The sequence below is a fragment of the Tamandua tetradactyla genome, chromosome 7 (genome assembly GCF_023851605.1).
Source record: "Tamandua tetradactyla isolate mTamTet1 chromosome 7, mTamTet1.pri, whole genome shotgun sequence".
In the NCBI taxonomy this organism is placed as follows: Eukaryota; Metazoa; Chordata; class Mammalia; order Pilosa; family Myrmecophagidae; genus Tamandua; species Tamandua tetradactyla.
In genome coordinates, this window is record NC_135333.1 from 34,608,169 (window position 1) to 34,749,460 (window position 141,292).

Here is a 141,292-nt window from a genome sequence, read left to right on the forward strand (position 1 = left end):
CTGAGGTCAAAAAGGTTTATTCCCTAGGCCTGGGTCAGCCTCATGTCCCAGGAAGATGATCTGTGAGGCTGTAAGAGCTAGTGATCTTCATCTCCTCACTTTCTCCAAAAGGGTAGCACCCAAACATATGCTATAGCAGAAGTGAACTGAAAAGGGCAAGTTCAAGTACAGGGAGGGCCAGAACAAGTCTCTGGCTAGATCCCTGGCAGGGCTGTGCTGCTGAGCTCACCAGAGAGACAAGGCCAATCTGTGATCAGTAGGGGATATTTTCTGTTACTTCTTCTGTTCTGTGAAAAGACTTGGGACTGGATTTTGACTAAAATCCCTTGTGGATCCAGCAGAATATCTAGGTGCTAATTCTAGGTCTGTGGATCTTGAATTTTCAGGAAACTGGCCCCAGATCATTTCCCTGTAATTCTCAAGCCATTTTTAGGATTGAATCCTTAGAAAAAGATCCCTGGAATGAGAAGATGCATTGGATCAACCTGGAGAAGTAAACCTACAGGAGCATACCACAGTGATTAGATATATTTCCTTTTCAAGGAAAAAGGAAATAGAGAGAGTCACATGGGGAGTCTGCAGAGGTATCAGGGCTATTCTCCTCCCGCCCCCCAGCCCTCCATGGGGATGTTCAGGATTCATGAAATCCTGGTCTCCTCCTTATCCAGCCTCGATCACAGATTTAATTTCCAAGTTCCTTCAAATGTCTATTCTTACCATAGATCATTTCCAGGGTCCTTCTAAGTTTAAAGAGAAGAAAAATGGTTGGAAGAATTAGGGGCTTTTTATTTATGAGGATTGGGTTCATCACCAGATGCAAAGCTAGTCATCAGAGCTGCAAGTCTCCTCTCGAGAATGAAGGTTTGAGAGGGCCACAGCTGTCCACTAGAGGTGTCCAACAGCGAGAATAATAAACAGTGGTGAAGAACAGTTTCTAAGAAAGGAGCTCGAGTTAAAAAAAATAAGTTGTTGATAGGTGAAACAGACTCAAGCTCAACATGTGACACTCCTTACTAGGTACCCCATGCCCTCTTAAAATCCCATCCAGACCAAAGAACTTCTTTGCCTTTCTAGGCCTCTCAAACTTCACCACACGACTGCTTACCAAGTTAACCTCGCTTTAACAGTTTAGTCCTTAAAAAGGGAGCCTTTTCAATGAAGGCCGAGATCACTGGGAAATAAGCTTCCCACCCCAAAACACAATAGAGCCACTGTCATCAGCCCTGCCTAGCTACCCATTTTCTGCAGCATAAGCAACTAAAGCTGCACACCAATTTATACCTCAGTGATACTGCTGCACAAATAAGGAAGTATATCCACCTGCGCCTCTTAATTGGAGCAGGCCAGGCCAGATGGCTGTGGGGCGGAACCTTACAAAAATGCCGGACAACCAGAATGAGATTTTCTGCTCTACCAGCTCAGTCTCTAATTTTGACTTCAAGAAGCTTATGGAACAGAGGATTAAATCACTGGCACTGTCTCATTAGCTAATGATAGGAATGACCATTCAGATGAATTTGCTCATTTTTATAAGTCTATAGAAAAATTCTGGATCATATATATAAAATATTCATGGAAATGTGGTAAATTAGAAAACTTAGAAATACCTACCGTTTAATAAAAGGAGTAATGGTTTCGATTTAAGCAGACCAGAGAGAACCTTGAAGATCTTTTCCAACCCTGACTCATATGCAAAGGGCCAAAAAGTAGCAAAAAAGGCTGTGTTCAACAACAGCAAAATTTACTTTCTGCCAATATACTAACAAGTTTGCAAATGCGAGTCAATTCTGTCCAATTTCATTAAAAAATCCTATCCTCCTTCACTTATTTACTCCCAGTATATAAACAAGAGCACAAAGTTAAACTTACATGCAAATTTCTTGTACTGACTTGTATTTTAAAGAATAAATGCTTAGGAGAATAGAGAAGGGAAGAAAAGCCCTATAAAGCTGGAAGGAGGTCTCACTCCACGACATGATATACAGATTCCAGAAAGAATTTCTGACAAACTGTGAAGGCTTTTAAGAGAAAACTTGTTTTAAAGGGGGACAAGAGGGATAACAGTGAGGGAATCTATTGGGCATCAAACCAGGAGAACCATTTAGACACCTCAAATCCTTAACATCCCAGCTGTCTCCTACCAGGCTCATGTAAGTGCAGAAAAGAAGGGGTGGGGGCGGGTGTCCTTAATTTTAACAAGGCCAGTAGGTGTTACAAACCAGGGGCATGAGAGTGTCCCCATGCTGCCGGGGAAAAGCTGGGATCAAGCTGAAGGGACAGGGGTGGGTATGGGGGGTGAGGATGACAAGCCTTCCACCCTGCCAGCCCTGAGGCGGCGGCCCAGAGCGGTGGGTGTAGGCAGAATGGCTTCCGGACTCCAGGTGTCCACTGACTATGCCACCACCCCCTCCCCAAATATAGACAGGTGAAACTCGGTCTGACTAAAAGGCCCCTCCTAAGAAGGTCTTTTCTGAGACACTCCAGGTTCCTCAGAAGCTAGGAAGACTCCATGGAGCCCCCAGCCCAGGAAAAGTCTTGTTCTGTACTCTGGGAATCGTACTGCTGGGAAACCTCACACTCAGATTGGAGCGAGTGACCTACTTTCTCCGCACACTGCACTTCCCTGCGTGCTTTGCGAAGGCTCGGCTGGCTGAAATACGCATGCCCGGCGCGGGGAGCCAGCCGAAGGTCGGAGAACCAGGGAAAAGTTTCCGATGCACATGCGCTCTGTGGCTGATGGAGCCAGCCAGCTGAAAAGCACACCCCCCACCCCACCCCGCGCCACCAACACACACCGCCCAGAGCCTAATACATTTTATATAAATTCTACCCATAAGGCCTACTCCCCACAATGTATCACCCCACCACCTCCTTGTCTCGGCTTCACGAGAGGTTGAACTTTTTTTCCCCTTTCCCTTCCCTGCCTCCCACGACTTGAATTGGGATCTGCTTCTAATGAGGTTTTTTTTTTTTTCCTAGCTGAAGGGGTAGGCTGGGATAAAAAGATAAAGTCACGTTCACCCCCACCCCCACCTAATCTGAATTCCTTGGGCTGGGCTGTCTCTGTCCCGGGTTGCTGTAGGGACGGTGGATTCAAAGAGAAACAAGCCTTTTCATTTAATGCCCAGCGGGCTCGGCTCCAGCAGCCCCACAGCCAGGAAAGGCAGGAAAGAAACCAGTTATCCCACCCAGTCGGCCAAAGAAACTCCCCGTTAAACCGTGGGGAGCCGCCGGGCCGATAATCAGAAGGCTGGACGCCAGCCGGGCCCAAGCCTCGCCCCACTTCTCATCCAAATCCGAGTGACTAGATGCAGGCCAAGAAAATGGGAAAAGGTTCCCGGGCAAGGTTTTACTCTGCCAAGAAGGAAAAACCGTACATTTGACATCTGCACGTCCTCTAATACTTAAAATTCTGTTTGTGAGTCTCCTCCCACTGCAAAACCTCTATGACCAGACTTAACCAGATCCTGGGCAAATCTCCCTTACAGGGTGTTAAGCCTCCCTAATCCCTCCTCCCACACAAGCTTTTTTTCGAGGGGGATGGAGGGCGGCCCAAGGAAGCAATAGGAGTGTTTTTTCTGCTGGGGAATCACAGAGATGAGGGTTCCACTACCAGGGTGGAGGGTAGGAAGACAAAAAAGAAAAAGGTTAGATACTGAGCAGGTACCCGAGACCCAGTTCGCTGGTCCCCAAGCTGAAACCTGCTGTGTGGGGTTCTGTCCCTCCTCTCTGTTCCCTCCTTACCTTCCCTTTCTGGTCAAGGGCACAGTCCACCCTCTGGACGGGAGGCGAAGGAGGTTAAGACAGCGTCTTTCTCCTGGCCACCTCACCAAGACCAACCAGAACCCACACACTGGTATTGCTCTAGAGGTACTTTTTTTTTTTTTTTTCCCCTCGCTGATCAGCTTTCCCCTAAACCAGTGAAGAAGAGAAAGAGCTCAAGCTAAAATAGTGAATGCTGGCCCCGCAGCTAGAGGATGGTCAGCAGTGACGGGCCCCATCGCCAAAAGGGGGCTGTTCAACCTCCAGTCCTGAGGCTCCACGGGGCCAGAAATAAGCCCTATTAATACCGCCCCCCGCCCCGCACAGGAGAATCGAGGCAGAAAAACGAGACCTGGATCCCCTTCCTTGCTCGGTTTTATTTAGTGATGGTGGAGATTGTTTCTTCGGGGAACAAGGAAGATCTAGCGAGTCTCTAGGTGCGCAGAACTGGCAGAGTAAACTGGAGGGGAAACCGAGAAGGGAAGAAATGCACCCCACCCAGATGAGGGCCACACTTGGACTTGAAAGTGGGAGAGGAGGCTACTCTGGGGAACCCCAGGATCAGAGAAGAACAGGAACACAAGGAAAGGGGGTTCCAGAGGGAACGTGCAAGGGAAGAAGAGAAAGTCGGCCAGGCAGGCAGGGTGGGGGTGGGGGTCCGACCGCAACGTGGAGTGTCAGTCCAGCTCAGCCGAGAGCACGAGTGGGTGGGGGGAGGCGGTCGGACCGGTTGGGTTTCAGGGTGGGCCCCCCCCAACCCCCCACTCACTCACTCGGTTCTCCGCAGCGGCGGGATGGTCGGCGGGCGGCGGGGCGGCTGCTCCTTCCAGGGTAGTCCTGGGCACGGGGCGGGGGTCGCTCTTCCTTCCCGGGCGCTGCGGACCGGGGCCTATGTGTCCTCTTCTTCGTTCAGGGTTGGGGGCTGATGAGGCGATTATGGGTTTTGACTCTCAATAATAATTATTTCTGTTTTTTGGAGGTCGGGCTCGGCGACTGGGGGTATGGAGGGCGGGCAGGCACGACAGCGGCGACGGCGCAGGGATGGCGGGCCTAAGAGTGGCTCGAGTCGCGGGGCGGAGGACGGTCCGGTTGCTGCAGGCGGGCGGTCCTATCCTCCTGGCCCCGCGTCTTCCGAGCCACTGCCTTCTCCTCAGCCACGAACAGAACCTTCCCGCGCCCCGGCCCGAACTGAGCAAAGTCAATGAAAAGTTTCACCCTTAGCAACCCTGCGCACGGATCCAGCTTCCCCACCCCTGCGTGATGCGTCCCTCCGCCCTGGAGGGGCGGGGCCGGGCGCCCGGCCGGGACTACTTCACCGGCGGCTCGGGTTCGGAATCCTGCGCGGCTGGTGGCCCGTGGGGGCTTTGTGGACAGTTGGCGTCCTCTCGGCGCTTCGGTCACAGACCTTCCCTTAGCCGTCTCCTTCCCTCTCACCATTCAGATTTCAGCTTGTATGCCACCTCCTTAGCAAGGCCGCCTTCACCTCCCCACCACGTCATTACCGCGGTTATTTTCTTCATGTCCCTTGCCACCCTGTGAAATGTCCGTGCTCATCGTGCCCTGTATTCCCCCAGCTAAAGAGTGAGCTCCGTGAGGACAGGGACTTGTGCAACTCACCGCCTTACGCCTAGCACGATCCAGGCACACACTGCACACACTTAAAAGTATTGTGAAATGAATGCCTGAGAGGGGGGAATGCAACCCTGGGCCCTCGGGGACCTTTCTCGCAGTGTTTTCGCCTTCCCTCTACCCAGGCGGGGACGGGTCGCATGTTTACCCGAACCCTTCCCCCGCCGGGGCCACCTCGGCGGACCCCTCCCTCCAACTCTGGGGCGTCCGGTCGACCCCGCTGCTCTTGCTCCGGTGCCTTTACGCTTTTTCGCGGGCGAGTGAGTTGGGGGAAAGAGCTCAATAAGCGTTTCGGACCTAAACTCGGATTAGCCAGCCTTGCGAGCGCCTCGCGCCTCTCCGGAGGGGTTGGGGTGGTGGGGTGGGGGTGCGTAAGGTCGAAGAGAGAGCGAGGGGGAGCTCCGCGAGGCGGCATTGGGAAAGAGGCCGGACGGCCAGGACAAGGAGGTGAACGCCACAACTAATCTCCCCCTCGCGGCCTCCAGCGCTCGGATACCTCGCCGCGCGAAAAGGGACGGCCCCGGCCCCGCGCAGGCGCGCGGATGCGTCCCACATCCCGCCCGGGGCGGGGTTCGCGGTACCCGGCTGGCGACCCCCTACGGAACACCAGAGAGCTACGTCTCTCCTGGTGACAGCCTCTGCCGGCGGGGGGTTGGACACCTGCCGGTGCTAGGGCTAGGGACGCCGGGCTCGCGCACCCTGAGGCCCCCTCAGTAGGCTGAGAATGTCGCCTAACGCGGGGCGCGGAGCACCAGACCCACGCGCTCCGGCTCCTGTCCGGGGCTCTGGCTACACCAGTCTCGGGGCCTCCTTGGGACTCTGTGGGGCGCGGAGCTGGTGGTAGGTGGGTCTGTACCCGGGTGAGGTCACAGGCAGCCCCGACTGCCAGATGAAGAGGCGGGGGCCTGAGGCTCCCGGGAGCTTGCGCCTGAAGCCAACGCTCTCCCTTCTTGGATTACCCAGGTCGCCAGTCGGCCCCCACCAGACCCTTATTCTCCTTATAGCCGGTTCTAACATAGGGGCAGTCGCCAACCAACGTGAAGCGGCGAGATCCGCAAGTTTCCGGCCACAAACAATTTGTACTTTTTCTTTGATCATTTTTTCGGGGGGGGGGGGCGGGGGAGCAAGGACACGGAGCAACAGTAGCGTGTGGGGGGTTCCATGCATTTTCTTTGTCTGCAGCAAAGATACGCCGGGCCAGAGGGCAGACTCCACGGGCGTAGAGTCGCTGAAGGGAGCCGGTCCCGAGAACCCCTAGACCCCACACTCGGAAAGCTTCAGCCCCAGGGGCGCCTCCGGGGACTACTTGCCTTGTGCGTCAGCGAGTGGGCGAGCGTCACACACACACACACACACCCCTCCACCTTGCTCCGCCCCACCCTTTCCCTTCCACACACACACACACACACACACACACACACACACACACCCCTCCACCTTGCTCCGCCCCACCCTTTCCCTTCCACACACACACACACACACACACACACACACACACACACCCCTCCACCTTGCTCCGCCCCACCCTTTCCCTTCCACACACACACACACACACACACACACACACACCCCCCTCCACCTTGCTCCGCCCCACCCCTTCCCTTCCTCCCTCCTCTTCCCTCCTTCCCTCCCTCCCTCCCTCCTCTTCCCTCCCTCCCTCCCTCCTCTTCCCTCCTTTCCTCCCTCCTCTTCCCTCCCTCCCTCCCTCCCTCCCCTCCTCCTTCCTCCCCACTTCTTTCCTACGCCCCTCTCCGGGCTCTACTTTCCACTCGCTTTGCCACCTAACAGACCCACAGGGTTCGGAGCACTGAAGAGCTAAAAATACAGCCGACGTGTTAGCAACAGCCCTGCGATAGGCCTGGGAGCGGGGAAAGGCGGCGTCTGATTGGATTTTGGATCCAACCGCTAGGACCTAGGTGGTGCTGATGGGGTGTGTGCTAGAGAGCTAGGGGCCCTTCGTGGAGTTTGCGTTTGCGCAGTCGGGGTTAGCAGGGCGTGCTGGTATTTGTAGTCCGGGATTAGAGCCTGCCATGGAAATAGGTGGGTTTGTATCCTAGCTCTGCCACTTACTGTGTGGTGTGAATTTAATGACATTTAAATTTCTACATCGCTAAGCCTCAGTCTCCTCGTCTATAAAATGGAGATCGTGTGAGGGTTAAATATGATACTATAGGTAAGGCTTAGCTCGAGTGGAAGCTATTCTTAAATTAGAGGTAACCATTTTGTCCAAATTGCGTCCTGTTTAGCCTGTGGTCAGGTCGGTGTGCGTTCCCCAGTGTGAAACCTTCCAAGACAGAACAATGGGAAAGGTGAGGGACAGCTGAAACGACTTCTCCTAGGATATCTCAGGAAGGACGGATGGAGATCATATAAGCAGATAAAGAGTAGATGTCGCCTACCATTCCGAGCAGGTAGAGAGCGGGCGGGACAAATCCTTAGGAGAAATGCGTTGAGTTTCTGCGTATGGTGCTTTATTCGAACTTCCCCCGCAGTGCTGGAAATACACCAGCCGGGAGCAGCACCACTAAAACAAAACGGAAAAATCCAGCCTCCTTGGCAAACTGGAGTTCTGGGTACTAGGTTGGCATATAAATGGGAAACGATGAAATAGAGTGGAAAAAAGGGTGCTCACCCTTAACTGTTGATGTGTCCGTTTATCATGTGGTGAGGAGGAAGTATTTTTCACCCCAAGGTGTGATTTCATCTTGCCAGTGCTTATTTGTGAGCTGAATCCCTCCTCAAGCATTCCACAGTTCCCTCCCTTTTTGAATAATCATATGTTGAAAGGCACACACGGTGCTTTCAAAATGGTATGCTTGGGCGGTAAGACCTCCCCAGTCGGAGAGGAAGGAAATTGTGCCAGATGTTTTGGTGCTCTGACAGGTCAGGCTGGTTGTAAATGGGCCCCAATTAACTCTCTGAGATGAGTCACTCTCATACACACACACCAGGGTGAGAAATTTTATATTATGTCTTTGAAGTTATCAAAGAAAATAGTTCTTCAGTTTGGTTCTTTGAAATCTACTACTCCAGCTGGGCAGGAGCAGAGACAGCCACACAAACTCACTGGCTTCAGAGAAGAGCATTTGGATGCTGAGGGCAAATGGCTTGCTATTCATTAAGACTGATGTGTGTAAATCCTAGTAAACAAGGTAAGTGAACAAACCTGTCTTGCTAAAACACTAAAACTCAGTGTTTAAAGAAACATTTTTGTAGTGGTGTTGGCCACGGACCACTTGGGGACCGAATTGATGAGGAACTGCATAATTCTAAATCTTTTTTTTTTTTTTTTTTTTTTTAAGGCTGCAAGAGTCAGACTAAGGCAAAGAACCTTTTACCTTCAGGTCCTAGCTTCAAGTTGTGAAAGAGCCACAGGTCAGAAGAATGACACACACAATCACTCTGAAATTTAGTCAGTTCATTTTCTTTCTCTGGGAAATTAATTTTCTTAATTTAGAAGCAGCTGATTGGCAGGCTGAGGTCCATAACTGGTGGCTGTATTTTCTTGGCATATCCAGCCAAGAAAAAATTGAAATTTTAAAAACGAATTGCCAAAACTGAAATTTTAAAAATGAATTGCCAATATTTAGAAATAGGAAGATTGCACAAAAATATCTTTTCTGGCCACTTGTACTAATTCAAAAGATCTGACAACACTGGGCATTGAAGCTGCAGCAATTGTCTGGAATTGAATAGCTACTGTGTCCTTTAGACAAGACCTGTGCTCTTTGGTTTGCCAAGGTCCCCACCACTTCCTTTTGTATCCCAAACAGAAGTCAGGGCCCACATACCATTTATCATCACACTTGGGCTCTTCTTATCCCCATCCTTTTTCAGTCATATTACCCAGACTCCCAAGTGTATGACCCCTTTTTTTAGTTCAGTGTAACAGTTGTTTGAGTGTCTGCCTATTGTGTGCCCTGCAGTGGAGGATGAGGCAAGGGAGCTTAAGGATCTTATAATCTAGTTCATCCTTTTTCTGATTTGTGATCCATTCGTAGGTCATAAAATCACTAAATTTCATGATCTGTCCCAGAAATTTTAGAATGGAATAAGATGAAAATACTGGAGTACAATATACACAGTAAATATGGTTTCAGTATAAACTTCCATTTCTGTTATATGTATGTACTAGGCATGTAAATAGTTCAAGCAAGATTGTCGTGGGGTATGGTGCATTTGGAAGCCTTGCTGAGATGCCAGGAGCCTAAAATGAAGAGGTGCTGAGTTGATGGAAGGCAATTGAGTATTACAGACGGAGCCAAGGGCAAAATGGGAGTGTGCAGGGAATGTCTTTCCAACTGGAGCGCATAGAGAGCCGTAAGAGAAAAGCCTTGGTGGCAGGAGCCATTTGGAGGACCTCTAATGCCTGAATTTACGTTTACTTATGACAAAAGTGGGGACCCATTATAAAATACTTACTATATATAGTGTCTTCTCAGTAAGGGTCAGGTACTTACAAGGTCAAATTTAACCCTCACAACTGAAGAGGTATTACATCTTTATTTAATAGATAAGAAAACAGAAGTACAGACAGGCTAAATAACTTGCTCAAAGTCAAGGGCAGAGCAAATTGACATATAGGTCTGATTGTAAACCCCACATTTACCATTATACCTTTTTAAAAAAAATTTCAGCAGGAGCATTTATGATTAAGTCCACTTTTTAAAGGGGGGATTAATTTGGCATGTGTGTACAGAGAATACTTGAAGAGAGAAGCTGGAAGCTGCAAGACCCCCATCATTTTTAGAACCTAGAACTGAATATATACCAAACACTGAGTGGGTGTATGTGTGCAAGGCATCTTTGTGCCAATATGTAGCTGAGGTGTGAAGGACAAGCCAAAAATGGGATTATGAAATTAGGTGATAGAGCAGTTAAGCTAAATACATTGGACTGAGGTTGAACTTGCCCTACTGCAGATCTGTGAGGGGGCATGCCCTTTGAGAGCCAACTAACATCAGTTCTGCACTCCCTTGCAACATCTTTTGGAGACACACATGCTGAGGCTGATGGAGCATGTTAAGATAGTGTTTTGCTCAGACTAAGGAGTGGCTTTTGAAACATCTGGGGAGGCGAAATGTTATATGAAATGGAGTGGGTTCAATGGGCAACTGAAAAAAATGGATTTCTTTTCTGGTAAAACATAACATTTTGAGTCGTATAACGTTAAAACTGAAGTTAACTTAGGGTTACAAATTCTAATAATGTGAAAATGATCTAGTTTCTACAACTCTTTTTGAAATAGCCTAACATCCCATCTGAGAGAGCACCCCAAACATGTCATCATGTTAGGACTTTGCCCACATGTATGTCCTTATGCCACCACAACTTTGCCTGTAGGCTCCAACACATCCTTCAAATTATTAGTTTCCTTTCCTTCAATTATTAATCTAATAAATACTGAAAACCTGCTATATGAAGAGCAAAACAGACTGGGTGCCTGCCCTCATAAAGCATGCCTAGTATGCAAAAGTCAGTGATCACCAAATGCTATAGAAAATGTACGGGGTACTATGTGGGAGTATAACAAAGGGAGGGAACTTAGAGTGGGTGTATGTGTGCAAGGCATCTTTGTGCAAATATGTAGCTGAGGTGTGAAGGACGAGTATGAATTAGTTTAGCAGAAGTGGGAAGGGGTGGGATTGAGCATTACTGAGGGATTAACAGGTAACAATACACTAAAACAGGAAGGAAACTAACAGTTTGAGGAACTGAAAACAAGTCAAATGAGATACAGATGAGATGGAGAGGCCATAAGGCACTTGGAAACCCATGTTAAAGGTTTTTGTCTTTACCCCTATGGCTATGACCTCCTCCTTCCCTTCCTGAAGCACCCCCAAGATGAACCAAGAACCCTCCTTTGTGCATCCTCAGTTTTACTGGAATTATGTTTCTGTCTGGCTATCTTATTAAATTTCCTCAAGAAAGAAATTACCTTAATTTTGTACACTTGATACATCAAACAAGAGTTTAATTGACCCAAACTAAAACCCTGGACCAGAAGTCAGAAGACTCATTTCTTTCCTTGGCTCTACTAAGTTAGCAGAGTAACCCTGGGCTAAGGTTCTGGATTCCTCATGACTATGGCAACCTCTACTCCAAATCCATGTCACAGGTCTGCTTGAATTGCTTTCTCAAACTATGAGTAAGTCTTCTATGATATCTTGCTTATTGCTCTCCAGCATGCAGAAATTACAGATAATTCAATGAGGATAAGGACCATGTCTAAGTTTGTTCTTAAACTGTTAATTCACTTAAAAGATGAAACATACCTTTAATGTGAGTAAATATGCGCTTTATGAAACCAATCAACTAACTTGAGTCCTCCTAACTTATTGATTTAATTTTGTCTCATTCCCTTCACCATTACTGGAAGTGACCTTTTCAGTTAAAAAATTAAATTGGGGGCGGGCCGCGGTGGCTCAGCGGGCAAGAGTGCTTGCCTGCCATGCCGGAGGACCCCGGTTCGATTCCCGGCCCCAGCCCATGTAAAAAACAAACAAACAAACAAAATATAATAAAATAAGAAAATGTTTCCCTTTAAAAAAAAAAAAAAAAAAAAAAAATTAAATTGGACAGGAAGAAAAAAATAGTAAGTTTCCAAAAATGACTTTGGTTTATCTATAATGAACAGCATGGGTGGTTTGGATTCCTTCTAGAGATAATAAGAGGACAAGGTGCTTTATGAATTCTACTACCTCAATTTTGAATCACACATTCCTGGATGACTAAAATAAATTCCTAGACTTAAATTAAACTTATATGGGGAAGGTGACTGCCAGAAAATAAACACCAACTTTATTAATACAATAGCAACAGAAAGAATTTCTGATTTTTTAAAAGAAAAATAACACGAAACCAGCACCAGCTGCTAAGCTTTACAAGATAAAATGCCCATATTTATTGTTCTGATAGCTCCCCTTACACATTTCATGAAGGGTAACTGCCATCAGAGCTGCTATGAGGACACGTTTTTCACCAGGGTAATGAGGGATGGCTCCACAGGCAGCTCCTCAAACATAAGACTGAACGATATTTTCCTGTTTTAGAAGTTCTTGGTGTAGAGAACATGTCAATGTGTAGAACAAGAGCCTTGCTTCTTAAATACAAGAAAAAATCATGAATGAATTTATTGATTTTTCTCTTATACAGTCCACCAGAGTGTTCGATGAAGAATCCTTTTCCATTCCTGCCATATATCTGGGTGAGGGAAGAGGAAAGGGGTAGAAACGTGCCAGTATTTGGAAAAGCAAGCCTGGTGGTGCTCTGGGCTTCACTTATCTTCTGCTGATGGTTGTTGGTGTCTTCTCGGGAGCTGTGGCAGCCTGATGGGGGGAGGAAAGGGCCATCTACCAATCACCTCTTCTTGAAGCCATACTTTTTGCGTTCATAGAAGAGGTCAGTCTTAGAGCTCCCCAAATTGACAATCTTTGGGCAACCATCTCTCTGGAAAAGAGGAATTGAGAATTTGTTCAAAGTCTTTGAGCCTGACTCGAGAAGGATTTAAGATAAAAACTTCATCACAGAATGAATAAAAGCTAAACATCTCATTTTGACATTCAAAGACCCAATAAAATGGGTCTACCACACTAATGGGAAGTTCTAGCTCAAACAGTACTGCTTCTTCTCTTCTTTTAATGACTTGAAAAAGACCATTTTATTTATAACTGGCCAGGATAACTTTTGGACTGTTGGTTCAGCAGAACCAGACACCAGTTATCCTACTCAGTCAATCATCAAAAATTTACCAAGTACCTAGAATATGCCTAGTTCCTGTCTACCCTCTATCTGGTAACCTCAATTAACATTTAGAATATTGATTTCTAAGCCCACTTCTGTTGATAATCTGACACTGCTGAGGTAGAATCTGAAACCCTTTGAGATATTTCTTCAAGTTAGAGATAAACAGTAATAATGATTGGCTGATCAAGTACTCTACCCCCACTGCCCAGAAGTACTAACCTAAGAAGGGAGAGAATACAAGGGGAAAAAATGAAAGACTTCAGGAAATAATGCCTTACATTTTAAGTACCACAAAATACTAGGTTTGATATATCCTTATTAATTCACTTAATTTGACAAATGGTCTTGGTGGAAGAGTGCTCCTATGCTAGATAGCTGTTGTTGGTCCACTCTCTGATTTGTAATAACACCCGCCTGCCCCTGGACATTTCTTGAACCTGAATTCAACGAGTCCCCAGGAAACTGTGTTCTGTAGGAATTATGACTTCAGCAGTTGATTTGGGATGATGGGAGGAAAACTGGGGAAAGTGTTACTAGAAAAACCTTCATAGGTCTGATGATTTTATTAAACACACATGACAAAGGAGATTGATTCCTGTGACACTGGGCTCTAGAATGAATGATATCCTTAGGCGTCTCATATCTAATACAGCTGATTCTCTCTTTGGAAGCTGTTATTAGCATGGTACAAAAATCTCTTATCCTTTCGACTTTGACTCATATTTCTGTTGTGTGCTCCCATCTGTGTAGTTTGGTGTTTTGAGCCTGGTGTAATGTAGGTAGCTAAGTTCGGGGCCCAGCCCCCTACCAGTGACTTGCTAGGTGAATTCAAGCAAGTCAGGTAACCTATATTTATGGTCCTTGTGATAATAAGGGAATAGTTGCCTCTCCTGGCCTAAGAAGGCCTGATATTAATACAACAGTGCTGTAACAGCTTTAGAGATAATATGAAAATTTGTGATGTAATGACAGCCTAATTTGTGCCTTACTCACTTGCTGTGTGACTGTGGGTAAGTCACTTCCCTTTGGATTTGTGTTCTCCAACTGTAAAATAAGGGGATAGGATCAGGCCAGTGTTTACATACTGACTTATAGAGTCTTAGAGATTCCTGTGAAGTGCCAAGAAATCGTAGGATCCATACTCCAATCTGCACAGCTCTGTTCTCACAGTTTAAGTTAAGATGGTAGACTCGAGCTAGTCCACTTGATTTCTGATAAGTTGCTTAACTTTCCTATTTCTCAGTTTAGTCACGTGTAAAACTACTATGATGGTAGAACCTACCTCCTAGAAATGAAGATTAAATGATTCAATAAACATACTTAATACTGGCATATAGTAAGCCCTTAATAAGTTTTAAGAAATTGCCAAAGAGAGTCAAATGTCAACATTTGTTAATGGTTCAGCCTATTACATACATAAATGCACTAAGCATGTAAGACACTTTGAAGATAGGATTTGAGGGCATTAAAAAAAAAAAGTTTAGTAAATCACTGCATTAGGTAATTAGATCCTCAATGGATTCTTTGGACTTTCCTGTTATTTTCTCTCACTGACTCTACAGGTTTCTTGCTTCCTTGCCTAAGTTCCCCTGATTTTTATTTTCTACATACCTCCCAGTTTGTTCCCAAATTTCACTAATCCCACAATTCAAGTTCTACTGAGAAGTAAGGATGTGTGGTCTAGAATGGAGAGTGTGGAAAGGAAGATCAAAGAATTGTTAAGAAATCTAGGAGGATGATACAGGCAAGTATTTGTGAGCTGAGCAGGAGGAATTTAAAAAATACTTGCAATGTCTGCCTTAGCACTTTTAGCAACTATATTCCTTCTTCTTCTTTTTTTTTTTGGTGTGTGTGTGTGCGCGCGCGCGCATGTGTGCATGGGCCGGAAGACAAACCTGGGTGTCCTGTACGGCAGGTGAGCATTCTACTACTGAACCACCTGTGCACCCCACAGCTATATTCTTGAATACTAAAAATTTCATCCTTTTTTGGTCCTCCCAAAGGAGATATCGCTGACACAAATTTTCCCATTCCTAGTACAGGGAGCTGTGGCTTGAACTGAATACCTATGGTAAGTATGTTTTATGACCACTATGATTTCTAAAATTTCACAAAAATTTTAGCCTGCCAAGGTTTAAATTCATTCACAAAAGACTTTTTGAGTATCTCCAACGTGTCAGGTGCTTGTTTCTATTATACAAAACACATTCACTAAAACATCATCGGGAGAATTCTAAGCAGGGCTTCTATAGCAAGTACCAAGGAGAACTCAATGCCTTTGGGTTTCCTTCCTGAGGAAAGCTGTGTTTCAAATCTATTTCTGTGGCAGGAAAGCAAGCTACAAAAATTATCTTGAATGTAGGAGACTAGGGTTTGATACCTGGCCTATGCACACCAACCCTACCCCCACCAAAATTATACTGAACCAGTGATAAAAATCCAGGCACTCCCCTTCTAACATGAAAAAGTTAAAATGGGCATAGCCCAAATACCCCTAAAGAGTAGGAGAAAAATCAAAGGTGATGGTGAAGTTATACAGAGAAGGTAGGGTTTAACAAATGAATATGATTGCTGAATTATTATATTGCTATTTATTTTAGTCTCCAGTAGCTTAGAGCAACTAGAGGTAAAAACCTAAAATTGTGGAATTGTAACCATACCAAGTTGAAATCTGTTCTACAATTGTTGTGATGTGCTTTGAAATTTCTTGCCTTTTCGAATATATGTTATTTTTCACAAAAAATAAAAAAAAATATTTATTCTACCCTCCAGTGTTTTGTAGCAACTAGAAGGAAAAATCTGAAATGGTGGAATGGTAACCCATAACAAACTCTGAAATCTGTTCTGTGATTACTTGTTGAAGTATACTTTGAAAATCATTACTTTTTCTTTCTTTTCTTTGTATATGTTATATTTAACAATAAGAAACGTTAAAAAAAAATCCAGGCACTTTGAAGTAATACTTTACTTATAATGAGTCCATATCTCTACTTCTTACAAGTGGAAACAAGGAATTATGAACAGCCAGCAGCTAGACTTCCTTGAAGAAGAACTAGAAGGCAAAGCTGTTTGTTTCAGCAACTCTTGACTGAATTACAACGATGTGAAAACCAGACTATGTACACCTTAACAATGGTATTATATTTGAAACTTACTAAGGTTTCTTAGAGGCCAAAACAAAACTCAACAAAATGAAACAAACAAAAAAACCAAAAACCTTCTCTTTACCAAGGTAAATTTGTGAATTACCTTTGAAAAGTATCACTTATTTTCTTTGCTCTAACTGCTCTGTTGTTCACTTAAATGGGGAGCAAAGACCAGTATAAATAGCAAGAGAAAGGCACATCCTTAACCACAAAGTGAAAAGCAATACGGTGAAGTGGTTGGAGCAAGTGCTTTGAATTAGACCATGTATCCTCTATAGGGGCAGTATTGTGAAAACATCTTTGATACTGAAATGGCTTGTGATCTAAAGCTTCACCCTCACCCAATAAAATCTTATTCTTTAGTATTTAATTTCTCTTGTTAGGGAGAAATTTAATTAAGGTAATTTAAAGTTTAATTTTTCTCCTTAGGGGTCAATAACAAAAAAAGACTGAAAAACACTGAGTTAGACAGACCTGGGTTCTAGTACTGTATCTGCCATTTCCTAGCCATGTGATCCTGGGCCACTTTGCTTAACATCTCTAGGCCTTAGTTTCCTGACCTGTATCACTTAAGACTTTTGGAGAACGTTCAGCATTGACCCTCACACATATCAAGAGCTCCACAAATTTTAGCCATTTTTCTTCTTTTTTGTATGGGAGGAGAATTGAAGAAAATGGTAAGTGAAAGGAGTAAAGGAATCAAGGGCTAAAGAGGATTAATGTGGTGCTGCCCTATAAGAAACTAGCAATTTTCATAGATATTATCCTCAACTCCTGATTATTGTTGTGGCTTTGAAAAACTGTAAGTGGGAGAACCCAGATTAGCTTTCTGGTCTAATTCCCTTATAAATTATGAAAGTTGCAGGAAGAGAACAATAATGGGGAGTGCTTTGGTTCTGGGAAGATTTCTGCATAGGAAAAAGTCTTGGGCACTTAATCTACATGACAATCTGTAAGGTTGAGAGCCTGGATCATGTCACTGGACTGCTTTGTGTTCCTTGGAAACTAGTGCTGATTAAATATGAGCTAGATGCCATCTCAAATATCCTCAGAACATTCCTGTACAATGTGAGGTAGGGGAAGTGACGTCTAAGACCATTCTCTCAGGGACAAAATGAGGCATAAGGATCCCAAAGTATCAGGTCACATACACATGCATACGAGTCAGATGGCAATTAACATTTATTAAGCACTCTCTGGTTGCAAAGCTTATGCCAGATAAGAACTTCAGTCACAATCATGCAAAAGTTCAAGAAAATGTTGTTCTTAATGGACTTTAGCTAGCTTAAGAGTTGCTCATCCTTTCTTTTCCCTGCTGTTACCTTACCATGGTTACACTGCTTATATGCTGTAAATAATTACCAAACACCTATGTATCAGACACCCTGTCAAGGGATATTCATATGGTTTACAGGGACGGCACCAAAAATGTCCCTCATGCTTGTACTACCAGCTAAGCACTAAACCAAGAACTGGGGAAACGGAGGAGACAAATACATAGTCCTAGGGCCTTGTGCTAAAGGAGTTTAATCTAGCTGCAAAACCAGAACCACATTTATTTTGTTTTGTTTTTAATTTAATTTTTTCAGATCCACATTTATAAAATGCAGGATATGGTTTCACAGTCAAAGGAGAAACGTAAATCAGAGTCCAGGAGAATGTTCAAGTAACCAACTGAAATTATGTTTTTTTATGACCTTTCGCATCTCTCTAAATTTTGGAGATGTAATTGTGCAAGAAATAGTCTAATTTGGCCTGATATGTCCTTCCTACTGGGGATAGACAGGATCCAAATGAATAAATAAGACTACTGAGGTAGTTCAATTAACATCTTACCAAAAGCTATTTCAAAAGGACAACATGGTATAATGGTGACACCACAAAGTATAGTCTGACAGCCTGGGTCTGTCACTTATTAGCTGGACGGTGCACTGTAAAATGAGGATACCACTACCTATTTTACAGTTATTGTCAGGAGAAGGGAAATTGTATAAAGTATCTACTCCTTGCTCATGGAAATATGAAGAACTCAGTATCTTTTGCCTTATGCTATACTAGGTAATGGGGTACCCTCATCACATTTCCTTTTATTGTGTTGTAGGAAGAAAACAAGCTGATTCACGGTGGTTGTTTTTCCCCTCCAAGAGCCCTGCTGCCAGTACAAATCTAAAGAAAAATGTTAAAACTTGTCTTTGGTGCAGATCTGCAAGTCCTCTTTCCTGGCATTTGGCTTAGGGAGTTCAATGATAACTAGCCATTGTCTGCCATTACACAATGTCAGGGAATAAAAATATCATGAGGTGGAACCACAGTCAATTCTACGATATTAAACCAAAGGCATTCTTCGGCTGTAGAAAGCTGAAATCAACTTAAACGGTCTCAAATTCCACTTTGTCACCACATCCACCCAAGCAATCCCTAATGATAGTAGAGTCAAGAGAATTACTGAGTGGCTATTACACATTATGCACTGAGCTAAGACTTACAAATGCAGGATGCTGTTTCTGAATAAGAATAATCATAGAGTGACATTAAAGGAATAGAGAGAAGTCTTGCCAAATTGCTGGTGTTGACAAAGATTTGCTTCTCTTGCATTTTTGCCTTTGATGCAAAATAACTGCCTTTTATTGGTCCACACCCAACTTGGCTCAAAGAACTTGAAATTATAACCTAGGTGACTAGCCAAACATGGTAATCTCCACAGACCATAGGAGTTTGCTGTGGATGGCAGTGTTACTAAATAAAAGGAAAGGTCAAATAGAAAGCTTTGTATACACTCACATCCTTCTCCTGAATGGTGCACTCCTTACAATAATAGGCGTCAGAGACCCCGGGACCCCCACAGATCACGCAGCGCCCCTGGTAAGAGCCGTAGTTACACTCATCACATATGCGCACTAGGGTGCAGGGACGCACGTAAGAATCACAGATCACACACTTGCCATCACCTGCAAGGAAAAGAGAATAGAGTCATACTCACTTGCAAGTTCCTCCTCTCCCAAGTCCTTAAAACTGTATTGGGGATGGGGTCATGCTATTCTAGCAATTCATGTCCAAAGCTGGAGACTTTCTCAAAACCCGAATATAGCATTTAAAATGTACAAGTCGGAGTGGGGAAGTAGAGGGATCCCTTAGTTGCAGCCTGGCATTGTTACATGCTTCCAGCCACCCCTATTCAAAGCCCATTTATATGGCACTGGTGGAAATGTCCGTTTACTGGCTCCACAGAAACTGAGTGGGAGGGGTGGGGTGCTGGGAGGGAGTTCAACTCACATTTTTCACACAGTCTTCCGATGGCTGCAAGATCGAAGAAGGTAAGAGTACAATTAGAATTAGTGTTTTGGCTAAAGAGAAAAACACACTTGAGCCGGAGGCGGGGTCAGGAACAGAGACTACAGTAAATTCTAAGGAATGGCCATCTTATTATTCACGATGAACTCCGATCTGAGCCAAACCCACAGTCACGACCTCCCTCCTGAAGCCCGTCCCAGGTCCTTGGCAATTCTCAGCAATATTTCTTGGTACCCAGCCCCAGAACCCAACCCCGCCTCAAGGCTCCCCGCCTCCCGCCCTCTTTTTCTCAGAAGCACGTATCCGCGCGCTCCTACAATACCCTGAAACCCCGAGGCGGGAAGCGTGGCACGTCCGAGGCGACACTCTAGAGAAGTAATGAGAACCCCCCCAACCTTCCAGCTCATAATACGACCCCTTCACTGACAAGCCGGGGACGGGGCGCAGTCTCACCAACACCAGCCTGTTTACGACAAAAGATCAAATCAGGATGATGCTTAGCCATAGCGCCCACTCTAACCGGCCACCGGAAGTTTCGGAAACTTCCGTCCGACCTTTAACCCCCATTGTTCCTGCCTCTGGGTCGCCGTGATTGGTCGGCTAAGCTTTCACCATTTTACTGTCTTTGCACCAAAGCTCGCTCTCGCGCGATCAAAGCTCTTAAATTCCTAGTCGAGCATCTGTCACTGCTGGGGAACCAGGTCCTGGCAGGTGCTTGAAAGTCCTAAAAAAATATATAGTTTTCCCAGATTTGGATGGCAGATACAACGGAAACTTGTTTTTCAATAAAATATATTTGTAGCGGGTATTTATTTCTGCAGCTTTTTTCCCTCTCACGTGTCCGTTCCTTACATGTGCTCTCCACCCACTACTGTGTTCCCCAGCTCTGACACCTCTAGGAAGGCCCCGCCCCCACCGTCGACGTGTCTCTTCTTAGGTCACGCCCCCTGCCCAAAGGCTTTAAATGACGCTATGTAGTACGTCACTTTCACGCGACCTCATCTTTGTCAGTGCACAAAATGGCGCCCTACAGCCTTCTGGTGACCCGGCTTCAGGTGAGCGAGCCCAGAACCCCAAGGTTCATGGGGGCAGGGTGCTTCCCATTGTGCCTGCGGCTGTAGGCGAGGCAAAGCGAGGCGGGGTCTACCTCGGGTCGACTTTTCTGGTACCAGTTCCGGCTGCGAGCTCAGCACCCGTACCCGCTTCTCTAACGCCCGAGGTCAAGGCGTCCCCGGCTCAGTCAGTTTCTCTGGCCCTGGCCCAGCCCTGCGGGAAGCGTAGGTTCAAGCAGCGGCAGCCTGTGGAAGAATAGAGGCTCCTCTTTCTTCCTTTTTAGGACCGCTCTCTCGGCTCTCGTAGAAATTCTTTCTGCTCCTCAAGGTGACGGCAAGGTGACTGGGGGGCACGGTCGTTATTGAGCCCGCTAGGTCCAGTTCCTGAGGACTCTCCATCTCAGCACCAGACTTGCCAGGTGCATCTACGGTTGCCAGGTCTGGAATCGTCAGAAGAAATTGGTACCCTATCCCAGACCCTGCGGAAGATATAGCCAAGAGTGCAAGGGGGTCTTCCGGACCCCGACCTAGAAGATAGTAATAATAATCGTAGCCTCTCGCGTTTGCACAACTGTTTTAATTCTTCATCATTTGGTTCATATAATTATCTAGTGCGATAAGTACAAGGTGATTATTCTCATTTGATAAGCGGTGAAACTGCTTGAGAGTAGGTGAAAGTTCCTGCGTTTAAGAGTGTCTTCTTGTTCCATGTAACTTTGTCATCAACAAAACTTTGAGCCAGGGTGTGTTTCTGGAGTTAACATTTGTATTTATGAGAACACCAGAATGGAATATTTTGAACTCACAGGTGGTTGCTTTTCAGATACTAGATGGGAGGGTAAGGAGGCTCAACTGTTTGACCTTGACTCTCCCGTTATGAGCCACCAAGAAAGTTGACTGGCTGCGACTGCCAGATGTTTTAAAATTCCTAACTTACAACTCTTAGAAGGATGTTATACTCAGAGATTCAGTGTCAGGTGTGTGTTTTGTTAATACAGTAAAGAAAGTAAGCATTTGTTAGACGCTCTCTGCCAACCTTTAAATTTAACTTTGTGGATCTACTTTAAATCAGGTGGCAGAGTTTTGATTATAAAATTTAAAAAGAGAAGTTATGTGTTGTACTCTTGGGAACCATTGTGTGACTGGAAATTATTTTTTACCACATTGCTTAAATTTAAACCTTGTGGCTTAAAATGAAATAATCATTTATTATAAAATACTTTTAGTCTCGATTCTGGGCAAATGCAAGGGATTTGTATCTTTATCTCTTAAGGTGTTTTTGATTCTTTAGGTTGATCCCGCTGTCCCATGATATAGAAGAGTCAGGCAAGATTACTTGGTAAGATAAATGATTACAGATGAATTAGGCTTGGGAAAGAGGAATAATATTACAACATTTTAGAACTGAAGAGAATCTTGCAAGTGTTAGTTTACTGTAAAAGAGATCCAGACTCTAGTTCATGTTCTACGGGGTTCTGTGACCTTGAGCAAGTTATTTCATGAAGCCCAGTTACCTCATCTTCAATTGGTATTGATCTTCATTGAACATTATTGAGTGCCTGGTAATCATCTTTCTTGCAAGTTGTTGTGATGACTGTTATAAAGTAACGAGCAAATAGAAAGTATTTATCATCAACATGTAGTCGTGTCTTTTTTTTTTTTGTGCAGCTGCATGGATTTAAAAAAAAATTTATTCTCTAACTGTAAATACGTGACATTTCCCTTTTTAACCACATTCAAATACATACCTTAGTGCTTTAATTACAGTCACAGTATTATGCTACCATCATCACCATCCATTACCAAAACATTTCCATCATTCCAAATAGGAACTCTGTACATTTAAAATCTTAACTCTCTATTCCTTCTCCCTACTCAGCCCTTTGGTAACCTGTATTCTAGATTCTGACTCTTGAGTTTGCTTATTCTAATCATTTCAGTGAGATCATGCAATATTGTCCTTTTGTGTCTGAGTTATTTCACTCAACATGATTTCTTCAAGGTTTGCTATCCATATTGTAGCATGTATCAGAACTTCGTTTCTTTTCATGGCTGAATAATATTTCATTGTATGTATGTATATACATATATATGTACATGCTGTTTATCCATTCATTGGCTGATGGACACTTGGGTTGCTCCCATGTTTTGTAAATAATGTTACTGTGAACATCAGTGTGCAAATATCTGTTCAAGTATCTTCAGTTATTTGGGATATATACAGAGAAGTGGGATTGCTGGGCTATATGATAATTCCATACTTAACTTTTTGAGGAAGCTCCAACTGTCTTCCACAGTGGTGGAATCATTGTTACAATCCCACTAATAATGAATGAGTGTTCCTGTTTCTCCACATCCTCTTCAACACTTGTAATTATCTGTTTGTTTGGTTTTGTTTTTGTTTTTGTTTTTTTGCATGGGCAGGCACCGGGAATCGAACCTGGGTCTTTGGCATCGCAGGCGAGAACTCTACCTGCTGAGCCACAGTGGCCCACCCCAATTATGTTTTTTTTCCAATAGTAGCCATTCTAGTGAGGGTGAAATGGTATCTCATTGTGGTTTTGATTTGCATTTCTCTGATGCCTAATGATATTGAGTATCTTTGCATGTGCCTTTGGCCATTTGTATATCTTCTTTATAGGGGTATCTATTCAAGTCCTTTTCCCATTTTAAAAATTTAACTGGGTTTTTGTCTTTAAGTTGAAGGATTTATTTATATATTTTGGATAGTAAACTTTTATCAGATATGTGGTCTCCAAATATTTTCTCCCGTTGTGTAGGATGTCTTTTTACTTTCATGATAAAGTCCTTTGGTGAGTCCCATCAAATAGAATGTATGTATGATAAGCATATAGTCCAACTTCCTCTTTACAGATGCTTTTGGAGCCCTGGTTAATTTCCAGTAATGGTCCAGCTAGTCTGTAGCAGAGTCAGGATTAAAATACAGGTCCCTTTGTTTGTTCATTAAACTAAAATGAGTGAGCAATATTATTTACTTTGCATTATACCACACTGTCTCCCAGTAGTCAGGCTGTCTCAAGTAATGGCCAGCTCACACCGTCCTCTGAGAACCTTGTGAATTTACCTCTTTCATGTTTAGCCACATTTGAGAAATAATAGTAACCACCTTAGTAGTCATCATGTCTTGGCAGAATCTTGTCCTTGTATTCAATTCATTCCCACTTGATTCTTCACATATTTACTGAGCTCTGTTTGCATGGATACAATGGTAAGTAAAGCAGACAATCCTATTCTCATGGAGCTTCCATTATATTATAATGTATCCTACTAGGAGGGCCTTGGAAAGGTTTCTCAGCCAGAATATTTTTCTTTTAGTCTTGGCTGGACCAAAGGTGAAAGTAGAGTATAGAATTACGACTATTACTACAACCACTAAGAGTAGTGAACCGATTTAGTAGCTGCTAAGAGTAACTAGTAATAGTGGTTTACTGTGTACCAGAAATCACACATGACAGTGAAATAAGGCAGACTTAATTAGTTATAAATTTCACAGATGAAGAAATTGTGGATTGGAGAGGAACCTTGTGTAAGGATTAAGAGTATAGACTCTGGCATCAGACTGCCTAGATTGGAATCCTGGCTCTAATACTAGCTTTGACTTTGAGCAAGTCATTTTACCTCTCTGTTCTTGTTTCCTTGCCTTTAAGATACAGATGATAACAGTACATCTATCTTATTTAATCTTCAATAATCATATTATTGTAAAGCATTTAGAACCCTGCCTGGCAACTAGTAATTGTTATATAATTCTTAAGTACAATAAGATAAATTTGCCTAGGGTCTTATCACTACTTGTTAACATGTGATTTGAATCTGTACCTTGTGATTCCAAAGCCTGAAGTTCTAGAGACCGCATTATGCTGCTTCTCTTTGGCCTCAAGACAGTCTGTTGATGCTTCATAATCTGAGAACAATGCTCCCTAAATTAAAATATACTGTTGTTTGCAGAAACTGCTACCAGGAAGCAAGATTAGAAACAAGAGTGAAGAAGATGGGAGGTGAAATTTTTGAAAACCCTCATTTACTCTTTGTTTTTTAATAGTTATGTTTATAGAAAAGACCACAAATGTTTACTGAAGAGATTGGGCACTTGTAAACAGATTTCTCAAATCCTTGGTTTTTCCTTGAGACACTAGGGTTGCTGAGTAGCAGTTAGCTACAAAGAAACTGACATGTTTGACAGAAATTAAGTTCTTTGTAAAGTGCCTTTTTTTTTTTAATCGTGCTTTGATTTGTGAAACAGGTCATGCTGGTTACATGTTCACCAGGGTACCTTGCCAACTGTCCCATAGTCATCTGTTGCTTTGAACTGAATGAATGAATGACTAAACAAATTTCCATTCTCAGATTTGGATAGGGAGAGTAGTGTCACCATCCTGAGGAGTAGAAGAGTGCACTGTTGCCTTCTGAACCAATTGCTCCCAAAATGTTTATTGAGCACATACTGTATGACTAGCCTGTTCTAGACACTTGGAATGCAGTAGTGAACAAGAATGATGGAGTTTATATCATAGTTTGGGGGAGATAGAAATTAAACAAGAAGGCAAAAAATTGTAGGTGCTGATAAGTAATTTATGAGGAAGATAAAATAGGACAGTGTGGTGGAGAAAATAGGGGTTCTATGGATGTGACTTGACTTTAACTGGAGCAGTTGGGGAAAGCCTCTTAGAATAGGTGACATTTGAGCGGAGACTCAAACTATACAAAGGCACCTAGTCAGCATTTTGGGAAAAGAGACTTCACAAAATAGAATGGGTGATGTACAAAGTTCCTGAGATTGAAAGGAGCTTGGTGTGTTGATAATAAGCAGTAAGGCCAGTGTGGCTGAAGTGCTGTGAAGGAGAGGAAGGTCTGAGTGAGAATGGGGCTAGAGTCTTGTATACTCTGTTAAGGAAATTGGGTTTTATGCCAAGTGTTAAAACGAGAATCCATTGAAAGGTTTTAAGCAAGGGAAATAAATAAATCAGATCAGACATGATCTGATTTATGCTTGAGGAAAAGGTCATTCAGGCTGCTAAGGATGGTGGATGAGAGGGACAAAAGAGGAGGCAGAGAGAAAAGTCCAGGAAGCTGTTAAAGTAGTCGGGGAAGTGGTGAAGGTATCTGGGACAAAGGTTCTGGTTCTGATAGTGGAGATAGTGAGAAGTATTCAGATTCTGGGAATATTTTTGGAGGCCGATGCGTTGATTGTGAAGTGTGAGGGATGGAGAATAATTAAGGATGATTCCTAGATTTGGGGCCTGGGCAAATGAGAAATGGGTGAACTTGAATTCAGTAGTTACATATTAGAATGGTACTTGTAAAACTTAGGCAAGGGTAGAAGCTTGTTTGTAAATTATTGATCCTTTCATCACCTCTGCGCCACTGGTGAAGTATGCTGTATGAAAGCTGGATGATGAGAAATATGCTCAGAAACCTTTTCCTAAGTACAGGCATTATATCTGAAGTGAGTCATGTTCTGCCTTTCGTCTTACTCTGATACCTGGTGTATTCAAGAGTGACAGTGGGAAGCATCTAAAATGAATGTTGATGATTTGCTTGAATGCTCTGTCTTGATGAGCTTCAGCTACCTTTGATGTGCCTGGTTTTCCCAGGACGTGATTTGAGAGGCAGCATTGGGCTCTGGGCCTCTCCGCTGAAAGAAGGGAAGGGACTACTGGATGTTGCTTCTCCTGTCTTTAAAATGCAGGAATCTTGGGAAGACTTCCTTTGCTACTGACTCACTGTGTGGCTTCCGGGAAGGTTTTAATCTCTGTGACCCTCAAGTAACACATCTGCAAAATGGGGATAATTAATAGCTGCCTTCTATTAAGGGTTCTAAAGGTCTAGTAATAATTGAAAAGTTCTTTAAACACATTTTGTGTACCATGAAAGTTTGTGAATAGTTTATGGTGTTATTTTAGGAGTGGGCCCTTTCTAATATTAAGAATAGGGAAGGACTTTTTCCTCCAATTGTAGCTCTCCTTTATTTTGAGGGTCCTGAAAGGCATACAGAATAGTTTTCTCGGGTTCATTCTGCAAAGCTTGAGCCAAAAGAAAGGGGACCAGCTTTGATGCCAGATCTGGAATTCCTTCTTTGTTGTGTAATGCTGGGTAAAACCGTTAACCTTCTAGAGCCTCAGTTTCCTCATTTGTGAAATAGACACAGTACCTCTGCCTTGCACAGCAGTTGTGAGTTTTTTGTTGTTTTTTTTTTTTTGCATGGGCAGGCACCGGAAATCGAACCTGGGTCTCCGGCATGGCAGGCGAGAACTCTGCCACTGTGCCACCATTGCCCACCCTGTTGTGAGTTTTAAATGGAACTGTGTATATGTACATGGGGCACACCTGGCACAGGTATAGGTAGACACTTGGCGAATGTTAGTCTCTGACTCTAGCCCTTAGAGGTGTCCTGCAGCCTCCGTTATCCCAGCTTTTATCCTCTGCTCATATATTTAAAAATGACTGGTTCTAGGGAAATTGCTTATTCTTCCCATAATCTCCCTGAAAACCAGGAACCCCTTTTTGATACTGCTCTTAGAGGGTTGGTGGGGGAGAGAAGTAGAAATGAAACCTGGCTCTCTGTCTTTTTATTCTGAGTTGAAGGGCAACATTAGAGAAACAAACTCTAGAATTATATTTGTAGTATTTTTACCATTGAATATTAAAGTCCAAGTCCTTGGGGAATTTAGGTCCACAGAGAGCATTTCTTCTTTCCCACTACAGAGAATCAGGCAGTTTCGGATAGGGGTGATTACTTTTCCTCAGTTTGGGTAGTACAAATCTGGGAGCTTTAATTCTGTGGGAACCACGAGGGGTGTCAGGAGTGCCTTTAACCTACTCATGCTGCAGTCCTTTGTATCTGCGCTCCTTTACCCTTCTGCTGGACACTAGTATTGTGGCTGTTATTTATAAGCATTCCTGGTGCCTTGACTGTGTTGCTATGGAGCTGATTAAGAAGGGCTCTGCCTGTAGAGGAGCTTCTGTGCTGCTGAGGAGGAAGTCACCTAAAAAACTATGATAACTATAATAACTGAAGCCAAGGGGTAGGCAAAGGGTGGTGCTGGATGGAGCTGAATACAGACTCCATCAGCTTAGAACACATGTGGTGGTGGCATGTTCAGAGGCTGCCCCACTGCTGTGGTTGATAAGGATACACCGATCCAGGTCCAGGGAAACAGAACCTTGTTACCTGCCATATATTGAGCAGTCAGGCCTGCTGTGCCAATGCCTGAACTAGGTTTTATTTTATAGATACTTCTTCATTTGTACTTCACAATGACCCTGAAAAGTAAGTATTGTTGCCTGTTTCCAGATATTGAAACTGAGTCCCAGAGGGGTTTAACAGCTTGTCTGAGGTCACAGCTAGAAGGCAACAGAGCCAAATTTTAAGTGTAGGTTTGTTTGAAGAACTCAGGCTTTTTACCACTCAATCTCATTGTTTCCCCGGGGTACTTCCCAGGGGGTAGGGGGCAAAAACTAGATTTCTGCAGTCTGGGCATGGTCTGGGGCTAGAGTAGAGTAGACTAGATAGATATAGAGGACATGGCTCAGTCGGCTTCATGCCCTGTTTGGGTATATGTCTGTTTGGTGCTGTGAATGTCTCCTGCCCTAGATACCAGCAAGATTGTCAGGGGAAAGAGGTGTGGGTCTCACAGAGGCAGGTTTATTCATTGGCTGGGCTTTGGGTCAGCCTCACAGGCTGCCTATTGAGCTTGCAGAGGATGCTCTTCCCAAATATGTTGGTGCAGAGCTGCTACTGGGGGGCCCAGAGCAGAGCTTAGGATTTGTATGCAGTTCACAGTGTGCCTGGAGTCTTTGCTGCTGACGGCAGCACTGAAAGGAGAATAAAGCCAATGAGTGAATCTATCACCATCTTCCTTAAAGAAACCCCCTCCTGCCTTGGAGCCGATTTAAAGCCTGTGCGTTGGCAAGACACAGCTCTTTGACCCCTTTCCAAGCTTCTGAAAAGGACTGCAACACTTTTGTGCCTACCAGTTGCTTAGCAACCAGCCTAGTTGATTGCCTCCTGGCCAGAAGGGATTGTTTAGCTTTGAATTCTTAGAACTTCCAGGCATTATCTACTAGGGATGGGAGAATGTCTTCAAAAGCCCTGCAGTAGGGGTGTAGGAAGATGCTGCTCCTTGGGAGAGTGTTTAGCGACATTTATGTAGGTTTTGCCCGCCTGGACAGAAACGCCCTGAGGCTTCCCTGCCAAGAATGGCTAGGTGGTTGGTAAGAGCTGTGAGGTTGAGGGTAGCCTCCAGAGCTGCTGAGGATCTAGGTCAGAGGAACCAAGGGTCTCACCCCACCTGGGACCTTAAAGTCATCCTACTGATGAAATGGGCAGCATCATAAAGTAGTGAGTTCTCCATCACTGGGCCTGAAGCAGGGGTTGGGAAACACTGTATGTACAACAATGAAAAGGGCATGGGCTGTGCAGGTTCCCAGCTGTGTGACCTTGGGAAGGCTACTTCCTGTCTTTGAGCCTCTGAGTCTTCAGGGCAGTAGTGAGGCTGAGGCTGAGCTTTATATAGCAAGGTTCAGCAAAGTAGCTGGCATGTAGCTGTTTTCAGCAGTGTTGGCAGTTAACTGCCTGTGTACTCCGAAATAGATCTGTGAGCATCTAGCTACTGGTCACCCTCACAGGAGACTGTCATTCAAATATAAAATTGGGGAATTGTGTCCTAGCAGTGGAAGTGCCACAGGGATGTTTAGAACGGAGAAGACACGATTATGGTTTTCATTGATCTGAAAGGCTGAATGCATGGAAGATTGGCTGAGTTCATTTGATCTGGTTCCAGAGAACACCCTAGGAAGTTAGGCTTATCATGTGTCATGCGCCAGGGTTGGGTATTTTCTCATAGATTCTCTCCTTTAATTCTCATTGCCGCCTGTGAGGGCCTTATCCCCATTTACAGATGAGGAAAGTGATGTTAGAGGGATTAAGTAAAACCACACAAGGTTACAGAGCTTGTAAAGGGCAGAGCTGGGATTTGAACCCAGATTTCCAATACTGAAATCTGTGTTCTGATTTTTAGGCATATTTTAGTTCATTATTAGAAGTATTTGTTGTTGTAATGTATTAGAACTATCCAGTATTTTTTGAAAAAAATGAGCATCCTTATCGGATCATGTTGAACCACGGGCTAATAAATGTTGCTAATTTTTACGCTCCTGCCTCAGCTCCTTTGCTCCTAGCAAAGTGAAGAATGAGGGCTAAGTGAAAGTATTCTCTTCTAGATAAGGCCCTGGTATTTACCCTTGAGAATTTCACAAGGGGTGAGACTTGGGCTCCAAGTATGGGAAAAAATGTCTTCATTTCCTAGTTGTGTGACATCTGGGTTGGAGAGCTGAACAGGCGATCTCAGGAATGTCTCTGGGGCCCTGGAGCCAGGTTGAATTGAGCACTGAGTATGCTTTACTTCTGGAATTAGGAAATAAAAACAAAATCCTGAAAGTTGTTCTAAAAAAAGCTAAACCATCATCCTTCTTTAAATAATCCTTACCTGGGTTCCTCATACCCTAATCACAGCATATTATAAGATACAGTAATATCAGTCAGTTTTTAAAGTAAAATTAATTTGTTGCCTTTTTTCTTGATTTATAAAGATAATTACCTATTATAGAAGACTTGAAACATACAGAAGCATAAAGAATACCCACGAATTATACCTTATTGACAGACGAGTAAAACATATGGATTAAAAATAAATAAATAATAAGGGGAACAAATGATAAAATAAGTTTAGTAGATTGAAATGCTAGTGATCAATGAAAGGGAGGGGTAAGGGGTGTGGTATATATGAATTTTTTTCTCTTTTCTTTTTCTGAACTGATGTTAATGTTCTAAGAAATGATCATGATGATGAATATACAACTATGTGATGATATTGTGAGTTACTGATTATATATGTAGAATAGAATGATCATATGATAAAAATGTTTGTGTTTGTATGTTTAATAAAAAAACAAAAATACACATTCTGCACCTAAAAAGAAAAAAAAAAGTACCCATAATTATTTTTAATACTCCCACCCAGAAATAATTACCTTTAACATTTTGGTGAATTTCTTTTTGATATTTTTAAAATTTTAAATTCAAATTGAAAACAGATGTAATTATACATGTATTTATGATCACATAAGTAGGAATGAGAATATCCTTATAAATATTTGAATACTACTGATAGAAGCTAGAATCCCCTTTTTTGCCACCCCTTCCTTGAATTTAACTCATTTCCTGGGCATAACAATATATCACTTGGGCTGTGTTCATTTAGGTATGTATTCATATGAATACATATATGTATGCACACAGAAATACATTGTTCTGTGGGGCTTTTAAAATAATATGTGACATCTGGGTTGGAGAGCTGAACACTACTTCTACATTTTTCTATAACTTAACAGTGAATCTTGCAGCTTTTTCTCAGTGTTATATGGTATTCCACATATAGTGGATATACTGTAATTTAACTTTAAAAAATAGGTTGTTTCTTATTTTTTAATACTTTCACTTACTGGTGCAGTGCACATTCTTTTGCTATGGGTAGATATGGAGAAATGGAATTATTGGGGCACTCAATAGAAAGTATTTAATGTTTATATTATTATCATCATTTGCTCAGCAACTTCAGCCTTGTAGACACCTGTTCAGCATGGGTACAGTGGGTACTGCACACCAGACATTGTGGAGAGGAGTAGATTCAGCACAGAACTAGCATGTAGTGTCTCTGTTAGAGTCACTAAGTATTATGTGCCTGCTGGGTACCTCGCACCAGTTCAGGAGATCTGGTGGGGATGGGGGTGCTTTGGGTTCCTGTGTAGGCTTCAGAGAGTCTGTAAGAATATGTTTATCGTTGTTTTTTTTCCCTCTATGGAAAATGTCTTATTTTTTTATATCAGAAAAAATCCCAGTAAATGTTATTTTTAATATCTGCTTGTAGCATTTTACATAATAATTGTTATCCTTTGGGAGCCCATACATGTTATACTCTCAATAAGTCTCAGAATAGCAGTCATATTATTTCATACCTCAAATAATTCTGTGGATATTATTTATTCCCTTTTTCCAAATGAGGAAACAGGTTCCAAAGTGAAATCTGCTTGAGTCACACAGTTAGGAAATGGAAAAGCTAGGCTTTGGGGTGAGGTCTAAGTAAGTTCTTTTTACTGTGCTGTGTGGCCTCTTGTAAACCACAGATTATAATTAAAGTTTTTAAGATGGTGAACCACACCTTTCAGGTCCTAAGAGGGTTCCAGCCTGACCTTCCCATCATTCCCTATTTTGGCTTTTATACACCACCATTTTGAGTGATTTATAGTTTCTGCTCACTTCACATGATGAATCCCTTGTCTTTTTTTTTTTTGGACGTGGGCAGACACCAGGAATCGAACCCGGGTCTCCGGGTCTCCAGCATGGCAGGCGAGAAATCTGCCTGCTGAGCCACCATGGCCTGCCCGATTCCCTTGCCTTTTTACATAGCTTCTCTCCTCTTTGACTGTCTTGGAAACTTCTGTTATCCTCCAGAGCCTTCCTTCAGATCTATCTGTAGGTTGATTCTCATCCTTTTGTCAGGTAGTTGTTCAAGGCCCTCCCCCTGCATCTCCCATTATCATTATCTTGTAAAAGGGCTTTTTAAAATACCAAAAGTATAGGAAGGAAAGATTCAGAATAAAGAACAGCTATTTTAAATTTAATAAAATTAAATTATAAAAACCCTCACTATATTGCCCTTATTTTTCCTGTTTGGCTGGTGACTGTTGGGTACAGACAGGCACTAGTGGGAAGACTGAGGTTTGGGAGCTTCTGTGGCAGTGGACCAAATTCTGAGCAGAGAGCCAGATGACTCTCCACAGATGCCTGGTGTGTTAGTTTGCAAGTTGCCGGAATGCCATATACCAGAACTGGACTAGCTTTTATAAAGGGGATTTTATAAGTTACAGGTTTACAGTTTTAAGCCTGTGGAAATGTCCAAACTAAGGCATCCAAAGAAAGGTACCTTAATTCATGGAAGGCCGATGTGTCTGCAACCCCTCTGTGAGCTGGGAAAGCACATTGGTCCCTTGCTCCTAGGCTCCATTGTTTTCATCCTCTGTTCCTGTGAAGGTTCCTCACTTTACTTCTCCAGGGCTGGCTTGTAAGCTCTTGGCTTCCCTTGGCTCTCTCCAGATTCTGGTGTGCTTAACATTTCATAGCAATGTCTGCTGTCCTCCAAGCATCTCCAAACATCTGTGTCTCTGTTCTCCATGTATCTGCACCTGTGTCCACTCTGCTGTGAAGTTTCTGTTGGCTCTGAGGCTTATGTTCTGTCAGCTCTGTTGTTTCTCCAAAATGTTTCCTCTTTTAAAGGATTCCAGTATGCTAATCGAGACCTACCTGAAATGGGTAGAGTCACGTCTCCATCTAATCGAAAGTTAATACCCAAAATTGGGCGTGTTATATCTCTGTGGAGATATTCTAATCAAGCTTCCAATCTACAGTATTGAATAGGGATTAAAAGAAATGGTTGCTCCCACAAGATTGGCTCAGGATTAAAACATGGCTTTTTAGGGGTACATACTTTCAAATTGGCACAGTGTGATTATGAGTAAGTCACTTGTTGTTCTCTTTGACTTCTATGTCTGTAACTAATTATCTTGAACTTAAAGTTCTCTAAGGTAGTGTTTTTCAAACTCCAAAAAATATAGAACCACTTACTGGGTCATAAAACTAGTGGGGTGCAGCGTGCCTTTAAAAAAAAAAAGAGAAGAAGAATGCCAAGTGAAGGAAGTCTAGACACGGAAGGCCACATATGCTATGACTCCATATATATGAGATATTTAGAACAGGCAAATCTATAGAAATGTAAAGCAGATTACTGGTTAGAGGGGCTGGGGAAAAAGAGGGAGTGAGGAATGACTACTTACAGTTAAAGAGTTATGTTTGGTTTGATAAAAATATCTAGAACTAGATGGTGTCTATGGTTGCACAACATCTAAGTGTGTCTACTTAATGTCACTGAATTGTGCACTTTAACTTGATTATAATGGGGCCCCATCATCAAGATGGTAGAGTGAAATGCTTCAGGTCTCCATCTCCCCACAGAAGCTTTGAACAGTTAACAAGAACTGCAGAAACATCTTTCTCCAATCTCTTGAAAGCAGCTAAAAGAACTGCAGCAACAGGGCGAATACTGAATCAAGGAAAAGACTACTTAAAAATGATAGCATCTCCTGGCGCCCTGACTGGCCCCTCTCCTTCCGCTCACTAGCTGACTGAAGAGCCAGCCTGTCCTCCCAGTGCAGATCCCTTGTCCTGGTTCTGGAGGGAACAGAGTAACTCTGGTGCAATACTGAGAGCATGTATGTCTGGTCCAGTCTGTCTGGTGGTGGCCTAAGGGACTCACTGTCCCAGAACTTGACCCATATGAAGAGGGCAGCTCATCAAGCTCTCCTACAGAAGGCTGTGGGAGAGCAGTCAAGTCATGCTGCCTATGACAAGGGATTGCTGCCTGTAGGATATATACAGTGTGGTGCCTAGGAAAGTGAGAAAACTGTTTCCTAGGGAAGAGGGGACATTCAAAACCAGGTAAACAGGAAGATTCCCAGGACCATGTACATATGCCCAAGACAAGAGGCATGTGCGGAAAGGATCTGGGAGGTCCCCTACACTTTGTCTTGGTGCTATTCTCTAAACTCATTGTATGCATAAACCCTGAAGGAAAGCACTCAGATTAAAGCATTAAAAAATATCAGTGGGGGGCAGGCCGCGGTGGCTCAGCGGGCAAGAGTGCTTGCCTGCCGTGCCGGAGGACCCCGGTTCGATTCCCGGCCCCAGCCCATGTAAAAAACAAACAAACAAACAAAATATAATAAAACAAGAAAACGTTTAAAAATGTTTCCCTTTCTTCCTCCCTTCCTTCCTTCTCTGTCTTTCCTTCCTTTAAAAAAAAAAAAAAAAAAAAAAAAAAAAAATATCAGTGGGGAAGACCCAACATGGGACCTACCAGGCAAAGACTTTTTAAAAAATGGTCCTAAATATGCCCAAAGAGCTAAAGGAAAACATGGACAAAGAACTCAAGGAAATCAGGAAAATGATAGATGAACACAGAATGAGTATCAGTAGAGAGATGGAAATTATGAAAAAGAACCAAACAGAGCTGAAGAACACAGTAACAGAAATTTAAAATCCCCTGGAGGTGGGTGGGTCATGGTGGCTCAGCAGGCAGAGTTCTCACCTGCCATACTGGAGACCCGGGTTTGATTCCTGGTGCCCATGTAAAAAATAAATAAAATCCCCAGGAGGGTTCAGCAGTGGATTAGAGTTAGCAAAAGAAAGAATCAGTGAAAGACAGTTGAAATGATTCAGAGGGGTGGAAAGAACTAAAAAAAAGTGAACAGAGCCTGAGAAACCTGTGGGATACTGTTTTGGTTTGCTAAAGCTGGCGAAATGCAATATACTAGAAGTGGATTGGCTTTTAAAAAATAAGGGAATTTATTAAGTATATTTAATAAGTTACAATTCTAAGCCATGAAAATGTCCAAATTAAGGCATCAACAAGAGGGTACCATCATTCATGAAAGTCTGATTGGGTCTAGGGTTTGTCTGTTACATTGAAAGGCACATGGCGATGTCTGCTGTCCCTTTCTCCCAGTTTCTATTTTCAAATGGCTCTCTTAGCTTCTGGCATCTCCTGGGGCATTTCTTTCTGCATCTCCAAATGTCTGTGTCTTGGTTTCATCTCTCTGCTCTCCATGTGGGCTCTGAGTTCTTTCTCATAAAGGGTTCCAGGAAAGGATTAAGACCTACCTTGAATGGGTGGGGTCACATCTCCATGGAAACAGCCTAATCAAGTAGTCCCACCCAGCAATAGGTCTACCTCCACAAGACTGGATTAAAAGAACATGGCTTTTCTGGGGTACATACAGCTTCTAACCAGCACAGACACCATCAATATATATATATTGTGGGAGGCCCAGAAGGAGAATAGAGAGAGAAAGGGCCAGAGAAAATATTCAAGGAAATAATGGCTGAAAACTTCCAAAAATTTAATGAAAGACATGTATATGCATATCCAAGATGCTCCATGAACTCCAAATAGAATAAACTCAAACAGGCCCATGCTGTAGCATGTTATCATCAAACTGTTGGATGCCAAAGATGAAGAGAGAGTTCTAAAAGATGCGAGAGGCAAGCAACATGTCATGTACAAGGGAGCCTCAATAAGATTAAGTGCCGATATCTAATCAGAAACCATGGAAGCAAGAAGGCAGTGGAATGACATTTTTTAAGTACTGAAAGTTTTATATGTGGCAAAACTGTCTTTTAGGAGAAGAGATTAAGACATTCTAAGGTAAAGAAAAGCTGAGGAAGTTCAGCCCTACAAGAGATGTTAAGGAGAGATCTATAATTTGAAAGGAAAGGAAGATTGACCATAGATCAAAACCACAGTTGCATGAAGAAATAAAGATCTCCGGGGAGGGTAACTATCTGGGAAAATATAAATACCAGTACTGTTGTATATTTGGCTCCACTTTTTACTACCAGCAGGATCTAAATAGCAAATGCCTAAAATGTAATGATAAATCAGTGTTTATGGGCACATGTATAAACTCATGTAATTTGTGACAAGAATTACATAAAGGTGGGTAGGCTGAGAGGTATAGGAATATTTCTGTATATTATTGAAGTTAAGTTGGTATCAAAGCAAATGAAATTGTTACAGATTTAGGATGTTATATTTAAACCCATGGTAACTACAAAGAAAATATGGCAGAATATACAAGCTCATAAAGACAGAAATTGGACTATAGTTTGCCAGGGGTGGAAGGGAAGGGAAGGGAAGTGGGGAGTTAATGCATAATGATATAGGGTTTCTGTTTGGGGAGATGGAAAAGTTTTAGCAATGGAAGACAGTGAGGATACTGCAATATTGTGTATGTGATTAATCCTATTGAATGATATGCTTGGGAGTGGTTGAGATGGGAAAGTTTATATTTTATCTATGTTTCCACAATTTAAAAAAAGAGAGCAACTAAAGAGACAATGACAATTAATTGCAATACATGATCCTGGAGAGGATCTAGCAAGGGCAGAGAAAAGGCCCAAAAAGACATTGGGACATATGAAAAAATTGGAATATAGACTATCTGCTTTTTATCAGTGTTAAAGTTCTTGAACTTGATTAAATGCACTTAAGGTGGTTATTTAAGTGAATAGCCTTGTTTTTAGGAAATACACTTGGCAGTATTAAGTATTCAAGGAGAATGATATGTAAAACTGGCACTCAGATGTTCACAAAATGGGTAGATAGATAGATAGGTAGAAGAGAGAAATGGAAAATGTGGCAAAACATTAAAATTGGTGAATCTGGCTATCTGGGAGCAGGTTCTGGATGGGTAGGGGTATGTTGGAATTCTCTGTAAGGGGTTAGTGTTGTTTTTGTAATGTCTTGTAAGTTTGAAAGTATTCCAAAGTGAAAAGTTTTTAAAAAATGGTTGCAGTAGCAAATTTCACATTTTGTGTATTTTACCATAATAAAAAATAATATGAAATGAAACATATCATCTTGCATAATACATAAGAAAGGCTTATATTTATACACTTATCAGAGTGTATAATACAAAGGCTATATGGTTGCTTATTGAAACTTTGTTTCAGTTACACAGATGCACACACCCTCTTGATACATCACAACTTAAAATGTATTTTGTGTGGGTATGTGTGTGTTCTCAGACAAAATTTTACAGTCCCCACTCTTAGACTCCTTTTAGCACATTCTATATTTGGATGTTGCTAGGACCATCTCTCTGATGTAGACTCAGGAAAATGCAGTGGACTTTAAATGACTTACTTCTTCTCTCCCGCTCAAATGACCTTTGTGGCTTCCATAATTATCATTCTCTGATCTCCAGTTCTTTTCTATACTTCTTGATGCTGAAGGAAGGATCACACACTTTATTGGCAAGCTGAAAGTCATAATTATTCATTAAATCCTAATTCCTTGATTACGTTAGTGCTTCTTAAAAGATTGAAGATGGTCTTGAAATCAGTGGTGACCCCTGAATCTGCTGTGCCCCCACTGCCTTCAAACCAGAGGGAGTGTCTTCTTGGTTCTACCTTAGATTGGGGGTCAGGGGCACTGACCAGTATGACAGCAACAGTGGCAGCAAATGATAAATGATGGTATGGGGCATGTAGGGGGAGACCTCTTCCAGTGTTTGTTTAATGAAGATATGGCCCTACTATCCTTGTGTTAGAACCCTTTGCAGTGTAGCAGAAAAAGGCTCTCCCGTAATTCATCTCATCTTGAGATTTGTTATCTCCAGAGCCATGGGATGTACGAAAAAGATAAATCTCCAAAGTTTATTTAATTTTATTTTTTGTTACTCCTATTTTATGAAATAAATTATTGGTAGCCTGTTTTTTTTTAAATATTTTTATTGAGAAATATTCACACACATGCAGCCCATACATGGTATACAATCATATGACTTACAGTATCATCACAGTTGTGTATTCATCAGCATGATCATTTTTAGAACATTTGCATCACTCCAGAAAAAGAAATAAAAAGAAAAAACTCATACATCCCATACCCATTACCCCTCCCACTCATTAACCACTAGTATTTCCATCTACCCAATTTATTTTACCCCTTAGCCTCCGTATTGTTTATTTTTTATCCATATTTTTTTATTCATCTGTCCATTCTTTGGGTAAAAGGAGCATCAGACACAAGGTTTTCATAATCACACAGGCACGTTGTAAAAGCTGTATCATTATACAGTCATCATCAAGAATGAAGACTGCTGGAACACAGCTGAACAGGTTCAGGTACTTCTCTCCAGCCACTCCAGTACACCATAAACTAAAAAGGGATATCTATATAATGCATAAAGCCTCCGGGATAACCTCTTCTGCTGGTTTGAAAGGATTTATGTATCATAGAAAAGCCATGTTTTAATCCTAATCAATCTTGTGGGAGCAACCATTTCTTCTAATCCCTATTCAGTACTATAGATTGGAAACTTGATTAAGTTGTCTCCACGGAGATGCGACTCGCCCAATTGTGGGTATTAACTTTTTTTTTTTTTTTTGAGGTATGGCTGTTTTTTTTATTATTTATTTTGATTTTTTATTATTATTTTTTTTCATATTCCAAGTTTATTCTCGAATGTCGGTTCACATCAGTGGGACCATACAGTATTTGTCCTTTAGTTTTTGGCTATACTCACTCAGCATAATGTTCTCTAGGTCCATCCATGTTATTACATGCTTCATAAGTTTATTGTCTTAAAGCTGCATAATATTCCATTGTATGTATATACCACAGTTTGTTTAGCCACTCGTCTGTTGATGGACATTTTGGCTGTTTCCATCTCTTTGCAATTGTAAATAATGCTGCTATAAACATCGGTGTGCCAATGTCCGTTTGTGTCTTTGCCCTTAAGTCCTCTGAGTAGATACCTAGCAATGGTATTGCTGGGTCATATGGCAATTCTATATTCAGCTTTTTGAGGAACCGCCAAACTGCCTTCTACAGTGGTTGTACCATTTGACATTCCCACCAAGAGTGGATAACTGTGCCTCTTTCTCCGCATCCTCTCCAGCACTTGTCATTTTCTGTTTTGTTGATAATGGCCATTCTGGTGGGTGTGAGATGATATCTCATTGTGGTTTTGATTTGCATTTCTCTAATGGCCAGGGACATTGAGCATCTCTTCATGTGCTTTTGGCCATTTGTATTTCCTCTTCTGAGAGGTGTCTGTTCCAGTCTTTTTCCCATTTTGTAATTGGGTTGGCTGTCTTTTTGTTGTTGAGTTGAACAATCTCTTTATAGATTCTGGATACTAGACCTTTATCTGATATGTCATTTCCAAATATTGTCTCCCATTGTGTAGGCTGTCCTTCTACATTCTTGATGAAGTTCTTTGATGCACAAAAGTGTTTAATTTTGAGGAGCTCCCATTTCTTTCTTTCTTTCTTCAGTGCTCTTGCTTTAGGTTTAAGGTCCATAAAACCGCCTCCAATTGTAAGTTTCATAAGATATCTCCCTATATTTTACTCTAACTGTGTTATGGTCTTAGACCTAATGTTTAGATCTTTGATCCATTTTGAGTTAACTTTTGTATAGGGTGTGAGATACGGGTCCTCTTTCATTCTTTTGCATATGGATATCCAGTTCTCTAGACACCATTTATTGAAGAGACTGTTCTGTCCCAGGTGAGTTGGCTTGACTGCCTTATCAAAGATCAAATGTCCATAGATGAGAGGGTCTATATCTGAGCACTCTATTTGATTCCACTGGTCGATATATCTATCTTTATGCCAATACCATGCTGTTTTAACCACTGTGGCTTCATAATATGCCTTAAAGTCCGGCAGCATGAGACCTCCAGCTTCGTTTTTTTTTCCTCAAGATACTTTTAGCAATTCGGGGCACCCTGCCCTTCCAGATAAATTTGCTTATTGGTTTTTCTATTTCTGAAAAATAAGTTGTTGGGATTTTGATTGGTATTGCATTGAATCTGTAAATCAATTTAGGTAGAATTGACATCTTAACTATATTTAGTCTTCCAATCCATGAACACGGTATGCCCTTCCATCTATTTAGGTCTTCTGTGATTTCTTTTAACAGTTTTTTGTAGTTTTCTTTGTATAGGTTTTTTGTCTCTTTAGTTAAATTTATTCCTAGGTATTTTATTCTTTTAGTTGCAACTGTAAATGGGATTCGTTTCTTGATTTCCCCCTCAGCTTGCTCATTGCTAGTGTATAGAAATGCTACAGATTTTTAAATGTTGATCTTGTAACCTGCTACATTGCTGTACTCATTTATTAGCTCTAGTAGTTTTGTTGTGGATTTTTCCGGGTTTTCGACGTATAGTATCATATCGTCTGCAAACAGTGATAGTTTTACTTCTTCCTTTCCAATTTTGATGCCTTGTATTTCTTTTTCTTGTCTAATTGCTCTGGCTAGAACCTCCAACACGATGTGGAATAATAGTGGTGATAATGGACATCCTTGTCTTGTTCCTGATCTTAAGGGGAAAGTTTTCCATTTTTCCCCATTGAGGATGATATTAGCTGTGGGTTTTTCATATATTCCCTCTATCATTTTAAGAAAGTTCCCTTGTATTCCTATCTTTTGAAGTGTTTTCAACAGGAAAGGATGTTGAATCTTGTCAAATGCCTTCTCTGCATCAATTGAGATGATCATGTGATTTTTCTGCTTTGATTCGTTGATATGGTGTATTACATTAATTGATTTTCTTATGTTGAACCATCCTTGCATACCTGGAATGAATCCTACTTGGTCATGATGTATAATTCTTTTAATGTGTTGTTGGATTCGATTGGCTAGAATTTTGTTGAGGATTTTTGCATCTATATTCATTAGAGAGATTGGTCTGTAGTTTCCTTTTTTTGTAATATCTTTGCCTGGTTTTGGTATGAGGGTGATGTTGGCTTCATAGAATGAATTGGGTAGTTTTCCCTCCACTTTGATTTTTTTGAAGAGTTTGAGGAGAGTTGGTACTAATTCTTTCTGGAATGTTTGATAGAATTCACATGTGAAGCCGTCTGGTCCTGGACTTTTCTTTTTAGGAAGCCTAAAAAGACTTCCTAATGACTAATTCAATTTCTTTACTTGTGATTGGTTTGTTGAGGTCATCTATTTCTTCTTGAGTCAAAGTTGGTTGTTCATGTCTTTCCAGGAACCCGTCCATTTCATCTAAATTGTTGTGTTTATTAGCGTAAAGTTGTTCATAGTATCCTGTTATTACCTCCTTTATTTCTGTGAGGTCAGTAGTTATGTCTCCTCTTCCATTTCTGATCTTACTTATTTGCATTCTCTCTCTTCTTCTTTTTGTCAATCTTGCTAAGGGCCCATCAATCTTATTGATTTTCTCACAGAACCAACTTCTGGTCTTATTGATTTTCTCTATTGTTTTCAATTTCATTTATTTCTGCTCTAATCTTTGTTATTTCTTTCCTTTTGCTTGCTTTGGGATTCGTTTGCTGTTCTTTCTCCAGTTCTTCCAAGTGGACAGTTAATTCCTGCATTTTTGCCTTTTCTTCTTTTCTGATATAGGCATTTAGGGCAATAAATTTCCCTCTAAGCACTGCCTTTGCTGCGTACCATAAGTTTTGATATGTTGTGTTTTCATTTTCATTCGTCTCGAGGTATTTACTAATTTCTCTTGCAATTTCTTCTTTGACCCACTCGTTGTTTAAGAGTGTGTTGTTGAGCCTCCACGTATTTGTGAATTTTCTGGCACTCCGCCTATTACTGATTTCCAACTTCATTCCTTTATGATCTGAGAAAGTGCTGTGTATGATTTCAATCTTTTTAAATTTGTTAAGACTTGCTTTGTGACCCAGCATATGGTCTATCTTTGAGAATGATCCATGAGCACTTGAGAAAAAGGTGTATCCTGCTGTTGTGGGATGTAATGTCCTATAAATGTCTGTTAAGTCTAGCTCATTTATAGTAATATTCAGATCCTCTATTTCTTTATTGATCCTTTGTCTAGGTGTTCTGTCCATTGATGAGAGTGGTGAATTGAAGTCTCCAACTATTATGGTATATGAGTCTATTTCCCTTTTCAGTGTTTGCAGTGTATTCCTCATGTATTTTGGGGCATTCTGGTTTGGTGCATAAATATTTATGGTTGTTATATCTTCTTGTTTAATTGTTCCTTTTATTAGTATATAGTGTCCTTCTTTGTCTCTTTTAACTGTTTTACATTTGAAGTCTAATTTGTTGGATATTAGTATAGCCACTCCTGCCCTTTTCTGGTTGTTATTTGCATGAAATATCTTTTCCCAACCTTTCACTTTCAATCTATGCTTATCTTTGGATCTAAGATGTGTTTCCTGTAGACAGCATATAGAAGGATCCTGTTTTTTAATCCATTCTGCCAGTCTATGTCTTTTGATTGGGGAATTCAGTCCATTAACATTTAGTGTTATTACTGTTTGGATAATATTTTCCTCTAACATTTTGCCTTTTGTATTACATATATGATATCTGATTTTCCTTCTTTCTACACTCTTCTCCATACCTCTCTCTTCTGTCTTTTCGTATCTGACTCTAGTGCTCCCTTTAGTATTTCTTGCAGAGCTGGTCTCTTGGTCACAAATTCTCTCAGTGACTTTTTGTCTGAGAATGTTTTAATTTCTCCCTCATTTTTGAAGGACAATTTTGCTGGATATGAGTGTTGGTTGGCAGTTTTTCTCTTTTAGTAATTTAAATATATCATCCCACTGTCTTCTAGCTTCCATGGTTTCTGCTGAGAAATCTACACATAGTCTTATTGGGTTTCCCTTGTATGTGATGGATTGTTTTTCTCTTGTTGCTTTCAAGTTCCTCTCTTTCTCTTTGACCTCTGACATTCTAATAGTAAGTATGTTGGAGAATGCCTATTTGGGTCTATCTAATCTCTTTGGGGTGCGCTGCACTTCTTGGATCTGTAATTTTAGGTCTTTCATAAGAGTTGGGAAATTTTCAGTGATAATTTCTTCCATTAGTTTTTCTCCACCTTTTCCCGTCTCTTCTCCTTCTGGGACACCCACAACACGTGTATTTGTGCGGTTCAAATTGTCCTTCAGTTCCCTGATACCCTGTTCAAATTTTTCCATTCTTTTCCCGATAGTTTCTGTTTCTTTATGGAATTCAGATGTTCCATCCTCCAAATCACTAATTCTATCTTCTGTCTCTTTAAATCTATCATTGTAGGTATCCATTGTTTTTTTCCATCTTTTCTACTTTATCCTTCACTTCCATAAGTTCTGTGATTTGTTTTTTCAGTTTTTCTATTTCTTCTTTTTGTTTAGCCCATGTCTTCTTCATGTCCTCCCTCAATTTATCAATTTTGTTTTTGAAGAGGTTTTCCATTTCTGTTCGTATATTCAGCATTAGTTTTCTCAGCTCCTGTATCTCATTTGAACTATTGGTTTGTTCTTTTGACTGGGCCATATTTTCAATTTTCTGAGCATGATCCGTTATCTTCTGCTGGCGTCTGGACATTTAGTCAGATTTCCCTGGGTGTTGGACCGAACAGGTTGAAAGAATTTTCTGTGAAATCTCTGGGTTCTGTTTTTCTTATCCTGCCCAGTAGGTGGCGCTCGTGGCACACGTTTGTCTGCAGGTCCCACCAGTAAAAGGTGCTGTGGGTCCTTTAACTTTGGAAAATTCTCGGCCTTGGGGATGTTCGCCAGCCGAGGCGGCTTGGAAGAGTGCCAGCTGGCCCGGGGATCCGAACGCAGGGAGGGTCACCGGCCACCGCAGCCTGGGAAAGCGCCCGTCTGAATCTCCTAATCGTCCCGGGGCACCAAGCGTGGCGGGAGGGTGCCAGCCGACGCGGCCCGGGAGAGTGCACCGTTCCCAGCCGGACCGGAAAGTCACGTGTTTGGAAGGGACCCCAGTCACCATTCTCCGCGGACTGGGGATCTCTGATCCAATTCTCCCAGTTGGTCCGGGGGGCCATGCGTGGGGGGGCCGCCAGCTGCCGCTGCTTGAGGGGACCACCTGTCCAATTGTCCCAGCTGGCCTGGGAAGGAGGAAGGGAGGGACTCCGGCTGCTTGCCGCCCCGGCCCAGGGAAGCCCGCGCCCCTCGGCGATCTCACCGGAGTGGGTTCTCTCAGCCAGTCCGCCGTTCCAGGATGGGGTACGCTGTCTTTTTGATCTCTGTCGTGGCTCCGGGAGCTGTTCTGTATCGTTTCTACTCCCCTAGTAGCTGTTCTGGAGGAGGAACTAAGATCCGCGCGTCTTACTAAGCCGCCATCTTCTCCGGAAGTCCCATTTCTGTAATTTTAAGTGTTGCGGGATATATATGTAGATTCCTTTTGTAATCAGGACAAAGAACTAGGCAAAGGGGTGGAGAAAAGCATGCTGACAAATGTAGAGAGCATAATCTGTTAGTACCAATTTGACAACATCTAGTGTTTTGGTAATGTGCAACCCTTTGTTTCAGAAAGTCAATTTAGAGGAATTTATCATTACTATGAAAAAGGGGGAAAATGTACCTTTACAGTAGAGAGATCTAGTTACCACACCCAGAAATCAGACTTAAGCGTCACCTGATAGTAGGACTACTTAACTTGGATTGTATGATGTGTGAATAAAACTGTTTAAAAATGAACAGAGAGAAGCAAGTGGTAGAAAAAATGTGGAGAAAGAGATGTACCTATTCTCTGTTTGTAGAGAAACTGAGAAGTGCAGCCCCTCTGGAAGGCAACCTGGTGGTTCCACGGGAGGCTAAGAGTGGGGTGCCATATGGTCCTGCAACCCTGTTACTCAGTATAATCCTGGAGGAAATGAGTGTGAGAATATGAATGGACATTTGCACACTAGTGTGTATGGCAGGAATGGGTGGAGGTGGCCTAAGGGTACAACAACTGAGGGAAAGGAGAACTGTGGTGTACACATACAAGGGACTACTGAGTGAGCCCAAGAAAGAATGAAGTTGTAAGGCATACAACTAGGTGAATGAAACTTAAGGACTATATGTTGAATGAAATGTCAGAAACAAAAAGACAAATATTATCATGTCTCACTCATATGACCTAACTATAATATACAAATTCGGTGAACTGAAATCGAGAGCATGGGTTATGAGGTTGGGGTCTATTGTAAAGGGTTCCAGATTCTCACCTCTTACAGTAGTCATATATATTCAGAAAGTGTAACTGCTGTTTCTTAATACTGAGATACTCAGCTGTTTGTATATAACCTGGTGTCCTAGTTTGCAGGAAGCCAGAATGCGATATACCAGAAATGGAACACCTTTTAAAAAGGGGAATTTATTAAGTTGCACAGTTCTAAGTCTGTGAAAATGTCCAAATTAAAGCAAGGCCACAGAAACATCTAATCAAAGATATCCAGGAAAAACACCTTGATTCAAGAAGGGCAATGATGTTCAGCCTTCTCTCTCAACTGGAAAGGGACACGGTGAATATAGCAGCATCTGCTAGTTTTCTCTCCATGGTTACTGATTGATGAAGCTCTCCTGGGGGTGTTTTCCTGTTCATCGCCAAAGGTCTTTTGGCTGCATTGTCTCTTGTTGCTCTCATGACTCAAGTTTTTCCAAAATGTTTCCTCTTTTAAATGATTCCAGTAAACTAATCAAGACCCACCTGGAATGGGCGGCCTCACATCTCCAGGGAGATAATCTAATCAAGTTTCCAGCCTACAGTGCTGAATAGAGATTAAAAGAAATGGCTGCCTCCACAACACGGATTAAAACATGGCTTTTCTAGGGCACATAATCCTTTCAAACCCGCACACCTGGTCAGTCACTAAAACTATGGATATTTATGTGACACCTGAGACTCAAGAGTTAGAGTTCTGCTCTCCAGCCAACACAACAAGCAAATTCACCAACCTCCCCCTGTCTACGTGGGACATGACTCCCAGGGGTGTGGACCTTCCTGGCAACGTGGGACAGAAATCGGAGAATGAGCTGTGACTCAACATCAAGGGACTGAGAAAATCCTCTCAACCAAAAGGGGGAAGAGTGAAATGAGACAAAGTGTCAATGGCTGAGAGATTCCAAACAGAGTCTAGAGGTTATTCTGGAGGTTATTCTTATGCATTAAGCAGATATCACCTTGTTACTCAAGATATAATGGAGACAGCCAACACAGCAAGCAGACTCACCACCTGTCTGCGTGGGACATGACTACCAGGGATGTGGATCTTCCCGACAGCGTGGGACAGGGATCCCAGAGTGGGCTGGGATTCAGCATCAAGGGATTGAGAAAAACTCTAGAATGGGCTGAGACCCAGCATCAAGGGCTTGAGAAAACCTTCTCGACCAAAAGGGGGAAGAGTGAGATGGGACAAAGTGTCAATGGTTGAGAGATTCCCAACAGAGTTGAGAGGTTATCCTGGAGGTTATTCTTATGCATTAAGTAGATATCACCTTGTTATCCAAGATGTGGTAGAGAGGCTGGGGGGAACTGCCTGAAAATGTAGAGCTGTGTTCCAGTAGCCATGTTTCTTGATGATGATTGTATAATGATATAGCTTTCACAATGTGACTGTGTGATTGTGAAAACCTTGTGTCTGATGCTTCTTTTATTTACCTTATTGACAGACGAGTAAAACATGTGGAATAAGGATAGATAATAGGGGGAACAAATGTTAAAATAAATTTAGTAGATTGGAATTCTGGTGACCAGTGGAAGGGAGGGGTAGGAGGTATGGTATGTGTGAATTTTTTTCTGTTGTCTTTTTCTTTTTCTGAGTTGATGCAGGTGTTCTAAGAAGTGATCATGATGATGAATACGCAATTATGTGATGATGTTGTGAGTTGCTGATTGTATATGTAGAACGGAATGATCATATGTTAAGATTGTTTTTGTTTTTTGTTATATTTTTTAAAAAATTAAAAAATAAATAAAGAGTTAACTTTAGAATGAAAAAAAAAAAAAAAGATATAATGGAGAGGCTGGAGGGAACTGCCTGAAAATGTAGAGCTGTGTTCCAGCAGCCATGTTTCTTGATGATGATTGAATAATGATATAGCTTTCACAATATGACTGTGTGATTGTGAAAACCTTGTGTCTGATGCTCCTTTTATCTACCTTGTCAACAGATGAGTAGAACATATGGAATAAAAATAAATAATAGGGGGAACAAATGTTAAAATAAATTTAGTTTGAAATGCTAGTGATCAATGAAAGGGAGGAGTAAGGGGTGTGGTGTGTATGGTTTTTTTTCTCTGTTTTTGTTTTATTTCTGTTGTCTTTTTATTTCTTTTTCTGAATTAATGCAAATGTTCTAAGAAATGATCATGATGATGAATATGCAACTATGTGGTGATATTGTGAAGTACTGAATATATATGTAGAATGGAATGATCACATATTAAGAACGTTTGTTTCCTGTAATTATTTTTTTTTAATTAATAAAAAAAAAAAGAGCTAGAGTTCTGAAGTTATGAAAGTCAGCATTTCCCATACAGGAACTATTTAAAAAGCTAAAAAAAAAGGATCTGACTTCAACTAGAAATATGAATGAAGCTGATCTGGATAGGACTAAGGTAAATCAGAATACATGGTAAAGGATGATACGATACATAAGTTAAAAGTTCAACTTCTTTAAGAATTACTGATTGCATATGTAGAATGGAATGATTTCTAAATGTTGTGTTAATTTCTTTTTTTTCTTTAATTAATGAAAAAAAACTTCAACTTCTGCATGAGATCAAAGGGAGATGTTCATTTGGTGCAAAATTTGTATTTTGGGTAGTGCAATACCTAATTTAACTTGTATGATCAGTTTCGTTGAACACCATAAATACAGGGAATCTTGAATAGGGAGTAAGATTTTACTGGTTTATCCAGGTTAGCATGATGCCCTGATACATTCCTGAGTAATGTGGTCAATGAATAGAAGAGTTTTTTTTTTTTTTTTTTTTTAACATGGGCAGGCATCAGGAATCGAACCTGGGTCCTCTGGCATGGCAGGCGAGCATTCTTGCCTGCTGAGCCACTGTGGCCCAGAAGAGTATTTTTAAAGTCCCCTTGGAGGACTGGGGAGAAAGGAGGAAATATTCAACTTTCCCATTTGAGGAACTCCTGATAGTCTCACAAGCAGTGGGGACAACCAAATCAATAGGCTAAGCCCTTGATCTTGGGCTATGCCCCTGTGAAACTTATTTTTGCCAAGGACAGGGTAAGCCTACTTATAATTATGCTTAAGAGTCACCCCCAGAGGACCTCTTTTGTTGCTCAGATATGGTCTCTCTCTCTAAGCCACCTTAGCAGGTCCCCCTATGTGGGACATGACTCCCAGAGGTGTAAATCTCCCTGGCAATGTGGGGCAGAACTCCTGGGACAAGCCAGGATCCAGCATCACGAGACTGAGAAAGCCTTCTTGACCAAAATGGGAAAACAGAGGAATGAGACAAAATAAAGTTGCAGAGGCTGAGAGATTTCAAATAGGGTCAAGAGGTGATCTAGTTTGCTAGCTGCTGGAATGCAATATACCAGAAACAGAATGGCATTTAAAAAGGGGAATTTAATAAGTTGCTAGTTTACAGTTCTAAGGCCAAGAAAATGTCCTAGTTAAAGCAAGCAAGTCTATAAAAATGTCCAAATTAAGGTATCCAGGGAAATGTGCCTTGGTTCAAGAAGGCTGATGAAGTTCAGGGTTTGTCTCTCAACTAGAAAGGTACATGGTGAACACAGTGATGTCTTCTACCTTCCTCTCCAGGCCCCTTGCTTCATGAAGCTCCCCAGGGGCATTCTTCTTCATCTGCAAAGGTCACTGGCTAGTGGACTTTATAGTTCTTGTGTCTCTGCTGCTCTTTTCATTCTCAAGCTTTCTTCAAAATGCTTCCTTTTATAAAGGATTCTAGTAAAGTTATCAAGACCCACCTGGAATGGGTGAAGTCACATCTCCCTCTATTCAAAAGTTAATACCAATCTAGCCCTCCTCTTCCCCCTTCTCCGCCGGCGCTCCCGCCGCCACCTAGCCCTCCTCTTCCCCTTTCTCCGCCGGCGCTCACGCCGCAACCTAGCCCTCCTCTTCCCCTTTCTCCGCTGGCGCTCCCGCCGCCACCTAGCCCTCCTCTTCCCCTTTCTCCACCGGCGCTCCCGCCGCCACCTACCCCTCCTCTTCCTCTCTCTCCCGACGGCGGCGCTCCCGCCGCCATCTTGTCCTTCTCTTTCCCCTTCTGCTCCGGCGCTCCCGCCGCCATCTAGCCCTCTTCTTCCCCCTTCTCTGCCGGTGCTCCCGCCGCCATCTTGCCCTGCTCTTTCCCCTTCTGCTCCGGCAGCGCTCCATACGCCATCTTCTCCTTCCCTTTCTCCTCCTACTCCAGCGGCTCTCCAACCACCACCGTGCCCTCTTCCACCTTCACCGGCTCCTCCGCCACCAACCTCGACAGCCTTGCCATCCTCACCTTTTCTCCTCCAGAACACCTACTAGGGGAGTAGAAACGATACAGAACAGCTCCCGGAGCCACGACAGATCAAAAAGACAGTGTACCCCATCCTGGAACGGCTGACTGGCTGGGAGAACCCGCTCCGGTGAGATCGCCGAGGGGCGCGGGCTTCCCCGGGCCGGGGTGGTAAGCGGCCGGAGTTCCTCCCCTCCTCCTTCCCGGGACAGCTGGCAGAATTGGGCAGGCAGTCCCCTCAAGCAGTGGCGGTTGGCGCCCCCACCACGCGCGGACCCCCGGACCAACTGAGAGAACTGGATTAGAAATCCCCAGGCCACGGAGAACGGTGACGGGGAGGGAGGTCCCTTCCAAACACGTGACTCCCCGGTCCGGCTGGGAACGGTGCACTCTCACGGGCCGTGGCGGCTTGCGCCCTCCCGCCACGCTTGGTGCCCCGGGCTGACTAGGAAATTCGGACGGGTGCTCTCCTGGGCTGCGGCGGCCGGCGACCCTTCCCACGTTCAGACCCCCTGGCCGACTGGCACTCTTCCAAGCCACTTCGGCTGGCGAACCTCCCCCAGGGCGAGAGTTTTCCAAAGTTAAAGGACCCACAGCACCTTTTACTGGTGGGACCTGCAGACAAACGTGTGCCACGAGCGCCACCTACTGGGCAGAATAAGAAAAACAGAACCCAGAGATTTCACAGAAAAATCTTTCAACCTGTTGGGTCCAACACCCAGGGAAATCTGACTAAATGCCCAGATGCCAGCAGAAGATAACGGATCACGCTCAGAAAATTGAAAATATGGCCCAGTCAAAAGAACAAACCAGTAGTTCAAATGAGATACAGGAGCTGAGAAAACTAATGCTGAATATATGAACAGAAATGGAAAACCTCTTCAAAAACGAAATCGATAAATTGAGGGAGGACATGAAGAAGACATGGGCTGAACAAAAAGAAGAAATAGAAAAACTGAACAAACAAATCACAGAGCTTACGGAAGTGAAGGATAAAGTAGAAAAGATGGAAAAAACAATGGATACCTACAATGATAGATTTAAAGAGACAGAAGATAGAATTAGCGACGTGGAGGGCGGAACATCTGAATTCCATAAAGAAACAGAAACTATCGGGAAAAGAATGGAAAAATTTGAACAGGGTATCAGGGAACTGAAGGACAATTTGAACCACACAAATACACGTGTTGTGGGTGTCCCAGAAGGAGAAGAGACGGGAAAAGGTGGAGAAAAACTAATGGAAGAAATTATCACTGAAAATTTCCCAACTCTTATGAAAGACCTAAAATTACAGATCCAAAAAGTGCAGCGCACCCCAAAGAGAATAGACCCAAATAGGCATTCTCCAAGACACTTACTAGTTAGAATGTCAGAGGTCAAAGAGAAAGAGAGGATCTTGAAAGCAGCAAGAGAAAAACAATCCATCACATACAAGGGAAACCCAATAAGACTATGTGTAGATTTCTCAGCAGAAACCATGGAAGCTAGAAGACAGTGGGATGATATATTTAAATTACTAAAAGAGAAAAACTGCCAACCAAGACTCCTATATCCAGCAAAATTGTCCCTCAAAAATGAGGGAGAAATTAAAACATTCTCAGACAAAAAGTCACTGAGAGAATTTGTGACCAAGAGACCAGCTCTGCAAGAAATACTAAAGGGAGCACTAGAGTCAGATACGAAAAGACAGAAGAGAGAGGTATGGAGAAGAGTGTAGAAAGAAGGAAAATCAGATATCATATATGTAATACAAAAGGCAAAATGTTAGAGGAAAATATTATCCAAACAGTAATAACACTAAATGTTAATGGACTGAATTCCCCAATCAAAAGACATAGACTGGCAGAATGGATTAAAAAACAGGATCCTTCTATATGCTGTCTACAGGAAACACATCTTAGATCCAAAGATAAGCATAGATTGAAAGTGAAAGGTTGGGAAAAGATATTTCATGCAAATAACAACCAGAAAAGGGCAGGAGTGGCTATACTAATATCCAACAAATTAGACTTCAAATGTAAAACAGTTAAAAGAGACAAAGAAGGACACTATATACTAATAAAAGGAACAATTAAACAAGAAGATATAACAACCATAAATATTTATGCACCAAACCAGAATGCCCCAAAATACATGAGGAATACACTGCAAACACTGAAAAGGGAAATAGACTCATATACCATAATAGTTGGAGACTTCAATTCACCACTCTCATCAATGGACAGAACACCTAGACAAAGGATCAATAAAGAAATAGAGGATCTGAATATTACTATAAATGAGCTAGACTTAACAGACATTTATAGGACATTACATCCCACAACAGCAGGATACACCTTTTTCTCAAGTGCTCATGGATCATTCTCAAAGATAGACCATATGCTGGGTCACAAAGCAAGTCTTAACAAATTTAAAAAGATTGAAATCATACACAGCACTTTCTCAGATCATAAAGGAATGAAGTTGGAAATCAGTAATAGGCGGAGTGCCAGAAAATTCACAAATACGTGGAGGCTCAACAACACACTCTTAAACAACGAGTGGGTCAAAGAAGAAATTGCAAGAGAAATTAGTAAATACCTCGAGACGAATGAAAATGAAAACACAACATATCAAAACTTATGGTACGCAGCAAAGGCAGTGCTTAGAGGGAAATTTATTGCCCTAAATGCCTATATCAGAAAAGAAGAAAAGGCAAAAATGCAGGAATTAACTGTCCACTTGGAAGAACTGGAGAAAGAACAGCAAACGAATCCCAAAGCAAGCAAAAGGAAAGAAATAACAAAGATTAGAGCAGAAATAAATGAAATTGAAAACAATAGAGAAAATCAATAAGACCAGAAGTTGGTTCTGTGAGAAAATCAATAAGATTGATGGGCCCTTAGCAAGATTGACAAAAAGAAGAAGAGAGAGAATGCAAATAAGTAAGATCAGAAATGGAAGAGGAGACATAACTACTGACCTCACAGAAATAAAGGAGGTAATAACAGGATACTATGAACAACTTTACGCTAATAAACACAACAATTTAGATGAAATGGACGGGTTCCTGGAAAGACATGAACAACCAACTTTGACTCAAGAAGAAATAGATGACCTCAACAAACCAATCACAAGTAAAGAAATTGAATTAGTCATTAGGAAGTCTTTTTAGGCTTCCTAAAAAGAAAAGTCCAGGACCAGACGGCTTCACATGTGAATTCTATCAAACATTCCAGAAAGAATTAGTACCAACTCTCCTCAAACTCTTCAAAAAAATCAAAGTGGAGGGAAAACTACCCAATTCATTCTATGAAGCCAACATCACCCTCATACCAAAACCAGGCAAAGATATTACAAAAAAAGGAAACTACAGACCAATCTCTCTAATGAATATAGATGCAAAAATCCTCAACAAAATTCTAGCCAATCGAATCCAACAACACATTAAAAGAATTATACATCATGACCAAGTAGGATTCATCCCAGGTATGCAAGGATGGTTCAACATAAGAAAATCAATTAATGTAATACACCATATCAACGAATCAAAGCAGAAAAATCACATGATCATCTCAATTGATGCAGAGAAGGCATTTGACAAGATTCAACATCCTTTCCTGCTGAAAACACTTCAAAAGATAGGAATACAAGGGAACTTCCTTAAAATGATAGAGGGAATATATGAAAAACCCACAGCTAATATCATCCTCAATGGGGAAAAATTGAAAACTTTCCCCCTAAGATCAGGAACAAGACAAGGATGTCCACTATCACCACTATTATTCAACATCGTGTTGGAGGTTCTAGCCAGAGCAATTAGACAAGAAAAAGAAATACAAGGCATCAAAATTGGAAAGGAAGAAGTAAAACTATCACTGTTTGCAGACGATATGATACTATACGTCGAAAACCCGGAAAAATCCACAACAAAACTACTAGAGCTAATTAATGAGTACAGCAAAGTAGCAGGTTACAAGATCAACATTCAAAAATCTGTAGCATTTCTATACACTAGTAATGAACAAGCTGAGGGGGAAATCAAGAAACGAATCCCATTTACAATTGCAACTAAAAGAATAAAATACCTAGGAATAAATTTAACTAAAGTGACAAAAAACCTATATAAAGAAAACTACAAAAAACCGTTAAAAGAAATCACAGAAGACCTAAATAGATGGAAGGGCATACCGTGTTCATGGATTGGAAGACTAAATATAGTTAAGATGTCAATCCTACCTAAATTGATTTACAGATTCAATGTAATACCAATCAAAATCCCAACAACTTATTTTTCAGAAATAGAAAAACCAATAAGCAAATTTATCTGGAAGGGCAGGGTGCCCCGAATTGCTAAAAACATCTTGAGGAAAAAAAACGAAGCTGGAGGTCTCGCGCTGCCTGACTTTAAGGCATATTATGAAGCCACAGTGGTCAAAACAGCATGGTATTGGCATAAAGATAGATATATCGACCAATGGAATCGAATAGAGTGCTCAGATATAGACCCTCTCATCTATGGACATTTGATCTTTGATAAGGCAGTCAAGCCAACTCACCTGGGACAGAGCAGTCTCTTCAATAAATGGTGCCTAGAGAACTGGATATCCATATGCAAAAGAATGAAAGAAGACCCATCTCTCACACCCTATACAAAAGTTAACTCAAAATGGATCAAAGATCTAAACATTAGGTCTAAGACCATAAAACAGTTAGAGGAAAATGTTGGGAGATATCTTATGGATCTTACAACTGGAGGCGGTTTTATGGACCTTAAACCTAAAGCAAGAGCACTGAAGAAGGAAATAAATAAATGGGAACTCCTCAAAATTAAACACTTTTGTGCATCAAAGAACTTCATCAAGAAAGTAGAAAGACAGCCTTCACAATGGGAGACAATATTTGGAAATGATATATCAGATAAAGGTCTAGTATCCAGAATTTATAAAGAGATTGTTCATCTCAACAACAAAAAGACAGCCAACCCAATTACAAAATGGGAAAAAGACTTGAACAGACACCTCTCAGAAGAGGAAATACGGATGGCCAAGAGGCACATGAAGAGATGCTCAATGTCCCTGGCCATTAGAGAAATGCAAATCAAAACCACAATGAGATATCATCTCACACCCACCAGAATGGCCATTATCAACAAAACAGAAAATGACAAGTGCTGGAGAGGATGCGGAGAAAGAGGCACACTTATCCACTGTTGGTGGGAATGTCAAAGGGTGCAACCACTGTGGAAGGCAGTTTGGCGGTTCCTCAAAAAGCTGAATATAGAATTGCCATACGACCCAGCAATACCATTGCTAGGTATCTACTCAAAGGACTTAAGGGCAAAGACACAAACGGACATTTGCACACCAATGTTTATAGCAGCATTATTTACAATTGCAAAGAGATGGAAACAGCCAAAATCTCCATCAACAGAAGAGTGGCTAAACAAACTGTGGTATATACATACGATGGAATATTATGCAGCTTTAAGACAAGATAAACTTATGAACCATGGAATAACATGGATGGACCTAGAGAATATTATGCTGAGTGAATCCAGCCAAAAACTAAAGGACAAATACTGTATGGTCCCACTGATGTGAACGGACATTCGAGAATAAACTTGAAATATGTCATTGGTAACAGAGTTCAGCAGGAGTTAGAAACAGGGTAAGACAATGGGTAATTGAAGCTGAAGGGATACAGACTGTGCAACAGGACTAGATACAAAAACTCAAAAATGGACAGCACAATAATACCTAATTGTAAAGTAATCATGTTAAAACACTGAATGAAGCTGCATCTGAGCTATAGGTTTTTGTTTTGTTTTGTTTTGTTTTGTTTTGATTTTACTATTATTACTTTTATTTTTTTCTCTATATTAACATTCTATATCTTTTTCGGTTATGTTGCTAGTTCTTCTAAACCAATGCAAATGTACTAGGAAATGATGATCATGCATCTATGTGATGATGTTAAGAATTAATGATTGCATGTGTAGAATGGTATGATCTCTAAATGTTGGGTTAATTTCTTTTTTTCCGTTAATTAAAAAAAAAAAAAAAGAGAAGGGATAATTGGAGACGAAGGGATACAGACTGTACAACGGGACTGGATATAAAAACTCAGAAATGGACAGCACAATACTACCCAATTGTAATGCAATTATGTTAAAACACTGAATGAAGCTGCATGTGAGGTATAGGTTTTTTGTTTTTGTTTTTTTTTCTTTCTATTATTGTTTTAATTCTTATTCTGTTGTCTTTTTATTTCTTTTTCTAAATCGATGCAAATGTACTAAGAAATGATGAATATGCAACTATGTGATGTTATTAAGAATTACTGATTGTACATGTAGATTGGAATGATTTCTAATTGTTTTGTTAATTCTTTTTTTAATTAATAAAAAAAAAAAGATTAAAAAAAAAAAAAAAAGCTGAATATAGAATTGCCATACGACCCAGCAGTACCATTGCTGGGTATCTACTCATCGGACTTAAGGGCAAAGACACAAATGGACATTTGCACACCAATGTTTATAGCAGCGTTGTTTACAATTGCAAAGAGATGGAAACAGCCAAAATGTCCATCAACAGACGAGTGGCTAAACAAACTGTGGTATATACATACGATGGAATATTATGCAGCTTTAAGACAGAATAAACTTTTGAAGCATGTAATAACATGGATGGACCTAGAGAACATTATGCTGAGTGAGTCTAGCCAAAAACTAAAGGACAAATACTGTATGGTCCCACTGATGTGAACCGACATTCGAGAATAAACTTGGAATATGTCATTGGTAACAGACACCAGCAGGAGTTAGAAACAGGGTAAGATAATGGGTAATGGAGCTGAAGGGATACAGACTGTGCAACAGGACTAGATACAAAAACTCAAAAATGGACAGCACAATAATACCTAATTGTAAAGTAATCATGTTAAAACACTGAATGAAGCTGCATCTGAGCTATAGGTTTTTTTTTTTGTCTGTCTGTTTGTTTGTCTTTTTTTTTTACTATTATTATTATTTTTATTTTTTCTCTATATTAACATTCTATATCTTTTTCTGTTGTTTTGCTAATTCTTCTAAATCGATGCAAATGTACTAAGAAATGATGATCATGCATCTATGTGTGATATTAAGAATTACTGATTGCATATGTAGAATGGAATGATTTCTAAATGTTGGGTTAATTTCTTTTTTTTTTCTTTAATTAATAAGAAAAGAAATAAGAGAAAATAAACACAGGGGTTGGATAACAAAAAAAAAAAAGAATCATGTCATTGTTTAAAAAGGCTAAGTTTTTTTCCCTCAGCTTTAGTAAAGTAAAAAACCAAATATTGTTTCAAACCTACTAGCTTTTAACCTTTTGCTTTCTAAAAGTCAACCTCTAAAAAATATCTTTTTATTCCAAACAGTTGCACAAAATTTATTCTTTAACTTTATAAAAATAAAATCATTTTATATGTTTTGGGTTGCATAAAAATGTTTAAAAAATATTGTAAAAATTAAAATATTTTCTAACCTTCAAAAAAAAAATTACAGAAATGCTTAGCATAGAAAGTAAAAGTGTGTTCCACTGCTTGTTTTATCCAGAAGAGCTGAAAGAAGTAACACAAACACACATTTGTATACCAGTGTTCATAGCAGCACTATTTACAATTGCTAAAAGATGGAAGCAATCCAAGTGCTCATCAACAGATGAGTGGATAAATAAAATGTGGTATATACATACAGTGGAGTATTATGCAGCAGTAAGACAAATGCAGTCCCGAAGCTTGTGACAAATGGATGAAATTTGAGGACATAATTCTCAGTGAAATAAGCCAGACATAAAAGGAAAGATACTGTATGTTCTCAATATTATGACTCTGGTAAAGATTACAATGTCAAGGCTCAGGTGAGCCCATTGAGTTGCTCTGACTAATATGCCAAGGAGTAATAAGCTCCCAGACAGAAAATCAATGCAATTTCCTCTATTTTGCTCTAGTATGATCTGGATGAATATTTTGAGGACAGATGAGGAATGTGGTACTCCCCACTTTTTCTCTTCCTCCTTTCTCCCTTTCTCCTTTGTCTTTTTCTTTCCTCCTTCCTTCCCTAAAAATAAAAAAATTTTAAAAAAGATTTGCAATAAAAAAGTAAAAGTGCCTATAATCTATCCCTAGAGATAATTGCTATGAATAATTTAGACATATCGTTTCATTTTATTTCTAAATCATATTCACATTGATTTCTAAATCATATTTGCATTTACATTTGCATGGGTTATCAGGTTGGGGTCTATTATTTATATTATTTTTTTAAATAGGCTTATACTATAAAACTTTTGCTACTGAATATGTCATGGAGGTAAAATTTTCCCCATTAGTAAAGGTAAATCTATCTTATTCTTTTTAAACAGCTATGAAATGGCATTCCATAGTGGATGACTCAGAATTTAATCAGTGCTCTGTTTATGGACAATTGGATTGTTCTCTTAAAAACTGCTGCAGATAATGTCCTTGTTTGCCTCTTTGCTCATTTATGTAAGTGTTTTTATAAGTAGCTTCCTGGAAGAGGGAAAGCTATTCAAAAGGACACATATTTTACATTTTAATAGGTGTTGCTTAATTATCTTTCAAAAATGTGGACCTGTTTACACTCTTACCAAAAGCATCTGAACCTGGTAAATTATTGATTTGTCTTGTTAACTTTTTTATTTCACACAGTTAAATGAACCTGCTCTATGGTTAACCCTGCTCAATAAAGAAAGACCTGGTTGGTAAAGTGGAATCAACGTTAAACTAACTGATATGTAGCACTGTGTATCAGACCTAGTGCTCCGGTAGGGGAATTTAGTGGTGAATAAACAGACACAATCCCTCCCCTTGTAGAGCTTGCCAACTAGCAGAGACAGACATCAGCTCACAAATTAATGTCATGAAGAGGTAAATGGGCATATATGATAGAAGGCTCTGGCTAGGCTGAGGGTTCAGGGAAGGATCCCCTGAGGAAATGAATTTTTTTTTTTGAGCTGAAAGATCAATTGAAGTTATCTAATCAAAGGGTATATTGGGGGTAGAGGTGGATAGAGAATATTCCAAGCAGAAGAAACAGCATGTATAAAGACCCTGTGGTGTAGGTCCTTTTAGAATCCATTCTGGCAGATTCTAAAATAGCCAGAGACCAGATAGATGAGATCCCATCTCCAGGATTCTGTAAGTAGAAGGGGTGTAAGAGGGATGGAAGGCTTTCCAAGGTGGATTCTAATACGTTGCAAATAATTTGAAGAGAAGAAAGTGGCACCCCAAGGAATCATCTTAAATTAGAATGACTTGGCCAGAGTTGGAAGAAGGGCAAGTAACTAAGGAGGGCTACTACAGAGAACAGGTCAGAAATGCCAAAGCCCCAGATCAGCTAAGACTTGGTAAAAATGCTGATTAATTAAAAGGGCCTTTAAACAGTGTGTGCAGTTAAGAAAAATAAAAAGAGGCATGCTGCTTCTGCCAGCGTCCAGAGAAGAAATAAACCTTTACCACCTCTAATTTTACATCCATTTCCTCTCTGAAGGAAAAGAATACATGCAGCACATTTTGGGCACTTATAATAGGAGCAGTCTCTGTGCCAAGCACTTTATGGAGATGATTTTATTTAATACTAACACCATGAGGTTTATTTCCGTTTTATCTGTGGGAAAACTAAGGCTTGAGAAGGTTTAATAACTTACTAAGGAAAAAAAAATAAAATAACTTACTGTTCTAGTTTGCTAGCTGCTGGAATGCAATATACTAGAAGCGGAATGGCTTTTAAAAAGGGGAATTTAATAGGTTGCTAGTTTACAGTTCTAAGGCTGAGAAAATGTCCCAGTTAAAGCAAGTCCATAGAAATGTCCAATCTAAGGCGTCCAGGGAAAGATACCTTGATTTAAGAAGGCCAGTGAAGTTCAGGGTTTCTCTCCCAAGTGAAAGGGCATGTGGCGAACACAGAGTTTCTCTCTCATCTGGAAAGGCACATGTGAACACAGTCAGGGTTCCTCTCTCATCTGGAAGGGCACATGGTGAACATGGCGTCATCTACTAGCTTTCTCTCCTGGCTTCATGTTTCATGAAGCTCCCCCCTTCTTCATCTCCAAAGGTCCCTTACTCGTGGACTCTCTGCTTCATGGTGTACAGCGTTCTCTGCTCTCTCTGAATCTCTCTTCATTCTCCAAAATGTTTCCTCTTTTATAGGACTCCAGAAGTTTATCACGACCCACCGAAATGGGTGGAGACATGTCATCACCTAATCCAGCTTAACAACCATTCTTGATTAAATCACATCTCCAGGGAGATGATCTGATTACAGTTTCAAACATACAGTATTAAATAGGGATTATTCTGACTTTATGAAATGGGATTTTGATCAAAACATGGCTTTTCTGGGGTACATACATCCTTTCAAACCAGCACACTTACCAAGGGCCACAACAGGTGAGTGGGTCTGCCACGCTGTTTTTAAGTCCTACCTGCTGCAGCATGGCTGTGGCCATGCTGCAGCATCCTCTGTGTGCCTGTTCCTTAGAGGATAGGGTGACCATAGGGCTCCTTCTCTGGGTCGCCACAGGAATGAGATGGTATAATGAATGCAGAGTGCTTGTCTCACAGTAGACACTCAGTAAATGTTTTTTCCCCCATAAATTGTATTTTGTATGAACATATATTTTGTCTTTTTTCAATCAGCATTATTTCTGAAATTTGTTTTCATGTCTGTAGTCCATTGTTTGCTTAACTTTTCCTTTGCTGTTGGAAATTTGGAGTTTTATCTTCTCCCTAGACTATAATTATAACTTATTATTTTGCCTACTGGTCTAGATATTAGCACTCATTTTTACTTATAATGAAACTGAGGCTTAGAGCAGTCAATTGTTAATTTACAGTAAGAAATATAAATCTTCATACAGCCATTGGAAAGATGTCTAAGATCTGATAAATGAGGAAAAGCAAGTTGTAGAATGGCATGTGTAGTTTCTCATTTATGTGAAAAACAGAGGGGGATGCTTATAAATACACTGGGCACTAATAGACACCATGCTAAGTATTTATGTAATCTCTTTGTCTTCACAGGGCCTCTATGAGGAAATGGAGGCCTAGACAGATTAAATTGTCCAGGATCACTCAGATTTAATATATGGCAGAGCCAGACTTAAACCCAGGTCTCTCCTACTCCAAACCTATGCCCTGGGCTCCTCCCACTTTAGTGGTGGTGGTGGTGATTATAGCTGCAGCTAAAACACATTGACATCTTCCTATGCACCAGGTGCTGTTGAAAGTACTTTGATGTGTTACTAGTGGAGTCTTCACACCTACCCAGTAAGGTAAATAGTTGGGATCCCTTGGTGGATTTTGAGCTCGAGGGCCAGCAGGACTCATCTGCATTGGGGCATGTTCTAGTTTGCTAGCTGCTGGAATGCAATATACCAGAAACAGAATGGCTTTTGAAAAGGGAAATTTAATAAGTTGTTAGTTTATAGTTCCAAGGCCTAGAAAATGTCCCAATTAAAACAAGTCTATAGAAATGTCAAATCTAAGGCATCCAGGGAAAGATACCTTGGTTCAGGAAGGCCAACGAAGTTCAGGGCTTCTCTCTCAAGTGAGAAGGCACATGGTGAACACAGTCAGAGTTTCTCTCTCATCTGGAAGGGTACATGGTAAACACGATGTCATCTGCTAGCTTCTTCTCCTGGCTTCCTGTTTCATGAAGCTCCCCAGGAGACATTTTCCTTCTTCATCTCCAAAGGTCGCTGGCTGGTGGACTCTGCTTCTCGTGGCTGTGTCGTTCTGCTCTGCTCTCTGAATCTCTTTCATTCTCCAAAATGTTTCCTCACTTATAGAACTCCAGAAACTTATCAAGACCCACCCAAATGGGTGGAGACATGTCGTCACCTAATCCGGCCTAACAACCACTCTTGATTAAATCACATCTCCTGGGAGATGATCTGATTACAGTTTCAAACATACAGTATTGAATAGGGATTATTCTGTCTTTATGAAATGGGATTTAGATTAAAACATGGCTTTTCTAGGGGACATACATCCTTCCAAACCAGCACGGGGAGCTCACTTCTACAGTGGTGGGTTAGACAGATGGATGGTTGAGGTGCTGTTTTCATAATATAGTCTGTCTTTACCACTGCGTGACCTGAGCATGGGATTATGGCAACCGTGGATTTGTGTAGTTCAGGTGCTCACGTCGGCAGCGTTTGAATTTAAGCATCCATGTGATATAAAGACGGGAGTCTGGTGCAGCGACCTGAACTCTGCTTCTTCCTTACCCAAGTGTAATACCCTCTAGGCTGAGGGCACCACCTGGAAGGGAAGCAGCTGCTGCTCCCTTCCCCCCACCGTTTCTTTGGACTCGTTTATTCTCCCCTGGTCACAGTGTACCCTGTGAAGTTGTCATGCACAGTTTAAAATTAACTGAGACCCCATCATAACAATAATTTCTCTATTACTGCATAATAGATTGCTCCAAGACAATTTATCTTTCAGTTTCTGTAGGCCAGGAGTTTAGGAATTTCTTAACTGAGGATTATTCAAGAAGTTGCAGTCAAGATGTGAGGCAGGGCTATGGTTATTTAACATCTTGGACTGGGGCTGGAAGATTTGCTTTCAAGGTGGCTCACTCACATGCCTGGCTGGTTGGGGCTGGCTGTCATTAGAGTCCTCTCTAGGTGGACCTTTCCCACCTGGAGAGGTTAGTTTGTCCTAACAACATGGTGGCAGGCTTTCCTCAGAGCAATCAGAGAGAGAGCATGCCACATGCATGTGCCAAACAGAAGCTATGCTTTTTATGACCTAGTCTCAGAAGTCATATAGCATTGTCCTTTGGCCACATTCTGTCCATTAGAAGTAAGTCACTGCACTTTCAAGGGGAGGGGGATTTAGAATTAGGTATCACCTTTTGAAGAGAGGAGGTCTGAAGGAACATCCCAAACTCATTCATTCTTCTCTGTTCAATAAATACTGTTGAATCTCTAGTGCGAATGTAGAGATAGATAAGGCTTGATCCCACCCTTCAAGGACCTGATAGTGCAGGTAGAATAATAGCTATGATTTGGGTAATACTTTATAGCTTAATGGGAACTTTCACATATGCTCTCATTTAATCTTCCCAGGAACCCTGTGTGATCACCAGGACTTGTTATATCCACATTTCCTATAGCCTCTGAGGCTAAAAGTATGAGGGATTTGCTTAAGTTGATATTATTTATGTGGTAGAACTTGACAGGGAATTCTATCAGTCTCTGGCACTTCTTCCTACCCCTGCTGGCTGCTGTATCATCCCTGTGCTTCAGATGAAGCTGCAGTCAGTCAATAGCTCTGAACACCTTTAAGTCTTCACTTTTTTTTTTTTTTTAACCATACCAAGCTGTTCCTCAGGGGTGACTATTCTAAGTATTCCACTGACGGCTGCTGTCTTCTTGCAGAAAACCCTGGGTGTGCGGCAGTACCATGTGGCCTCAGCTCTGTGCCAACGGGCCAAGGTAGCCATGAGTCACTTTGAGCCCAATGATTACATCCGCTATGACCTGCTAGAGAAGAACATCAACATTGTGCGCAAACGGTAAGGCTACATGTGGGAGCTTGCTTCTGCTGCTGTGTGCCCCTGTCAGAGGCAAACAACATGGGAGGTACTTAGTGAAGGATGGTTGATGATTGTGGCAGGATCAAGGCATTTAGGGTATAAAGGTCCTTGCTGAGGAAAGGCATTCTAGCTTGGTGTTGGAACTTCTGGCCTCTGTGCCAAGGAAGAATCTGCTTTCAAGAAGCCTGGAGATGTGGGACTTGGAGAAGCTCTCCAATACTCTGGTGAGCTATCATTTCCAGGGCAGGCTGCTGGCCCTGGGCCAGCCCTGTGGGAGCCATCAGGCTCAATGTTTGGAGAACCATTCATATTTTCCCTTCATTGCAAAGGCACAGAGAGGAGACCCCAGGCCTGAGACCTGGAAGAAAGCGAAGGTGAAATCTTGAGCATGTTATTTTTCCTGGGCCTTACCTTCCTTCTTTGGTAAAATAGCCATCACCTACCTTTGCCCTACTGTTCTCTCATGCACCCAGTGACCCTCAATGAGTACCTCCTGTGTGCCAGGTCCTGGGCTGGATGCTGGCTCTAGATGGATGGATCAGGTGCCACAGGAGTGTAGGGAGCTGGAGGTTTGCGAGTGCACACCACCTAGCACTGCTCCTGGAACTTGAATGACTACAGACAGGACTGTGCACTTGAAAGCTTTGACACTGACAGTGCCCATGGGAATGAGACAGAGCACACATGCATATACCTGTTTTATAGCCAAGGAGCAGACTCAGGTGGTGAAGCATCTTTGCCAAGGCCACTCAGCGAACCAGTGGGTGGGACCTTGCGTCCATGCCCTCTTAAGTCCCCTAGCCACTCTCCCATACTCCCTCTTCCTGGCCACTTTGCTTTCTGTTTACTGGTATTCTCACTTCAATTTTAAGGGTATGGACTATCTAAATCTTGTATCTCCAACAGTCTTCAGCATAGCATCGCCTAATTACAGCAAGACCCTAGTAACTATTTCTCAAGGATGATCATAATAATAATAGCTACCCAAGAGTCCTATATGGCCTAGACACTTCATGTATGTTATCTCTGTTGTGTACAGCATCCCCTCTGGTTTTGTCACACCTCTCCATTTTACAGATAAGGAAATTGAGTGTCAGACTGGGGCAATCCCCTCTCTAAGGCCATGCATCCAGTGCTCCCTTGGGTTTGTTCTCGTATTTTCGTGGCTTTTATCTAGTCTACACATTAGAATCAAGTGGGATGCTTTCACAATCCTTGGGTCCCACTCCCAGAGATTCTAGTATGAGTGATCTAGGCCTTGCTCTAGAGTCCATGGATTAGCAGGATCAGCCTCACCTGGAAGTATGTTAGAAATGCAGACTCTCAGGCCCCACCCATACCCTCTAAGTCAGAGTCTGCACTTTAACAGGATCCCAGGGAGATTCTTGTACGTGTCAGTGTCTGAGAAACACTGGGCAAAGTGGTGATTCTTAAACTTTGCTGCATATTGGAATCATCTGGGGGTGGTTAAAAACCCCATTATGCAGGCCTTAGTCCAGATTAAGTCAGACCCAGGCATCAATCATTTTAGTTTCCCACCTGATTCTAATGTACATTCAGGGTTGAGAACCACTATCACTGTCAATGCAGAACCTTGTACAAATGTTTTACTTAGTCGTAGAGCCCTCAGACTACAGTTTAGTGGGGAAATGACAGATTTTCTCCTAGTCTGCTCTTCATCACACATGGAAAAAGAGTTTACCTAGAGGTTGCTTTGCAATAACTTGAAAGAGTAGTATTATTTGCAATTCAGTCTTTGCTTTAACAAGTTAACAAAAAACTGCCCTTTAAGGCCCTAGGAGTTTTTTTTAGGAAATGTTTATCAGTAAAATTAACCCCCCCAAAAGTTCCTTTTCTTCTTTATTCCAAATTATGCATTAACCAGAAAGGTTAAGTAATTTTTAGCATTTCTAGAGTAGTACTGTTGAGGAGTATTTCATTTTGTTACCAGAGAGCAGTTCTCAGTGCTGTGTATGTGTGAATTTTACCCCGCAGGAAACATCTGGCAGTTCTGGAGACATCATTTTTGGTTGTCATAACTGGAGGTGGATGGGTGGCACTACTGGATCTGGTGGGTTGAGGCCAGGGATATGGACAGGGTCTCTCTCCCCTCCATCATGTGGTTCAAATTGTCAGTGGTGTTTTGGTTGAGAAATCCTTCCATAGAGAAAAAAGAGAGTATGGCTATTTTTAAAAGATACTAAAAAATAATAATAATTAAAATAAAAAAAAAAACACTGATGAATTAAAATAGGTTTAAGTATTTTTTTTTAAAGGACAGAGCACTTGCAGGGGACTCTTCCTCCACCCTGGTGTGAATGGAAGGGGCCTGATTCCATTCCTGGGAACTGGGTCTGTGTCATCCAATGAAGAAGAGGGACAGATGGACATAGAGGACTCATTTGCCATCCTTAGTTAATTCTCAAGGAAACATGAAAATGAACCTGTCCCCTAGGTTTTTCTCACTGCCAGGCTCTTTTATACAACTGCTGGCATTTTGCTATCAAGATCCTTGATTTTTAAGCCCGCATGCTATTTTCATCTCCCTTGAGACCTGGAAAGAAGGGCTCTGCTCTGTGCAATGATGCACTGCCTGCACACTAGCCTTGGAAATGCCGCTGCAGGAGGGTTAGGCTGTACCTAAGGCCCAGGCTATTTTTTTTTTTATTAATTTTTTTATTTATGATACATAACCACATACAAACATAAACATTCTTATCATATGATCATTCCATTCTTGTTATATAATCAATGACTTACACTATCATCACATAGTTATATATTTCTCATCATGATCATTTCTTAGAACATCTGTATCAATTCAGAAAAAGCAATAAAAAGAAAACAGGAAAAAATTCATACATACCTTACCCCTCCCCTTCACTGATCACAAGCATTTCAGTCTACTAAATTTATTTTAACATTTGTTCCCCCTATTATTTATTTATTTTTAATCCGTATCTTTTACTTGTCCATTGATAAGGTAGACAAAAGAAGCATCAGACACAGGCTCTCACAACCACACAGTCACACTCCGACAGCCATATCATCATACAATTATCTTGAAGAAACAAAGGCCCAGGCTATTTTTATTCAGAGTTCTTACGACATCAGAACTGTGGTAATTTTCAGAATTGGCAGTTGATGTGCTGGTACCTGCAGACTCAGCACCTATAGCAACTCTTGCTCCTGAGGGGTTAGGTACAGGGATGAGGGGCTGGAACCCAGGCTGGCAGAAGGAGGTTTCCCTGCTTTTCTAGCAGAGTCATATTGGTAGTAGCAATAACAACAATAATGATATTGACTGAGCGTTTACTGTGGGATCGGGTCCTGCTCTGACTTTCCATATGTTATTGAGACAGTATGTCAGCGTACAGAAGGCAGGCAGTAAAGCCACTCTGCTTGGCTCCTTATGGCCTCTCTGCCACACACGTACCTTTATGACTGGGTCAAATTACTCTCCTCTCAGTGCTTCATTTTCCTCATAAAATGAGTTATAGTTAGTGAAGTGCTTAGGATAATTCCAAGCTAAAAGTGAGCACTCTAAAAATAACCCAAAGTGACAGAAGCAGATCAGTAGCTTGGAGATGAGGGTGGAAGGAAGGGATACCAAGGGGCATGATGAAACTTTTGGAGGTGATGTGTATGTTCACTATCTTGATTGTGGTGATAATTTCACAGATGTATATATGTCAGAACTTGTCAAATTGCATACTTTAAATAATGTATGTCTATTATACCTCAATAAAGTTGTGTTTTGTTCTTTTTTTCCATTTAAAAAAAAGAAAGAATGTAAGTGTTATATGAGTTTCAGTTTGCTAAAGCTTCTAGATGCAATATATGAGAAATGGATTGGCTTTTTCAGTGGGGATTGATTAGGTTACAAATTTGCAGTTCTAAAGCTATGCAAATGTCTAAGTTAAGACATCAAGAGGAAGATACCTTCTCTGAGGAAAAGCTGCTGGCATCTTGAATTTCCTCTGTCATATGAGAAAGTACATGGTGATATCTGCTGATCCTTCTCTACTGGTTCTGGTTTCATATTGGCTCCCTCAGGTCCTTGTTGCTTCTCTCAGGGCATTTTCTCTCCAAGCTCTCTGGGCCTTTACAAGGCTTTTGTCCTCTTCACAAAGGACTCCAGTGAAGGATTAAGACCCACCTTGAATGGACTGGGTCACATCTCAATTGAAATAGCTTAACCAAAAAGTCCCATCCACAATAGGTCTACCTCCACAAGATTAGAAGAAGTCTTTTTTGGGGTACATAACAGATTCAAACCAGCACATAAGCGTTTACCGTTATCTTGTTCCAGTCAAAGCCCTGGACTCTAAAGATGGGTTGGCTAAGCATCCCTGAGCTGGGATGTCTCTGATCTGGTTAAACTTTGGGGTTAGTGATAAAGTCAGTCTGAACCCAGGTTCTGACTCCCAGTCTGGCACTTTTTTCCTTGGTCTCTATCAATAGAGTTTGGCCGGCTGGGTGTGGAACTCTCCTCCTGCCCAGGAGGCCACATGTTTGGCCTAAGTTTTGGGTGATGGGAGGCAAAGGAGGAGGTTCCACAGAAAGCTACATTTACTAGAGGGAATGGTCACTTTGCTAGGTTGGAAGCCAGGTTGAGTGGGCAGCAGCAGAGAGTCTTGAGGGAGCTTTCAGGTGGGGTGGTAGAGAGTTGACCTGTAAAGAGCTTAGTCTCTAGATGATGGAAGGCTGACCTGGGTACTGGGGGAGTAGAGGAGTGAGTGGAGGAGACAGTTGTCTTGGCAGGGGCTGCATTTCCCCAAGGGCCAGGCTTGGACTGCTGTTTTGGCTCTAATGAGGAAGGGAGTGGGGGGACCTATAGGGAAATGATGTCTAAAAAGAGGAGGACCAGTGAGAGGCTGGAAGAGGCAATGAGTGATGGAAGAGCTTTAGCATGATAGAGTTGTTGGACATCCAGCTTATGAGGTGGAGAGTTGAGGGCAGATTGTGTGAGGAGGATGCAGGTAGATCCCTGTGTCTAAGTGGGGCTGAGGGCACAGGGGGGATGACCTTGGATAGAGAGAAGATACAAGGTGAGATTACAGCTATGAACTTGAGCTAGTGACAGCACTCTGCTCTTTTCTCTTGATTATTTTATTAAATGACAGGGATGCAATGAGGATTAAATGATGAGATGAACATGTAATAGGTGCTTATCAGATAATAGTGGGTGATATCCTGGAAAAGCAAGTATCCTTTAAAAAAAAGTTCTGCCTCCTTTTGTGATGTCCACTGAATCAATCAGGCACCATACTGTGTGCTGGGAATCCTGCAGTGAACAAGACCAAGTCATCTCTGCATGCTTAGACCTTGTAGTCCTGCAACACAGGGACCCCTCTCCCTGCCCACCATCAAGGCTGCCTTGGGGACAAAGCTGGGGTGGCTTTGAGCAGGCACGGGGCTGTGCAGAGGAACCAGGCAACCCCTTCTCTCTTCTCCCACCAGGTTGAACCGGCCTCTGACCCTCTCGGAGAAGATCGTGTATGGACACCTGGATGACCCAGTCAACCAGGAGATCGAGAGAGGCAAGACATACCTGCGGCTGCGGCCTGACCGTGTGGCCATGCAGGATGCCACTGCCCAGATGGCCATGCTGCAGTTCATCAGCAGCGGGCTGCCCAAGGTGGCCGTGCCATCCACCATCCACTGTGACCACCTGATCGAGGCCCAGCTCGGGGGTGAGAAAGATCTGCGCCGGGCCAAGGTGAGCTGAAAGGAGTGGGGGTTGGGGAGGTGGATTTGAGGTGGGCTGAGAGGCCAAGGCCTAGCCCTAGGGTGTCCCAAGGTATTGCCTCCAAATCCCAATAATAGGCTTTTTGATTTAGTCTTTAAAATTTTTTAAAAATCGATTTACTCTTCTCTTTTTTGGGGGGGGTGGTGAGTGGGTGCATAGGCTGGGAATTAAACCCGGGTCTCCCTCTTGGCAGTGAGCACTGAACCACCTATGTACCCATTTTGCCCTTTTCTAATTCTATAAGACCGTTGTTCATTGTGAAGATGTTAGAAAATATAGAAGTATAAAGAATATAAAAATCATCCTTAATTCTTAACCACTTAATGATTTTTTTCAGTCTCTTTTTGTATTTTTTTTTATAATGATAGATATGCAATTCATATTGCCAGTTGCTCTTGGGAGGGTAGTTTAGATTTCCCGTTCTTCCTGGCAGCTATGTGGGGCTCATCTCAAATGGGTCTCTGTTGGCATCGCATGTACACTCACTCACATGGTTGTCAGACCCTCCTGGGACCCTGGCAGGAATGAGCCCTGATAGTGGCACCTTATGGGTTCAGAATTTGCAGTTTCCAAAGCACCATATAGTCAAATCTCAACTCTGTGAAGGCAGGATTAAGGCTGCACCCTGATCCCTACTTCTACTCTCACGCGCTCTTATTAACTGGACTCTTTGGAGGGGCTTTCTTTCTTCTTTTGTGAGTTTTGCTCAACTAGACAGTGAAGTGGTTATAAACTTTTCCCTGAAGATTTTTTCCCCTCAGTTCCCCCCACTCTTCCTTACCAAATCAAGTCCCTGTTCTTACCCCAGGCTCTGCCTTTGTGGTACCTTAGCATGCGCTACTCTTGGCAGCACTGGATCTCCACAGAGAGTAGAGGGAGTAAGCACCTCTGGCGGGGAGCTGTTGGCAGGAACTGAATGCTGGCAGGGCTGCTGCCTGGCTGGGCCCAGAATAGGGCATACACTTGAAAGTGCTCTGTCTCCCAGGGCCAGCATAGCTCAAAGAGCCTCTCAGATCCTGGGAAACACTCAGGGCAGCGTTCTCATTCCAGCCCTTTTTTCCTACCCTGGCCCACTGGTTTGTTTTGTGGTTGCACTCCCCTGAAAGGAGAGCCCTGCCTGCTGGCTAGCAGTTTTCATATTAGCTTCGGTAGTAGTGGTCACATGACTGGGGGCTTCTGCAGGGCCAGGACCTGGGCACCTGGGTCCTAGTTAGCCCTGGGGATGACTCCCCATAGGAGGACCATTGCCCTTCAGGCTCTGGTCCCCCACTTGCCTTATGGGTTTAGAATCTATATTAAGTCACCTACTTCTGAGAATGAGAGCCATAGAATCATAGATGCACTCATTATATACTAGGCAATTTGCTGGGTGCAGGAAATTCAATGTGAATAAAACAAACAGGGTGCCTGCTTCATGGGTGTTAGAGTCTAGTAGGAAGACAGATGCTGAACAGTTCCACAGGTAATTGTGAATTTGGATATGTGTTACAGAGGGAAAGTGTGGGGCTCTGTAAAAGTGTAGAAAATTAGATTTAGATTTTGGAGTGAGGGAAGGGCTCTTTGAGGATATGATGTTTAAGCCAAACCTGAACAAATAGGTAGGCTTTAACTGGGAGAATACTTTAGAAGAACAGTGTGTACAAAGACCTTGAGACAGGAGAAAACTTGATGCAGTTGTGGAATTGAAAAGGGGGACCTGTGTGGCTTTAACTGGGTATATGGGAGGGCAGTATGAGGCTAGGGAGGGCTGTGGTGAGGCCTTAGGCACCATCCTAGGAGGAGGGAGAAATATGGCCAGACCAAGATATATTTGTAAAAGGTCCCTCTAGCTGGGGCCCAGAGAGACAGAACAGCCTGTTAGGGTCACACAGATAGCCAGAGAGGGATCGCAGCTGAGTTTGAGGCTGGCACTCCTGTAACCTGCACCACTCCAAGGAAGGGCTCTCTCCTTTCCCACAGTGTGCCTCAATACATGAACACATGCACACAGACGTGTCACCACCAACCTCCTACCCTCAGTTCCCATTTCATAAGTGACTGGTTTGTAAATGTAAAAGCACGTATTTTAATTATTAATTAGAAGGAATCTCTGGGGACCTGGGACCCAGGTTCTTTGTGTGCTATTCTTTTACTTGGGAGAACAAAATGGGCCCTCAGAAGGGTGCCTGGTTATCCTGGAATTTGAGAATGAAAAAAGGGTTGAATGGTTCTGAGGGTGTTTTGTCAAGGGCTTGGAGTTGCTGACAGTGATACCTTTCTCTGCCATGGAGCATGGCACTCCTGTGCCCAGAAGCTGCCAAGTCTCATTTCCTGGTTCCTCCTCTGGGACTCTACAGTCCACCATGGTCCCATTCCTTTTATCATTGGGATGGGGTCTCACTTGTCCAGGGACGTGTCATATATTCCAGATAAACGTTGACCTTACATCAGAGGCAGAAACCTCCATTTCAGAACAGTGTCCATTGGACAAATCTTTCATTTGAGATTCATCAAACCAATTATTGAGATCTATTTTGTGCCAGACACTGGTCCGGGTGCTTTCTTAGATATAATCTCATTTCGTCCTCCCTCTAAGGGAGGTTGTTTTATTTCATATTAAAATGTAGTTCTCATATTCATTGATTAGACTACGGTAGAATATTCATTAAAATGTGGTTGGGCAGACCTAGTTTCAAACCCTGGTTCCTCTGTTTAACTCTGGGATCTCCAGCAAGTTATTTCACCTTTCGGAGCCTCTGTTTTTGCATCCATAAAATGGGCTTCCTGACAAGGGCTCTTGCCATTATGAGATGGGCTGTGAGGATGTTTAACAAGATGCCATTTTCAGAGTGGGCATGAGTCAGACATTGTTACAGATGAGGCATCCAAGCCTCAGATTGGAAGCAACTCACAAGTGAGCAATGGAACCTGGATGTCACCTCCATTGCAATGTGTCCCTCTAACATTCTTCCTCCTTCAATACTGTGTCCCAGTTAGACAACATTGTGGTATTGTTCCTCTTGCTGCGCTGGCTTAGGGACCCTTGCAGATTTTTTAGCCCAGCTCCTTGAACAAAAGAAGGAAACTGAGACCCAGAGATCTGGGCAGGGTAGAGACTTGTTTCTGAGCCCAACTCCCCTCCCCCCCGCTCCCATCCCCAGTTCTCCAAGTCAGGTGGGCTTTGTGTCTGCTCTTTCTTTTCCTCAGGCCTGTCATCTGAGACTCTGGGCCAACATCCAAGCCCTTTTGCAGTTATTTTTAGAAGTTCTTCAAGAGGGCCTGTCTTTGCAGTGCTAGCATTTCAGAGTCGTAGGGGAGGTAGGAGTGGGGCCTGGAGGAGGGCAAGAGCAAGGGTCATCCCAGATGCAACTCTGTTAATAATGCTTTGGTTATTGATTTGCCTCACCAGGACATAAACCAGGAAGTGTACAATTTCCTGGCAACTGCAGGTGCCAAGTATGGTGTGGGCTTCTGGAGACCTGGATCTGGAATCATTCACCAGGTAAAGCAGGACTTGGCCTGCCCTTCCAAGGGGGCAAGAGCCCAGGTTGCTCTTAGGAAACTGAAAGGGTGTGTCAACTTGAGACTCAGGAGGGCTTAGGGGGAATTGGATGACATATCAGTCAGTCCTTAGGTTCCTTCTCCTCTGTTTTTTAACTAATTTTCAATATGTCAGGTTACACATTGTCATTCTCCACATAAAAAAAATTAAAAGTCCACTCTGCCCATCCTGCCTCAGGTAACGAGCATTTTAAGTTGTGTTTCTTTCAATGCCTTCTGAGCATGTCTACATGCATCTCTCTAACTATAGACTATATACAGCACTGTATTATTTTTTCTTTTCCTTTTTTCCTTAAGTGTTGCCTTATTATGTATATCAGTCCACAGCTTGCTTACCTTTTTTCCATTTTTATAATGATAGTCAACTGCACTGAGCACTTAAAAATATTAACTCATTGAGTGCTCACCACAATCCTTTGAAGTAGGTGGTTTTATTATCCACACCTCACAGAAGAGGAGACTGAGGCACAGAGAAAACTGACTACTTGCCTAGGGACCTCACTTGGCTAATTGTGGAGCCAAGATTTGGGCCCACACAGTCTGGCCCCAAAGTCAGCGCACTTCCTTGCTGGGCTTTGCCACCTCCCACCACACCATGAGTTCTTCCCCAATCAGTGCCCAGGGTGCCCTTCCTTCTTGATGTTTTGTAGGAGGACAGCCTACTGTAGGTGATGTGGTTATGTCAGCCAGGAACTCTTCTTTGGGATCTCCCCAAGACGGGATTTCCTTTGGGTAGACAGTTTTCTCTCTGTAAGTGTGTTTGTGTATGTGTATATATGTGAGTGTTTCCAGGGAGATGGGGCACAGCTGTCATAAGACATGTACTGCTTTGAGGTGTCCCATTTGTCATCAGTCCTGTCTGTATGAAACCTGCCTCTTTGCACCTTTCCAAGGTGACCTTTATATCCCCACCTCCATCCCGGCCTCATTTCCCAAGCCTCTTTTTAGAACGAGCTGAGTCAGGCTGTAATCCTACCCTGCATGGGCTCCCAGTACTGCCTCCCTCAGAAACCAGAGCCAATGGATCACTGCTCTGCCCTTTCCACCATCACCCTTGCCAGAAAGGGTTCCTAGGAATGTCAGGTCACAGCAGTCTCCAGTGGCCAGAAAACCTCTCTCTGCAGCAAGATAAGGGAGTCACATAGGACCGGCCTTCTGTCATGAAGGGCATCCTAAACGAGGTGTTCCCCATGCTGCCTCAGTACAGATGGCCAGGCCTTTTTGGCATCTTCTGAGCCAGAGTTTGAGCCTGTGAGTGATGACCGCTCACACCTGCTGCTAGCTACCAGCTAAGGGTACAGCCTGATAGATTTGTTCCTTAAGAAAAATTCCCAGGGCTCAGGTACATGCTGTGTGTTTTACTTTTCTCTGGACTTCCAGCTAGTCAGGGGAACCTCTCCCATCCTGTCAAGCCACCATTAGCTTTAATTCACCAAGTTTCAATCAAACCTTTTCCTGCTTACCTCTGCTCTATCCCCAGTCACTAACAGGTCCTTCTCCTCCTCTACATTGCAGCTTTCTGTTACTTCTAGGAAGCCTCCCTGGCCTCTCGCCATACCCAGCATTAGGGGACCCTCCTGCCCTGTCTGTCCTCTGGGGGATCCCTTCACAATGCAGTCCCACTGTGTGCCAAGCCGCTGACTGTGAGCTCTTTGGGGATAGGGCCTGGGGCTTATTTATTCCTCTCAAGCTCTGGTCCCCAGGCTGGGTTGGTAAAGAGTGAGTATATGTGTGTGTTGTGTGGCAGCACAGCTGAATTTCCAGTTTTATGTTCTAAATGTTAGTCCAGGTCCAAAATACACCTCTCCCCCACACCCTTTTCTGCCTGGCTATATCCAGCTGACTGGTAAGGCCACTGTCAGAACCAGCTTCCTTGTCATCCTCAGGCCTGCACTAAATTCCCCCATCAAGGTGCAGAGCACACCTACACAATGCAGGCCTACATAGTGTTTGGTCTTCGTGGATCAGACTTTTACCGTCTTGAGGAGCTTTAGTGATGAACTAGTCTTAAATCTTTGTAGGTGGCTGTTTTAGTTTGTAAAAGCTGCTAGAATGCGATGTACCAGAAATGGAATGGCTTTTTAAAAAGTGAGTTTATTACATTGCAAGTTTATAGTTTTAAGGCCGTGAAAATGTCCAAATTAAGGCATTGAAGGAAAGATACCTTAACTCCAAAGAAAGGGCTGGTGAAGTTCAGGGTTTCTCTCTCATCTGGAAGGGCACATGGCTGTGTTGGCTAGCTTTCTCTCCTCATTTTATAAGGCCTCGCTGGGGGCGTTTTCCTTCTCCATCTCCAGTGGGCTCTCTTAGTTCTATTGTCTCTTTCCAAGATGGTTCCCTCTTAAAGGCCTCCAGTAAGCAGTCCCACTTTGAATGGGTGGAGACACATCTCCATGGAAACTATCTAATCAAAAGTTACCACTCACAGTTGGGTGAGTCACATCTCCATGGAAACAAACAAAAAGACCCCACCTAGCAATACTGAATGAGGATTTAAAGGACATGGCTTTTCTGGAGTACACAGCAGATTCAGACCGGCACAGTGGCTGAGGCCAATGTGGGTTGGAGAAATGAAGCCGTTAAGCAATGTCCTGTCCTCATCAGTAGTTGTTTGTAAAGGATTTCCTCTATGTTGGCCTGGTCTTCCCAGCCACTACCACACCCTTGGTGAAAAAAACCGTGCCTAACTTTGTGCATCAGCTAGAAGGAAGACCCCTGGAGAGACCCCCTCACACCTTGCAGAGTGTGCTGGGCAGATACTTAACCTGAGGACCTGTGGTTTCTGCTGCATTCCATGAGCCTGCCTCTGGCACCTCTCAGAAGTAACATGCAGAGTAGAAAGATCATGGACTTTGACAACTAACAGATCCGGGTTCAAATGTGGGCCCTGCCACTTAGATGACTTCGGTATCCTTCGTTCACAGCTGCCTCCAGAATGCTGAGTTTGAAGGAGGCATCATCTATGCTTCTCTTCCATTCAGCAGTGGAAAACTCATGACGATTGTGCTTCCATTGGGTGTTCAGCTCTTTATTAGGTGCTAATTCCTGAAATAATTGTCTGTCCTGGTAAGAAGCCAATAAACATATCCCAGACCCTGCCCAGGCCACCACACGAGGTAGGGAGTGGCATCAGGAGCATCTTACTATGGGCACATTTCTCCCGGGGCGTATCATAGGACACATTCTTCTGTCCTAGTTCATCTGGTTCTCACCAACATGCTGGGGGTTGAGGTGTTGTAGGCATTCTTCATCCTTTGCCATAAATTAGGAAACTGAGGCACAAGGTGATATTAACAGGTCTGAGTCCTGCTGTCAAGAAGTAGTAGAGCTGATCACGAGTATAGGTCACCTGTCTTGCAAGTCTCTGGCTCTCAGTGGCCACACAGGCCCACTTTAAGTGGGGCTAGAGGAGTGGCTGAGAATTGCCTACTGCTCAGAGTCATTGGGAGACAGTTTCACAGACCCTTTGGGACCTATCTCCATTCTCTGAGGGCCTTTTTTTTTCGCATGGGCAGGCACCGGGAATTAAACTCAGGTCTCCTGCATGGCAAGCAAGAACTCAACCTGCTGAGCCACCGTGGCCCGCCCTTTCTGAGGGCTTTTAAGCTTCAGATCTTGAATTCTTTTTCAGATCATTCTCGAAAACTATGCATACCCTGGGGTTCTTCTGATTGGCACTGACTCCCATACCCCCAATGGGGGTGGACTGGGGGGCATCTGCATTGGAGTTGGAGGTGCTGATGCAGTGGATGTCATGGCTGGGATTCCCTGGGAGCTGAAGTGCCCCAAGGTGAGGGGTAGGGAAGGATTTGTTTTGGAGTGACTGCAGGTGATGGGGGTGGGGTATGACTGAGAAACGGAGACCCGAGAAGGGTGAGGGAATAGGTCTGACTCACACCTCTTTGGGAGGGAGACGAGGATCAGCACGCAGAAATAGAATTCAGCAAGTATTGTATCTTGACCTCCTAGTTGAACATGGCCCATGGGGCCTGTAATTGCCATTTCACCCATCTATTCAGGTGATTGGTGTGAAGCTGATGGGCACGCTGTCTGGCTGGACCTCTCCCAAAGATGTGATCCTGAAGGTGGCGGGCATCCTCACGGTGAAAGGTGGCACAGGTGCCATTGTGGAATACCACGGGCCTGGAGTAGACTCCATCTCCTGCACTGGTGAGCCACCATGTGGTATGACTCTCAGCCTGGGTTGGGCCTGATGGGGCCTGCAGTTGAGCAGTAGGAGCAGTGGATGGCCTTCCCCTGAGAATCTGTCTTGTCAGTTTGGGGACTTAGGACCAACTCACTGGCTGCCTGGGCAATTCATTATTGGTCATAGACTCTCAGAGGTAGAGGGGGGATTGGAGACAACCTTAGAGATTGTCTAGTCCAAGGTACCTTGTTAATCAGATGTGTTAGGACCCAAGCCAGGACCTTCTGCTTGATCAAGCAGAAGAAAAATCCCAAAGAGAGTAGAGGTGATAGTGGGAATGGGGGATTAGGTTCAGGGCTTCGTTCACAAAGCAGTGCCAACCCCGCATCTTTCTTTGGCTAGGATTGATCCTCGTTCCCTTCCCTTGGATTAGCAATTTTAGGAGCCCTGTTAGCCTGCAGCACCAGGTAGGAACCAGCCCCTTTCTACCCATCACTCCTGGTCATCTGGCCTCCATGCTTGGATCCCTAGAAATTCAGGGAGATGTGGAACATGTCTCAGAGATGGCCCAGTCAAGGCTTTCCCAGGTGCCTGCTGCAGCAGCCACAGAGCTATTGTTCAGCTAGGCCTCATGGCCTTCCATTGACAGGAGCTCACTCTTACAGGTAGCCCTTTCTACCATTGGACAGCTCACTTGGCAGGTTGGTAGCAAGCACATGCCATTGTCCCAGCAACCCCCAGAGGCAGGCATCCTGATAGTAATCAGGACCTATATAGGCCTCATTGTTCCTGTCTGATGCTCTGTGGCCAGACTGTGGATGTTATTCCAGACTTACGCTGGAGAACCTGAGACCCAGAAAAATTTCCACATAGTAGCTTGGCATGGCTAAAAGAGGGTAGACCTGGATGCAAGCCAAACAAACCTGGATGTGAAGGCCAGCACTTCCCTTTGCTTCCTGGCATTGCCTGAAACTTTTCTGAGCCAGTTCCCTCACCTGCAGTACGGACACAGTAACAACTGGGCAGTGTCTCCCAGTTCAGCTAGCTGTAGAGTGCCCTGTAGAGTGCTGAGCAGGGTGGCCAGGCCTAGATCTAGAACTCAGCCTGCAGGCCCTGAATCTTGTGTTCTCTTCACTGTACCAGCAACCACGATAAAAGTCAGGACACTGAGCTCTGGTTCCCGGTGACATCCCTTCACTAACCCTGGTCTAACCCTGGGCTGCAAGGGGATACATCTGCCCGCAGCCACTAGGTGCCCTGTGAGCGTGGGAAGAAATGATACCAGTTCCCTGCTGCAGAGATGCACGAACCCAGCCAGCCAGCAGGTGTGTGTGGCCTATGCCCAGCTGCTCAGCCAGCCCCATGGGCTGTTTCCCTACAGGCATGGCGACAATCTGCAATATGGGCGCCGAAATCGGGGCCACCACTTCAGTGTTTCCTTACAACCACAGGATGAAGAAATACCTGAGCAAGACAGGCCGGGCAGGTGAGCCGGCAGGGTTAGGGTGGTGGGGGCAAAGTAGTCACATTACATGCTTCTCCTCTGAGACCCCTGAGCTGCACTGTTCAGGGTCTTTACCCTGGTGTCTCCAGATCAGCTGCAGAGGCTCTGAGAAGCTTGTCTGAAAAGTGTATGTGTGTTACGAAAAGTTTTGTGGGTATTGTTTCTTTTTTCTTTTTCCTTTTTGGTATTTAGTGATACTCAAGATTAAAGAGTAATTGTTTCTGAGTTGGGTGTCTGTAGCTTTCATAAGTTTCTCGAAGAGGCCTGGCATATAATTTTGAGATACCTCTGTCTCAGGACTGAAATTTGAGTTTGAGTTTGACCTGGGAAGATGTCTGGATACATGTTCTTCTTGGCTTGGTCCCTGGTGCCCCCTACAGGAAGCTCCAGAAATGACAGGGATCTTCTGTTTATAATTCCTGTCCTAGCAGGAGGAGGAGGAAAAACAATGGGAACAAGAACCACCTTCCCAAACTCCCCTGATGTTCTAGCTTGGCTTCTTTGAGGCTTGGAGGAGGAAATGGGGCCTGCAGGAGGGATTGTTGGAGGAGGGTAGAGCCAGAGGCTTGGGGCCAAGGTGAGAGCTTATCTATATGAATTCCTATATGGAAGGCCTTTTCCCTCCCTTTCTCCATTGAGTCATTTCTCCTTCAAGACTTAGCCCTACTCGTCTTCTCCAGGTAATCTTTCCTGACTCTGGACCTCAGGCAGGTGCTTCTCCTCTGGGTCCCCAGGTTTCTGTAGGTCTCTTTCCTATCCTGTGGTAACTGTCATCTCATTGATAGTTCCTTTGCTAGATTGCAAGCTCTTTGATGGCAGGCACAGTGTTCTGTGCTGTTTGTTTTGTTCCCTTTGTTTACCTGGTCACTGCCCAGGATCTGATATTTGGCAGGCACCAGGTAACTGCTGGGTGGATGGAGGAACCATTCTCTGTTGCCCATACTTCAGTCTCCCTCCCTTGTTGATTTCAGATATTGCCAATATAGCTGAGGAATTCAAGGACCACTTAGTACCTGATTCTGGCTGCCATTATGACCAACTGATTGAAATTAACCTCAACGAGGTGAGGAAGGGAATTGGATCCAAGGAATTTCTGACCGTGGGAAGTTCAGGACCCATCTGGGGTTTCTAGTGGCCACTGTATTCTCGGCACTGGGGAAGGCCATGGTAGGCCCCTGCCCAGACAACCAGCAGGCCTTTGGCCTTTGATGTCACGATGCCCTTGAAAACTGTGGCCTGAATTTTTCAAAGCTTGAAAGAAATTGGAGGATGGGGCTGGGGGAGTGGGGAGAAGAGGTGACTGATTACAACACTGAGCCTGTTTGTTCCCATATCAGCTTTAGCATAAGCCAAGTTTTGCCCTGGAGGGTTGGCTTTGATGTCAGAGTTCATTGACCTGCACCGAGGGCAAGACCCAAGATTCCCAGGCCCAAGCAGGCTTTGGCATACTGAGACCTGCACCAGAGCTGGCATTTAGAATGCCAGAGGAAGGGCAGGTCAAATGAAGAGAAGCAGCAGAGCAGAATGGTCATTTGCATGAGTTCAGATTTCCACTCTGCCCCTTAAGCTGTGTGATCTTAGGCAAGATATTTAATTTCTGTGGCTCTCATGTCATCTGTAAAATATGAGAAGTTTGTGGGATTCAAAAGGAGTTAATCTGTAATTAGATAACATTAACTAATAACTGCTAACATTAATGGAGTGTTTGCTCAGTGATGGACTGCCATTTGCTGAGTGCTTTACATTTTTAAGCTTTTTTTATTTTAAAAAATTGAGATAAAATTTCCTTACAGTGAATTGACATCTTAAGTGTACAATTTGATGAGTTTTGATAAACTGAATCTACCTTCATTCACCGCTCCAGTCAAAACAGAGGATAATTCCATCATCCCCCGATTACCCCAAATTCCCTATTACCACTGTTACACTCAGTCCACACCCTTCTCCCATAGGCAACCATTGTTTTGATTTCTGTCACCATTTAAAAAAAAAATTTATTGTGGTAACATAAATAACATAAAATTTCCCATTTTAACCACGTTCAAGTATACAGTTTGAGTGCTTTACATTTATTGAGAGTCATCACATGTGAAGCATGGACCTAAAGTAAATTTTGTTATAAGATTCTGAAAATAACTCTTGTATGTCAAGATGATGAACCTTGAGTCATATCATACCTCTGCCATCTCCTATGACCTTGAACAAAGCATGTCACTTCTGAGCTTTGGCTCCTTTGTCTGCAGAGTAGAGATGATCCTGGCCTTGCAGGGATGGGGGATTCCAGGAGCTGGTGCCTGCCATGCCAACTGGAGGTGCTCAGGTGTTTCCTGAGCTTGAACCCTGAAAATAGAGATTGGTTGCCCAGGTCCTTGTACAGAGTTGGCAAGTGGGAGCCAGGCAGCCTCTGAAGAACAGAGGCTGTCTACATTACGAGATTTGTCCTCTCTGCTCTCTTTATACTCCTCGTGTCTGTTTTTTTCAGCTGAAGCCGCACATCAATGGGCCTTTCACCCCTGACCTGGCCCACCCAGTGGCAGAAGTGGGCACTGTGGCAGAGAAGGAGGGATGGCCTCTGGACATCCGAGTGGGTGAGTGTTTTCCACCCCAGTCGGTTTTGCTAAGGGGCCATAGCCAGTGGTCCGTTCAGTCTGTAGAGTCCCTGTGCTTACCATATGGCACCTCTATAGGGTACTTTCTGAAATAATTTTTTCTTTTTTATTTTTTTGTATGGCTTTTTGTCATGTTTCTTTGGGTGAAAAATGTATGTTCACTGTAGAGAAATTGACAAGCAAGAAGAATTTTAAAACACCCCTAATTTCAACCCTCAGCCAGAAACAAGCTCTGAGAGTCTGCCATTATTTAGGCCACTTTTATTTTACTTTCCAGATTTACATATGCAAGCACATTGGCATGTCAGTATAAATAACGTCATCCACAACAGGGAATCAGTACAGTGGTGCTGCCAAGAGTGTGGACGCTGGAGCCAGGTGACCTGGGTTTGGACCCTGGCTCTGCCTCTGCCACTTCCTGGTTTTGTAACTTTGAGCACATTATTAATCTCCCTGTGCCTTGGTTCCCCAACTATCGAATGGGCATAGTCATACTTACCCTTCAGAATTTTGGGGGGATGTGAATGAGTTAATTAATACGTGAAAAGAGTTTTCTACAGTGTCTTGCATCAAGTAAGTATCCCATAATAACTGTTCACTCCTATTGAAGTAAATTTTTTTAAAACTCTTTGGTGCTTTAGTAATTAGGAATTAAGTCACTGAAATGATAAGAGACTGTCTTGATAGCTAGACAATGTAATGTAAGTAATTTATTGACTTTTTAAATAATTTGTTTTCCTGATTATAAAATTAAAAATCATAGAATCCTGAAAAGTATAAAAGCAAGTTAGCATCTCCTGTAAGCTCCCATCCAGCAGTAATCGTTGCTATTTGGTAAAGCCTCTGATGTACACATGCTTGCATATTATATTTTTGTAGAAATGGGTCAGGCTCTTAACATACGTGGTCTGTATCATGTTTAATGACTACATCGACTTCCCACAAATGACTGGGTCATGAGTAAGTCTATCCTTTTTGCTGGCTATTTTGATTGCTTCCAGCTTTTTTCTATTAAAAACAGTCTTTGGCTCAGCATATTTGGTGACCTCCTCTGGCTAGGTCTGGATATTTCTAGTTCAGTTAGAGGCCTCTAATCACGGCTTCGTACTGACCTCTGACCCCTGTGCCCAAAATGCACCAGGGCTGATTGGCAGCTGCACCAACTCGAGCTATGAGGACATGGGGCGCTCAGCAGCTGTAGCCAAGCAGGCACTGGCCCATGGAATCAAGTGCAAGTCCCAGTTCACCATCACACCAGGCTCAGAACAGATCCGCGCCACCATTGAGCGGGATGGCTATGTAAGTTCCCCATCTACCACTGGGTGATAGGATTTCAGGGTGGGACAAGCCATAACCTTGTTATACTGTGGGCTGGTATGGTCCCTGCAGCTGCCCAAGGGTCCCAATACAGTGCTTCATCCTTTCCCATCAGCCAGTTGCCTATCCCTGACAGTTCCCTGTCCTCTTTGCTCTGCAGGCACAGATCCTGCGGGACGTGGGTGGCATTGTCCTGGCCAACGCCTGTGGCCCCTGCATTGGCCAGTGGGACAGGTGAGAGGGACATCTTTGGGTAGGACAAGCCCCTGGGCTCTGACTTGAAAGTTGGACTGGAGGTAAAGAGGAAGAGGCCTAGAAAGACAGTGAGTGCTTCTGGCCAAACCCAAGGCTGGCAGGGAAAAAGCCAGAAAGACCTCATCCTAATGGACTCATCCAGGATCTGTGGGTGAGAAGCTATTTGAAAGGAAGCTGCAGCTCTGGGGTCAGGAAATTTAGGCCTTAATTTCAGCCTTCAGCTCACATGTGGCCTCAAGCAAGCCTCGGTGAACCCTGTGGTTCCCTCCTGCTCTGCATTATGAGTCTCAAGGAGGAGGCCATTTTTGGGGGGTCTTTCTATTTCTTGCTCCTCTGTCATGAGTTAAGCAGGCACTCTAGAGGATCCAGGTGACAAGGCCTAACATCCCTAAACCTGTCCCCTCTGACCCGGCAGGAAGGACATCAAGAAGGGGGAGAAGAACACTATCGTCACTTCCTACAACAGGAACTTCACAGGCCGCAATGATGCAAACCCCGAGACCCATGCCTTTGTCACATCGCCGGAGGTAAGATTCTGCCCAGCCAGGGACTAACCTGCAGCTGTCTCTGGGCCCTGCCCAGGAGAAGATAGGGCTGATGACAAAAGCATCTGACCCCCAGGGTGCAGGCATCAAGAGCTGGGTTATCCAAGGAAAATCCAAGAGCCACAGGCCTTCCCCAGCCCCAAGCACCGTGCTCCCTGGCACATCACACCTGTTCTCCACGTGCCACTCTGAGGGTTATGAGATATTAACATCGTGTAGTTAGTGGTTAAGAGCATGGGCTTTGGAATCTCACTGTCTAGGGCAAATTCCAGCCCCACTCTAACTTGCTGTATATGCTCAGCCAACTCAGTTCACTTCTCTGTGCCCCACTAATCCTGTCAGGATAGTGTGAGAAAGGTAAAAGCACTGCCATGGTTTCTTTTTTTATTAATTAAAAAAAATTTTTTTTTAAATGTAACAAACAAACGCAAACATTCTTAACTTTTGATCATTCCGTTCTACATATATAATCAGTAATTCACAATATCATCACATAGTTCATATTCATCATCATGATCATTTCTTAGAACATTTGCATCGATTCAGAAAAAGAGACAACAGAAAAAAATTCATACATACCATACCCCTTACCCCTCCCTTTCATTGATCACAAACATTTCAATCTAAATTTATTTTAACATTTGTTCCCCCTATTATTTATTTTTATTCCATATGTTTTACTCGTCTTTTGATAAGGTAGATAAAAGGAGCATCAGACACAAGGTTTTCACAATCACACAATCACACAGTCACATTGTGAAAACTATATCATTATACAGTCATCTTCAAGAAACATGGCTACTGGAACACAGCTCTACATTTTCAGGCAGCTCCCTCCAGCCTCTCCATTACATCTTAACTAACAAGGTGATATCTATTTAACACATAAGAGTAACCTGCAGGATAACCTCTTGACTCTATTTGGAATCTCTCAGCCATTGACACTTTATTTTGTCTCATTTTGCTCTTCCCCCTTTTGGTCGAGGTTTTCTCAATCCCTTGATGCTGAGTCTCAGCTCATTCTAAGATTTCTGTCCCACGTTGCCAGGAAAGTCCACACCCCTGGGAGTCATGTCCCACATAGACAGGGGGATATGGTGAGTTTGCTTGTTGTGTTGGCTGGAGAAAGAGGGCACATCTGAGCAACAAAAGAGGTTCTCTTGGGGGTGACTCTTAGGCTTAATTTTAAGTACGTTTGACCTGTCCTTTGTTGGGTTGTTTCCTATGAACAAACCCCAAGATTGGGGGCTCAGCCTATAGCTTTGGTTGTCCACACTGCTTGTGAGAATATCAAGAATTCAACTTGGGGAAGTTGAATTTTCCCCCTTTCTCACCATTCCCCAAAGGGGACTTTACTGCACTGGTTTCCAACCCATGCTTAGTTCAGTGAAAGTCATCATCATCATTAACATTGAATGAGCTGATGTGCTCCAGGCACTTAGTGGGTGTTCAGCCTCAGCCGTGGTTGACACAGGGCCAGTCTTTCTTGACTTGATTTTTTTTAATGAATGTTCCAGGAATACTTTTCTTTTGCTCAGAGAAAAACGTCCTCATCACAGCTGCATCTGTATCAGCACCTCTCAGGGTGCTAGGCTGCTCCCAGTCCAGGGGGTCACACCCATCTCTCCCATGCTCTGTCCAGTACACCTGTAAGCAAGGAGGAGAGCTGAGCAAGTTGTGCTGTTCCCCGCTTCCAAGGAGAGAACTGAAGTCCAGGGCCACCAAGCAGGGAGTGGTAGAAGCTGAAATTGCCGCTGATTCATAAGTCCTGTGCTCGCCCAGGGTCCCAAAGATATTCTTACAGCTCTGGTCTCTGGGGAGAACCTGGAGTGATGTTTGGTAATAACCAACAAACTGACCTCCATTTTAGATTGTCACAGCTCTGGCCATTGCCGGCACTCTCAAGTTCAACCCAGAGACTGACTTCCTGACAGGCAAGGATGGCAAGAAGTTCAAGCTGGAGGCTCCAGACGCAGATGAGCTTCCCCAAGCGGTGAGCAGGCATTGTCACCCTGTGCTGTCAGCGCTGCAGGCCTGCCTCAGCCTGGGTGTCTCATGACCATTGCTGGTTGCTGAGTGGCCGAGGCACTTCCTTCCCCCAACCTGGGAGTAGGGCGCAGGGCACTGGTCTCCTACAAGAGCCTGTTCACATGGGGACTGAGGACTCAGCACGCAACACATCCCATCCCCTGCTGCAGGAGTTTGACCCTGGGCAGGACACTTACCAGCATCCTCCCAAGGACAGCAGTGGGCAGCGGGTAGACGTGAGCCCCACCAGCCAGCGCCTGCAGTTACTGGAGCCTTTTGACAAGTGGGATGGCAAAGACTTGGAAGACTTGCAGATCCTCATCAAGGTTAGCAGCATGGGGAAGGAGGCAAAAACTGTCCTGACTTGCCAGGTGGCCTAGGTCCCACATGACTCCTCTTGGCACAGGTGGAAGGCAAGGTTGAGATTAAGGTGGGGTCAGGTATGGCAGTTTGACTGCAGAGGACAGAGGGCATCCACAGCCCGTCTTCCCTTCTCCATGGCCCCACACCATCCCGAGTTGGATCTGGCCAGCTACAGTTTGAGGCTCTCAGCCATCCAGTAGCAGCTGGTGAGAGCCACCTCCAGTGGGTTATGGGCAAGTGAGCGGAGCGCAGGCAGGACAAGAAGGGTGCTTGCCGCCTTGCATAGCAGGTCTCCATATCTCTAGCTTGGCCATTGAGGCTCCAGAAATTATCAATTCTCCTATCCCCACAGTCGACCGTTTGTGAGTGTGGCCTGTGTTGGGGAGGTGAGCAGAAGCCAGCCTTTATGGTGTGGCCTGAGACCTCAGACCCACCTCAGGCATTAACTGAGGCTGCTTGCTAAGGGGTCTGTCTCTAGGCTTTCCTTTGGGACAGCCAGTGTTAAAAGCCCATTGGACAGGTGAGTCTGATGATCTCAGACCCGTTCCCTGGATCCTCAGTGGCTGGTCTTCTAGCTTACACCTGAAGGGTTTGGAAACAGACATATTTGTCTTCCCTGCCCCGCCTGTGCCCCCATTAAGTCCACCGAGCATCCTGGCCCATGAAGGAGTATACTATCCTGATTCTCGCTGAGCAGGCTGAAGCCTTGAGGGGGTGGGTATTGACCTTGCCTAAGCCCATCTGGCTTGAATGGCAAAGCAGGACCACATGTCCAAAGCCTGACCTGCTTCTCTCCTCAACCCTGTCAGTCTTGGGCACTTGGGCCAGCTGAGTTCCTCTAAAGGGCTTCTCCTTTTATCTGCCAGTCAAGGACCACCCTTGACATCTGTCTTCTCTGTTCACCCACCCAAGGTCAAAGGAAAATGTACCACCGATCACATCTCGGCTGCTGGTCCCTGGCTTAAGTTCCGTGGGCACCTGGACAACATCTCCAACAACCTGCTGATTGGCGCCATCAACATAGAAAACGGCAAGGCCAACTCCGTGCGCAACGCTGTCACCCAGGAGTTTGGCCCTGTCCCCGACACTGCCCGCTACTACAAGGTGGGTCAGAGTTCGTGGGGGTCAGTGGCAGTTCCCCCACTGTGCCCCTGCCATGGCCCTCCACCCGCTGCTGCCTCCACGCTGAGCATTCATGGTGGGGGTCACATCTGCCTGTGCCAAGGGATGAAGCAGGTGGGGGGTGACACCCTCTTTTCCCTCATAACTTCCTTCCCCACTTGCCCAACAGAAACATGGCATCAGGTGGGTGGTGATTGGAGATGAAAACTACGGCGAGGGCTCCAGCCGGGAGCACGCAGCGCTGGAGCCCCGTCACCTTGGGGGCCGGGCCATCATCACCAAGAGCTTCGCCAGGATCCACGGTGAATGGAGGCTGGGCCCTGCCCATCCGCTCACAAGGCCGCCCAACCTGCCAGAGCCTGTGCACTTGGCTTAAGGCTGTGTCCACTATTCCTGCAGCCCACCCCCCACAGCCATCATCCCTCTGCAAGTCCGATACCCATAGCTCCCCACCCCAGGCAAGCACAGACTTGCTTTCAAACCTGCAGACCTAGGTTACCAAATCCCAGGACACAGGGTTAAGGATTTCTCTTGGGAATGTGTCTATAAGGCAGGCCTTACATATGCCCTAACATCTACACAATTAAAGTGTCACTAAATGAAAGGTAAAATCCCACATCATTGGGGTAGAGCAGACCTGGACCTTGTCATGCTCCCAAGTTTGTCCCATGTGGCAGGATTAGGGGTGTCTCTCCCAGAGCCCTACCTGGATTTAGAAAAGGAAGCTCTCTGCACCTGAAGATGATGCTTCCTGCATGAAGAGCAGGTAAGGAGGGCACCACCCCTGCTGACTGAACATGCCCTCTTGGCTTTCAGAAACCAACCTGAAGAAGCAGGGCCTGCTGCCCCTCACTTTTGCTGATCCAGCCGACTACAACAAGATCCACCCTGTGGACAAGCTGACCATCCAGGGCCTGAAGGACTTTGCCCCTGGCAAGGTCAGGGGGCCAGGGAAGAAAGGAAGGGCAGAGGGAAACCCTAGAATCTCCCCTGGGGTCCTCCTGAGGGGTGGGGTAGGGACAGTCACCTTTGCACCCCACCTACACCTGGTCTCCCCCACAGCTGCTCTCATGAACTTTGGTTATAGCTGGAAGAGCCCTTTGAGAAGGGAAGGAAATGCCCAGTTACTCAGAGTTGAGGGTGGTGCCAGTGCAGGCCCCCCACTTCCCACCCATTAGCTAGGCCTGGCTCTTAAAAGTCCAACAGCCCATCCCCAGCAGGTCCCTCTTGGCCCCAGGAGTTTTCCTTGGGTACCATCCAGGTTTTACCCACTGCCACCTAGACTGGGCCTAGGAATGGGTTCACCTACTGCCCTCCAAGGCCCTGCCTTCCTGACTAGCATCAGATCTGAGCACCATGTTTCTCAGGGCCTCAGCCACTGGGTACCCATACTGCCTCTCTCTCTCTAGCCCTTGAAATGCATCATCAAGCACCCCAACGGGACCCAGGAAACGATCCTCCTGAACCACACCTTCAATGAGACCCAGATTGAGTGGTTCCAGGCTGGCAGTGCTTTGAACAGAATGAAGGAACTACAACAGTGAGGCTGTCACTTGCCTGACACCACCCACCCTGCCCCACCGACCCAGCTCAGGGGCCATTTGCAAGTGCGGTGCCCATGTATCATCAGAAAGGATCAGGTCCAATCCAGCCGTGGCTTCCTGCTCTAAGAAAACAAAACCAGACACTCCTCCTGCCTTGCCTCCCTGAGCCCAAGGTTGAGGAGGTTCTTAAAGTAATCCCCAGCCCCCTGCTTTCTTGTTTGGTTTGGTTCAGATTTTGAGCAGGTCTGTGCAACTGTATTTATTTTTGATGACAAAACTCCCACCAAGTTTTTTCCTGCCTAATCATTTCACTTTGGGCTGAAGAGAACCTTTTGTTCTTGCAAGGAAAATAAGAAAGTCTAATGACTGCTCTGTGTATGAGTGGTATTTGTGCTGGTATCACCTTGAGGGTCCAGAGAGGGTTTCTTCAGGCAAGGTCACTGGAGGCCTCTGGCTGCCCTACCCATAGCTAGACCCTCATCACCATACCCCCCAACCTCCTCACAGCACTGCAGGGCAGCCCCCCGTTCTAGTTTGCTAGGTGCCGGAATGCAATATACCAGAAATGGAATGGCTTTTTAAAAGGGGAATTTAGTAAGTTGCTAGTTTACAGTTCTAAGGCCAAGAAAATGTCCCAATTAAAACAAAGTCTATAGAAATGTCCAATCAAAGGCATCCAGGGAACGATACCTTGGTTCAAGAAGGCCAATGAAGTTCAGGGTTTCTCTCTCAAGTGGGAAGGCACAAGGCGGACACAGTCAGGGCTTCTCTCTCGGCTGAAAGGGCACATGGCGAGTATGGCGTCATCTGCTAGCTTCCTCTCCTAGCTTCCAGTTTCATGAAGTTCCCCAGGAGGCGTTTTCCTTCTTCATCTCCAAAGGTCACTGGCTGGTGGACTCTCTGCTTCATGGTGCTGCAGCATTCTCTGCTCTCTCTGAATCTTTCATTCTCCAAAATATTTCCTCTTTTATAGGACTCCAATAAACCAATCAAGACCCACCCAAATGGGTGGAGACATGTCATCCCCTAATCCAGTTTAACAACCATTCTTGACCAAATCACATCATCCAGGGAGATGATCTGATTGCAGTTTCAAACATACAGTATTGAATAAGGATTATTCTACCTTTATGAAATGGGACTTATATTAAAACATGGCTTTTCTTAGGGGGCATACTTCCTTTCAAACCAGCACACCCCCTTTCCCACTTCATCCAGTATCCCTAGAGCTCCCGTGGAGGCCCTAGATTTTCATCTACAGCTGAAACCCCTGAGCTGAGCTGCCCTGAGGTCCTGGGCATTGGTGAGATGCAGGCGTGGTCTCATTGACCCTCTAAACCCTCAGGCCATACATGAGGGTAGGTATGGTCCCCATTTTATAGCTGAGACTGCCCTAGAAAATGCAGCTGCGGAGGGTCAGAGCTCCGAGCTGGCCTGACCCCAACCTTTCAGCTTTAGGAGGCAGGGGACAGTGCTGTTCTGCACCTGCTCCTCCTTCCTGGAGTGACGTCAAGTTGCCACCACCAAGCACCTCCACGTTCTGGTACTCTTGTGTGGACTGAAGCAGGTCCCACAAAGGTGCCACAACCAGGACAAGATCTGCTCCCCAACAGACTGGTCCAGGCAGAGTGGGCAAAGGAGCAGAAGGAACCTGGAAAACCCACTGCTAAATCAACAGCATGCAACTGCTGACCCCTAGTTCCCTCTTTTTTTTTTTTAGCTCAGATGCAGCTTCATTCAGTGTTTCAACATGATTACTTTACAATTAGGTATTATTGTGCTGTCCATTTTTGAGTTTTTGTATCTAGTCCTGTTGCACAGTCTGTATCCCTTCAGCTCCAATTACCCATTATCTTACCCTGTTTCTAACTCCTGCTGGACTCTGTTACCAATGACATATTTCAAGTTTATTCTCGAATGTCCGTTCACATCAGTGGGACCATACAGTATTTGTCCTTTAGTTTTTGGCTGGACTCACTCAGCATAATATTCTCTAGGTCCATCCATGTTATTACATGCTTCATAAGTTTATCTTGTCTTAAAGCTACATAATATTCCATCGTATGTATATACCACAGTTTGTTTAGCCATTCTTCCCCTAGTTCCCTCTTGTTCCAGTGTTCAGAGAGGTGAGCACAGGTCACCAACCTGTCACTCTGGGCCACAAACACTGCATCACCCCCATCTAGCTAGTCTGGCTGAGGTCATGGGCCACCTGCCCCCCACCCCCAAATGCTGGTGGAAAGGTGACTACCCCTTGACAGGCTGATAAGCAAATGCCTAGCTCCAGGTCCCAAAGCACCAAAACCCCATGCCAGCCTCATGCTCCCTGCAAGACTATGTTGTTAGCAGTTCAGCCAGCCCAAGGCCCAGTGTGAGGCAGCCCAGGTCTCTCAAACCCCTAGACCTCGTCTTTTTTTTTTCTTTTGGAGAGGAGGTGGGAGAATCATCCCCACAGGTCATCTGGTGGTGAGGAAGGACACACTGTTCCAACCATGGCAACTCAGTGACCTTAGGTCATGACACTGCTTTCGAGACAAGGGCAGCACCTTCCCTACTGTTGCTGCCATTGTTTATTAAATGTCTTTGCTCTCATTGGGAACCAGAAGTCCATGGGGATGGCGAGGTTTCTGGGACAGACCTGGAGAAGAAGCAAGCCCAGAGTGGGGGGCCCACATCAGCCCTGCCACCCCTAGCTCACCCTCCAGCTCTAGGTGATACCAGTTCTCCTCACCAGCACCCATGTCAGCTGCTGTCACCTTCACAGCCCAGTACACGACCTTCGTGAGGGCTGGGGTGGAGCCTGCCGGCCAGGCAGGGCCTGTGGTGAATCCTGGGCTAGCTGCTGGTCCACCAGGAGAGAAGGCCCAGCCCTGGCTCGCTTATGGATCCCTGCCAGGTGGAGAGAGAGGACAAACCCCTGTCAGGTGCATTCAGGGCTTGAGCCACCTTGAGCAGGAGGTAAAGAGGCTCTTCCTTGTCAGCACCCCAGGAGGTCAGCACAGGCAAAAGAGGGTGGGATGCACGAGAGGCTTTGTGGAAATCCAGGAACCAAACTCGCACTCTTGCTGTCAGGTCTGGAGTGCACAGCCCACCTCTCCCCAGCCAGCCTCCCGGAGGCGTGTAAGGAAAGCACTGACTTTACTTCCCACATTTGGGGTCAAGTACCCTCTCACCCATGGCCAGGCCAACAGGGGACCCCGCAGGCCAGCACTGGGTCTGCCCTCCCGATGTGCCCATGGTCAAGTCCTGCCAGAAAGGTCTAGCGATCGTGAAGCTCTGCCTCCAAATCCAGACAGAGGATTCTCCCAGCTGCAGATTCCTAAGGATGACAGCTGCCCTCAAAAGCAAACAATTTGGGCCCCCCTTACAACAAAAACCCTTTCCAGCAGGCCCCTGGAATCCCATTTTTCTCATGTGTCACTGACTCTGGCATCATGAGGGTAAATGCCTCATGAACTGAACCCACATCAGGTCTGACTAGTCGGCACTGGCAGCTGAGGAGCATCAGCCAGCTTCCCCACCACCTCAGGCCCAGCCTGGGCTCGGGTAGGGCAGCTCTGAGGTTCACTCGTCCCCAAAGGGAGACGTGACCTGGACCCAACCTGCTAGGACAGGAATTCCAGGAGCTGAACCCCAATTCATGCAGCACTGGTTTCTCCCTACTGGTTTCCACAGCCACAACGGGGCAGCTCACCACAAGCGTGTACGGAGCTTCCTTCTTCGGCAGCTCCTCGCTGGAAGAGGCAGCCTCAGCAGAGCTGGGCCCTGTGGGTGATGTGTCCACAAAGCTCTCATCTACCACGCGAAAGCGGACGTCCTCACCAGTGTCCATGTACAGGTCGTGTGCGCCTTCCTCAGTCTCGTACTCCCACACCCACACTTGCTCTGCCTCGTCGCTGGGCAGGACCCAGGGTCAAGGCAACAACAAGGCCTGTGGGGGCCCTATACACCACCCCCACCCCGGAAAAAGCAGGCCCAGGTCCCTGTGCAAACTCAGGGCTGTGGCTGGTGAGGAGTCGGCCCCATAGCCAGAACACAGGCTGTGTCAGAACCCGGGGCAGGGAGGAGCCCAGCCTCTACGATGGGAGTGACCACAGGCCTGGGCCCACCCCCTGCCAGACCCACTCCAAGCCCGGAGGCTGATCACCAGGTCCAGACTGCAGCTCCGACCCCCCACCAGCTGGGTGCCCTGACACAAGACCCAACCTCTCTACGCCTCAGTGACTCCACCTGCCAAGGAGGGATCGTAGCAGACCTCCCCTCACAGGGCTGTTGCGAGGATTAAACAAAAGAGCAAACACAGAAATGCTCCCAGGGCTCCAGCACACAGCCAGGCCTCAAATGTGAGCCACAGTTACCTTTTCTGCACAGCACAATTCCAAATTCCTCATCCTGCCTAGGTCTTGTACTGAGCCCAGAGGACAGGCAGCACAAGGGCTTTCCTGTTCTCCACGAGGACACCGTGGGATGTGAGCACACTCGCCCCGAGGTCCCAGCCCACAGGAGGATGAGCCAGGCCTACACGGGCCCAGCCACAGCCTCGAGGCTCCTACAGGGCCCCCCATCACCACCTCCATCAGCAAAGCCCATGCCAGGAGCCATGCTCCCCTCCTATCAGGGGCCCTGACTCTCCTCGGGGCAACAAGATGGGGTCCCTCCTGTTGCAGAGTCTCAGATGAGTGGAAAGACCCAGAGAATGACGAGCCCCATGCAGCCAGCTGAGGGCTGGGACGGGACAGTGGGTAGCCCAGGATGGCACGGAGCAGAGCAAGTCGGGGCCAGCCTAGTGACCTGGGAGATCTTGGAAGTGATTCCTGAGGGACGTGGGAGAGGGAATGTGGGGAGTGGGAAGTTAGGAAGTGGGCAGCCTAAGGAGAGTGCGTGGAAGTGAATGGTACCTCATAGCCCCAAGGCTGCACAGGGCACAACCTGCACAACCAAGCATGGGCCTGACATGCCAACAGACAGGCACGAGACATCACGGCCAGTGTGAAACACACAGGTGTGGTAGCACCTCCAGGGCCAAAGTGCAGGCTGGAGGGGACCCAGAGGCCAGGGGCATCAGTTCGCAGAACCCTGTGCTCCCCAAAGAGTTGGGACTTTCCTTGGAGAGACCTGAGCTCCTCCTGAACCACTTGAACCCTGGGAGGATACAACTTGGCTGGCTGCTGCAGGGACTCCGGGGGGATGAGAATGTCATCGAAGAACCCTAGAGATACTGGAAGAGATGAAGAAGGGAAGCACGTGGGTCAGGGGCTCAAGATGGCCAAATGCCAGGAGCCCAGGTTACATTCCCTCACCCTGTGCTGCCATGGGGCAGGTGAGCCAGAGGAAACCTGGGCCCCGCCCCCCTGCCCCTTGTACAGCCCACACAGCTGTGGCAAAGCCCCAAGCACCAGCTCGCCAATGCAAGGTGGACACCACACACACAACAGGGACCAGGCCTTGGTGTGACCGAGGACCCCAGGCCACACCAAGCAGTTTCAGTGTCCACCTGAAATGCCGAGTTAAAGATCTCATAGTGAAACCTCACAGCAGGCCAGGTTTTCGTGTACTATGTGAAAGTAAGAACTCAAAGGTAGCTGGTGTTCCTGGCGAAAACGAACAGGCTTCTTTGACACCACAAGGAAGATTCTGTGTCTCTATCTGACCCCACCCCTGCCCACATGGACTGGCTTGAAGTGTGGAGGCGGCCCATCCAGCCTGGCTGCTGCCCCGCGAGCTCTCAGGCCTCGCCAGGCTTACCGTGCACTCCCTCTGGGCTGCAGCCTTTGATCTTTCCAATCAGAATCTCATCCAGGAATGGGTGGAACACCACATAGCGAAAATGGACTGAAAATGAAGAAAGCAGGTGACAGATCAGTGACAAGCAGGTGCACAGTAACCGCCTTCCCACCCTGTTATCTGGGGCCTGATGTAGCCATGCCAGGAGCCTGCCCAGCACGGTCTACTCCCAGAGTCCCCTGCAGGCCCAGACCCATCAGCTGAGCCAGGAGACCCTCACCCATCCCCTGCACAGCCACTGCTTGGCCACCCTGGAGGTCAACAGCTGCAGCCCAAATATGTCACATGTGGGTCCAGACTCTGGGCTATCAGTAACCCCAAAGTCAATCCCAACCTTTCTCGAGCCTCTCCTTTAAATTCTAGAAAGGGCAGAAGCAATTGGAAGAGGAAACCAGGTTTGGAAACAAGTTCCCCAGTCCCTGCTGATTGGCAGCTTGCCCCAGGCATAGCTCTGACCTGGAACAGGGTGCTAAAAATGCCCTGAAATTAAAGAGGGGTGGGGAGTGGCAGAGCTGGCAACTGAGCAAATATACCTCCGTGGGCTCTTGGTCCTGGATGGTCCCCACTCACCCACCCCCAAGGGAAATACCAGGTCGAGTCTGTGCCCACATCACCGACCCAAAGAATGGAAGAAGCCATATGCATCACCTCGTTACCTCCGCCCCTTGATTAAAGCCCCAAAGGGGCTGTCCCCATTGACCTGAACACCCAGGGCCAGAGAACCCCATGAGGCTGCCCCTTGCCACCATCATTCCCACTGTGACAAGCTGGTGACTCAGAAAGGCTGAGAAACTGCTCATAGCCACAGCTAATGTCTCCAAGTTTTTCTGTACCCCACCAGACAGGGCCATCAGGTTGAACCCTGCCTTCCTTGGCCACCTACTGGGCAGGCTTAATCTCCCAGACACTGGCTTCTGCCACCAACACCCACTAGGTCTGCCACCATCACCCCAAGAAAGGCAGGACCTACCAGCTCCCGGCCCTGGCCATGGGGGTTCCACCCGAAAGGGAGGCTAGGGGCAGGGCATGGTGCTGGCAGCTGGTACCCTTCACTTCCCATGAGGAGACAGACAGGAGCCACCAAGACGAAGGCCTTTGCTGAGGAGTCTCAGGGAGCTTAGAGCCTCGGGACCTCCCAGAGAGCAGATGAGGGCAGCAAGGGGTCATGGACCCACAGGATGGAAAAACCCTGTTCCTGTGACCCAGCGTTCAGATTGGTTTAATATCCTCACTGAGCCTCTGTGGAGTTTGTGCCAGGCCCGTTTTGGACATTTGGGTGCAAACCAGCACAAAGCCCAGGGAGCCACAGTCTGGAACAACCACAGTCACCAGCCCATATGGAGCCAGAGCAGGGACCCCCAGCCAGCCCGGGACGGGGTGAGCGGGCCAGGTCCAGCCAGCTTGGAGGGCAGAGAACCTGGGGCTGGGGCCAGCACCATACCCTGTAAAGGCCAACACCTTGTGAGCACTCACTATGTGCCAGGCTTCACATGGTATTTCTCTTTCACACCACATAATCATTTAGAGATGCAGAAACCGAGTCTCAGGGAGGTAGAGCAACCTGCCCCAGGTCACAGAGCAAGGACATAGAAGGTACTCAGCAAACAAATATTTGTAGGAAGGGTTCGGGGGCCAGGTGCCCAGGATCGGGGGTCAACCCCAAAGCGTGGCAACCCACGTCCACCACAAAATAACAGCTCGCCTGCACGGTAACTGCACTTGTAACTGCAATGGGATCCCATTTTCCAGATGGGAAAACTGAGGCTGAGAGGTACCCCATCCAGTGAAAGAGCCAGAATTCAGATCTGGGTCCATCTGCCATGATTAACCCAGTACACGACTCCTCAAACTAGTTCACAAGGAAACAGTAGGCCCAGGAGGCATGGGGAGGGAAGATGGCAAATGGAAAGCTTACATCAACCAGCAAAAACAACCAACTGAATGGACAGGGTTTTCCCAAACTAAACTTTTCCCTCCCGTGGTTTTTCTTAAAGTTCTGGGAGCTGTTATCACTTGTCTCCTGGACAACCAAAGCCCATGTCTAAACGCAGAGATGGAGCCCAGCTCAACAGTGTCTTGTTTTGTTTCTCTAAACAGAAGCTCTCGTGGCCTTGTTTTTACAGGACTGTCTTATTTTCTCATCAGAGAAACTGTTCCTAGTCTGTACAAATGCGGCCTGGTTTCTAGGGCTCTGCGATGTCGTCTATGTCCACAGCATGGACACCAGGCAGCCTCGCAGCACATTCTGGAATCAGACATCTCTCTGAGCTGAGAGGGTTGAGGCAGGGCTCCTCGAACACGGGCTTGTGTGAGAATCCTCTGGTACCTCGTTATAACACAGTTTACCAGCCAACCCCAAAGACTGTGAGCCAGGAAGACTGCAGCAGGCTGAGAATTTGCATCTCTAATGAATGCACAGGTGATGACAGGACTGCACAGCTACCCTCGGAGTGGTCCTGCCCCCTCCCAGCAGGCCCTCTTGTCCTCCACTTCCCATCTGGTGTGGCTGGCAGGTGGGGAAGAATACCCTAACTCCCTCCCCGAGAGGCACCTTGGACTGTCCACGTCCCTTGCTCCTGCCCCAGCTCCCTCTCTCTAGCTCATCCTCCTTCCATGTTCTGATAACTGTCCCCTCACAGCCCTCTGCAACATGACTCTGCAGTTCCTACCCTCAAAAGGCAGAGTCTGTTTCTCCCTCTATGACTCTGGATTTGGCCACATGAGACTGGAAAAGTGCCTGTGGCTGGGGCTCCCGCACTGCTGAGCTATGGAACCTCAAAACTGCCAAGTGAACGAGCCTCCTGGGAGGTGACACCCCCCATCCTGGCCGAGGCCCCCCAGACCCACAGCCCACCCTGGCCAAGCCAGCCCAGAAGAACCCTAAAGAATAGGGAGGAGTTTTGAGCCACCAAGTTTAGGCAACAAGAGAAGGAAAAGAGCTCGGAGCAATTCAATTCGGGGAGCCATGGAGCACGTGCTGAGTGCCAAGGTTCTGTCCTAAGCACTTTACACGCACTGACGCGTTAATCCTCACAAACGCCCTGTAACATAAACCCGATGATTCACAGCATTCTACAGATGAGGAAATGGAGGCACAGGGCGGTGACATACAGTCCAGGGCATACAGCTAACAAGCGGCAGGGTAGGGATCTGCATCCAGAGGCCACACTTTGAACTACGATGCCCTGCTGCCCTTCAAAGTCTCCCTGTCCCAGGAGGGCATCCCTCATGCACCACGCTTCTAAGCCAGCAGTAACTGTTCCACCTGTCACCATCTGATGGGCGGTCTGTCTCCCCGACCAGATAGTGAGGGCCTGGAGGCAGGGCCCAGGGCAAGGGTCAGGTGCAGACGAGACCAAAGAGCGTGCAGACATGGAGCCACAAGCTCAGCGCTGGAGAAGGCCATGGGAGTCCCCCAGTCTGCCTCCTGAGTCTTACAAATGAGGAAACTGAGGTCCAGAGAGGGGAAGAGCCTGCCCATACTTACCCAGCCAATTCCAGCATTCAGGATGAGGCCAGAGGGCTCCCAAACAATAGCCCAGAACTTCAGCCACTCTCAGCCACCTCAGCACTTCTTACTACAAAAAACCGAGCCCCGAGAACCCCCAATGCCCCAGGAGGAGAAGGTACCCACCTTTGGTATGCGATGCACCATCCCCCGGGAACACGTAGGCGTCCTCCAGCTTAGTGATGTCAAACAGACAGATGCAGAGTCCCACGTTGTACACAACCTGTGTGCATACGTGTCCATGTGTATACACATACACAAACACACCAGAGTGACCCCAGAGGCCCAGCACCCCACACAGTCTCTCCTGAGACCTCCCCAACTGCAGGACAGGGGCAAGGATCTCCATCTTCTGGATGGAAGAGTTGGAGCTGCTGCCTGAGGTAAGGAACCTCAGAAAGATGTGGGGTTCAGGAAAGAACAGGACCTCTGGTGACAGGACAGATCCAGGAACAATCCCAGCTCCACTGCTCACGGTCTGACCTCCAAAAGAGTCACTTCATCTCTCTGAGCCTCAGTTTCCCCATCTGCAAAAATGGAACTACCAGGCTACAGGGTTGTTCAATAGAGAGAATGGATATGAAGTCCCCATCCCATGCATGCCGGATTAAAGCTATTATGTACCCCAGAAAAGTCATGTGCTTTAACCCTCATTCAATACTGCTGGATGGGATCTTTTTTATTGTTTACATGGAGATGTGACCCACCCAATTGTGGCAGTAACTTTTGATTACATGGTTTCCATGGAGATGTGTCTTCACCCATTCAAGGTGGGGTTGCTTACTGGAGCCTTTTAAGAGGGAACCATTTTGGGAAAAAACTATAGAACCAACAGAACCAGCAGAGCCCACACAGCCAGAGACCTTTGAAGATGCATAAAGAAAATGCCCCCAGGGAAGCCACTGAAGAAATCTGGAGACAAAGACAGCAGAGATCATCACCACCTGTCTTTCCAGCTAAGAGAGAAACCCTGAACATCATCCGCCTTCTTGAGCCAAGGTATCTTTCCCCGGATGCCTTAATTTGGACATTTTCATGGCATTAGAACTGTAAATTCCCCCTTTTTTAAAAAGCCATTCCAGGGGCACAGGTAGTAGAATACCCGCTTGCCATATGGGAGACCTGGGTTCAATTCCCAGCCCATGCACTTCCCCCTTATCCCCCCCAACAAATCAACAAATGGCACTGCAATAACAGGATAGTTATTGGAAAAAGAATGAAAAGATATATGGAAAAAGAATGAAATGTGACCCCCAACATACAGCATACCAAAAAAAAAAAGGCATTCTATTTCTGGTATATTGCACCCCAGCAGCTTACAAACTAAAACACCATGTATGTCTCACATGCTATTAACTAATAATTGTCAATTAATGATAATTACTCTTACTAGTAAGGGTGGGCAGAAGACAGATTCCTGGCTACACCTACACTTCCCAATGTCCCCAAAGCCAGGCAGAGCCTCACAGCCCAGCGAATTTCAGAACTGCAGCTAATCTCTGTTCTGTCCACAGTCTTGGGCCCACAGATATGGCCACATGGACTGAAGGCTGGCAGAGAACAGGGTGACAAGACAGATCCAGGAACAATCCCAGCTCCACTGCTCACTGTTTGACCTCCAAAAGGGTCACTTCACCTTTCTGAGCCTCAGTTTCCCCATCTGTAAAAATGGAACTACCAGGCTTCCATTGGGGTGGGGGTGCCCATCCCACCCCGATGACTAGCCACTCAGTGCCTGCTTCCCTTCACCAGCACCGTGTCAACCCCATCAGAGTTTTTGTAGGGATGCTCAGGGATTAGCAAGGCACTTGGGGAACTCAGCTAGGTGGGCAGACCTCTCCACCATAAGGACGCAGAGTGCACGGGCTTTGGAAGCACATGGAGATCTGTGCCCTAGCTTGTGGAACCTCTTCTGGGAGGCCTCCTCCGATTATGCAAATACAGAAAAATTTGTCTCTCACCTTTCACCAAATGTTGAAGGAGCCATGCCCCAAAGGGATGAGGTTCCCTTCTTGGACTTTCTCCCTCCATGATGCTCACACCTCGACCCCCCCACAGGTCCCCTCACCTTCTTCGTCACAAAGGAAACAGAAGCCATCCACTAAGTTCTCAAGAGTCCTCCCCACCTCCTAACAGCCCCCCACATCTGCACACACCCCTCCTGTGTCCTCAGCCTCTACTAAAGGGTCCTGCCTCCTGTCTAAAGTCTATAGTTCTCTTCTTTCTTTTCTCCACTGCCTTCCACTGCTCTGCAGGTTAAAAACAACATCCTGGGCGGGCCAGGTGGCTTAGCAGGTAGAGTCCTCACCTGCCATGCCGGAGACCTGGGTTGGATTCCCAATGCCTGCCCATGCAAAAAAATAAAAAATTAAAAAATAAAAACAATATCCTGATGGTGTGTTCTGCATCCTGTAAACTTGTTCCTGCCTGCCTCGCCACCCCACCCCCACTTCCCTTCTGCCCAAGCTGCACCAGCTTCTGCCATGCAATGCTAGGAACTATATTCCCTCCTGCCACAGGGCCTCTGCACATGCTTTTTCCACTGCCTGCACAGCTCTTTTCCCTGACCAGGCCCCTACTGCCCCCAAGACAAATCCCCTAATTAGGCCACCCCCTCACCATCAGATCTCAGTCCCAGCACCATCTCCTCAACAAAGCAGCAGTCACCCTCACTCCAAGTGAATTCCTGTGTTTCAGAGGCTTGTGGGCAAGTGTCTTTGTCTTCACCTCAACACACATTCATCTGTGAGACCCTCTCATTCATGTCTGCTTCCCCCACCAGACCATATGGCAGAACCCTGTCTGCTTCATTCATTCAATCAACAATCTGGAATGCCTACTCTGTGCCAGGTTCTCACTAGGTGCAGGGAAGAAGACAGAAAAGGTCTCAACACTCATGGGAAGGAAAAGAGAAAAAAAATAACCAAATAAATAAAGAAAGAAGAAAATAACAATGTGGTAAGTGCTAAGAAGGAAAGAGGGTGCTGACACAGAAGAACTAAGGTGGGGGGCTACTCCAGAAAAGGCAGAGGGCACTAAGATAAATGGGCCTAGTACACAGAAGGTGTGCAAATCCTTGCTGCAGGAGGGAATGGATACACCTGTTACCTCTATGATACACAAAAACAATGTGACTCTTGGTAAGATAACCCTTATTATCTCCATTTTACAAATGGACACTAAGGCCCAGAGAAGGTAAGTGACTTGCCCAAAGTTGCAAAGTAAGTTGGAAGCGTGGAATCCAGCACCTTCCAGTTTCAAAGCCCTTTTTCAAACCCATTTTCTCTTTGGTCCCCTCCAACTCCCCTGTGCAGTAAGGATGACCCCATCCCTTTTTACAGACAAAGAAACCCGGGCTCAGAGACGTCCAGCTCTTTGCCCAATGCCGACCTTGGGCATGATCTAGCCCGGGAAGTGCTGGGCCCTCCCGTGCACAGACCTGCCCGCGACCCCGCTGGCCCAGCACCTTGTTAGCCAACTTCTTGTTCAGCTCCTCGGCGATGGAGTCGTTGAGCTTCCTCTCAAACTGCCATGGAGGGGTCCGCACGGTGTCCACCATCTCCACCAGGACGAACATCCCGGCCACCGCTGGGGGCCCTGGGAACGGCGGGGTCGATCATGCACGGGGACCTTGAGGAGGTGGGGACCCCCGAGGTCGCTCCGATCCTTCCCAATAGCTGAGACGATCTCCCCACTCCCAGGCCGGCAAGGTGGCCCGAAGGGTTGGTCAGGCTCCGCTCCCGCAATGCGAGGAAACTGAGGCCCAGCGGAAGGGCCGCACCTGGCGGCCCGCGCTCGGATCACACGACCCCCGCCACCACCACGCACCGCAAACACGCACCGCGCAACCCGCGGCCGCTCCGCTGGGCTCAAGAACCCGAATCTGGTTCCTTCCGGAGAGCAGACCAATAGGAAGCGTCTGCCCGCCCGCACCCGGGGCGGGGCTACCTACAGGCTGCGTGCGCTGGACGGGGCGGGGCTTGGGCCGGGGGCGTGGTGTGAGCGGCACCTCCCCTTCAGTCCGCTGGGAGCTGGGAACCCTCAGACCCCGGTTTCTGGTTCCGAGGCGACCTCCGGGCTCCCCGATCGCTTCTCCTCCCGCCTGCGATGTGCCGCACCCTCCCGGGCGGTCTCAAACTGTCTTCTGCATTGCGGCCAGAGTGATCCTTACAAAACGCAAACATAATATGCTTGAAACCTTCAGTGCTCTGGGGATGAGAATTGATTGCGAAGGGGCACCACGGACCTTTGTGGGAAGATGGAAATGTTTTTCGTCGGGTTTTAGGTGGTGCTTACACAGATGCACACAACTGTCAAAACTCATGGTACTCAACCAATGAGATATCTGCATTGTAGTGTAGATAAATTTTATCTCAATTTTAAAGTGGCAATACAAATGTCCATCAACAGATGGATGGATAAACAAAAATGTAGTATATCCATGCAATGGAATATTATTCAGTTGTAAAAAAATGAATGAAATTCTGATACATGAGACAATATGGATGAACCTTGAAGACATCATGTTGAGTGAAATAAGCCAGACAAGTATTGCAAGATTAATTAGAATATGCAAATTCATAGAGACAAAGTACAGTAGGGTCAAAGTGGAGTGGGGAGTTAATGCTTAATGGGTACAAAGTTGCTGTTTGGAGTGATAGAAAAGTTATGGTGATCAATGGCTGTAAGGGTAGTACGACATTGTGAATGTAATTAATAGCTCTGAATTTATACTTGAAAGTGGTTAAAATAGAAAATTTTATGTTATATATATATGTTACCACAATAAAAAAAATAGATGATAATAAATTGGGGGAAAACAACTGCAGCAGCTTCCCTCTGAATTTGGAATAAAGTCCAAGGCCTTTAGGGTGGCTCACAACTTTTGGCAGGATTCTGCCCTACCTGCTATGCGATTTCCATCTTATCTCCCCTCTCCATTCCAATCTCATTCATTTTCATCACGATAACTAACATGGGCTAATGGAATTCAGGAACTTGTCCAGGATCATGGGCTGCCAAGTAGAAGGGGTAGGCTTCCATCTAAACCTCTGTACCACTCTGCCTCTAAAAGTTAGAAATGTACAACTTGGTGGGGTGTGCAACTAAACTGAAGTGTGTTTTGACTAAAACAACAATTTGAGAACTTAAAGAAATCCTTGAGACAGACGGCCAGCATTCTGAAATGCACAGTGCTTAAATTTGCTGATTTCGCAAGCATAGAGATCTCTCTGACTATGAGACTGGCTGTGATGATACCGAATTTGGCCTTCCCTGCATGTGCATATTTTTATTTATAGGTTATCCTACCTCTGCTGGGATTTGAGCTTCTTGAGGGCAGGAGCAAATGTTACTTGAGCTCTTTGTTCCCACAAGCCCCCAACATCATTCCTCAGAGGTATTCAGCAAAGGTGTTTAAGAGATCAATATTAATTTTTCTCTCAAATGCCCCCCTTTATTCCATTCCCATTGCTACACCTTAGTTCAGGCTTTTTCATTTCTCTGTTGGAGTTTAGCCACACCTCCTGGCCTCCCAACCTCAATCTCTCCTGCAAGCCACCTCCATATCTTCACAAAAGTCTTCATTTCATGACTCTTTAGCCTGCACAAAAAGGTCTCGACTTATCCAGCCCTCCCGTCTAAGCCTGCCTCCCCTCTGTCCTCCAGGCACCAGAATGGAGCCCCATGAATGGAACAGGCCCTTTTATAGATATATCCTGTATGCCTCTTCTCCACCTGGAAAACTCTTACTCATTCATCAGCACCCAAATGTGATGCTTTTCCCAGTCACTCATTCATTCATTCAACATACAGTGTGCCCAGCCATTGGGGATCCAATAAGGGAAGAGAGGCCGGACCCTCAGATCAGAGTTGGGGATGGGGTGGGGACAGGGAACAGATGCAGAGAGAACATCTGGTGCTCTCAGGGAACGAAAAGTAATTCAGCTGTGTGCTGGTTTGAAAGGATATATGCCCCCTAAGGAAAGTCATGTTTTGATATAAATCCCATTTCATAAAGGTAGAATAATCTCTATTCAATACTGTATGTTCGAAACTGTAACGAGATCATCTCCCTGGATGATGTGATTTAGTCAAGAGTGGTTGTTAAATCGGATTAGGTGACGACATGTCTCCAGCCATTTGGGTGGGTCTTGATTGGTTTATTGGAGTCCTATGAAAGAGGAAATATTTTGGAGAATGAGCGTGAGAGAGAGCAGAATGATGTAGCCATGAGATGCAGAGAGTCCACGAGCCAGCAACCTTTGGAGATGAAGAAGGAAAACGCCTCCTGGGGAGCTTCATGGAACCAGAAGCCAGGAGAGAAAACTAGCAGATGACGACACCATGTTCGCCATGTGCCCTTCCAGCTGAGAGAGAAGCCCTGACAGTGTTCGCCATGTGCCTTCTCACTTGAGAGAGAAACCCTGAACTTCATCGGCCTTCTTGAACCAAGGTATCTTTCCCTGGATGCCTTAGATTGGACATTTCTATAGACTTGTTTTAATGGGGACATTTTCTCAGCCTTAGAACTGTAAACCAGCAACTCATTAAATTCCCCCTTTTAAAGGCCATTCCGTTTCTGGTATATTGCATTCTGGCAGCTAGCAAACTAGAACAAGCTGATTAACACATGAGATGAGAACTGATGAGCAGTGAGGCTGGAAACCTAGCCTTATCACTATAATATTTACTGCTACCATTTATGGGGCACTTACTATATGCTAAGCACTGTTCTATGTGCTTTACAGGTATTAACTTATTTAATCTTCACACTGGCCCTATGAGGTAGAGGCTTTTATCCCATTTACAGGGCAAGAATCTAAGGCAAAGAGAGGTAAAGTCGCTCGTTCACGGTCACCCGGATACTAAGTGGCAGAGCTAGGATGCAGGCTCCAGAGCCCTAACCAATGGCCTGTGCCACCATGACGTACACTATCCAGAGGGTAGCCATGGGAAGCCCTGGAAAGTTCAAACAGGAAAATGACACTGGAAAGCCGGAGGGGGAGTGGATGGGAGGGGGCTGGGTGGAGACAGGAAGGCCAGGGAGGAAGCTATTATGTGGCCTTGGCAAAAGGAGGCCTGCACAAGACTGGTGGCCGTGGAGAGTGAGGTGCTGGGCAGAGTCCAGAGGTATTCAGTGGGTGTCAGCCCCTGGGTGGATGACCTGGGGGAGGGAAGGGGGAGGAGCCTCTGGCCGGCTGGTGGCCATTCAACTGAGTGGGAAACTGGAGGAGGGCCAGGCTGGGGGAGGCGGTGGGGGGTGGGGCATGCCTTGAAGAGCGTTTTGGATTTCCAGGCATCTCTCAGGGTATTCAGCTCACAAGACGGCAACAGTGATTTGTTGGCACAATTGGTTCACTCACTGGTGAAAACAAGGACCAGACCTCATTTATTCTCCACGTCATCTCTGCAGGGTTTGAGGTGGTTTACAAAATACAGTGGCCTACAGGCTCCACGATAACAAGGACTTCTCTGTCATGTCCCCTCCATCTCTGCGGGGCTTGTGAATACGTGTTATTTGAACGCACAAAGGGATAACAAAATAATTGCCAAGGCCGTCGGAATAAGAGAGGAAAAAGGGTTGGAAGCTAATCAAGGCAGGAAGAGGAAGGAATGAGGGAAGGGGTCAAGGACAGTGACCTGGAGTTCCCACGCCACGGCCACACAACCTGGGAAAAGTCAGTGAACCCTTCAGTGCCTCCGCTGCCTCTCAGAAAAATGGAGAGGACAGCAGAACCCATCTCAAATGACAGTCTACCAGTAGAGAACTGGTTGAAAAAAAATATGGTCTGTCATATGATGGAATACTGTGGAGTCAGGAAAAAGAGTGAGAATATTCTTCGCATGACATTGAATGCTATTCAGAGCATATTAAGTGTAAAAATGCCAGGAGCAGAATAGAGTGTCTGTGACTCTACCATTTGTGTAAAAAAAGGGAGGAAAATCATAGTTTATATACAGAAGTCTTGGTTTCTGCAGAAAATAGCACAGGGAGGATACACTAGGAACTGATTACATTGGTTGGCATCAGGGACAGAAACTTAATGAGGGGGAGGAGAGGGTGGGAGGGAGAATTTTGTACCAAATACCCTTTGTCGCCTTTAATGTTTGGGATAATGGGAATATATTATCTACTCCAAAAAAAAATTAAATTATCAAAAGCAATTAACATTTTTTCACATCTTACAAAAAACCTCTCTCGTGGTGCCTTTTCCCCTCCAGCCCCTGCCCCATTTTTCTATTCCCATTACCAGCAAAACTGCTGGAAAGCTTCATCTGTCTTTGCAGTTTCTAATTCCTCTCTTCTCGGCCTCTCTTCAACCCATTCCCTTTGGGGTTTGGCCCTACCGCTCAACTGAAACGACTTTCTCAAGGTCACTGACAGCCTCCACGTTGCCCAGTCTACTGACAATTCTGTCTTCATCTTATTGGCATCAGCGGCATTTGTCCCGGCTGCTCCCTCTGTTCCTTCTAGGGTCTCCTTGGCCGGATCCTCTCTTGGCCTCTAACTGTTGGCGGGGGTGAGCGGCTCACCTTCTCTGCTCTGTTTCCACTCATATCTGGAAGCCTCATGGCTTTGAACACCATCCACCCGCTGTCGGCTCCCACGTGTCCATCTCCAGCCCAGCCTCTCCCCTGGGTACTCAACTCCCAAGTCCCCTGGCCACAGGACATCTCTATCTGGCAACTCATGCTCAAACTGGGCCAAAACGGAACCCTTGATCATCCCTTCCCTGGCAAACCCATTCCTACACCTCCATCTTCTGCTCTTAGAGACTGTCTCCTCCTTTCTTTTTTAGGCAGCAGACTGTGCCAATTGGTTAAGGTTACCTCAGTTTAGGATTCTACAGAAAAATGGGAGGTGTAGCCCGGGGCCTGCCCATGTAAAATCAGCTTGTTGGAGCTCTGGAGAGAAGGTGGGGTAGGAGGTCAAATCAGGGCTCTGGGGGATGATGAGGCAAATCTGACTTGTGGAAATCCTTTATCTCATACCAAGATTATGAACAGGCAGCATCACTGTGGAGCAGGCATGGATTTTGTAATCTGACAGCCCTGTACTTCAATTGCTCATTCTGCCTTTTATTAGTTATAATTTAACCTCTACAAGGCAAATTTCTTCACTTTGATGAGCCTCAATTTCCTCATGTGTAGAATGGATATAGATGTTTCACCTCATAGGGTTGTTGTGAGGATGCAATGAAATAGTCTATGTTCATTTCACAAACCCAAGTAGACACATGTGATATGTTTACATGCTCAAAATAACATATCCACTCCTTCTGTTGTTTTTCTAACAGGGACTTGAGTCCTAGCATGTACTGATTACAAAAAGTCATGGGCTTGGGAATCATCCAGATCTGAACTCAAATCCGAGCTTAACAATTTATTAGCTGACTGACCTTCAGCAAGGGTTCTCCCAGCCTCAGTTTCTTTTCTGTGCTGCTGGTTCCTTCAGAGAGTTGTTGTTGTGAAGGTTATAATAATGTTAAAATGTCTGATCCATAGTACAAAACCCAAATGGCCAAAACACATGAAAATGAATAACAGAAATCAGAAAAATGCAATTTAAGACCAAATAAGATACGATTCAACACCCATTAGATTGGTAGTATATTAAAAGTTTGACCTGATCAAGTTCATTTGAAGATGTAGAACACAGTTAACTCTTACAGTGCTGGTGGGAAGGTGACTAAGTACAATCGTTCTTGTCCTTTCTTCCAAACCCTGGGAGGCCTCCCTGACTCCTCTCAAGTCCTCTTGTCTTTACCTTCAAGAAGCATCCAGAATCCAGCCCCTCCCACCACTTCCACCAACACCCTCGAGTCCCAGCTCCCTCACCACCCGCTGGGCCCATGCAGTATCCTCCACCCCGGTTCCCAGTCTCCTGTCCTGCTCCCTTATGCTCCGTACTTAACATAGGAGCCAGAGAGTTGCCGGTAAAATGTCAGATCTTCTTGGTTTCCTCTGGACCCTGCCACACTCCATGCTCCTGAGAGGAAGAGCTCATTCTTACAATGGCTGCCCAGCCCTCAGGATCTGCCATCCCCACCCCATTACCCCTCGATCTCATTCTCTGCTTCCCTGTTCAATAGTCTTCCATGGCACTTATTGCCTTCAGACATATGATATAGCTTATATTTTAAGCTGTTTTATTGACTCTTTCCCTCTACTTGACCATAAGCCCATGAAGGCAGAGATTTTTGTGTGTTTTGCTCACTGTTGATTTCCCAGTACATAGAAAAGTGCCAAACATACAGTAAGTGCAGGATGAATAATAGCTGAATGATTGAATGAATGAAGGATGAAATGAAAAGATTAGCCCCGAAATATACATTCTCCCTGGTTACATAGACTTGCTGGTGATAGAAGACAGATTTGGCCCTGAGCTTCCCAGCAGCCAAAGCAAAGAAAAAAACTTGTTCAGTTACAACATGGAAATTAACCAGGTGTTTGGGATGGGCCCAGATTTTCTTGATTCTGGTCACTCAGAGGACTTTTCTCTGGGTCCTCAAGGAATGGACCCTCTGAGGTGGTAGATGATACCCTGGGAGCCTGTCTGAAAAGGCCCAGGAATGACTCTCATTTGGGCATTTTTAAAACACCTCTCCATGGAGACAATGGTCCAGGTCCAGCTGAAGTGACATTGGGAAAGGTGCTTCTAGAAGAGGCCTAAACTGAGTATCCCCAGGATGTGGCTCTCTATTCTGGCTCGAACCAGCAGTGAAAAGTAGAAAGTCATTTTATCCTTGTTGCAGGCCTGCTGTGCGTGAGACCCAGCTCTAGGAGTCTTGTTCCACCGAGGCCCAGTGAGTGCCGGTATGTTGACAGGGGATAGGAAACAGACACGGAGATCACGTGGGGCACTGCTACTGAGAAAGGTCATGTGGATCATGCGATGGCGGCTGACCGGGGGCCGCTGCTCTCACCAGGTGGCTGGGCACATGAAGATGGAGTTGAGCCCTGAGTGCTGAGAAGGTGGGGGCCTGGGCCCAGGGGATTTGGGAGTGTGTGTGTGGACAAATGGCCGATGGAGACTTGGCTCACAGTGCATCCCAACCCTTGGTCAGCCAGGGGTGGCACTGACCTCAGAGCAGGGTCCAGAGAGGCCAGCTGTGGGTCAGGGACCTCTGCTGTATCACAGAGAGCAACTCCCAGGGACCTTGGGGTGACATGAGCAGCAGCAGCAGCACAGGAAGCCCTCACACCCAGGCCAGAGGGCAGACAGGCTCCAGTGCAGGGGCCTCAACCAGGATGACCACTCCCACCCTACTCCCTCATCCTTCTGCCTGTCCCGATCACTACCCCAGACGAGGGGTGCAAGGCTGTTAACCTCCCCCTGGTCTCACTGCCAGAGAGGCTTTGCCTAGTTGCCCACCATGTTGTTTGGAAGCAGGAATGTACCGTGCCTTCCCAGCACATTTCAGATGAGATTAGGCCTCTGCTGGGCACCCAAATCCCACGCAATGTTTCCCCTTCTCCTGCTCCCTAGCTCCAGTCACATCTGCAGCCTTGAGTTCCTTAAACACGCAAAGATCTTTCCTGCCTTTGGGGGTTTGTCCATGCCATTCCCTCTTTGGGAAACACTCTTCCCGTGGTTTTTACAAGGCTGGTTCCTCCCAGCCGCTTGGGCCTTGGCTTACAGAGACCCTTTCAGAGAGACCATCCCTCAACCCTCTGTCTCAGCAGGTAAGCTCAGCCCTGCTAGTCCTTCATCACACCCTGCTTTGTTTGTGTCTTCTCAATTTGTGATTATACATTTGTTTGTATATGTTGTGTTCCATCTCTTCCTAGACTAGACTGTGAGCTTTATGAAGTCAAGGAGCAGAGCTCTTCTGTCCACCACTGCATTCCCAGAGCCTCGACTGTCTGGTATATAGCAGTAGACAGTAAATGAGGGCAGAAAGTATGAATGAGTGAAGAAGTGATACAATCAGAGCTGAGTATCAGAAAAAGACCTTCTCTGGCAACAGGGGAGTGGTAAGATTAGAGAAGAGGACCGGGGAACAGGAGAGAAGAAGGAAGTACAACTCCAGTTTACTGGGAGTTACATCAGTACATCCTGGAGATGAGGCCCACAGCGGAAAAGAAGGGCATCCAGGGGGCCAAAAAGACATTTCTAAGGCAATGTGGTATGGCAGAAGGGAATGAGTGTAATTAAGCCAAACCCGCTGCATTTGAATATCAGCTCCATTACCAGCTGTGTGACACCAGGCAAGTGTCTTAACTTCTCTGTGCCCCAGTGTCCTCATCCATCAAGTGGCACCAACACCTGGGTGGTCTACCTACTTTAAAGGTCCCCTTCAGTCAGGGCGTAGCCCCCCACTGCTGGGCTGCCAGTTAGTAACAGGAGTGAGCATACTAATTTGGGTAGAAACAATAGGATTTGGGGGTCTACTCAGCTTAAATTCACCTTTTCAGTTTTTCCAAGGTAAGAGAGGCTTTCAAGAAGATTAGCCTTTGAATTCTCAGCTTTTCACAAAAATAGTCTGCATGTTGGAACCCTGGTTTTCAAGCAGACAATTCCTTTGTTACTCAGCTGCTGGTGGGCGGCTGCCACGGGCTGCTGCTCGTTTCCTGAATGAACAGCTGTGCCTCTGTGGCGGGGAGTAACCACACCCGCGCTCCAAATCGCAGCCTGGCCCCGTTCCTTCCCGCCTCTCCAGTTGCCTGGAAGCCATGGCACCCGCTCGCCCAGCCTGCAGGAGGGGCTGCAGCCTCAGAACTGGCCTCCAGTCCTCTGCCTCACCTCTCCCTCTCCTCACATCCTCCAGCCACGCCGCCGGAGGGCCTTCCCACCAACTATCCCCTCTTCCCACAACTCCTTTTATCTAGATTCCGGCAAGGCTGGCTCCTTCTTGCCACTTGGGGAGAAGGAGGGGGGAAAGGCAGCCTAAATGTCACCACCTCCAGGAAGTCCTCCATGACTACCAGGCTAAAGGGCCAGACCCCTCTGCGGGGCCCATTTCCTCCCCAGCCCACGTCACTGTGGGTACTGACTGCTTTCCTTTGCTCGTCCCTTTGTTTTCTGCGTGGCTCTTCAAGTCTTAATCACTGCTGTCCCCAGCGGCCAGCAGAGGGCCTGGCATACAGTAGGTGCTCAATAAAACACACCCATGACCACTGTTGCTAACTTGAAGTCGCACACCCGCCCCCCTCAAGGTGTGCTGGGAGAAACGGTACTGAGGGCTACGCACAGAGCTACCCGATTATCCCCGCCCCCAACAGTGCTCACCTACCCCTTTTCAGGGGGTGGGCGTCACCCTATGAGGATCCATAAAACCAATGATTCCATTCAACTGACGCTCACGAGCATTCCCTTGGCGCCAGGCATAGAGATGACTCTCAGGGCTCCTCGAGGCCGCCTCAGCCTGGTGACGGCTTCTCCACAGAGGCACAGGGCGGGGAGGCGGGCGTGTCTGGGGCGCCTCGGGGTGGAGGTGGGGGCGTGTGGAACTGGACAGCAGGGGGCGTGGGGGCGTGGCAGGACGGGGGCCGGTGGCACCTGAGGGGACGCACTTTTCTCCTGTCAGTGATAAGGTTATCACCAGCACGACCCCTCACTCGCCAGCCATAATTCTACCCCCACGCCCCGCCCGGCGTCTGAGTGACCAGCCAGAAACTCCCCACTCCCCGCTCTTTTCTAGTAGACACCATAGTCCAGCGGGGTGAAGCTAAAAAGGCTTTTTTTTGGCTCTTATGACTCAAATAAATGTTCAAGCCGCTCTGGATCTGGGTGTTCGAGTGAAGTCACTCCATCCTCTCCACCTTCCGTCTCCATTTCCCTCCTGACGGGCTGCATGGGCAGGCTGGCCTCCCCAAATGGCCCCCAACCACTCGAGGCCAGCCTCCCACCACCTCGGGAGTCCCGGGGGGTACTGACTTCCCACCAGGTCCTGAGACTGGTTCTGACGGGTCAGGCCTGGGTCCAGGGGCCCTATGGACCTAGGGGAGAGGTGGTTCCCCAAGTGAAAATGGCAGGGTGGCGCCCAGCAGGACAGACGGTGGACAGAGGAGGGGACAAGTGCATGTGACCCCCAGGGCCCAGCCCTGCTCCTGGAAGACCCGGCTGCTGTGTGGGATACAGGGAGTAGAGACCCGAGCTGGGGTGTCTGCGCCCTCACCCCATCGCTGACTAGCTGTGTGGCTCGGGGGAGTCCCCAAATCTCTCCGAGCCTGTTTCCTCATACAGGTAAGCCCCATGGAGTTGTTACAAGGAGCAGGCGTGATAACTGTGAGGGCACTTGGAAAATCTTTGTCTTTGGAAGAGAAGAAGGTGGAGAAAAGAGAGCTTAAGGAAGAGGAAGTTCCTCTGGGCGGGGTCCCCTGGCTGGATGTGGAGCAGAACCGAACCTCTGGGCCTCAGCTAACAACAGATGACATTTACCACCAGTTTCTTGTGGAAGAAGAAACCTAGACTGAGCGCCACTGCTCCTGGAGGTTCTAGAAGGGCAATTGTACACAGTTATATCAATGGCCCTAGGTTCAAATCCCCCCTCTAACCAGCTGAATGAGTACACAGGAAAGTCACTCCTCTTATTGGAGCCTCTGTTTCCTCACCGGTAGAATGTGGATGATGATATTCAATTATTGGATGGCCGTGAGGTTTAAATCAGGGCAGAACCCATTGTTTGGCAGGTGCTTACTTTGCCATTTTTAGTAGTTATTTGTATTTTCTTGGTTATTTCCCTTTTAACTCCCCCCACCTCTTTATTTAATACGACTCCTTTTGAAAATGCCAGCTTGCCTCAGTTAGTACTAAGGAGAAATGAGGGAAAGATTTTCTTCTTTTAGAACTGAGGCTGAAAAGAAGGGAAAGGACCAGAAGAAGGAAGAGGAGCCCAAAGAACCTTGAACAGCCCTCTGAGAAAACTACCTTGTGGCCTACTTTGCAGGTAAGGTGCTGGAGGACCAGAGATGTAAAGAAATTTGCCCAAGGTCACACAGCTCTGAAGTGCTGGAGCGGAGACTCAGATCCCCAGCTTCCCCAATGTGGGCGCCAGACTTCCTCTAGGAAGTGGCAGCTGCCCAGCTGGGGACCCGGCTTTCAGCCCATCAGTCCCTCTGCTCAAAGCCTCCCAGGCCCGGTGTGTGTGCTTGCGTGTATGCGTGAAACAAGGTTATCACTCCCTTAGGAGACGCTTTAATCCAATGCAATAGAAATAGCTCAAGGGCCTACTGTGCACCAGACAGAGAAAGAATGGCTGCAAGTGAGCTGCCTGAGCACAAGGTCAGAGCTGATGGAGGACCAGAACACTCGCGGGGCCCAGAGGAGGATCGCTGACCCCACTCACCCATCCCTCCTCTGGAGCACCCTCGGGAGGACTCCTCTTTGCCCTGGCCTCCATTCTCCCAGACTCACCCCCACCCTGCCCCACCCCACAGGCCCCACCCCAAACGCGCACGCGAGCATGCAGACACACATACACACTCACCACCCCTTGCTCTCTAATTGCCAGAAATGCAGCGGCTGTCCCCAGCTCTTCCTCCCCCGCATTCCTGTGCACTGCCTGCCCTAACCTGGCCCCACAAATTATACCGTAGCCGGGCAATAAAAGCCACTTTCCAAAAAAAGAAGCTTTGAGGATGGAGAGACGCGGCTCACCTCCTGGCCCGGCCAGAACCTGACCCGGGAGGTGGGGTTCGGGTCACAGGCAGCAGGGCCTGGTGGCCCTTTAAGCCGGGAGTACAAAACCCCATCCCCACCACTCCCTCCCGCTCTTCCTGACGTCAGGAGGGAGGCGTGTGCGAGTGAGTGAGGGGCCGGAGGTGCCGCATGCTCACACACTCACACACACACACATACACACACGCACGCACGCACACCCGGAGTCACACACACACACTCGGAACATCTTTCAGACCGACCGTCCCTTGTCTGCCAGCCCCGGGCACTGGAGAGAGGCAGAGTGCTGAAGCCGGCTGCAGGAGGGCAGGGCCCGGACCCCGGCTGCCAGGGAGAGGTAAGGGTGCTGGGGATGCTGGCAGGGGTGGGGGGGTCCGGCACACTGACTCTAGGAATCGGCTTTGGCAGGGACGAAGGAGGGAGGTGTACTTTGGGGGTGCTGGGAAGGGGGGGCATCTCCCCTGGGGCTGGCCCAGCCTGAGCCCCCCACCCGCAGCTTCAGAAGGGGATGTTGGAGGGTCTAGATGGGTCCACTGTCCCTGCTCCTCCCTCCCTCTCTCCCCCTGGCTCCCTGGGGAGCTAAGCGTGGCTCCCTGTGTGTCTGTGCGTCTCTCTGTGTGTGTGTGTCTGTCTGGGACTTCAGTCTGGCTCAAGAGGCAGAGCACAGCGGACACCTGCCAAGCCGCAGCCTCCTGTCTGGGAAGCTGGGGAACTGGGGAAATAAAACCGCTCTGAGCAGACGCTGAACACCAAGTGCAGCCGTGGGCACACTGGTCTTTTCCCCTGGAATTCTGTCTGGGGCTGGGGAGGGACCACCAGGGGCTGGCAGACAGTTGGAGCCAGAGCAGCTGTCTTCTCCTAACTCTATTTTTTCCCCAGTGCAATGGGGGATAATTGTGTTAATGGGCTTGGAGAGGTGACTCCATGTTATTATGTTCTCGAAGCCACCCCCACGCAAAGCCCTTGCTTCTCTCCTGCCTGCTGCTCTCTCTCAGACCTCCATCCTTGCCAGGGCACAGCCCCCAGAGGGCAGGGGCGATAAGCAGGGGTGGGGGGTGGGGCTCCTGGGCCACCCTGCTGTGGGACGTGGGGAACTCATGGCGGCCTTGGCTGGCGCCAAGCCCCTGAGTGGCCTGACCCAGGTACAAGGAGTGCAGGCAGTGCTAAGGGGGGATGCTGGCACCCAGAAGGGAGACAGCAGGTTCCTGCCAAGCTGCCAGCCTGCCAGCTCTTCCCATGGAGAGGGGAGGGGATGCAGGGAGAACAATAATAAATACAGTGTGAACTGCTGCGGCCGCTGAGGCTGGGGGAGGGGCGCAGGAAGTGCGGGGTGGGGGTGGGCAACCTCTCAGCAGCCTGGCACCATGCCCGCCTGGAGGGGAGCCAGGAGAGGCCTCTCCCTGGGAAAGGGAGGTCTCCAGCCCCCTGGGGGGAAGGGTTGCTGGCTCCCAAATCTGATTCCATCCCAGAGGCTCCTGGGGCCCTCCAAATTCTGGATATTTCCTCCTCCCCGCCTTGCCCCTCCCTCTCCCTATTTCCTTGAAGCCCTTTTCAAAATCTTCTATTTCTCACATCTGTTGGCCCCGCCCCCCAAGAGACAGGTGGAAGCAGGAACTGGCAGCACAGGGGCCTGGGAGAGGCCAAAGGACAGGCTATGGGCTGGAGAGTGATGGATGGATGATGTTCATGGGTGCCCGCCAGCCAGGCAGGGGGATCCCTCCTGGGGTGAAGGGGGCCCCACAGCCGGCCGGTCTGGAGGCAGGAACCGGCGAGCAGCACCCAGCAGAGGGCGCCCAGGACCCAGCTGAGCTGGTCACATCTGGGCCAACCTGAGCATCTGAGACCCAGGGCCTTGTGGTGGTGGTGGGTGCTTGTGGTAGCTGCAGTTCAGACCTTAGTCCATGCAGAGCAGCAAAGTGGGGGTTAAAAAGCAGTGGGGGGGGGGAGGCGGTGCGATGGTGGATCAGTGACAGAATTCTCTCCTGCCATGCTAAAGACCCGGGTTCAATTCCCAGTGCCTGCCCATGCAAAACAAAAAAAAGCAGCGAGGAGGGGTGGGCCATGGTGGAGTCTCATGCTGGAGACCCGGGTTTGATTCCTGGTGCCTGCCCATGCCAAAAAAAGAGCAGTGAGTGGGGCTCTTTCCCTGCCCCCCAAGGCAGCAAAAATGGTCACCAGGGTGGGTGGTGTGATGCACTGGAAAGCTCACAGGCTCGGGGATCCAGCAGACCCACCCTTGAGTTCAAGCTCACCTACTCCCAGGTGACTTTGACCAGCCCATTCCCCTCCCTAGGGGACCCAGAATGGAGAAGTGACTTGTCCAGGGTCACACAGACAAACAGAGGTCGAGCTGGGACAAGAGCATGAGATGCCCCGTCCCTGTCCCCAAGCCCTCAATCTCAGCAGCCCGTCTGGGCAGCTGGGCCTGGGACGAGGCGTATGGGCTGCGCAATGCCCCACCCTCCCCACATGCTGTGGGAGGGGACAGGGCCAGGTTTAATTAGGTCACCTCCAGCTGCAGGAGCAGCGTGGGCACTGAAGTATTTTAAGGAGTGTCTGGGGGGCCAAGGGAGGGAGAGGATCCAGGAAATACCAGGTCTGGACAGCAGGCTGCACACCCCCCACCCCCCACCCCGGGCTCCCCATGCACCCCATGAGCAGGACCACAGTGTTCAGATGTTCAGAAAGCCTTTCCACCGACACCAGCGTGTCCCCTGTCCTTCCTATTTTTAAGCAAACATACTCATTCCTCCCCGCTGTATCGGCTCTCCCCATTCGGGGCTTGGGGCTGGGACGTTTTAACTGGGGGTAGTTGTTTTTAAGCTTAGCAAACTTGGCGACTGACTCACCCAAGGTCATGGTCTGAGTCAGCGCAAAATCAGAAATAGAACCCCGAGTCCTGACTCCCCAGTTCTTCACACCCTGCTCTTCCTTTGGGGATGGGGGGCAGGAGCTTCTAGGGAGTTGCTGGTCCTCGCCTCCCACCTCCTGCCTCCTCCAGCCAGAGGACTCTCTGCTGTCCCCATCCGCCCAAGGGTTCCCGCCCCTGCCTGCTGTGTGACCTCAGGCAGGCTCTTCCCCTCTCTGGGCCTCAACAATTTGGGGAAAATAGGGAAAAATGATGGTGATTTCAGCATGGGGTTGATGTGAGGACGAAATGGCCCAGTCCTGGCACTCAGTAGCATTTCAGTTTTGTGCGTGTGTGTTTGACTACATCAAAGAGGGCTGGACTGGCAGAGCCCTTGTAAGTCATCTGAACCACTGATGACGTGTGTCACCAAGGAGAAAGGGGAGCCCAGAGGACAGGGGCTTGCCCCAGGTCACACAGCATTCGCTTTCCCTGGATCTGTCCTGGCAGAGACGGTTTCTCGTGGTCAAGGCAGGAACCTGGGCAGCCACTTCCCGCCCTGTTCTTTGGGGGTAGCGGAGAATCGGAGCAGAGCCCCAGCCCTGGGCATGTCACCTGCTGACAGGGCTGAGTCACCACCAAGGGCCACACAGGACCATGGCGTGAGGCAGCTATCACACAGGTTATCTCTGAACTGCCGTAGTGTTTAGTTTTTACATTCCCTGGCACCTTCTTCCACGGAGTCCAGTAATCAGCTGGCGGCTTGGTCTTCAGCAGGGAGATGAAGACAAGCCCAAGCTCACATGCCCCACTCTGAGTGGACAAGTGGCACACTCCTTGGCTCGTCCCACAACCCTCCCATAGGGTGCTGCGATTAGCCCCATTTGGCAGATGAGGAAACTGAGGCTCAGAAGGGAGGGACACACAGCTAGGGTGCCGTGTGGTCAGGATTCCAACCCAGACCGTCTGGGTCCTGAGCTGCCCCCTCACCCTCCTGCAGCTGAATCTGAAGGGTACACCAAAATCCCTCAGGGCCAGGGCCTTTCATGGAGCTGCAACCAATGTTCTACAGATTCTGTTTTGCTGTTCTTGGGTAAGGTTATTCTTCCCTTTAGTTTCTCCGGGAAAGTTCTTTTGGGAAAACTCTAGCCTTGTCTTGGCTGAACCAGGAACAGAATTTATCCTCATAGGAAGTGTACTGGTTTTGCCAGACAAATCTGAGTCCTGTCTCTTACCTTCTGTGTGACCTTTGGCAAGTCATTTAACCTCTCTGAGCCTTAGCATCCTCATCCATAAAATGGAAACATTTGTAAGTTCAGCCTCTCAGAAGGACTGGGAAAAGAGTTTCTATACAGACTTTGCATGGAACGTGGCATTCAGGCATTAAAAGGAAAAAGCCCTCCTTCTGCTCCTCCTCATCCCTCAACTTGACTTGCCCCTTTCTGTTCCATTGACTCTGTCCCTTCATCCTGGACTGCCAGGCTGCTGGGTATCATTCAACTCCTCCAAGTCCAGGGCTCTAACTGGGCCCAGAGAGAGAAAGGTTCTGTTCAAGGTCACGCAGCAAGCCAGTGCTACAGCAGGGTCTGAACCCACTACTCCTGACTTCCCACTCCAGAGCTCCAGAATGGGATTGTCCTGGATTCCAATCCTGGTTCAGACATTGGCTGCTGTGTGGCCTTAAGTAAATGACTTAACCTCTCTGAGCCTCTAATTTTTTGTCTGCAAAATGAGAATAATAATGGCTCTTACTGTAAAGGATGGTTGCAAGAATTAAATAAAACAACAAGCTCTGGTGCTGTGAGGGCCTGGGCAGGGGCCCAGCAGGGGAGTCTGTTGGGGAGCAAGGAGGAAGCAGGTGACCCAGTGGGCTGGGTCCCTCTTAATCAGTCTCTTCTCTTCTTCCCTTTATGCCCAGTTTACAGCCGTATCTGCAAGGAGCAACTGCACCTCTTAAGTGTGTCCTATACTGCCTCTCATTTCACCCTTAAAACAGTCCGTGGGGGAGGGCTTCTTGAGAGCCCATTTCCCAAATGAGGAAACTGGCTGGGCTGGGGCAGAGCAGGAGCCAGTTCTCTGTACCCCAAGGCCTTCCCCTAGGACCCACCATGCTTGTTGTTTCCTCCCCTTCTCTGCTGTCCAGGCTTCTCAGCCCCTTGGGGGCCCAGGGTGGGCAGGGCAGGGAGGGGAGGCTGCTCTCCACCCTAACTCTGGATAGATCCGCCCATCTCCCTGGCTTCCCGCTGCCCTGTCTCACCATCAGGCTGCGGAGCCTCGGTCACTCAGCCCGGACCCCACCCCCAGCAGGCCCCAGCGCAGCAGTGTCTCCGTGGTAACCACAGGGGGCCGCCTCCACCCCCATGCCCGGCCCCCAACCTCCCGGCACCAGCTGTCACCATCAAGCACCACAGCAGGCAGGGGAGAGCAGGGCAGTGGGGAGGCCAGGACAGTTGCTTCCTGGAGTGGAGGCAGAGCTGGAGTTGGCCGTGGCCTCCTGCCCTACCACCTGGCACCCTTTGCCACGGTAAGGGGACACCTCTGGGGTACACTGCAGGGCCTGCTTTCCTGGCTGTGTCATCTTGGGTAACTTGACTGTTTTCCTTTTGGGTAACAGTTTTATTGAGATGTAATCCACATACCACGCAATTCACCCACTTAAAGTGGGCAATTCAGTGGTTTTCAGTACAGCTGTGCTTGTGTAAACATGACCACAATCAATTTTACAATATTTTCATCACCCAAAAATAATTTGGTACCCATTAGTGGTCACTTCCCATTCTCTGCTGCCCCAGCCCTGGCAACCATGGACCCACTTTCTCTTGGCCCACTGGAGCCCCAGGGTGCCAAAGCACCGACTCTTGGGGGTTCCTGGTTTCCCAATCCCTGGAGGTGGGGTTAGGGAAATATGCTCTTTTCTTCAGTAGAGGAAAATATAAGGTGCATTTCCTCAAGGTCAACCAGACACTGAGCTGTTGACATGGGGATTTCTATTATCACTGATAATAGCAATTTATCAGGTATCTGATAGATGGCAGGCACTGGGCACACTAAAGCATCAGAGCCTCAGCAACTTTGCAGGGTAAGGGCTATCCTCATTTTAGAGGTGAAGAAACCTGGCCTAAGGTAAAAGAGCCAACATTCCCCATATGCTGCTTGTATTTTGAGCATGTAGGAATTCACAGAATCCTCACAGGAACCATTCTGTAAAGTAAGAACCTCCACCATCCCCATTTTACAGAGTGGGAAACTGAGGCAAAGGTTAAGTGTGACCAAGGCCATGTAGCCAGTACACTGAGGAGCTGGGATTCAAACCCAGGCCGTCTGGGATCAGAGCCCCTTCTGGAGCTAAGCGGCTTGCTGGAAGTCACCAAGGTGACAAAGCTGAGATTCAAACCCCTGTCTGTTGGCTCTGAAACAGAAAACTCTTGTGCCAAACCATATCCCAGACCATCCTCTGGTCACCCCACTCACCCCACTTCCCAGGGCCCGGAGTCACGGGCCTTCCTTCATGCTGTTAGGAGTAAGAGGTCAGTTAATCCTTTTGTCTGTCCAGTGAGGACACTGAGACCCAGAGAGTGGCCATGAGCAAAGTGAAGTCCTCTCGATTTATGCTCATGGCCATCCCTCCAGAACAGACTCACCTGTGCCTCTCTCTCCCCCTCCAGACGGAGCCCGTGGCTGGTGAGGCCGCCGAGCAGGGCCAGGCCGGGCCCTGCCCGCAAGGACGCCTGAGCCCTTCACCGGCCCCTGCAACCCGGAGCCCTCCAGGCTCTCCTGCTGGCCCCGCCATGACTTCGGAGCCCACGTCACCCCCGGTGGTGCCCCCGCTCCACTCCCCCAAGTCCCCCATCTGGCCCACCTTTCCCTTCCACAGGGAGGGCAGCAGGGTCTGGGAGCGGGGAGGGGTCTCATCCCGGGACCTGCCCAGTCCTCTGCCCACCAAAAGGACCCGGACCTATTCAGCGTGAGTACCTGCTCCTTGGCCAAGACAAACTCCAGCCCCAGACTGCCCGTCCCCACTGTCCCGCAGCTCCCGGGAGTAGCTCAGGTCTCACCCCAGGACAGGGAGCTGGGAGTGCCCCTTCCAGTGATTGCAAGGGTTCGCTCACTCATTCATTCCCCAAAGATTTACTGATCAGGGGATGCAGTGATGAATAGACAAGTCCTGGCACTCAGGTTGCTTATACAGTCCAGAGGAATTTGTCTATTATGCAATGCCACCTGGCAGGGTTAGGGGTGAGGGCCCAGCCTGGGCTATCAGGGAAGAGGATGTCTGATTGGGCTTGGAAGATGGAGGAGATGGAGGAAGCCAGATGTTCCAGACAGATGGGATAGCATGGGCAAAAGCTGAGGCATGGAACTGACCTTCGGAGAGGATGGGCAGGCTGGACGGTGACAGCCTGGGGGTTGTGGCAGCCATAGGGAGACAGACGTGGCTTGGCTGAAACAATTTTTTGATGACAAGTGCTGATTGCCCCATGTGTGACCCAACGCCAGGCACAGAGCAGATGCTTAGTAAATAAAGTGCGAATGAACGAATGAGGAGGATATGGGTGCTTTGGGAGGTAGTGAGCTCCCCATTTTGGGAGGTATTTAAGCCTAGGCTGGACATTCTTCCCTCGGAGGTCTTACCATAGGAGTCCATATAAGCCTGAATGTTGGGCAGGCTTGTAGAGGGCACTGGCTGGGAGTTGGAAGTGTGACCCTGGAAGGCAACTCCCTCTCTGGGGCCCCATCTCCTAGTCTGTCAAATGGGGATGATGTGAGGACTGAGTGAGTGGTAACTGTTGGCATTTTCTGGTCTGGACTCAGGAAGGGTGAAGTGGGGGGAGGGCCTGGGGAGGGGTCCTAGGTTACAGCTCCAATCCTCCTTCCCCTCTCCTCAGGACAGCCCGAGCCTCGGCTGGCCCCGTGTTCAAGGGCGTCTGTAAGCAGTTCTCCCGCTCCCAGGGCCATGGCTTCATCACCCCTGAGAACGGGGCCGAGGATATCTTCGTGCACGTGTCTGAGTGAGCACCCCATCCCCCACTGCCTGTCCTTGGCCAGACCACGCTGCAGTGTCCCCAGCCCCCACCTGGGAAAACGCCAATCCAGGCCTCTGCCCTTGCTAGCTGACATCTGTGTTCCTGGCCTCTTTCCCATCCTCAGTAGGGGCAGGGGCTGTTTGGAGAAAGGAGGGCTGGGGCCTGGTGGGGAGGGGCCCACACACCCAGAGGCCCCAGGAACCATGGGCAGGGCCCTGGGTACTGTTCCAGCACTGGGGAGGGGGGTCCCTGAGAGGGTTGGGCCAACTGCTGGGCCTTTCAGCCAGGAAGGGGCCTTCAGGCAGGTAGGCTAGGAGAGGGGGGCCTGGGTCTAGGCCCATTCCCACCCCTAATGCCAGGGATGACCTGGAAGTCACTGAGCTTCTCCAAGTCTCAGGGACTTGAGACTTTCATGTCTCACATTCCCCAACAACACAGAGCATCAGGTACTGCTCATGATGTCCATTCTACAGACTAGACAGCCGAGGCCCTGAAAAGCGGGACTGTTCCAGGAGCCCCTGTCCTAGCCAGGCCTCTCCTCCTGCCAAGCCATACAGGGTATCTAGGGGGTGGGATTGCTGTGGAACTGATCCCTCTCTCCTGCCCACCAGCATCGAGGGGGAGTATGTCCCCGTGGAAGGCGACGAAGTGACCTACAAGATGTGCCCAATCCCACCTAAGAACCAGAAGTTCCAGGCCGTGGAGGTGGTGCTCACCCAGCTGGCCCCCCACACTCCCCATGAAACATGGTCTGGCCAGATCGTGGGCTCCTAGGCCGGGTGGGGAGCCACGCAGGGCCGATGGCCAGCAGCCAGCTCTGTGTTCTCATGCCTTGGCTGACCCAGTGCCCCGGGTGGCTTCAGTGTGCACGTGTCTGTCTGTCTGTGCTTGTGGTCTTGAGCGTGTGCCTCCATCCACAGCCCCCTGGCCCCCCCCCCAAGACCGGTGACTGGGTAAGAGTTGGCCGAAGGGGGGCCACCAGGCAGTCTCCCCTGCTTGTCTGCTGTCTGTCCCCTCCCCCCAAACACACAAGACCCCTGTCATCCCCTGCCCACCTGTGTCAAGCCTGAAGCTGGGATACAGGTGGGCCTGGCAGGACCCCTGCTGCACAAGCCTGCACCCTTCATGTCTGGCCCTGAGCCCCTCTACCCCAGAGGCCAGACTCCTGTGTGCTAGAGCTCCCCAGTCCCACCCTAGGCTGGGGTTTCTCGGTGGCCTCAATCCTTCCCTGTAGAAGCCAGGCTGGTGAACACCTTGGGGGAGCCTCATCTCTGGCAGGGGGAGGGGGTAAAACATGGAAGCAGACAGGCCCTCATCATATCTTATGCAGTGGAGAGGTAGGTAAGACGGGCCTTAGGGGTAAAAGCAATTTGGGGGTTCCTGCCTTGCCAGCCACAGTCCCTCCTCAGCCTGGCAATGGCTCTGCAAACCCTAAATTGAGGCCATGTTCCCTTGCTTGGGCCATGCTGAGCCATGTGGCTGCACCTCTTCCTCTGAGATGAGGGTCTGTGGAAGGGTGGAGCTCCCGGACTCACAGCCCTTCTGATACTCTGTCCCTTCCCTGGCCATGCTGGCTGCTGGGGACACATCAATGGACACAGCCAGCTGCAGACCGGCCTGTTTGCTTATCCTTCAGGCAGGGCTGGGTGGGGACAAGGATGTTCTCAGCCCAGGAGACCTCTGGGGATCCCTCACCTGGAGTCCCTTTGGGCCAAGCTGTGTTTGTTTATGATTATTCCCTCTCTGGCCAGGGGATGGCCTAGCCTGGGAGGTCAAGCAGGAGGGGCCCTGCCTCCACTCTCCCCCAACCACTTGCACTCCATTCTGGGGAACACAGAGAAATGGGGATACTGGCTCAAGGGAGGGTGTCCAGGAACCGTGACCCTAATGAGACCTAGTGTGAGTGAAACTAGGGACTCAAATGCCCAAGATGAGGGGGTAAGTGGCTGTCTGGAAGGACCCCCAGCCCTGTAGATACCCCAAGATCCCAGGGGTAGAGAGCAGCTGGGGTAGCTACACCACACTCCTGCTTCTACCACCACTAACACCATACACAGAGGCTCGGGGCCTAGAGATGTGCTGGCCAGCACCCCAAAACTGGGACAGGCCCAGCGTGCCAACCACTCTGAGCTGGATCTCCCTCGAGTGAAAAAGACTCCTCAGCCCCCCGGCAGGAGGCTCACTAGTGCAGGTTAACTCCTGGCAGCTCCCAAGGCCTTTGTCCTGAGTGAGTCCCCCTTTTTAGGCACCAGCCAGCAGCAGACAGGATGTCGTGGCATCAAGCCCTGGGGCTGTTTGGGTGGCAGAGGGGCAGCAGCTCCACTTCCTCAGCCCCCTTCCTACCAGCCCCGCAGCGTGCAGTCAAGAGATCCTCCTGAGATGCCCCAGCTGCCTGGCCACCCCCGTCCTCCCTAACACAGGCAATAAACCCTCAACTGTGACTCATCTTGACCCAAGCTGCCTGTCTCTTTGGGCCACAGGGGGAAGACAGACGGATCCCAGCCCTTATAGAGGCCTCTGATGTCCTGCGTGACCTGGGGCCAGTCCCTGCCCCCCTGTGCCATAAGCACATCTGCGACTGGGCTAATCACCCAGCCAGACTGACCCGACGCCAGATCTTGTTCCGGGAACTTTAATATTTGTAACAGAAAGTTCTCTTTTTCTACAATCTGCCCCCTGCCCACCATTCTCCACCCTATCGGGCAGGCAGGCACGCCCTCCTCTCGGCACAGACAGAAACCCACTCTGTTCAGAAGTACAAGTAGCAGCTGTGGCCATGGTCAGCAGGGTTGAGGATGGGGACATGCTGTCCTAAGGCAAGGCTGGACCCCAGGAGGATGACAGCCAGTCCCAGCAGGAACCAGCTGGCTGGGGACAGTCTCCATGAGGACCCAGTCCTGTCTGGGTGGGTCTTGTGCGAGGCCCGTGTCCAAGGCAGGCACCCTGGTCTGGAGGAAGGGCCCGGGTGGCACCCCAACACCTAGGCCAGGAGCCGTCTCCAGGCCTGGTCGGGGCTTCCCAGAATGCCCGAGGGGCAGGGGTGAGAGCCGGTCACGCCTCGTGAGCTATCTCTGGGAAGAAGATCTCGCGGCATCGCTTCACTGTGTCTCGTGGAGAGACCACGGTGTGCCCAACGGTCCGGGGGTCAGCGTAGATCTCAAAGTCATTCCCACCCTGCACACAGGGAAGGGTGGAGAAGGCATGCCGTGGGTGTCTGGATGGGGTCCCAGGGTAGGGGCCCCCCATACTGGCTCCTGTACAATTGTCCTTCCACCCCTGGGAGCCTCCAGGAAACCCGGATCCTTGGTCCACACTAGGCCTACCCTGACTTGTAAGGAGGCTGGTGAGCCCTGGGTCCTGGCTTTGACCTTGAGTTATCTGGTGGTGATGGGTACTGGGGAAGCCAAACTTACAGGGCTGGTCTCATTCCCGAAGAAATGGATGGTGTCGAAGCTGTCCTGGTCCAAGCTGTCCAGGCAGAAGCGCTTGTCCCAGCCCTCGGGGAAGACATCAAAGCTGATCATGCCTCCTGTGGGGAGTGAGGGGTGCTCGTGGGATGAGCTTGGGGGAGGTCCCTTCCTCATCATTCATTCACTTACTCACTCAATCATTATCACTGAGCGCCAGGCACAGGGGGCAGGCTCAGGACCCCCGTCCTATGGAAGTTATGATCCAGAAGGGACAAGAGTGGGAAATGACCACCATGGGGCACACAAGTGCAATGAAGGAAAAGCCACGAGCCACTTGGGGGACAGCTCATGCAGCCTGAAGTCTGGGGAGAGCTATCTGAGGAGGAGATATTGTGCTGAGCCCTGAGCCTGAGTGGGGAAGGCTGGGAGTACACAGTACCTAAGCAGGGAAGGGTGGGAGCAGGCCAAGAGACAGTCAGGAGGCCATGCTGGCCCTGGATCCGAGGGTGGGGTCCTGGGTTTTATTTGGAGTGAGGAAGAGCCTCTGGAGGGCTCTGAGCAGCAGCGGGACACGATCTAGCTTTTCGTAAGGAACCCTCTAGCTGCTGGAGACAACTAAAGGTGGCAGAGGGACACCAGTCATGTAGAAATCAGTTGTAGCCTAGGAGGCGAGGTACAAAGAACTGCCAGATTCCAGATACAGTGTGGACACAGAGCCCAGGAACTTGCCAGAATGGACTTGAGAACAAGCGAGAGACTTAGGTTTCTACCCTGAGTAAATGGATGGGCAGTGGGGCATTTTCCAGGGTGGAGAGGACTGGAGGCAAGTGACAGACTGAGTCCCTGCCTGCTTTGGGCTTCAAGTTGCCTTTGTGTATCCCAAGGGGTGGAAGGGGCTGTAGCCTGGCCTTGGGAAGGGTCTCGGGAGGGTCCCTGTGCCAGACTTCCCAGACCCTCTGCGAGTAGACGTACCTCGGGAGAACCTTAGTCCTTTGCCAGCAAACTCTGTTTTCAGGGCTTCCACAAACTTCTCCCGGATCTTCTCCTTCTGTAGGAGGGAAAGGAAAGGGTTGAAGTGGAGGTCCTGCTGTGTGCCAGGCATACGAGTCAGCCAAAGTCAGGGAGCCTCCCAGGGGGATATCATGACCCCACCCAAGGATAAAGTGAGGCTCAGAGAGGGGATATGCAAAGTTCACTGTCACACAGCCTCTGCTGCAGAGCCAAGACTGAGTCCCATGATATCTGTCACCTGATCTCAGTGTCAGATCCCTGCCTAAGTGGGGGGAGGGGTGTTCTGAAGGAGGCCTTGAAGTAGAGACAAGAGGAAGGTTAAAATAAAGGTCCCCAGTCATAGTGCCCACCACAGGACAGGTTCAGGGCTGTTAGCTCTGCCTGAATCAACACAGCACATGGGGTACACGCTGCAGAAGTGCACATGAGTTGCTAACAGTATTGGACTGTTTGTTATGTGAATAGCAGCAATGGGTGCTCAGAGGAGAGGTCAGCAGGATGGTGGGCAGGGCACCGACCAACCATGCCCTGACCTGCATCTGCTAAGCATCTCCTGTGTGCAAAAGGCTGGACTGGCTTAGGCATTCAGCAATGCTAGGGCCCTGGCCCTGGGAGCAGGATCCTGGGATTGCTATAAACATGGAGGAAGGGGACCTTCACTCACTAGCCTAAGGCTCCCTCTCGGCCTGGCTGGGGCCAGCTCAGGAGGGGCAGTTGACTGGGCATGTAGGCTGGTGAGCTAATTGGGGCCAGTGCTTCAGAGCGGATGCCCATTCAGCACCGGGTAATGTGGCTGAAGTACGGAGGTGGAAATCCCCATGTGGTCGAAGTATCAGTGGGAGTTCAGAGGATGGTCAACTCAAGGGGGCCTTCGAGGCCAGACTGGGGAGTTGGGATGATTGCTGGGCGACCAGGAACCACTGAGGATTTCTGAGCAGGGGAGTGGGATGAAGACTGTGTTTCAGTGGAGTTGGGTAGGACTGGGGTGGAAAGGGATAGGCAAGCAGGCAGTAGCCAGCCAGTTTGCAGCCTGGACAAGAGGTCCAGGGAGGAGATAATTTGGGCTGAGATAACCTGGGTTCCAGACCTGACTGCTGTGCCTCTGGCTGTGTGACTTTGGGCAAGTTGCCTGACCTCTTTGAGACTGCTTCCTGGGCTAAGGAATAGAGGTAGTGACCCCTGCCTGCTTCACTACTAGGGAAGATGGAGGATGAGGGATGTGAGCCACTGCTGGACTTGGCCTTGCTTTCCTAGTGTGGGCTGGGAAAGCCCCTTCCAAAGGCTGCCCCATGGGCCCACAGTTAGAGCTAAGGCTGCCCCAAACTCTAAATGGGCCCAGGATGGCTGCTCCTCCCTCCCAAAACAGCAGGGATTCAAGACTGAGGTTCCATGCCCCAGGTGACAAGTCCGGCCTTACAGGTACCAGTACTGTGACCTTGAGCTGGTACTTCCCCTCTGTCCTCAGTGACCTCATCTAAGAGACTCCTCATCCCTCCCTCAGTGCCTGAAGGAATGAAGGTGAAGTGTTTATCTGGGATCTGGGCCATCAGTGGGCACACAGGAGGTCAGGATGTTTGCTCCCCTCTTCAATACCAGAAGGGGGCAAACAAAAGCCAACAAGCCAAGCCAAAGGCACTAGGGGCTGTGAGAGGACATGGTAGATCCCAGGCCTGCCACATGTCCAGTCCTCAGGATAGCCCAATCTGATGGAACCATTACCCTCAATTTATAGATAAGAAAACTGGGGCACGCATAGGTGAAGTTACTTGTTCTGGGTCTCTCAGCCATGGGAGGTGGAGCTAGGATTGGAAACCTGGCTGGCCTGAGGAGGGGCCTCCTTTCCTGATCGGTGCGTGGGGAGGGGGCTCTCTGCCAGTGCTCATCTTATCTGCCTCAAAAAGAAAAGTCTCTATGCCTGTGGGCACTGCTTACCCTGAGTCTCAGGACGCAGGGTGGGATGGGGGTGGAGGACTGGTGACATGGGAGGTAACGCTTCATGCCCCACCTACCGTCAGGGAAGCAGCAGAGGGCAGAGTAAGGAACCTCAGTCTTCAGTCCCAAGTTCAAATCTGGACTCTGCAACCAACACCGTATGTGACTCTGGGCAAGTCACTTTCCCTCTCTGAGCCTCAATTTCCAAATTCATAAAATGGGGAAAATATCACCCATTTCATTCATTTGAAAAACATTTCTTGAGCACTGAGCCCTTACTATATGCCAGGCACTGTATACAGTAATATATAGTAATATATACTGCTGGTTCCAGGGGGTCCAGGAGTGAACAAACCACAGAAACCCCTGCCCGACCGGAGCTCACGGTTTGAGGGGAGAAAGGACACAGCAGACAGTAAACAAGATAAAAAAATACAGATGACACAGTGGATTAGAGGGTGGTGATGCCTGCTTGGAGAGAAAGAAATAGGGGAGCAGAGAAGGAAGTGCAAAGACGGTGAAATTTTAAATAGAATGCTTAGAGAAGGCCCCACCGAGATAGTGACATCTGAGCAAAGAAAGACTTGAAGGAGGTGAGAAAGCCATGCTTGAACAGAGGGTGTTCTGGGCAGCTGGCACAGAAAGAGCAAGGGTCCCAAAGCAGGAAATGCTGCTGTCTCTAACTTCAGCAAGGAGGCTGTGGCTCGAGCAGAGAGGGCAACGGAGGAGAGTAGCAAGGCAGGGCAGAGAGAGAACAGCACAGACCTATGTGAAAAGGCTTAGAAGGGCTCGCTCCATCCATCAAAGGGAGGGAGCGGGCCACAGGGGAGACCAGTAAAAAGCAAATCAAGGTTTAGCAGGAGAAGCACATCCAAAGGAAAGAGGGACCTTGGTGTATTCCAGGAAAGGAAACTGGGTCTGAAAAGATACCGAAAGGTGAAACAGTGAGCACGAGCCAGGGCAAACTCCCAGAGCTTGGGGCACCACAGGAGGGAACCAGGACCCTGTCCTGTCGACAGTGGGACACTATGGGGGGCTGTGAGCAGGAGTGGACTTGGGCAGATGTGTTTTAAAAGGCTCTTAGGGGACGTGTGGGAGTATAGATTGGCAGTGCTCTAGGACACAGGGAGGGGACTCCCTGTGGGCAGCCCAGTGGGGAAGAGATGGTCACCTGGAGTAGGGTCTCAGTTCTACAAACGAACAGAATTAAGAGCAGCTCTGGAAGCTGAATGAATAGGACTGGGTATTGGGCTGGATGAGGGTGGGAAGGTGGAAATGTCCTCAGGGCTGCTGGGGTAAGGAGCTGTTGGTGGTGCCTGTCACCCATGGGGAACTAGCAGATGAGCCTACAGCAACGCTTGGCACATGGCAGGAGCCCCAGAGAGTCCTGGTTGCATTAGAAACCACCCCTCCTTCTCTCTCTAAGCCCACCCAGCAAGTGAACTCACTGCCCTCCCTCCTAAGTGGGACATGACTCCCAGGGGTACAAATCTCCCTGGCAACGTGGGACAGAAATCCCAGGATAAGCCAGGACCTGGCATCAAGCGACTGAGAAAGCCTTCTTGACCAAAAGGGAAAAAGACAAAATAAAGTTTCAGTGACTGAGAGATTTCAAAAGAGTTGAGAGGTTATCCTGGAGGTTATTATTCTTATGCATTATATAGATATCCCTTTTTAGTTTTTGGTATACTTGGGGTGGCTGGAGGGAAGTACCTAAAACTATTCAGTTGTGTTCCAGTAGCCTTGATTCTTGACGATGACTGTATAAAGATACAACGTTTACAATGTGACTATGTAATTGTGAAAACCTTGTGTCTGATTCTCCTTTTATCCAGGATATGGACGGATGAGCAGAAAAATATGGATGGGGGACAAAGGGTAAAATAAATTGGGTAGATAGAAATACTAGTGGTCAAGAAGAGGGATGGGTAAGGTGCATCGTATGTATGAGTTTTTCCTTATCATTTATTTTTCTGGAGTGATGCAAATGTTCTAAAAAATGAGCATGGTGATGAACATACAACTATGTGATGATATTGTGAGCCACTGAATGCACACTATGTATGGAATGTATATGTGTGAAGATTTCTCAATTAAAAAAAAAAAAAGGACAAACAAAAAGAATCTGACCCTCATCCATTCCACTGAAGAAGAAATACAGGCTCAGGGAGGCTGAGGCTCCACGGTACCTTGTCTAGTTCACAGAACTCGATCCGCTCCTCCAGGGTGCAGCTCCGGCCAATGGGGGAGATGTTCAGCATGCCATTCCGGAACTCGATGAAGGTTCCACTGGTGGGGTGGGGGGGCGGGGAGGCAGGGAGCCAGAGAGAACAAGAATGGCCCTGGACTCAAATCCAGCCCAATTTTAAACCTCAGCCTCCTTGGACTTGATCAGGGAAAGGAATACACCTGCCAAAAAAGTCAAGGGCCCAACTACCTCCAGCTCCTACCTGAGGGGCCCACACACCTGTCCTCCCTCAGGCCCCAGGATTCCAAGGAGGCAGGGCTGCAGCTGCAGCCCAGGCTAGTGGGGGTGGGGGCGTACTCACCGCTTCTTGGGCAGTCTGAGCAGGGCCATGTAGCTGAGGCAGAAGTTGATCAAATCCTGCAGCAGTTCCTCCCCCAGGTGGTTCTGGATGGTCTGGGCAAAGAAAACAGGGCTCCGAGTGTGGCCGGGGCTATCTGGCCCCCGGGGTAGCATGGTATCCCTCCCCCAGCCCAGTACACGAGGCACCCATGGACTTTCCCCCACTGTGGAAAACAGGGTATCCCTGACTAGGGCCCTAGGCTCTTGGTAGTGAGTACTGACCTGCTTGGAGAGCAGCCGTCCATGTTTATACTGTACCGTCCCGTTTTCAGCAAACACATAATCAAACTTCTCAATGACTTGAGGACCAAGGGAGAAGGAAAGAGTGTGAGACCAGGTCTGACTGGTATCCCACGGCCAAGTAAAGAGAGATGATGCCCACACTCCTCGTTCTGCAACTCAAAGTCCATTAGTTCCATCCTGAACCTGTTTCTCCAGATTCCTCTTTCTCTGCAGCTTCCAAACAAGTGAGTGATACCCCAGGACCTTTACTCATTCCTTTCGCCTGGAATGCCTGCCCTCTGGCTTCCACCATCCTCCAAGATCTCATTTCTAGGACTCCCCAGCAAAGGGTTTAATTCCTTGCTCTGTGCTCCCACAGGCCCTCAGTAGAGGGGCTTCCAGCACATTGTGTTCTCAAGCCTGATGCATGCAGGCAGGCACAGTTTGCAGCTCTGGCTGCTGTGAGGAAGTCACTGGAGAGGGGGAAGGAGATGCAGGGGTCACAGGAGGATATTGAGCGGTCTTGGTGGGAGGTGGTTTACCTGGATGACAGTGGGGGGGCGGTGGGTCAGTGGAGATGGAGACATGGATGGACAGGGCTATGCTTTGCTTTGCTGATAGAACAAGGGGAGGTAGGGAAAAGGGGAAAACCAAGGAAATTTGAGGAACTGGAGGCATGAGCCTCAACTGGGCTGAGAACAGGGGCTCAGAGGTCGAAACAACCTCCTGGGTGATTTCAGAGTCCTCCACTGTTGAATGGGAGAATAATTCCCACCTTAAAGCTTGGTTGCGTGGACTAAATAAAAGGAAGTTAATGCAAAGGCATTTTTCAATATGGAAGCCTTATTCATTATGCCCAGTTTAAAGATAAGAAACTCAAGACTCAGCAGGGATGGAAGGGGGGATCTACCCATAAGACAAAGGCTGAGAATGAAAACTGTGTCATGGCAGGATTTTGCCTGCTTTCTTCCCTGCTGTTTCTCCAGAGCCTGGCACACATTAGGTGCTCCCTAAATGTCTGCCACATACAAGCAGGTTTGGGTCTTTGAAGGCACATCGGCCGAGGGATCTTTGGAAACTCCCTATCGCGTAACTTCAAGGTAGAACTGGTAAGAGCTAGTTCCACCTACCTTCATCTCCTTCACCCAGCTGCTCTGCAATCTTGGAGTAGTCGGAGCCACCCACCACACCGATCTGCACCCTACTGCGCAGCTTCTGCAGGAAGGCAGCCACCTCAGGGTCAATCTTCTGGAAAGGGGAGAGCATAGGATTCTGTCAGCACAGCGTGGAGCTCCACTTGGTGCTCAGAAACCAGGGAGTCCATGGTCCCCTGAGATGCCAGGAGGTTTAAAGGTTAGAGCTTGGGTCTCAGAATTAAGAGTTCAAATTCTGGCTCAGGCCCCTCACCAGCAGGACCACCTCAAGCAAATGGTTTAGTCTTTCTCTGCCTCAGTTTTCTCATATATAAAAAGAGGGAGTAACCATTTGCAGGGGTGGGGAGACCATTCACTCTTAGGATTAAATGAGGTAAGGCCGCCAAAATGCTTGGAAAGAAACAGGTAATTCTCCAATAAATAACAGAAGAAAAGACGCTCCACCAGGGAAATGTAAACTAAAATGAGTTACAACCCATTTTTTCAGACATTCAGATATACAAAAATTAAAGCAGCTGACATTCTCTAGAATGGACACCAATGGAGGGGAAACAGGGACTCTCAAATGCTGCTGGAGAGAGTGTAAATTGGAACAGCCATTCGGGAGGGTAGTTTGGCAAGATCTACTCCAATTTAAAAAGCACATGTAGCATCTCCATCAAGAACATTCACTTCTCTTGCCCAGGTGCACACGGGGGTTCACTGGGGTGCGCTTATAATGGTGAAAAATTGCAAACCACTTAAATCCTTACTCTAAAATACCATGCTGTGGCTACAGAGAATAAAGCAGGTCTATCCTTCTATCCCTGGAGAGTCCCAAAACATGCTGTTAATTGTCAAAAGCAAGTTGCGGGAAGGCACGTAGAGTATGACATCACTTATGTAAAGAAAGCAGTACTCCCTATCTCTTCTGGGCAAACAGAGACCCAGATAAAGGTCTGGAAGGCAGCCACACCACCCAGGAACTCATGCTACTTAGGGGTGGGGTGGGGACTAGGCCTGGGATGGTGGCATAGTCAGAGAGAACTTTGGCCTTCTTTATTATGTTTTCATTCTTTATAAGGAGAACGTGTCCATGAATAGTGTATAATTAAAAATTAACCTTTAAGAAGTTTCAAGCACCGGCCCTGGCCGGCAGACAGTATTAACAGGCTGTTCAGGTTCAGTTCGCTGTGTTAGTGGGTTAGAGGGAAGGGTGGTGATTGCATCAGGCCCTGCCACCCTCTCTCCACCTCTGCCATCTCCCTCCCTAAGTCCCTGGGCACTGAAGAGGCTGGAGGGTAGGTCTCTGATTCCTTTCTTAGCCCCCGGGGCCCAAGCCAGGGCAATCTCACAGACTCAGGGAGGACAGGCTCAAGGCTTAAGAAGAGAGGCTAAGGCCTGAGTTCCAGTCTGACTCTGCCCAGTAACCCACCCCTTAGCTCCGCCTGCCTCAGACGGTTGTTGTCCCCTGCTGGGGGTAGAATACCCACACCACAGGCACAAAAGAGGCCTGCTTATTCATGCATATAGCTGGTGAGGGTGGGTTTGGGGGCCCATCCAGGATGAGATCCAAAGGGAGAAAAAAACTGGGTGTGAAGCAGAGATAAGGTACCTTTAGGAAGAAAACACCCTAACCCACCCTCCCGTGCCTCAATGTTCCCACTGTAGCCAGACTAGGCCTGGGGGCTTTCGCCTCTGGGCAAGCAGAGCCACTAAATTCATCAGAGAAAATGCAGAAACCCTTCCTCCCTCTCACTGTGACTGGGGGTGGTGAGGATAAGTAGGGGTGGGGCTGGAGAAACTAGTCCCAGGCCGGGGACCTGCAAAGCCTGGGGTGGGATGGCTCCAAGACCCCTTACACCCGGCCAGATGGGACTCGAGTGCTCGCCGGCCTGCAACCCCGGCTTCCGACGCCAACTTCGGGCTACTGCTGCGTGGGGGTCTGAAGTGGTGTGGGAACCCGGTTGGAGAGAGTGTGCCGAGGTCATATCTCGGCATGCGGAGGCTTCTGGGGGCACCGGGAGCTCCGCCCCCGCTCGCTGCCTCCTCCTTCCAGAGCCGAATTCAGTCCCGCTGATCCCCCGCTGAACGTGGGCGCGGACGCTCGGGGGCCTGTGGCATGGGGGTCCCGGGTCCCCGTCTCTCCCAGCTGGCGGCCCCGGGATGTCCGAGGTCATGCCGCTGCAGGCCCTTATGCTGAACCTCGGGATGTCCCTGTGACACTCGTGCAGAGAGCTTCCGAGCGCCGGGGTCTTACCTGGCGAGCGGGCGTGAGAGTCCCATCCACGTCAAACAGGCAGAGGACGCGCTCCTTCCTGCGCACGCCAGCCATGGCAGCCGCTCCGCGCACCCGGCAGAGTCTGGGGAGCAAGCGCCCGGAGCCAGGCGGTAAGGACGCCAGACGGGGTGGGGCCTCTGCGGGCTGGGGCGGGGCCTGGGCCAAACTAGGCAGAGGCGTGGTCCGGGCGAGATCTTGGCGATAGCAGGGGCGAGGCTTGAGGTGCCTGTGGAGGAAGATCCTGATTGCACCAGGTTGAAAAGGGGCGTGGTACAGAGCGGGGCCTGCAGGCTCAGTCCCGCTGCTCGGAACCTGACGGAGGGCGGGGCCTGAGCGTGAACTCCGTGGGAAGTGAGCGCTTGAATTCAGGAGGGAAAAGACCACAGTCGGACCCGATCTGAATGGCTGGATCATTCTAGTTATTGTTTCTTCATGCTTCTGATTGCACCAGGCCGAGAAGGAGCCGGGCCTTGAACCCTCAGTGCCGCGTTGGGCGAGGGCGGGAACTCCTTGAGTGCCTGATGTCTCCACTTTTCCAAATTGCTTTGAATTACCATTAGCCCCTCCCTGCTAAGCTCGTAGACCTGTTTTTTTAATTTCTTCTGTTTTAACAAGCCCTCCAGGGGCCGCTTCTTCTTTTAAATGAGATAAGTTGTAGGTTTACAGGAATAGCAAGGATAAAATATAGTTCCCCTATACTGTCCTATTACTAACACCTTGCATTAGTGTGGTTGGTACATTTCTTACACTGATGAAATAACATTTTTATAATTGATCTATTAACTATAGTACATGATTTACATTAGGGGTTTATTGTGATGTACAGTCCTATTTTTGTTTTGCTTTTTTTAAAAAAAGTTATTTTTAACATACAAACAAAAATTTCCCCCTTTTAACAAAATTCGAATATATAAATATATAAGTACATTCACAGGGTTGTACTACCAACAACACCATCCATTACCAAAACTTTTCCACCAACACGAATAGAAATTCTGCACAAATTAAGCATTAACTCCCCATTCCCTACCCTCACCCTGGCCCACCATAATTTATATTCTAGTTTCTGAATTGATGAATTTGCTTATTCTAATTATTTCATATCAGTGAGATCATACATTATTTGTCCTTTTGTATCTGGCTCATTTCACTCAATATGTCTTCAAGTTTTGTACATGTTGCTGCATGTATCAGAATTTCATTCATTTTTAGGGTTGAGTAATATCCCATTGTATGTAGAACCACATTTTGCTTATCTATTCATCTGTTGATGGACACATGAATTGCTTCCATCTTTTGACAATTGTGAATTATGCTGCTATGAACATTGCAGAGTGAAAGTATATGTTCAGTCCCTGCTTTCAGTTCTTTCGGGTATATACCTAGAAGTGGGATTGTTGGAGCACATGGTAATTCTATACTTAACTTTCTGAGGAACTACCAAATTCTTCCACAGCCACTGCAACATTTTTCATTTCCAGCAGCAATGAATGAGTGTTCCTATTTCTCCACATCCTCTCCAATGCTAATCATTTTCTGTTTTTCGTTTTGATAATAGCCATTCAAATGGGTTTGAAACAGTATCTCATTCTGGTTTTGATCTGCATTTCCCTAATAACTAGTGGGGTTGACTATCTTTTCATGTGCTTTTAGCCATTTCTATATCTTCTTTGGATAAATGTTTATTCAAGTCTTTGCCCATTTTTAAATTAGGTTGTTTGTCTTTTTATTGTTGAGTTGTAGGATTTCTTTATATATTCTGGATATTAAACCCTTATCAGACATGTGGCTTCCAAATATTTTCTCCCATTGAGTAGGTTGTCTTTTCACTTTCATGCCAGAGTCCTTTGACTCTGAGCACAAAAGTTTTTAATTTTGGTGTGTGAAGCCTAAGAAACCAACCAACACAAGGCCCTGAAGATACTTCCTCATGTTTTCCTCTAGGAGTTTTATAGTTCTGGTTCTTATATTTCAGTCTTTGATCCATTTTGAGTTGATTTTTGTGTATGGTATAACATAGAGGTCTGCCTTCATTCTTTTGCATATGGCCATCCAGTTTTCCGATTACCATTTGTTGAAGAGACTATTCTTTCCCCACTGAGTGTATTTGGTATCCTTATTAAAAATCAGTTAGCCAGGTGGGCCACGGTGGCTCAGCAGGTAAGAGTGCTTGCCTGTCATGCCTGAGGACCCGGGTTTGATTCCCGGTGACTGCCCATGTGGGAAAAAAAAAAAAATCAGTTGGCCATAGATATGAGGGTTGATTTTTGGACTCTCAATTCAATTCCATTGATTTATATGTCTATCCTTATGCCAGTACCACGCTATTTTGATTAATGTGGCCTTGTGATAGGTTTTAAGACTGAGAAATGTGAATCTTCCAAATTTGTTCTTTTTCAAGATGGCTTTGGCTATTCAGGGTAAATGGAATTTCTTCAAAGAAGGCTGTTGGAATTTTGATTGGAATAGTATTGAATCTATAAATTGCTTTGGGTCGAATTGACATTTTAGCTATATTTAGTCTTCCAAACTATGAACATGGGATGTCCTTCATTTATTTAGTTTTTCTTTGGTTTCTTTTAGCAATGTTTTATAGTTTTCTGGGTACAAGTCCTTTACATCCTGTTCTAGTTTGCTAGCTGCCGGAATGCAACACACCAGAGACGGATTGGCTTTTAATAAAAGGGGATTTATTTTGTTGGTTCTTCAGAGGAAAGGCAGCTAACTTTCCACTGAGGTTCTTTCTTACGTGGAAGGCACGAGATGGTCTCTGCTGGTCTTCTCTCCAGGCCCCTGGGTTCCAGCAACTTTCCCCGGGGTGACTTCTTTCTGCATCTCCAAAGGCCTGGGCTGAGCTGCAAGTGCTGAGATGAGGAATGCCAAGCTGCTAGCAGTGCTATGTTGCAATCTCCCATTTAAGCACCAGTCAATTAAGTCAGACCTCACTCATTGCAGCAGACACACCTCCTAGCTGACTGCAGATGTAATTGGCAACAGATGAGGTTCACGCACCATTGGCTTATGTCCTCAGCAACAAGACTAGGTATGCTCACCTGGCCAAGTTGACAACTGAATCTAACTAACACACATCCTTAGATAAATTTGTTCCTAGATGTTTGATTATTTTAGTTACTAATGTAAATGGAAATTTTTGTCGTTGATTTTTCTTCAGGTTGTTCATTACTAGTGTATCCCTCTATTTTGCTGAAATAGTTTATTAATTCCAGCAGCTTTGTTGTGGATTTTGCAAGATTTTCTGCATGTAGGCTCATGTCACTTGCATATAGGGAAAGTTTCACTTCTTCCTTTCCAATTTGGATGCTTTTACTTTCTCTTGTGTAATTGCTCTAGCTAGAACTTCCAGTAAAATGTGGAAAAGCAGTGGAGACAGTGGGCCTCCTTGCCTTCTTCCTAATCTTAGAGGGAAAGCTTTTAGTCTTCCACCATTGAGAGTGATGTCAGCTTTGGGTTTTTCATATATGCCCTTCATCATTATAAGGAAGTTTTCTTCTATTCCTAGTTTTCTAAGTGTTTTTATCAAGAAGCAGTGCTGGATTTTGTCAAGTGCCTTTTCTGCATCAAATTGAGATGTTTTTCCCCTTTGTTCTGTTAATGCAGTGTATTACATTACTTGACTTTCTTTTGTTGAGCCAGCCTTGTATACCTGGGATAAATTCCACTTGGTCATGGTGTATAATTCTTTTAATGTGCAGTTGAATAAACTTTGATTTATGGTATTTTGTTGAGGATTTAAAAATCTATATTCATAAAGGATAGTGGTCTGTAATTTTCTTTTCTTGTGGTTTCTTTATCTGGCTTTGGCAGGAGGGTGATGTTGGCCTCAGAATTGGTTAGGAGTATTCCCTCTTTTTCAAAATTTTTTGGAGACTTTGAGCAGAAATGATGTTAATTTTTCTGAGAATGTTTGGTAAAATTCACCTGTAAAACCATCTGGTCCTGCCTGGGCTTTTCTTTGTTGAGAGGTTTTTGATGACTGTTCAAGTCTCTTTTCTAGGTTTTGGTTTGTTGAGATCTTCTATTTCTTCTTATGTCAGGTTTGGTATTTTGTGTGTTTCTAGGAATTTTTTCATTGCATCTGGGTTATCTAATTGTTGGTGTCAAGTTGTTCATAGTATCCCCCCCCTTTTTCGCTTTTTTGATTTAAATATTTTTATTTAAGAAAACAAACAATACACATAGAGCCACCAAAAAAATGGATATCTTAGCTTATCCATAGGCATATTTAAATATCTAAATAATCGCTGTAAAGCCTGTGTTTGTACAGTAAGTGTCATAAGCCAATTCAAAATTAAGGCAAACAAGGAAAAATCTACAAATACAGATATCAGAGTTTCTTAATTTCTAAATATTAAACACTAACTTAAATACCATTTGATTAGCTATTAAAACTGAACATGCTCAAAATATCAAGTGGAAAATTATTACAAATATCAACGATACTATACCAATGACCTTGTTACTGCACATGTTTAAGTTTTTTATTTCAGGAAAATATGAAGATACAAATGTTTTTACAATTAACATATGAAAATGTTAACCACCAAAAATGAACATCTTAGCTTATCCATAGGCATATTTAAATGAAATATCTAAATAATCATTGTACAGCCTGTATTTGTATAATATTTTTCATAAACCTATTTAAAATAAAAGCAAGCAAGGAATATATCTACAGATACAGATATCAGAATTTTTATATTCAAAATTCTCTCCTTGCCCTTGGCATTGAATAATTTGATTACCATGTGTCTAGGTGTGTATGGTAGTTTGAAGCTGAATGATCCCAGAATATCATGTTCTTAAAGCTAATCCATTCCTGTGGATGTAACCCTATTGTGGTTGGGACCTTTGATTAGGTTGTTTCAGGTGAGGTGTCCCCCAGCTGGGTCTTAATCTCTTACTGGAATCCTTTATAAAAGGATGAAATAGAGAGAGAAAGCCAGAAAAGCTAACAGCAATGAAACCCAGAAGAGAAGGGAGTGACTGGCAGGTGCTATCATGTGTCTTGCCAAGTGACAGAGGAGTCCAGGCTCGCCAGCAGCGAGTCTTTGGGAAGAAAGCATCACCTGACGATTTGCACATTTTTCTCACCCTCGAAACTATAAGCTTGAAAGATAATACATCCTCATTGTAAAAGCCAACCCATTTTATGGTATCTGCATTTGGGCAGTCTAGCAGACTAAAACCGTGTGGTTTCCCTTTGAGTTTATCCTGTTTGGACTTCAATGGGCTGCTTGGATATGAATAGTCATGGGAAGTTTTCTGACATTATTTCTTTCAGTATTCCTTCTGCCCCTTTCCCTCTTTCATCTCCTTCTGAGACTCGAGATTCCCATAATGTGTGTATTTGTACAACTTGTGGTGTTGCTCAGGTCTCTTAGGTTCTGTTTGCTTTTTAAAAATTATTTTTCCTTTCTGCTCCTCAGCCTGAGTCATGCCTTAAGGAATATACTAATGTCATTTGCCCAGGCCCTGGATTTTGCTGGATGGTTTTCCCCAACACTTAACTCCTCCTGTTATCTTTCTGTCCACTCCAAAAGGCCTAGCTCATCAGCCATGTCCTTCAGGAAACACCCCCTAGATTCCTGTATCCATAACTATGCTTCGCCTTGGCTTTGGAGTTATCCCAGCTACATCACCATGAGATTTCACCTTTTTGAGACCTTGCATCTCCATCCGTAAATGAGAATTCACCACCTACTTTGCAGGATTGCTTTGCAGATGAAAAGAAATAATAGATGTTAGAACCCACAGAGTACATGATACACAGTAGGCACACACCAAAGGAGAATCTGTATAGGTGTGTTACTGATGAAGCAGCTATTGCATAAGTCAGAGACCTTAAAAATGTATAGACCCTTGAGGCAGCAATTCCACTTTTAGAAATCTGTCCTGAGGACTTAATGATGTGCAGGAGTATTTCACCCTAGAGATGCACTTGATGGCACTGTTCACAACTAGGACAAATAGAAAAAGGAGAAAAATAAGGGATTGGTTAAATTAACTATGATCTGTCTATAAGATGAAAGCCAGGAAGCCATGACAGTCTGCATTGTAGAATATCTGACACAGAAAAGCATGATTCAATTTTTGTAATGCAAAAGTAACAGAGCCTGCCTTTGGGCATTGGTATTAGGATGCATTTCATAGTTTCGTTTTTTTTCCCCTTGGCTTTTCTGTGTTTTTCAACTTTCTGCATTAGATGTGTGACCCCTTTGTAATTAGCAAAGTAAAAAGATTGTTACTTATTATTTTATCAATTGTAATAAAAGTACTATGCTAATGAAAAATATTAATAATAGGGAAAATTCTGTGTGTGGAGGTGGATATCTGGGAACTCTGTACCTTCTGCATGATTTTCTACACACCTACAACTGCTCTAATAAAAAAAAGTTATTCTAAAAAACTTACTGGCTGCAGCATCCTCTTTTCCAGGATTCTCCATTTCTTCTTCCTTCCACACTGGCCAGAGCCAAAGGCCTACCTCCACCTACCCTGGGCCCCCAGAGTTTGCTCTGCAGCTGGAAGATGTTCCTGGGTGGGCATTTTTTGCTGCTCCTGCCATCTTGGCACTCACATCTTTGGCAGTTTGGAGCATACAGAGATACACATCTCCACATACCTGTGAATGGTGACACTATGCACAACTCTTTTTACCTGTCCTTTTTTGTTTGGTTTGGTTTGTTTGTTTGTTTAATCTTGGATCTCTGGTAGCAGCTGCATCTTCAGAAGTTGAGTCAGGAATCAGAACTGCAGTCTGGCCCCAGCTGGCTGCAAGGACTCGAACAGGTCACCTTCCCTTGCTGGGCCTGTTTCCTCATCTTTACAATGGGGACACAATCCCCACCTGATAGGGTATGAAAGGTGAGATTTAAAAAACTGGCACTAAGTGATCCCCTACTGTGTGCAAGCCTCCAGATGGGGCACAGACCTCAGACCTTCGTTCGCTGTCACATCTCCTCCGGGGGATCTTGTCTCCACTTTCCGAGACAGAGGGGGGCTGGAAGGTGGCCAGGGTGAGCAGCTGAGGCAAGTGAGGGGTTTGCCACCCGCACAACAATGAAGGGGGCGCCAAAAAACTCAGTAATCAAGGTAAACAGTACTTTAATACAATATTTTAAAGTATCAAAATTAACGCCAAACATCCACGACGGAAAAAATATCCCAATTTTGAAAAAAGACAGCATTAGTTAGGGTTGGACCGGATTGGACCCGCAGCCATCTTGGCGTCTGAGGCAAAAGGAGAATTCCATCTTTACTTCCTTTCTTGAGGCAGAGTTTGGTGGGTCTGTTTAACAGATGTGCCACACCCTATTTTGGGTCGCCGGAACAGTGCAAGGAACAAAACAAAGGCCATGCTGTCGAGGGGCTTTTGTATTTTCTGACGGATGCGGACAGCAAGCGCGCGCGGGTTTTGCGCTCGGATCTCTGTGGGACAGAAAACCACCGCTTTCTCCAGCGTTCTCTTCGGTGTCTTGTGACTCTGAGGCTCAGGCCCAGGGCCCTTGGGATGGGGGCTGGAACTGCCGGCTTTGGTACCTAATGGCTGTTCCGTGGCTTAAGGATGCCCAGGGGGCCGCTGGCGTCCGGAAGCCTCGGGTGGGGCCCACGGGACAGGCGGCGTCTTGTCTGCTGTGGAACCATGCACCTTCCAAAGACAAGGAGACGTGCCCTTGCCCCCTCAGACCCTTCCACACAGTCTCTCCCTGAACTTTCCCCACAGCCCTTTGCACCGAGGAGGCCGCTGAAACCCAGAAAGAGGGTGACCTCTTTCAGGTACAGAGCCCGAGGACTCGGTTTGGGAGCGCTTGTGGCGGCCAGGCTGTCCCTTTAAGAAGGAGGCCCTGCCCTGGCCACCGGGGCCTGGGGATGGGGCCCTGGGGAGAGGGCGGAGTGAGGGCAGGGAGGGCTGGCCAGATGGGTGTCTTCAAGGAGCCAGAGGAAGCCAGGCCGGATCCTGGCAGGATCCTGCCCAGGAGGGAAACCCTGGGCCCTCCTGCCCCAGGACTGGGGTTTGGAGGTTAGTGGCTTCCATGTTTTGCTTAGGTGGTGCAGCTCCTACCTTG

The 141,292-nt window shown here is 46.5% G+C and overlaps 6 protein-coding genes across 15 annotated transcripts in view; 2 read left to right on the forward strand and 4 right to left on the reverse strand.

Annotated features, from left to right (window-relative positions):
• Positions 1-5,036, reverse strand: part of TOB2 (transducer of ERBB2, 2) — a 10,034-nt gene extending 4,998 nt beyond the window's left edge. The window contains exons 1-2 of one of the 3 annotated variants that reach the window (XM_077168988.1): positions 4,536-5,036; positions 230-4,222 (exon numbers count right to left, since the gene is read on the reverse strand). The gene's annotated coding sequence lies outside the window, so the exon portion shown is untranslated. Of the gene's footprint in view, positions 1-229; positions 4,477-4,535 lie in introns of those variants that run through there. The other 2 variants (XM_077168986.1, XM_077168987.1) reach the window with 2 other exon arrangements.
• Positions 5,037-12,266: 7,230 nt separating this feature from the next.
• Positions 12,267-20,156, reverse strand: PHF5A (PHD finger protein 5A). Of its 3 annotated transcripts, none has more exons than XM_077168998.1 (4): positions 20,028-20,156; positions 19,557-19,580; positions 19,065-19,231; positions 12,267-12,840 (listed from the first exon to the last, which is right to left on the reverse strand). In XM_077168998.1, the coding sequence occupies exons 1-4, from the start codon at positions 20,077-20,079 to the stop codon at positions 12,751-12,753; spliced, it is 333 nt and encodes a 110-aa protein (XP_077025113.1). In that variant the 5' UTR covers positions 20,080-20,156; the 3' UTR covers positions 12,267-12,750. The 3 variants fall into 3 exon arrangements, with proteins under 3 accessions (XP_077025113.1, XP_077025112.1, XP_077025114.1); XM_077168997.1 differs by having other exon boundaries at positions 19,897-20,132; XM_077168999.1 differs by lacking the exon at positions 19,557-19,580 and having other exon boundaries at positions 20,028-20,144.
• A 340-nt stretch (positions 20,157-20,496) lies between these two features.
• ACO2 (aconitase 2) lies at positions 20,497-88,213 on the forward strand. 4 transcript variants are annotated; one of them, XM_077168991.1, is made up of 19 exons: positions 20,569-20,629; positions 21,918-21,965; positions 62,954-63,090; positions 68,575-68,833; positions 72,252-72,344; positions 76,035-76,193; positions 76,423-76,573; positions 77,932-78,036; positions 79,026-79,117; positions 80,537-80,642; positions 81,805-81,962; positions 82,141-82,214; positions 82,651-82,762; positions 84,651-84,773; positions 84,979-85,134; positions 86,084-86,275; positions 86,463-86,595; positions 87,110-87,231; positions 87,703-88,213. In XM_077168991.1, exons 3-19 carry the CDS (start codon positions 63,017-63,019, stop codon positions 87,835-87,837), a joined length of 2,244 nt encoding a protein of 747 aa, XP_077025106.1. In that variant the 5' UTR covers positions 20,569-20,629; positions 21,918-21,965; positions 62,954-63,016; the 3' UTR covers positions 87,838-88,213. The 4 variants fall into 4 exon arrangements, with proteins under 4 accessions (XP_077025104.1, XP_077025106.1, XP_077025105.1 ...); XM_077168989.1 differs by lacking the exon at positions 21,918-21,965 and having other exon boundaries at positions 20,497-20,629; XM_077168990.1 differs by lacking the exons at positions 20,569-20,629; positions 21,918-21,965 and adding an exon at positions 28,706-28,861.
• Positions 79,697-101,038, reverse strand: POLR3H (RNA polymerase III subunit H). Of its 3 annotated transcripts, none has more exons than XM_077168993.1 (6): positions 100,974-101,038; positions 100,599-100,729; positions 97,259-97,355; positions 93,586-93,672; positions 92,995-93,058; positions 79,697-91,736 (listed from the first exon to the last, which is right to left on the reverse strand). In XM_077168993.1, the coding sequence occupies exons 2-6, from the start codon at positions 100,707-100,709 to the stop codon at positions 91,205-91,207; spliced, it is 891 nt and encodes a 296-aa protein (XP_077025108.1). In that variant the 5' UTR covers positions 100,710-100,729; positions 100,974-101,038; the 3' UTR covers positions 79,697-91,204. The 3 variants fall into 3 exon arrangements, with proteins under 3 accessions (XP_077025108.1, XP_077025111.1, XP_077025110.1); XM_077168996.1 differs by having other exon boundaries at positions 79,697-90,729; positions 91,535-91,736; positions 100,599-101,027; XM_077168995.1 differs by having other exon boundaries at positions 100,961-101,024.
• An 11,863-nt stretch (positions 101,039-112,901) lies between these two features.
• Positions 112,902-121,682, forward strand: CSDC2 (cold shock domain containing C2). The gene is made up of 4 exons (XM_077169001.1): positions 112,902-113,094; positions 119,271-119,569; positions 120,492-120,614; positions 121,241-121,682. The coding sequence occupies exons 2-4, from the start codon at positions 119,394-119,396 to the stop codon at positions 121,401-121,403; spliced, it is 462 nt and encodes a 153-aa protein (XP_077025116.1). The 5' UTR covers positions 112,902-113,094; positions 119,271-119,393; the 3' UTR covers positions 121,404-121,682.
• A 1,545-nt stretch (positions 121,683-123,227) lies between these two features.
• PMM1 (phosphomannomutase 1) lies at positions 123,228-133,344 on the reverse strand. The gene is made up of 8 exons (XM_077169000.1): positions 133,185-133,344; positions 130,922-131,039; positions 129,792-129,868; positions 129,532-129,623; positions 129,172-129,271; positions 125,012-125,087; positions 124,043-124,158; positions 123,228-123,803 (listed from the first exon to the last, which is right to left on the reverse strand). Exons 1-8 carry the CDS (start codon positions 133,257-133,259, stop codon positions 123,681-123,683), a joined length of 777 nt encoding a protein of 258 aa, XP_077025115.1. The 5' UTR covers positions 133,260-133,344; the 3' UTR covers positions 123,228-123,680.
• Between the last annotated feature and the right edge of the window lie 7,948 nt (positions 133,345-141,292).

Coding starts and splice junctions, on each gene's coding strand:
- PHF5A (XM_077168997.1), bottom strand. CDS start 19,981: ATGAGCTGGAAGGTTGGGGGGGTTCTCATTACTTCTCTAGAGTGTCGC. Junction 19,232..19,556: donor CGGAAGACTGTGTGAAAAAT/GTGAGTTGAACT, acceptor TTTTCCTTGCAG/GTGATGGCAAGTGTGTGATC. Junction 12,841..19,064: donor GCACCATTCAGGAGAAGGAT/GTGAGTGTATAC, acceptor CCTCTTTTCCAG/AGAGATGGTTGCCCAAAGAT.
- POLR3H (XM_077168993.1), bottom strand. CDS start 100,709: ATGTTCGTCCTGGTGGAGATGGTGGACACCGTGCGGACCCCTCCATGG. Junction 97,356..100,598: donor ACAAGAAGTTGGCTAACAAG/GTGCTGGGCCAG, acceptor GTATGCACACAG/GTTGTGTACAACGTGGGACT. Junction 93,673..97,258: donor TGGTGCATCGCATACCAAAG/GTGGGTACCTTC, acceptor CTTCATTTTCAG/TCCATTTTCGCTATGTGGTG.
- PMM1 (XM_077169000.1), bottom strand. CDS start 133,259: ATGGCTGGCGTGCGCAGGAAGGAGCGCGTCCTCTGCCTGTTTGACGTG. Junction 131,040..133,184: donor CTCTCACGCCCGCTCGCCAG/GTAAGACCCCGG, acceptor TCCCCTTTCCAG/AAGATTGACCCTGAGGTGGC. Junction 124,159..125,011: donor AGGACTAAGGTTCTCCCGAG/GTACGTCTACTC, acceptor CACTCCCCACAG/GAGGCATGATCAGCTTTGAT.
- ACO2 (XM_077168989.1), top strand. CDS start 20,594: ATGGCGCCCTACAGCCTTCTGGTGACCCGGCTTCAG. Junction 63,091..68,574: donor ATCAACATTGTGCGCAAACG/GTAAGGCTACAT, acceptor TTCTCCCACCAG/GTTGAACCGGCCTCTGACCC. Junction 76,194..76,422: donor GGGAGCTGAAGTGCCCCAAG/GTGAGGGGTAGG, acceptor CCATCTATTCAG/GTGATTGGTGTGAAGCTGAT.
- CSDC2 (XM_077169001.1), top strand. CDS start 119,394: ATGACTTCGGAGCCCACGTCACCCCCGGTGGTGCCCCCGCTCCACTCC. Junction 119,570..120,491: donor AGGACCCGGACCTATTCAGC/GTGAGTACCTGC, acceptor CCCTCTCCTCAG/GACAGCCCGAGCCTCGGCTG. Junction 120,615..121,240: donor ATCTTCGTGCACGTGTCTGA/GTGAGCACCCCA, acceptor CCTGCCCACCAG/CATCGAGGGGGAGTATGTCC.